The sequence below is a fragment of the Pseudopipra pipra genome, chromosome 1 (assembly GCF_036250125.1).
Source record: "Pseudopipra pipra isolate bDixPip1 chromosome 1, bDixPip1.hap1, whole genome shotgun sequence".
Taxonomy (NCBI): Eukaryota; Metazoa; Chordata; class Aves; order Passeriformes; family Pipridae; genus Pseudopipra; species Pseudopipra pipra.
In genome coordinates, this window is record NC_087549.1 from 7,861,282 (window position 1) to 7,984,745 (window position 123,464).

General features: G+C 41.9%; 2 protein-coding genes and 1 long non-coding RNA gene across 7 annotated transcripts in view; 2 read left to right on the plus strand and 1 right to left on the minus strand.

Moving 5' to 3' along the window:
• The window catches only part of LOC135415921 (uncharacterized), a 16,653-nt gene extending 2,032 nt beyond the window's left edge, over positions 1-14,621 (plus strand). Inside the window, exons 2-5 of one of the 2 annotated variants that reach the window (XR_010431344.1) lie at positions 4,778-4,879; positions 6,666-6,726; positions 13,678-13,738; positions 14,377-14,621. This is a non-coding gene — a long non-coding RNA (uncharacterized LOC135415921). The remainder of the gene's footprint in view (positions 1-4,777; positions 4,880-6,665; positions 6,727-13,677; positions 13,739-14,376) is intronic. The other variant, XR_010431360.1, reaches the window with a different exon arrangement.
• A 21,824-nt stretch (positions 14,622-36,445) lies between these two features.
• NDRG1 (N-myc downstream regulated 1) lies at positions 36,446-76,989 on the plus strand. The gene is made up of 16 exons (XM_064644358.1): positions 36,446-36,534; positions 50,346-50,424; positions 53,135-53,170; positions 60,586-60,691; positions 62,370-62,490; positions 64,420-64,482; positions 66,099-66,159; positions 66,607-66,693; positions 68,198-68,254; positions 69,211-69,314; positions 69,708-69,764; positions 70,644-70,695; positions 71,454-71,501; positions 73,007-73,042; positions 74,353-74,404; positions 75,147-76,989. The coding sequence occupies exons 2-16, from the start codon at positions 50,362-50,364 to the stop codon at positions 75,410-75,412; spliced, it is 1,209 nt and encodes a 402-aa protein (XP_064500428.1). The 5' UTR covers positions 36,446-36,534; positions 50,346-50,361; the 3' UTR covers positions 75,413-76,989.
• Positions 76,990-85,873: 8,884 nt separating this feature from the next.
• On the minus strand, positions 85,874-121,473 carry CCN4 (cellular communication network factor 4). 4 transcript variants are annotated; one of them, XM_064644395.1, is made up of 7 exons: positions 121,277-121,473; positions 120,685-120,694; positions 105,339-105,392; positions 93,491-93,773; positions 89,524-89,781; positions 87,370-87,563; positions 85,874-86,249 (listed from the first exon to the last, which is right to left on the minus strand). In XM_064644395.1, the coding sequence occupies exons 1-7, from the start codon at positions 121,351-121,353 to the stop codon at positions 85,950-85,952; spliced, it is 1,176 nt and encodes a 391-aa protein (XP_064500465.1). In that variant the 5' UTR covers positions 121,354-121,473; the 3' UTR covers positions 85,874-85,949. The 4 variants fall into 4 exon arrangements, with proteins under 4 accessions (XP_064500465.1, XP_064500440.1, XP_064500459.1 ...); XM_064644370.1 differs by lacking the exons at positions 105,339-105,392; positions 120,685-120,694 and having other exon boundaries at positions 121,281-121,449; XM_064644389.1 differs by lacking the exons at positions 105,339-105,392; positions 120,685-120,694; positions 121,277-121,473 and adding an exon at positions 108,255-108,354.
• Between the last annotated feature and the right edge of the window lie 1,991 nt (positions 121,474-123,464).

Consider the following 123,464-nt stretch of genomic DNA (forward strand, 5'->3'; position numbering starts at 1 on the left):
AAAAATTCTTGTTCACTTAGCAGCCGACCTTGTGACTTTTGTCTGAATGAGGAGAAACAGTCAGACCATAATTTGGCTCTGTCAGTAGTGAGGGGATGGAGGAGGAAATACTGCGAGAGGAGAGTATTTTTTTCATTTTACTTGAGCCACATACTACAACAATTTGCAATACATGTTTACAGGCAGAACTGGCCAATTTGCTGGCACATATGAGTCTTAGGAGTCAGGACAGACTCCATCCACAGCTGTTAACCAGTGCTTTACCCTGGCAGATGCACAAAGATACAAGAATTGGAAAGTCCCATGGGATAAACCTGAGGACAAGTAAAAGTATGATAAAACTCAGTGAGAGCTGTCTATAACTCACCAAGTAGCCCAACACACTACACAAGGGCTTGGGCTGGAGCAACAGCAGGTTGGAAGGGTTACTTGCTCCAACATCTTCTCTTAAATGCTGCCAAATAGACCCCTGTGTAACTAGTGGGCTTGCTGTTGGTAGCCAGGCAGAGATACTGCAGATGTAGGCTGACAGTGTAGGATGGCACTGGGCTAGTGGAGAAATCAGCTAATTCACTAGCCATCCTCTAGCAAAAGGAGATAAAACAAGTCCAAAGATTCATCAAAAGATACTTGAAAACTAGTTTTACTAGTCTGTTTTTGGTTCTCTGCACTTGGTAGGGGATGGCTATCTGTCGAAGTAATTTTATTTAAAGAATTGCTGGACATAACAGCCAGGGAAGTTTCTTTAATAAGATTTTTTTAAAGCATTCCTTAATGACTGATGTTGGAATGCATAGAGCAAAAGAGTACTTGGTCTGGGTTACAAATAGATGTGAATGGAAGAACTAATTTTGGCCCATGTCAGCACATATAGATGTGACTCTCTCCATGTGTCTTACTCGAGCACCCCACCTCGGGCAGCCCTGGTTTGCTGTTCTGGCACAGATGGCTGTTGTTGAACAGATGTTGTCTTGTAAGCTCCCCTAAGCAGCTCCATTTTCCAATCAGAATTGTAACTGGAATTATGTACAGAAGATAATTGCAGCATTTATAGAAGGGGAGTCCAAAAAACTGGCCTTGAAGCTCAGCGAACTGAGGTCACCCATCAAGCTGCTGCCTTCCCCTCCTGCTTTTTCAAAAAAGCTAGATGATTTTATTAGAGTCAACTGCTGAATAGAAGCTGTTGGCATTACAAGTCAGGAAAGACAGCTAGGATACTCTTGTCACTAACTTATTCTTGGCCAGAGAACAAACCAATGCTTGCTGTATCATCAAACAGGTAACGGTCTCTTGTGTAATTAGATCAAATTATTATAATAGTGATTATAATAATTTATAGCTATTTGTCCCTTAAACCAGCTCCTTCATTATGTTTTCCACTGTCTGCTCTGTGATTGTCTTGTTGAGATCATAAGCATTTTGGGCAGGGACTTTCGGTGTCATGGGCAGGGCTGGTCGCCCTACTCATGCCTAACAAGCAAGGTTTTAGTAATTATATTGTATCACTGAAATCAGCTATTAGTAACAAGAGAAAAAAATGTAGCATCTGCACCAGTATATGATAGCTGCAAGAAATCACAGTGTTAATTTTATTGCGAAGAATCACAATATTATTTTCCCTGTCCTTGCTTTCAAGACCTGTGCAAATGCATAAATCCACCAGGATTGTCTGTGAAGTTGGCTAATGAGACATTGACAATTAGTTTAGGCCTCAGCTAGTAGTCCTCAGAGGACTACAATGACCCTGTAATTCAGCAGGTGCAAATCAGTACAAAATAGCTGTTGAAAATCTGACCCATAGAGTAAAGTGAGCTATATCTAAAGCCAAGGAATAATCTTTGGATATAGCACTGCCCAAATAAAAAAAATGTGTTTTAGATTAAATCTTCAATCTGCGATGCTAATATAATTATAATGTCAGAAAAAAAGAAAGCACTAACCATGTTAAATAAACATGTCTCTGGCAGAGAACAGAACTTTTAAATAGACAACATATATCTGTGAGCCAAATAAAAATCTAAGAGGCAATCCAGAGTACTTTTCTGCAAACAACTTGAAAGTTTCTCCATAGCTCCCTTTTTCTTCCATGTTCTAATCACAATAGGGAGATGATTGTCTAAGACCAATATTCAGAGCACAGGAGATAGATCAAATATTTCACTGCAGACAAGCCTGTGGTTTGGATAAGGCCCACTGTTTTTGTAAGAGCTTCAGCTCTGTATGTCTTTTGGTACATAGACTTGATTGCAAAATGTCTGTAGATGCAGAAGTGTGTACACAAAATTCTATGTTAAGATCTAAACGGGGCACCTCAGACACTTGGATAATGGGCCATGAAACTAAAATGTGCAAGTGGAGACTTTGCTGCAGTCTCAGCTACTCAAAGACCCTGCAATGGCAGAAATTATGTCCACCTAAAGTTCACTGCAATGGCAGGATCCAATTCAGATTCTGCCAGCACAGAATGACAGCAATGCCTCACGTTCAAGAAATTGATTTTGTTGTTGCACACTGCAATCACACATGAATGTATTTATGTATAGTAAACTATATTCATATATAATATACACACATGCACACATAGAATAGAGGTATATATGTACTTAAAACTGTAAGGAAAAAGTATATATACTTTGAAAAATTATGTCTTCATCATCTCTGTAAGTTTTCAATTTCTACTAACCATAATTTCAACGTAAATAATTTTCACACTTTGGACTTCATAAGCAGTCAGACCAATGAGTTTAAACCAGATGATTTTTGTTGCCTACTTCATACAAGCTGTTAAGGGACAATGCTGCTAAAAGGGTAAGAGGAATTCCAAAATACTGGAAGCACTGGGATGATGGGTGAGTTGTGAAAGTCCAATGCTCCCAGCCGAAGCATGGAGGCTGGCAGGTAAACAGGAGTCTGTCATACAGGTGTCTCAGCTTCTTGTGTATCATGGAGTGTTTGGATTGATGCTACACAGCTGCCACTCTGAGACAGATATAAGGAGCAAATATTCTTAAAATCCTTGTGAGATCCTCTAAGATCTACAATTCACTTGAGGGAAATTTTTCTCCTAGGATCAGAGGGAGCTGGGATTTCACTCATGTTTGTTGCTGTCATTATAGGCAGGAAGTGGTTAAAGCAGTCAAACAGAGTCAAAAATTTGAAGTAACAGAAATCACAGAAACCAATCATAAAAGAAGGTTATGTTTGTGATGTGCAGCAACTTCAGAACCACTGAGTATTTCAGTTTTGTATTGACTCCAGCAGTTTCAGAGCTGCAAGGTTTCCCCTTAGTCAGCATGGTTTTTGTCTCCCAGGTGGACAGAAGAGCCAAAGCAAGAACCAGCCCCGCTGTGTCCCTACCCTTGAGTTGGTGCTGGGGCAGGTTGGGTGCTCTTGACAAGGCTGATTTCCTTCCCCTGCAGTGTCCTGGGAAACAAACTGACTTTAGGGAATGGAGAAGGGAGGTCAATCTTCCTGCTTGAAAGAGAAAAAAAACCTTCCCTCCCTAGGCACATGGTTTAACCAAGCCATCTTCTAGAGATGTTGGCCTACTTCCATTCCCTGAATCAGCGAGGCTATTGAGGTGCCACAACTGAACCTCTACTCTGTGCTTCATTGCATTTCCTTCCCCAGGAGGATGCTTTAGGGTGATAAGGTATTGTGTGCAAACCCCTTGAGGTGCATATGGCTCTGTAAGCCTGCTCTGCAAGATGAGGGGCTCAACAGCAGGTGACAAGCAAGAAATCAAAGAGGAATCAGTCCCAGGCCTCATCTGACAGCCTCAAAATATATCAAAGCTTCCCTTTGCTGTCCAAAGAGGCCTGGGAATTCCAGCCTTACAGCCAGGAGGTTTGTTGTCCTCCAAAATAAGTCACCCTGGACACAATAAAAGCATCATCCTGACCAGAGCAGCCAAGGAGCTTGAGAAGGGTAAAGGAAGTACTTAAATATTTTCTTTCTGGATTTTGACTGCCAAATCTCTCAGGAGAGGTTGGATTCTTCACAAAAATGCTTGATGGGAAGAAACTCCCCAGGAAGGGATTGTTCTGTTTTGGTTTGAACTTGAAGGCCTCCAGTTAACTTGGGGCACTGCCACCAGCCACCTAAGGAAAGCTTGAAGTATTTCTACTCAGGGTGGGGTAAATTCCTACTGTGGGTGTACAAAAGGCCTTCAGAGGTATGACTTTCCTGGGACACAACCTTCCTACCACAATATATTTTGTGGTTGAACATAAATTGGGTGGTTTGGTGCTTGTAATTACAAAATTCTACTGAGGTTCGTCTTTCCCCTCCCATCCCCCTGTGGCTTTTACTCCAGTTTAACATGAGGTTTTCCCTGGAAATTAGTCTTTATGATTCCTGTGTGCCTGCTATCGCTTTTTTTTCCCCCAGTGTCTTTTTTTAAAGAAAAATGCATAAACAATCCAAGAAGCAAATGGAAAACTAGTTTGCCTGCTCAGGGATAGAAGACTTCCTTGCTGGCTTGAGCATCTTGCTCTCTTTAACACACTCTGTTGGTCCCTGAATCTTTCATTTTAGGCAGTACATCCTCAAGGAGAGGGCAGAGACTGTTTTACTCCCATTCTTTGTTTCCCTTTGTCCCTGCTTTAAGGACTCCTCTCCTGAGCATGCCTTCCCCACTGAGGACAGTAGAGTCGTCTGGGCTAGAGGAGCAGAGATGTTCTTTGATCCTTCTGCATACACTCTGAGGTTGGGACACTGGGAAAAACACGGACTTTTACATGTTCAACCTGGTACTGAGGGCTCATAACTCTCACAGCAGGGGCTCAGCAGTGTTGGTGTGGGAGCAGTGAGCTGTGATGACTTCAATCCCTACTGCCTTCTACAGACACCCTCAGTGCCACAGTCCACATGTTTGAAGGTAATTTCATGGAAATTCTGGGCTCCAAAGTTATCTAGTGGCTATTTTTTGGGTATATCCTTGGGTTTAACACCCAGTTTCTGTCTAAGTTCTCTTTTTGGGAGCTAAGTGCTATTTTGGAATATTACTGATTGACTGTTCCTTCCTCAGCTTCTTTAAGAATATAAGAGAGGTTACAATATTTTCTGGCCTCACAAATTTATTTTGATGATGCATATGTTTAAGACAGCTTAAAATGAGGTGAAATGAATTTTCTACATGTTTGTGATAAAAAAACCAGAACCCTGGTTATTTTGGTGGTTTCCTAAAAGACACTTCTGATCAAAACTCTACACTCTGAGCAACATCTATAGGAGTGTGCAGATGGATTTTGTAGGGAGTGCAGTAAAAAATAACAGGTACAGTGTTGAGACTCCTAAAACACTGGTCCAGGTACCAGTTTCTTTAAAGACATCTTTATTAAAGAACAAATCCGTGACTATGTGGGAGACTGTAATATTCCAAGATGAAAATTTCCCCTCTCTATGGAAGGAATACAGTTGATTTGGTTTTATTAACCCAGACATAAAAAATAAACACAGATTCTGTTGTTGACTATTTGCAGCTCCCACAACTCCCAAGGCCACAGCATGAATTGCCCTTAAATTTGACTAATGCTACAAAATGAAAATACATAAGTAGTCAGAAAAATACAGGCAGAGCTTCCTTTTTTTTTTGCTTAGTGAGGAGGCGATGGGAAACTGCCTGTAAGATGCACCACAGTAATTCAGATTCAGCTTAGGGCTGAGAGCTTGACCTCCCCGGGTCACAGTGTACGAACTGTGCCCATGTCCTATTTAATTGATGTTCTGCTTACCACTCTGTTAAGCACCAGATTTGGAAACTCTCCAGCTTGTGTGAAGGAAAGAATGGCATCTATTTGCCCCTATTCATTTGTCCACTGCTGTACAGAAGAAGGTGGGATTTGCCTCTCTGTTGGGATTTTAATCATTACTCTTTAAAATTAGTACAGGCATTTATGATTTTCTTTCTGCCTGGCACATGTTAAGTGACACTAGGACTGAACTGTGAATGGAGCAATGTAGTGGTGAACAGCTCTACTTTGCAGCCCTGGAGTCAGAAACTAACTTATTTCTCATTCAGCAATACTAATCTCTTGCAAACCTCCCAGTGGCACATTTTTAAATAAGATGTCAATGAAAGGATTTGGTTTACTCCATGTTAAGCACATCCTCCCTTTCAATTATAAATGTCTTCTCCCTCCACAGTCCCCGTCCCATCCCCAGTGTGCCCAAGAGAGATTAGTATTATATTTTTTAACTACAGAAAAAATGGAAGTAGTGAGTCAAAACAGTTGTCATTATCAGTGTTTCAGTTTTAGATAAGAAACACTGTGCTTGTAACCAGCAAATGTAAAGAAATTTGTTGACCAGAGATGATTCACATACAGAACCAGACTGCTCATGGACAGATTGTGAATGGAAGGAAAAGCTAAATTTATTATAGTGCAGATGTTATCTCTATTTACAGATAGACAAATTGAAACTCATAAAACTGAATTGCTTGCCAAGAAAAGACAGAAAAAGGCAATTGCAGGTCTGGGGAAAGACTTTGGATCTGTTGTCTCCAAATCATCAGCTCTACTAAGCAACTGTACCTCCCTTTAATTAATAATTCATTGTTAAATGTTTGGAAACATCTGAGCAACAAACACATTACAATAAAAGATGTATTGTTGGCATCTTTTTGGACATGAAAGGTGTGATTTAATATTCCTTCATTTTAGCATTGAGAAAGCCTGCGTATGGCAAAGAGCAGCTGTTCCTGGTCTTCATGAGTGATCAAAGGTGAACAATTGATTTACTACTTTTGCTATGGATCTTGTTGGCAAACATTCAAGATGTGAATTGCCTAGTTGTTTTTCTCTCGGTAAATGTAATGTTTATGATAAATGTTTTTATACACATATTTATATCTCAGAGGACCTCTCTTTTGTCTTAGCTCTGTTGTACTAAACTATCATCTCTTTTCAACCTTATCTTTCACAGGAAGAGTTTCAGACTCTCCTTTCATTCATAAGAAACAAAGGGAGAAAAAAAAAAGAAGTCTTTGATTTGTTTTTGATCTATAGATCTTCACATCACTAAAAAAACCTGACAGCTGGACTGTGTCATTAAGCATTTCCTTTCTGCTTGTAAAGACTCTATCTCCTGCTTCTTGGTATTTGACTTAAGTACTGCATGACTTTACAGGTCAGGTCCTATGAGTTATCAACTCCTTCTGTCCATCTGAGTCTGGCTGCTTCTCTGGGTATGCCAGGTGCCTTTGACAGGGATGCTCCACAGTCATCCACTGCACAGATGCAGAAGCATTTCCCTATCAAGAGTTAGAGGGAATTAGATTTAAAGCCATGTTTACTGGAGTCCTTAGACTCACCCAACTCATGTGGTTATTTAACCTGGAGAGAAGGAAAGTCAGGGGGCACCTCATCTCTTCCTACAACTACCTAAAGGGAGGTTGACTGTAGGGGGTCAGTCTTTTCTCCCAGGTAACAAGCGATAGGACAAGAGGAAGTGGTCTCAAGTTGTGTCAAGGAAGGTTTAGATTAGATATTGAGAAAAATTTCTTCACCAAAACACTTGTCAAGCATTGGAACAGGCTGCCCAGGGGAGTGGTGGAGTCACCATCTCTGGGGGGATTTAAAAGACATGTAGATGTGGCACTTGGGGACATGGTTTGGTTGTGAACATGGTGATGCTGGGTTAATGGTAGGACTTGGTGATCTTGCAGGTCTTTTCCAATCTAAGCTATTGTACCATTTTAGAAGGCTTAACATGGCTTCAGGCAGCCTCAATGCTATTATCTTTGCTGAGGCACAGGCTCTACTGACAGTCCTATGGACAGTGTGATGGACAAGTTCTTGTGAGGCCTCCATGTGGATTGTGGTTCTTGTGTCCACAGTCACCTGAAGTAGCTCTTTAAGGGAACAAACAGTCTATATCTTACAAATTCCTGATTTTATGTCTAATTTTTTTGTGTCTGTCCTACACACAAACAGTGAACAAACTCCGTGTGCCCACCAGATCATATTATTTTGTCTCTATGCTGACATAGCAGTGTCATTGCTGTGTCAATATTTTGAGCATTTATTTGGTCTAAGTGTTATTGGTGTGCCACAGCTACACCCATACTGAAATCACTGTCCATGAGTCCACCTTCTCTCAGCCCTTCCAAAGTCCAAATATCAACCCCCTTTCTCTCAGCTCTTTCAAAGTCCAAATATCAACCCCCTCTCTGCCAGAACAGAAAACATGTCCCTGTGTTGCCCACCATGTCAGTTGCCCGGATTCCTACCCAGGTAAAATATCTCCAGTGGTGAACTCCCAAGTACAGAGAGAAATGATACACATCCTCATATAATGCCAATGGACAAAGTCCAAAAATTTCCTTCTTTTTCACCATCCTCCCATTCATGTGCTCTAAACTCTTGCTCCATCTAAGCTCATTGACATTGCCAAAGTCTTTCCTGTATTTCCACTCTTGCTTAGCTCATGCTTGTCTTCTTTTTCTCCCTGTCCCACCCTTTCCCTCCTAACACCTGAGTCACACAATCATTGAATCATAGAATTATTAAGGTTGGAAAAAACCTGCAAGATCATCAAGTCCAACCATTAACCCAGCACCACTATGTTCACCATTAAACTCTGTCCCCAGGAGCCACATCTATATGTCTTTTAAATATCCCCAGAGATAGTGAGGCAATCCCTTCTGTGGGCAGCCTGTTCCAGGGCTTGACAACCCCTTCCATGAAAAAATTATTCCCAATATTCTATCTAAACATCCTCTGGTGCAACTTAAGGCCATTTCCTCTTTTTCTATCACTTGCTACTTGGGAGAAGAGACCAACCCCCACTTCAGCATGACCTCCTTCCAGAGAGTTATAAAGAGGGAGAAGGTCCACCCCAGCCTTCTCTTCTCCAGACTTAACATCCCCAACTCCCTCAGCAGCTCCTCATAGGATTTATTCTCCAGACTCTTCCCCAGCTCTGTTGCCTTTCCTTGGACACACTCCAGAACCTCAGTGTCTTTCTTTTAGTGAGGGGCCCAAAACTGAACACAGGAGTTGAGGTGTGGCTTCACTGGTGCCAAGTACAGGGGGCAATCACTGCCCTGGTCCTGCTGGACTTGCTGACACAAGCCACTGCTCTAGGGCCCTTCTGGGAAACTCCTTCTTGTAGGACACCAGTACCTTGTCATGTTAGCATTATTTTCAAGTTGCCACCAAACCTGTCTTCTTTACCGAGGCTTCTTTGGCTACCTGAGCTCCTTCACCCAGGTTTCATTTTTGGCAGCTACAGACAGTATTTCATGATGTGAACATGCTGTGAACAACAGCCGTGGCTAAGGGGGTGAATGTACTCTCACTGGAGTAAATCAAGTAACCAAATCTGGTGTGTTGTTGCTCAAGTGGAAAAAAACAGGCCTGTGCACAAAATACTGCAGAGCATGGAAGATCAGTGTGCTGTGCCACCGTGAAAACCATGACCTGTGCACCTCATGTGATAGCATTGCTAAATGAGCTTTGAAAAGAGATCATTTTTCTAGTGGTCTCTTAAAGAATGTGGGTGGCAAAGCAGCAACAGTAATCAGCAATGTTAATTGCAGTCACACATCAGTTTTCATTGGCATTTTCCAGCTTTCCATATAAAAGACATTGTTCCACCGAAAGCATAGGCCAAGTTAGCTAATCATTTACAGCATATTTACTTTCTCCCAGGATTGTCTAGGAGGAATTGTACCTTGTGTTTTAAAGCTGTTTGAAGCAAAAAGCCTGGAGAGAAATTGTTTAATTTGATTTAAAGCTTTTATAGCTGACCTGCCAGTCAAAGTGATTCGGGTAACTAGGTGATGAATGAGACTCGACTCTGTGTTGCACTAATTAATGTGGGGATTATCTCTGAGGAATTGATCTGCCTTTTTTTCCAAAATGTTGATGTCAGTGAAATGGTACTACTACCATTTATTTAAAACCATCCACTATGTCTGTTGTTAAAAATCATGGGACTGTGAGTCAGCCATCCTGGATGACTTATGGTTCTGTCACTGATTCACTGAAAATGAATGTCTACACTGCACCCAACACGAACTAAATGAAAGCTCAGACACAAAACGTAATCTAGCCAAAGGCTAGAAGGTCTGTCACTGGCTAACCAGGGTAAACTATAAGGCTATAGTTTCATGAGTCTATTTTTAAGGTTGAAGTGTTTCCAGTTATGATACATACCTGCTCAGAATGGACTAGTTCCTTTACAGTCCTGTGCCCAAAGTTATCTAGCTGTACAATGGGTGAATAATATATTTTCCCAACTGAGAAATGTTCAGGCATGGTAAAGTGTTTTTAAAGGAGTATTTTAGTCATTGCATTACAATGAGGTTTTTTCCTTCAAGTTATGGAATATGACTTTAATAGATAAATGGGGGAGATTAGGCTTTCAATCACAATATATCTGTTTATAGGCCAAATATAAAATGGATTAAAAAAAACAATCAAGCAAACAACTATAATTTGTATTCAACCATATGACCTGGCACAAGACTCTGCAATGAAGACAATTAAAGATTCAGATTTGTGAGTAAACTATGCATTTTCCAGCCTCATTAATGACGTGGACCATCTAATGCCACCTTCTGCAAACAAAGGTAACTTGTCCTAAATTTATCAGCTATTCATTAGCAGTCATTGAAGGCTGGAGAACTCTTGCCTCCCGAACACTTCCAGGAGTTCAGCACAAAAGCTGGCTGCTGCCCCTGTGAAGGGGAAAGCTTTAGCTCAGACCATTGCTGCATCTTGGCTTCCTTCAGGGTCTGCTCTGAATTGCCACCCTTCTCCCAAATGCCTGGTGCTGCCTCCCAGCACACCCCATCTCCATGGGAGAGGGGCTCTGTCCTGCCAAAGCTGCTCAGGACAGTCAGAGGAGCCTTGTGCAGCTGTAGCAACAGCAGCACTGAGGCAGCGCTACAAAGCAGTGAGCAGTGAGCCAGCACCTAGGAGGTCCTGCTGCTGCCCCTCATCCTTGTCTGAGGCACTTGCTGCTGCTTTTCTGCAGCAAAGTCATCTTTATTTTATTTTTTTTATTAGATGAAATGGTACAGAACCCAACTTCATATGTTTAGCAAAAATTAAATTCTTAGGCTCTGCCTTCCTCTAATCTCCATATAACATGTCCTTAGGGAAGGGATGGGTTAGTCCCCTCCATACTTCACTGCGCAACACCACAGCTACATGCATACATGCACAGAGAATAGGGACAGAATTTACATAACATTTCATAAATTCACAACTTGCCAGGACACAAATAAAGGCAACATTTCTCATCCCTTGACAAGTTCGTGTCACATACTGTATCTTTGCTTTCACCTTGTGACTGTGCTGTTGTCTTTCATGTACCTCCTGTATGGACCACCATGATCAGTGGAGCATGTCCTCCCATGCCACAGAGGAGCAGGAGTCTCTCTGCTAGAGGTTTTCTATACTGAAAGTCCCCTGTGCAAAAGGGGGACTTTCCAAAACCTTTTCTTTTGGTCGGGATCCAGCGTAGGTTGGAAGGACTGGTTTCAACAGAAGGTGCCAGGCAACTGAACAGGCACAGCTAAAACTTCATGTGCTTTCTTACCCAGTATTGTGATAAGAGCTTTCCTTGCATGTTCACGTTTGACCTTCATAGGCTGCCACTGCTGCTCTTGGGTTTCCCCAAGACAGCATGAGTGTTGCTGTTGATACCACTGTAGTATCAACATAGTACACTCCTATCAGCATAGGGAACTGGTTGTTCACAGCCCCTGCGCTCGCTTGCTCTTTCGCAAGGATCAGTCACTGAACTAGTTCTGTGGTCAGGCTTATTCAGGAAGCAAAACATTGCAACTGCAGGCATTTGTTTGTGTCCGTGTTTGGCACAGTCTTAAGTCAACTCCACCTCTCTGATCTTCTCTTCCCTATCCCTTATTTTTAATGCATTCTTTCTCCTCCTGTCCTACTCTCTCCCTAACAAACCTCTGTTGTTTCATTTCCAGAGAAATGCCATCAATCACATCTTGATTTCAAAACGTACTTTTCTAATTATGGTATGGTAACCTTGCTCATTGCCAAAAGTCATTATGAAAATCATGAAGATGTTGGAGGTTCAGAGGGTAAACCAACACACAATGCTGATGTTACAGGAATCCTTTATTATAGGAAGGGGAAGGAAACCTACACTGCTTCCAGCTCTGGAGACTGGCTGAAGAAGTGGTGTGAACATTCACCTCTGCTCTCAGATATTCCCTTCTGGAATGTCCTAAAAGCAAATTATACAGGACAGTTCCATGTGATTGTCCCTTGTATTCACACTGGTCTGGGAAACGGACTGCAAACTGCAATGGGAGAGAAGCTGGGGGCTTTTCATCCTTGTGGTTCCCCTTGAATCGTTTTGGCCACAAGGATACAAAAGATTTTGTTTTGCTCTAAAGAGGCAGGGCAAATCTAAAAAAGGCAAGTTTAAGCCAACTGTGCTAGCTTTAGTACCCTGTACAGCCCACAATGCAGGGCTTTGTGCAGACTCCAAGGAGAAGAACATATGTGCGTGTTTAAATGGGAACTGAAAGAAATGCTCTGTCAACTGACCAGGAGCTGGAATGTTTAGGGATCAGTTTCCAAAGTGAGCTCAATGGCATGAGAGCAGTTTGGAGATAATTCAAATTAACATGCAGAGCAAAGCCCTCTGAAAGAGAGTCTTGCCCTGAACATATAATTTGTAGAATAGATCTCAACTGAAATAGATCTCTTTCCAAAGTGTGTTTGAGTAATGAATGCATAGGCAGGAAAGGATCTCTACTAGGCTTTACTTCTCCTGGAAACACTCCCTGTTAGGCAGAGGACAGGTCAATAGAGACCCAAGCAGAAATGTCCATCTCGTTAGACATGCTTCTGGGATGCACTTATGTCAGTAGTTACCCTTTCTAGATGTTTGTTACTGCCAATCTACTGGATGAGCCATTTGTGGGACTGTTGTTTCTTTTCCTTGTGGAAAATCAGCTGAATTACTTTCATTGTCCAGCTCGATGGTCTGAGCTGATTTTCAGCAGCAGCTGACTGAAGAGTGCTGCTGTATATTGCTCTGCCTGTAGGGTGGTTGGCAGTCAGTGACAGCCAGGATAGCAGGAGAAGAAAAGTAGGGACAGCAGAGCCCAGCAGTAAGACCTAAAAAAGTTGTAAAACCACCAGCTGAAGCCTAGAAACTTTTTATTCCCTCACTTCACTCAACCACAGTAGCTCCCTAGAGTCTAGTGCACCAAGCTGTGAACTGTGAGCCTTGATAATTGCCACAGCAAGGGGAGACTGATTCCTGCAATCTAGAGATTAGGTAGGTAGAAGGACACTCCAGTTTTAGTTTGGGCCACAGTGGAAAGAAAGACAGGATATACAGGCAGAATATCTCTTCAACAATTTCACAGCTCCTTTGCACAATTCCCGCTCACCCCAGCAGCACTGCTATCATGAGTAATGACAGGCATCTTTTATACAGGAACACCTTTTGTATAGCACATCCTCTATGTGCCTATAAGGTACCCTAAAATAAGTGATGGACAATTCTGAATGAGACACTTCTCCAGTACTCCTTTGGAATATGAGTCATGGTATAGCCAAGAGCAGAAGGTGCCTGGGTCCGGGAGAACAGTCCCTGCACAGCAGTCATCTGCTCTCAGGAGAAGGACCTTCATCCCCAGCAGACAGTGATAATTCCATTTCTCTTCCACTTTAGGTATATAAATCCAGAGTAGGACAGTAGTGCAATAAACCCATGAACTTCATGTTCCTGTCATGTACGCAGTGCTTGTTCTTCACATTTAGATCATGTTTATGCACTGTTTAGGGAATCTTCTGTCTGGATTTCATTGTGATGACTGTGTACGTAAAGCTTGAGCCTTGGCATTCCTGAGGGCTGGGCAACGTTTGGCCACAGGTCCCCTGAGAACAGTTTGTTTTGTTGCAGGGTCATCTGTCACTGCACATGAAATGTACTTCTGCTGCTTTGTGTTCCACCTAAGAGCTGAACATGGAGCCCCACCATGGAGCACCATGTTTTTGATGGGGATTCAAGTAAAAGTAGAGCATATCTCAGTGAGGGATTAGTCATTTACTTTCCACAATATTTCTGCTGTGTATAGAACAGTCTTAGTCCCTGTGCAGCCGAAATATTAAACAGACCAGTGAGCTATTCCTGGCCTTTCCTTACATATAGTCATCTCTGCCCACCACCTCAGGGTCTGTGCATATCAAAAAGATACAAACTAAGCTGGCAGAAACCATTTTGCACAATGTCATTACTCTCATGAGCAATTTGGCTTGCTTGCAACCATCACCACATCAGTCACACTGTCATTGTGGCATGAACAACACCTCCTTCCATTTGCTGCCAGACTGAAGAATAGGCTTGGGTCTCTTTTGTTGCATGTAACAGTGACAGTCCTGGTAGAAGGAAAGTGCTGAGACCACCAACCCACCTGACTGCCACAGATGTCCCCCACCTTGACTTTACACCAACAAACGCTGAGGCCTCTGGACCACAGTGCCATGACAGTGCTGCCTACTCAGTAGCTATACGACCAGCCAAGGTATCCATGGAAAAGGATGTTTTTAAACCCTCTGTCAGCTGCTCTTCCTTCCCAGGCTAACAAGTTGACAATTAAACCATCTTGAAGCAAAGCTGAGAAAACCATGTGGTCTGTACGTGTATCCAGCAAATAGGCAAAAACGCCCCCAGACCTCGTCTGTTCTGTCTTATCCCCCGTGCCTGTGGAAATCTGCCCTTGATTTTCATTAATTTTTTCCACAAACATTTGAAAATCAGTTCATTCCTCTGAGGTTTTGCGGTCACCTGGTTTGAGTAACCTGAGGAGCTAACACCAGGTCTGTAGACCTTGTTAACCCAGCACATAAGCAAGACTTTTTTGAGATTAACTCCTAAATTTGTGCTTAGATGCTTTCCAGGATTCTGAATTAATGTTTGAATGAAAATTTTAGGCTGTTCTTACAAGGCTATGCGAGTCAGAGGTGTGTACACACAAAACTCACTCTACCTGCCTGCCCTTGCTTGACTTTTAGATAATCCTCTTTCTTGCATCCCTCTTGGACAGCCTTCTGTGGTTGACAGCAGATGGACAAACTGGGTAATAGAATTTGTCTTTCTGCCCCTAAAATGCTACAGTTTCACTGAAAAGTAGACCAGCCATCAGGGAACCAGCCTTGTTGCCCTGTGGGGCACTAAAAATTTATCCCCTCTAGGAATCGATTCTCTGTTCCTATCACAAGGTAGACCAAGGTGGTGATTTTGTAATACAAACCTGAGGGCTCATTCCTATGGGAAAGCATGAGAGCCTGGGGGTTCAAAACAGGAGTGATGATAAAGGCAACATAAGGCATCTGGTTTGGTCTCACCCTCACTGCCAGTGGGGAAGGTTTCTTAGGGGAGGTGTTACCCACACAACACCAGGCTTTTGTCTTGGGCAGAGCTGGTTGGGTTGTTCTTTTACAGATCCTAGGAGAAAAGAAATGGTTTTGAAGTGTGAGCAGTCTGAGTTTGAGTTGCCTCAGTTTCTTCCCTGGATGATTTTTATTTGGTAAGGCAGACATAACACTGAAGCACAGGTGGGAGATCCAGCTGTTCAGAGCTTATTGTACAGTCCTCTCTCAGTGACAGAGAAGACAGAGTCTCTGGTTTTTGAAAGAAGATTTCCTGGTTAAAGTACTCACCCCTCTTGTTTTTTATATTCAAACACCAACCACCAAGCAAAAACCAATGGGGCTTTTTGGCTACAAAAAAGCCCACTCTGCACATTGAAGATGCCCTTCACTAAAAGCTTTTCCCTTCCTCCCTCTTCTGCAGCTGGTTGACAGAAGGCCTTAGAGATTAGCTGCGTTCCTGTGAGCTATTTATACTGAAATATTTTGTGTTGAAAGATGTAAGCCCTTTGTTTCCTCTGTATGTACATGGTGATCCCTGCGGGCAAGCAAACCCTCTTTTGTTTTGGATCAGATATGCTGTGAATTGCTGTTGTAAGACAGCCCTGAGTGCACTTCTATGAGTCAGTCTCACCTTTACACTTCCACATGTCACCAGGCTCTCTTGGATGTCTGTGCAGCTTTCCAATTCCAGATTACCCCAGTTAAAACAAGTCTAATCCCCACTTGGGATGATGCTTCCAAAACATTTTCTCTGAAACAATATTTCTTGATATTTTTTCCAGGCAGAGAAAGCATTTAGCTCCTTGGTTGAGCAAAATAAGAAAATCCCTCAGTAACATGCTTGGCCAATTTGGCTGGATGATGTGTTGGATTAGGCAATCCTCATCTGTAATGCAACCCTCATGGCCTAAAATAAAATGTGTGGGGCCATACAGTATTCTCTGTTCCTATGAATGGAGGACTATGATCAGCCCGGGTGAGAGGAACTAAAAGGAAACATGGAGACGAGAATGGTACAAAAATGCAGGCAGAAAAACATAGGAAGAGATTTCACCTCAGACATCCACCCCTTCCTCTCTGTCCATAGCAGAATAGCTTGTCTGCTGGAGCATACAGTCAGGCTTGTGTGGTAAGAGCAAGCTCATGGATGAGACTCTGGCACAAGTGGCCAGGTGGAGATTTTTTTTTCTAAGTGTCTGCATTGTGGAGAGCACCTGCAAAGATGGGGATCTGAACAACCATCAAGCTCCATACTGAGCCAGCTTGATGAGTCTAGAGACCCTCTGACCAAAACTCCCTCAGCCTTTCCAGCCCCATAAGCAAGGACTCTGTCTTAGGGAAAAACCCAGAAGTATGAAATCTGAGTGTTGGGTTTGAAGGAGAAGTCAGCTGGCAATACAACACAGCCTTTCCAGTCTCCAAGTCTTCTTCTCACTTCTCCTCCCCTCAGCTCTGCACTGAATCTGACAGGATCAGAGGCAATGGGCACAAACCAAGAGACAGGAGAATTCAACATTCAATTGATCAGAAAACCCTTTCTTACTGTAAGGGTGACTGAGCACTGGCACAGGTTGCCCAGGGAGATGGTGGAGTCTCTCTCCTTAGAGACAACAGCCATCGGGACACGATCCTGGGCAACCAGCTCTAGGTGGTCCTGCTTGATCAGGGGGATTGGACCTGGTGACCTCCAGAAATCCCTTCCAGACTCCACCATTATCTGTGATTCTGTGAATTGACAGGAAAGGTCCCTTCCCCTGAAACCTCCCACATTCTGTATGGTAGCAGGGAAGCTCAGCATTAGCAGCAGCCCTCTGTTACAGTCTCTAACTGGGAGACAGATTTATGTGATCCAGTATGAGTCACTGGAGTTGCAGGTCAATGGCCAAATTCTTCTTTTTGTTACACCCATAGAGTCCTGTGGGCTTCAACGAGTGGGAGGGGAATGGAACAAGTCCAGATGCATTTTATTAGAGCAAAACTGCATTTTGGTCCAAGCTATTTCAAAAGCACTCAATAAACAAAGCACACTTTATTATGATGTCCCGGAAAGGTCACCCAAATCTTATTCCTTTGGGGAGATAATTAATTTAAATAAGATTGGTTGAGGAATAATACCATCCGAAAGGGGATTTTGCTTTTTCTTGGACAGTATAGGTTGCTATCAGTTGCTGAAGCTTTCCTTGGTTGCACAATTTAGTGATACAAACACAAACTGCTGCTATGTACTGGGCACTATTTACACTGCTAATTCCCCTGAAATAAGATTTTATGCCAGGGGCTTCCACACTTCATTGGCAATCTGGTTTTAAAAATTTAAATGTGTAGACTTTTGTCTTCACATTAGCTTTGATTAGAGGATTTTATTTTCTGTTACTTGCGAGTTATCTGTACCACACTTATTAGGCATGCTGCAGCCTTAAAAGGCTCCTTCAGATCAACTCAAAACACCCTGAACACTTTGCCACATTTTTGTGATATCTTTGGAGAGTATATGATGATGATTTTTCAGATTGAGACAGCAATATGTTCAAAATGCCCTCATCCCTCCCAAGTGAATATCACAACCAACCAGAAAATGTGTCTTTAAATGAAGTTTCATTATATGGTCTTTATGAAACTTTTCTAAGGCCAACACACATGAATAAGGATATCAGATGACTCAGATGATATCAGATGGCTGCAGTGGAATTTTATTTTGCTCTGCAAAGCAGCAGTGCTATAGGAAAAAATGTCACTATTGTTACCAATGTTGCTGCCAATTAACAAAAGTTAGTTTTAACCAATAGGTTTGTTATAATTGATTTTTTTTACATGGATCTTCTACAGTATGGATGAATATTTTGAATCAAGCATATTTATGGAGAGTAAAACAAAAGATATTTGTGATTTGCAATTTTTATTTTATTAAGTGGAATATTCACACTCATTAGATTTCTGATTTCTATTACTAAAGGAAAATCCTCCACTTTTAAAGATAATAAAACATCCAGCTATATTTATACAGAACCCAGACAACAAACTCCACACTTTGTCTCTTGAGTTTTTTTTCCTCTGGCTTCTTCCTGCCTCCTATACTGCATAGACTCCTCAGTCTACCAGCCCTGATTTCTGGGACCGTGCCTGGCATTAAACATTTAACAGAGACCTTTTGTTGCTCACTGCATGATTATGACAAATGGCAGATTGTTACAGCAGGAGCTGTGTTATCGAAAGTCAATCAAGAGTGTGCCAAAAACTCTGGCCCCTTTTGCAGAATTCCGACATGGAATAGGCATTATCTAGATTAGAGAAAGAGACAACTCATAAATACCAGCCAAATAAAAACTGTAGAGAGAATGAGAGGTGTGCAACTGGAACCAGCAAGTGTGTCACCAAGCGTTCTTTTTCACTTGCTTTTGCTAGAAAAATCCTTAAAAGAGGGAACCTTTAAAAGCTGACTGGAATGAGGTGAGCCCTGAAGACTAGTGGGGGCGAGTGTCCTATCTACATTTAAGGAGGTGGAAGCAGAGTAGAGGAACAAATCCAAGGAATTTCAGCTTGTGGAAAGCTATTGGAACAAATTATGAAATGGCCTGTGAGCACTTGGAAGCTAATATGGTGCTAAGAAACGGCCAGCACAGTTTTGTCAAGAGTAAAGCATGTTAATGGAATTTAGTTTCTTCTCTGACATGGTAAGTCACTGTGCAGGGTTCACATGGTCAGGTTTTGGTAGCAGGGGGGCTACAGGGGTGGCTTGTGTGAGAAGGTGCCAGAATCTTCCCCCATGCCCAACAGAGCCAATGCCAGCCAGCTCCAGGACGGACCCATTGCCGGCCAAAGCTGAGCTCATCAGCAACTGTGGTAGCACTTCTGGGATAATGCATTTAAGAAGAGGGAAAAAAACATCCGTGCAGGAGAGAGAAGTGAGAATGTGTGAGAGAAACAGTCCTGCGGAAAACCAGGTTAGTGAAAAAAGAGAGACAGGAGGTGCTCCAGGTGTCAGAGCAGAGATTCCCCAATAGCCTGGTCTCACAGATCATGGCGAGGCAGCTGTACCCCTGCAGACCATGGAAGTCCGCAGGGGAGCAGAAATCCATCACGCAGCCCATGGAGGACCCCACACTGGAGCAGGGAGATGTGCCCTGAAGGAAGATGCAGCCCATGAAGAGCCCATGCTGGAGCAATCTGATCCTGAAGGACTGCAGGCTGTGGAAAGGAAACATGCTGGAGAAGTTCCCGAAGGATTGTGTCCTGTGACTGGGACTCCACACTGGAGCTGGGGAAGAGCATGAGGAGGAATGTGTGATGAACTGACCACAACTCCCATTTCCCATTCCCTTTAGCTTCTGGAGGTGGATGAGTCAGCAGCGAAGATGAGCATGGGAAGAAAGGAGGACAGAGGGAAAGTGTTTTGGGGTTTTCTTTTATTTCTCACTGTTTCCAACTGGCAATAGATTAAATTAATCTTCCCCGAGTCAGGTCTGTTTTTCCCATGGTGGTAACTGGTGAGTGGTCTCCCTGTTCTTCTCCCAACCCACAAGCTTTTAGTCTCATTTCCCTCCTTGTCCTGGTAAGAAGGGGGAGTGAAAGAGCAGCTTGATGGGCAGTTGGTAGCCAGCCAAGGTCAGTCCACCACATTCACTCAGCTGGTGACAGGGAAACATTGGACATAATTAATTGCATTTGTAATAAAACCTTGGGATATATGGTCTACACCACAATACTGTAAAGTAACCACAAAATTCAGTGGTATGACTCAGAGCAGGGTGCAACAATTTCTACCCAACAGAGATGGCACATCAAATAGCTCCTCTGAGTCTGTGATTTGGAATATCATTGTGAAATAGAAATCCAGTTTATATGAGCAACTGGCACCAATGTGTGCAGGCAGGTTCAACACTCAAATTGATCTCATTAAGAAGAGGAAATGGCCTAAATTAATGAATTTATTAAGAACATAGAAATGAGAAATCACAGACCAACTAGGAAAAGAAGAGAAGCTCTCAAGGCAACAATAGCACAGAATAGGCTTTATGAACTGAACATGAAAAAGTATGATACATGAGAAACCAAATGTCACTTTGGGACATATTAGCAGGACTACCGTAAGTCAAAGATAGAAGGTAAACTTCAACCTTCATTTATCCCCCTTTGAGTAACAAATCCATAGAGGACCCTTCAGCACCTCTGACTTCCAGATTTCAGTGCCAGCTTTGAATAGTGCACATTAGAAAAGACGTAAGGAAAACAGAGACACTTGAGTGAAGAACTATGATCCTAGCAAGCCCTTTAGGCAACAAGACTTATGAGGAAATGTTTTAAAAATAAAGTTTGTTGTGTTTTTCAATACTAAAAGGGGAAAACCAATAGAAACACCACAGAAACACAGAGAAGGAAAGCCTGAAAACTGCTGACCTTCCTGTGCTTGGATTATTATCTAGAGTGTTACATATTAGAAAAAAAACTTGTTCTCCAGGTGCCCTCAGCCTATGATAAGAAAGAACTAACAGGAAGAAAAAAAAATAATTTCTTAAGGTAATATATCTCAGAATAACCTAGAGAAACCTCACACTCCATTTCTGGAGGATTTTAAAACAGGTTTAAAAATGTTGATAAGCAATAGGTACATTTACTTGACCCTTTTTCCAAAGGTACAGATTCTCATTTCGAGTCCTCTTCATCTCTACTTTTCTATGATTTGATATGAAAATACAAGTTCTGTTCTTTCCACTAGAAGCTGCTTGGCACTCTCCTCACTTTAAGGGGAAAAAAAATTAGTGTTTGGAAAATGCTGTGAGTTTCTTTCCAACTCTGGTTTCCTGTCAATAGACTAAAGGCTTGATTCTTATTCAAAGTCTTGAGGCTAGTAGACTGTTTTTTCAAATGTTTACAGTAAGTCGGTGCTTCCAGTAGTGTTTCTATCTAGTATCTTGTTTTAATCCTTTTTTATGCAGCACTGCAGAGCTTTTGATACTTTTTTTCCCTAAATCTTGAGCTGTCTAAATGGTTACAAATACAAGAAACCGCCTGAGCTTCACTAATCCTCTTTCTATAGGAAAGACCCTTGCAGGGTCACATCCCTTTTTTTCAGAATGTCTGAGTATCCCTTCTCCACATGCTTTTGTGATGTTTATGCTGTTTTCCTTCTCCAAATGTTTACACCATCAGTAGAGTGAGCACAAAGTAATAAACAGGAAAAATCATGTTCAGCTTCTAGAGTTGCTCGTTTTTTGTCTACTTTGTGCAGTGATACCTGCCCATCTTGCCCAAAGCCCTTGCCATCTGGGCTACCCCATTCCTCAGTGCAGCTTCCTGGACTTAGACTTAACCATCTTAAATGGAGTTAAACTTTCTAAAGACCAGCAGCTATGCCATATGCTTATACTTTAAATGAGAAATAGTCTGAAGAAGATGAAGTTGACTTTTACATGTTACCATATTCCGCCCTCTCCCCCTTCTTTTTATTCCTTCTTCCTGCTACTACATCCCTCCCTCTTATGACCAGGAAAACAGGGATCTGTCCCTATCCAAAATAAAAAAGGATTGAACACAGAACATGCTACAATGTCCAGGATTTCCTCTTGACTGAAAACACCTCTAATCTTTGGTCAGTAATTCAGACTAGGACAGATATGTTGTTCCTTTTCCACATTTATAAACAAACCTTCTATATTAAGGAACTGATTTAAATATTCAAAGAGAAAACACATCAATGACAACAATGAATCATTGTTGTTATTTAACTATAGGAAGAACTTCAGGTGTCATAACATAAGTGAATGTTTAGGAGAAAGAGGTGTTTTTAAACAGTGGTTAATCCTAACCTTAAATATTTACCAGATCTGCAGACTCTGCATCACACTCCGTGCCCTGGCTCAGCCTTTCTGTAGTACCAGGGAACATACTAACTGAGGCCCCTTCAGATTATTCCAGGGAGGTTTGATACTTCGCCAGGAAAACTCTTGAGTACATAACATAACTGCTGGATGTTGGCAATGGGCACGCAGACGATGTGGCTCTAAAAATGTCCAGTTCAGTACACTGCAGCTGCTAGGAAAAAAAAGGGACACTTCCCCTTTTGATGAAGAACGTTCTGTTTTAACAAACATCTAAGTAGAGGCACTGGCAGCTGCTGAACCCAGGGCACTTTTGGTACCAGCAGTTATTGTGAGACACCTTGTTTGGGCTTTTTTCCTTCTTGGGCTTTTAGCCCAAGAACCCGCTTGGTTCAGTGTAATTATCCAGGCAGGGAGTCCATTCTCTGCAGCACTGACAGTGGTTGGTCCCCAACAGCTAGAGACTTCTTTGAAGCCACCTGGATATAGGTGAGGATCCATTTTCCACAGCACATCCCCTAGACCATCAATTCTGATAAGCTGCTCTTGCAAATTTGCATACAGGGTCCAAGCCAAGGATGTGATTTCTTTCATCTAGAAAAAGCCCTGAACGACTTAACTTTACGGCAAGGCTGCTTTCCAGCAGATGAGGTTACAAATCTTGTACACTGGGGGTAAAATCCACCAGAGTCCCCCACCACCTGAGTGCTTAGCACACAATCTTGTCACTACATGAGCTCTCACCTGCGTTTGTGGAGAGGTGGTAGATCAGAACTGGGTGGGCGTCTTGAGGTATCCCAAGAGTTCTTGGGACCCTTCCTGGAAAAGGAAACACTCAAAAGGAAAGGATGAGGTCTGGCTTTCGTGTCTGCATCTGGAGCTTTCAGCATGGTCAAGACTAGGATTAAGCTAAAACCACTGACCTGACAAAAGGCCAACTAATAATGGGTCTCAGGAAGCTCAAGCCTGCATTCAGCCTTTGTCTTGAGTTTCTAATAGAAAGGACCTAGAGAAATCCCTTTCACAATTGAGAATAAAATGCTTTAAAGGAGCTTCACAGTTGCCCAGGGCAGGTGAGAAATAGCTGTCCCTTCTCCCAGCCTGCATCAAATGCCGCAGAAAGAACATAAGATTAAATTTGGTTCCTGTGGGCTTTTCTGTCTTGGAACTAATGACAATGATAAACCAGTAGGAAGAATCAGATATGTCATATGTCGTATGTCTGAGTTTGTAGGCAAAGAATATAGTTCAAGTTTTTTGATTTTTTCCATGCTACTTTATAAGATTTTTTAAAGAATGTTCCTCACTTTACTGTAATTCTTAGTTTTAAATACTGCTGCAGACAGAGTTTTTCACGATGTGTTAACTAGTTATGCTCAAGGCTTCCTTTCTGAGTTAAGAATTTTTTTCAGGACTTATTTAAGTTTCAAACAAGATGCTTTGAAGTTCTGTCCAAATATACCTTGAGATATCATGTTTGAAAATGGACCATAAAAACCACAACAGATTTTTATCCTCTTTTAAATTCTGATAATTTTTAAGGAGCTTCTTCTGAGATAAAAATATAGTACAGTGTGTGGGACAAACAAAGCCATAAATACATTCCATCAGGGAAAGCATGCTAAACAGGAAATCTTACATTCAGTAAAAAATGTTCTTCATGTCATCCCTTATCAGTTTGCTCAGGGTCTTTCTGAGCTGAAGGGATGCAAATTGTGGTACAGGCAGTCTTTTCAGACACAGGGCCTCCAAGTTCAAAATGTTTTGTTTCAGTATGTTCATACTACTCTCCCAGGGTGACGTTGGTGTTAATCATCCTGCTGAAAACTCTGGTCTTGTGGCTCACATGAGCTAAGCTCCATGATATGCAGTGTTGTTTGCTGGGGGTTAGATTCCCCCTTTTCCCAAGACTGCCTGGTACCACAGCCCACATGTGGGTGGATTACAGCATTCAGGCCATTCACAAAGGGTACCTACGTGCACTCAGAATCTACTCATCTCACAACACCGCTATTTGTGGTAGCTCCAATATTGCAATTATCAATAACTGTGAAGTATTCAAGACTTATACTGTGGCCTTGGTCCCCTAGCAGAAGATGATAATGCCCTCACCATTTCAATAATGAACACTTTTGACACAAACTGCCTCTCAAAATTAATTTCTAGTAAATTTAGTAAATCAAAGCAGGATTCCTAACCTTAGCTCTACCCAGCAATGAAATACCAAAATTAACAAATAATAGTTAGCCATGTTTGTAAAGGTTTGCTATGCACTATTAAACACATGTGGCCTTGCAGCCATAGATGATATGTCTCAGCGCTGGGTGACGAAAAGCCAAATTAAATCCTGCATCATGCTGACAGACACTTACAGAGTTCAGTGAGGTAAGAGAGCTCAACACAAACTTCCTGAAAAGCTGCTTTTTCCATTTGATATCATTGATGATCAGTCCGCTGCACTGAGGACAGAGGAAGCAGCAGCAGTGTGTGTGTACATGTATCTCGCCATAAAGTGTGGGAGCTCCTGCCCACTGGGCTGTGGTACCTGTTGGGCATTACCAGCTATGCATGTGCTGTGTAATAACAAGAAATTACATGTCTGAGTATTGTATCTTCTACTAGGGCCATTTAGGATAGCAGCTAGAAGGACTATGCTTCCTAGATAACAAACACAACTAGCCCTCTAAGATGTGTTTTTTTCCAGCTGCTGTTAACACTAGTTTGGTTGTTTCTTCTTACTCTGCTTGGCCTGTACTTTTTGTAAAAGTGGCAAAACTAGGATTCTGCTAACTCTGTTCATTGGATACCCCCCAAGACAGCCCTGAAAGCCTCCAGTTGTGATATCCTTGTCCTCAGCATATTCACCTGAATTCCTTCCTCCCCAGTCTAGTGTCTCTGAATCAAGTTTTATTCACCAGTGAGCTCTTCTCTTTCCAGTGACAACTGGAGCTGGAAAAAGGCTGTGCAGCCATCACCTAACAATAACTTTAATAATTTTTTTCCGATCTAAAGCCCAGCCTTAGCTGTAGTTCTGCCAGTGTTGATCACCTATTTGTTCAAAAAGGAAATGTGATTTATACAGGTTTTAAGTGACATTGACCTGCTCACATCAAACCTCAGATATTTGTTCTGTTAGATATTTGTTCTAAGCATTAATACATGGGTCAAAAATGATTATTTTTCTTCCAAAATTGCCTTTTATTTTTCATTATGAAAATTATGTTCTAAAATTTTTTGTAATGTTTAGTTCATTCAGTATAGCAATGACATTAAATATCATGTATTAGTCTCCTATAGATAAAATCTTAGAATTTTCCACACCCAAAGCTCAACCTCAATCATTTCTTTCTCTTACTATCAAAATTCTATTTGCTTCTGGAAGACTTATCTTTGATCTTTTTGTAGAAAAGCACTAAGTCAACCATTTCTTTGGGATATTGGATAACTCCACTTACTGCTAATTGAAATATTATAGTAACAGAGTCCCTACACCACTTCAGTTTCTGCCTTGGGTTTTTGAAACTCTAAGCTTGCATCCTGTATCCAGAGGACATACTGCACAGTAGAATTTCAGATCAACAACTGATTATTTTGGCAAATAGGTGAAGCCTCCAGAGTTCACCTTTTTAAGCATTCTTGGCACCCTTCACTGTTCACTCTGCTTTATGGTGGTAATCCCAACATTGCTGTGATCTAACTTATTTTGGTTTCCTTAGCTTTATGTTAGTGTCTTAAACCTCAGACTAATTTCAGCCTCCCACACTACAACTTGTAGCTGTTGCCCCATTATATTCTGTGCCAGTACCAAAAAGAGTTTGGCTTCATCATCCCTTCAGTTTCCTGCCTCAGAGATGTAGGTTGCTACTAGATCACCCCAGTGTTTCTTCTTGCCAGGACTAGACAAGCCTTCTTACCTTCTCCTTGAAGATTGTCTGCCCTAACCCCTCTAACTATCTTTGTAGCTTTTTGTTGAGATTTTTAGGGTTCTTGACATGCTGGTAGGCCCAAAACTAGTCCCACCAGGAATAAGGAAAGTAGGTAATAATTTCCCTGGATCTGCTGCATGCTTCTCGTGGTGTAACTCCATGTGATATTTGCACTACCTGTGATAAGAACAGACCATTGCCTCCTGACTCATTCTGGCATCGTCCACAAGCCCCACATTCCCTTTCATCAAGTCTCAGCCATTCATTTCCCAGCCTGTGCTGATGTGTGGGGTTATTCCACCCCAAGCACAGAACTTGGCACTTCTCTCTGCTGAGTTTCAGGAACTTCTTGTTGGTACAATTTTCATGTTTCTCAAAGTCCTTCTGGGCTAAATATTTTTGATTTGGTATATCAATCATTTTCCCTCACTGAGCATCATCTTGAATTTGCTGCAGGATGCACACCCCTTGTCTCATCATCCAAATCACTGATGAAGACATTGAACAATACTGGACCTCTATGGCACTCCATTTGTTACTGTCCTTCAGCTGGATGTTAAGCCATTGATTATGACACTCTTTAGCCCTGGCAGCACAACCATTTTTCAAGCACACTCATGATCCATACTTTCTCAACTCAAAAATAAGAATATTGTGGGTGATAGTGTCAAAAATGCTACAAGAGACAACATATATTCACTACTGTTTCTTTATTCACGTAACCAGTCTTTCCACCAGCAGTCCTTTTCCAAGGACAAGTGTTAGGAACTAATTGACATGATGTTTTGCAGATGGTAGACATCAACCTGGCAATTACTCATCTTTGATGGTTTCAGTAGCTGGATGGTTCCTACAACGATCCTTTTTGCCTTAGGCTGAGGAAAGCTTTCTTGCAGGTATGATTTGGATTACAGATATCCCTATTCTGTGATATCTTGAGAAATCCTTAATTTTACTTTTGCTTTTTCTTTCTAATAAAAATATAACAGCTATGTTTCATTTATGGTAGTGCCTGTATTTTGTTAAAAAAACTTTTCAGGGTTGCTCTTGTGTTAGCTGGAAGATGTTGAACACATCAAAAAATTCAGTTACTGTGAAAAATAAGGCTACTGTCTTCCTTTTGGCACCCAATTTCAGGCAGATAGAAGCTGAAATGCTGCTGAAATTTCCTGATTTTCCACCTATCCAGAGGCTGCCAGTGGAGGTGGTGCTTCACCTGCTGCAATTCTTCATTAGTGAGAAACTGCTGAGGAGCACCAAGGGCTTGAGATATTTGCACAGACACTGCTTAGTGTCTAACTCCAGGTGGATGCATGTGATGATAAAACCTACAGAGGAACCTGCTCAGTTTTTCTGGATACGTGTAGGCTAAAACGGGACAGAGTATGAGCTCGACACCCAGACCCTTGCCTGTCCACACACTGAGTTTCTATTTTGTTTGCTGGCCCTGCCCTCCTCCCATGAGCTGTCACCAGGCAGAATGGACATGACCACTCTGCAGCCCACACAGTCCCCCAAGGCTGTCCCATCAGGTTCAGCCCCATGCATACCCTGGGGGATGCAACATATCCCTTCAGCTTCAGGCCATAAAAACATCACTCTTACGGGTTGCAACACCACCCTTAGATTCTTCCAGAGCCTCTGAACTCAAAAAACACATTACGAAAATGAAGATAAATCTTAGGACCAACGGGACACGACTTGTAGCACAGAAGAGAGCCAGGGCCAAATGCCACACAATGTGTGGGGTCAGTTTGCTAGTCCAAAGACACAAAGCCTGAGTCAGGCCACGACACTTAGTGTCGGGGCCAGAGACTGGGGTTTGGCTATTTTATATTTAGTAGTATGGACACAGCATCTGTTTGAGATGCAGCTTGTGCGGGCCAAAACTTAACACCAAACTGGGATTTTTTTCTGTGACTCATTTGCTTTGCTAATCTGAAACAGATTTACCATGCCTTGTTTAATAGCAAACAGCCTCTAAAGCTATTAAATGAATGAATTGCTGGTTTAGAGCCGGCTGTTTGATTCTGAGCAACTGTTTTGAAATTACTGGGAAAAAGAGCATGTCCAGTTTTGCTGCAAGAGCTGCAATCAGCTCACCTATTGCTCTCTTCTCCTGTTCCTACTCCCTCCACTACTTTGTCTTAAGGCTACACACCTGGTCTTTGTCAAAAGAAGCCTGAAGTGACCCCTTAAACAGACTGCAATCAAAAACTGCTGCTTGTGTCCTATCTATCTCCTCTCTGGCACCTTCTTCCTTGAAGCTTTTGTAAGAAGTGAATCCACCTTTGTCTCCTCTGCCTGGGCACAAGACAGGGAAGAAACCTGAGGTATTTGTTTTGTAGGTGTTTGTGTTTTATGCCCTGAAGTTCAAGACCACGATCATGGTTCCAGGTGGTCCCAGGCCTGTTGGTGTGATCAGCTCTGAGTACACAGTGCCAACCAGCAACATTACTTTGTGCTTCCTTTACTCTGGATTCAGAGCTGTAAGACCAGCATTTATAACCAAAAACTTAATAAAACAACTGTAGCCATCTAACTGATCACAAGCAATATGTGTCATTTAGGGTCTTGAAGAACCAGACTTTCTTTTAGTTAATTGCTTGGCTGTGTTACTGCTGTGTAAATGTGTTCTTAGGGCAAAAGGACATGCACTTTTAACTGCATTTTCAAGCAGAGGGCACATGACATTACTACGTGAGGAAGATTAGACAACGATCAGGCCTTTTACCAGCTCTTCCTTATCAGACATCAGCTAGCACAGAATTCTGACTTGCACTTGCTTAGCTGCTCCTCAAATTGATAGGTGCCCTGTTTTGCTTGATTTTGAGCTATCTCAGCCTTGATGGGTTCAAAAGTTCAGCTGAGATGTGAGTTGGATGTTCCTTCTCTGGGGCTGTGAAAAATGGAATGGGAAGGATTCTGGTACACACAGATGAACTCATGGCTACGTGTTTGTGTGTATAGCAATGCCTCAGCCAGACTGAGTGGGAGGCAGAGGTGAGGGGGAAGGGAAGTACTTTCCAGGTTTCTAGCTAGTAGAGAAACTTCTTTAAAAATGTAACAACTAAAGATAGGGACTAAAGGGAGAGACTGGAGCACTCGTACTTCAGTTTTGGAGCAATTTTGCTCAGCCAAATAATGACCACAGAGAATCAAAAAGATGCTAAATTGCATTTAGTGCTTTCTGCCTTGGTCAATACAACAGTTGCAGGTAACTAAGCTGAAGTGACCTGCAGCAGAGTGTTTGGAAACAGATTTCCTCATGGGTTCCGAGTCCTATAATCTCTTGCTTCAAATAGCCTAATTTATTACAGTATACCTCATACCCAGACTATCCCTGGTAACACCTTTCTGCTAAAGAAGAAGTTGCTGCAAAGTCTGTTTCAGAAAAATGATTTAAAGTTCCCTTTAGGTTGTAGCCCCCAAGTGAGTTCTGTTTGAACATTCCTAACCCTGTGTCTCCAGGGAGGATGAGAGCAGGGTTCATAATGTTCAATACATAGAATTCCCCCTTTCTAGTATGTGAATGCAGCTTTTAAGAAAAGGCATTTACAACTTGCAGATACTTCTTTAAACTTGTTGAGTTTGCAGCAGAGGACAGCAGTTGCAGTGGATGGTTAGTCAGATTCTCCACACTTAGTGAATGGAGATGGAGAGTTCCGGCACCCAAGTCCAGGCAGACTGAGGGAGGATTACAGATGCAAGAAGTTGTAGATGACCATTTGTGGGCATCAGCTGGGCTCTGTTAAAATCTCTACTCATCCATTGCTTCAGAAATTGAATTAGTAACTTGTGTAGTTTGTTTTCTTGTAGGTTATTTTGAAAAGAAATGTTCAAAAGGAAGAAATGTCAAAGGGTAGTTCTTAATGCCAAAGGTAGTAATGTCTAATTGGTTTTCTTTAGCCAGAGCAAACCCTTTCTAATAAACACAAGTTTCTTGTTGGAAAGAGGATGGTGAAGGCCACCCAACTCTGAGAGAGCTGAGGAAAATCCCCCCTTATTTAAAGCCTTTCAATATTTCATTTCTCCACGTCTTACTGCTGTGTAGGGCTATGGCACTGCCTTTAGTTCACAGTTAAGACAGGTCTCTCTACTTTCTTCCCTGCCCATAGCTGACAACAAAAAGAATCAACATGAATTAAAAAGAAAATAATATCTTGTACCAGCTCAGTAAAGCTACATCTGTAAGGGAACTTATTGTGTTTATCTGTATTTTTGGTGTTGACCACTAAAGGAATGAGCTCTATACAATTGTACATACAAGTGTGTACGTGTGCGTTTAACAGGTGGGCAAGTCTGAGGAGTTCAATATTCCTCCAGCAGGAATAAACAAACTCATGCAAGAGGCTACCAGATACCCATAAAAACAATTCTCTGATCTCCCAGCAGCACCAAAAAAATTTCTGTTTGGACCATTGAACAAACACTGGGCAGGTGAGTAGCTGGTCACCAGACACGTCCTTCTGGGGCCATCAGCAAGGACAGGGATCTCCATGGGCCACAGTGCATGGCATTTGCAAACTTCTTCTGCACAGTGGCAAGCAGGTGACAAAGAAGGATACACAAAGAACCCATCTGAGTAGACAAACTGAGACTACATAAGTGCATTACACGTTGATTGTGGTGAATTAACCTGAACCTCACAGAATCATAGAATCACAGAATCACAGAATGGGTAAGGTTGGAAGGCACCACAGTGGGTCATCTGGTTCAACCTCCCTGCTCCAGCAGGGTCATCCCAGAGCATGTGGCATAGGGCTGTGTCCAGACAGTTCTTGAATATCTCCAGTGAGGGAGACTCCACAACCTCTCTGGGGAACTTGTTTCAGTGTGTGCTCAGTCACAGACACAGTAAAGTTCTTCCTCATGTTCAAGTGGAATTTCCTGTACATTCATTTCTTCCTATTGCCTCTTGTCCTATTGCTTGGAACCACCAAGAAGAGCCTGGTCCATCTCCTTGGCACCCTCCCTTCAGATACTTGTGTACAGCGATTAGGTCCTCTCTTACTCATCTCTTCTTGAGGCTGAACAGGCCCAGTTACTTCAGTCTTTCCTCATAAGAGGAGTGCTTCAAACTCTTAATCATCTTTGTTGCCCTTCTCTGCACCTGCTCCAAGAGCTCCATATCTCTCTTGTTCCGAGGAGCCCAGAACTGGACACAACACTCCAGATGTGGCCTCACCAGGGCGGAGTAGAAGGTCAGGATCACTTCCCTCAACCTGCTGGCAACGGTCTTTCTAATGTACCCCAGGATGTTGTTGGTCTTCTTGGCCCCCAGGACACACTGTCTGCTCATGGACAGCCTGTTGTCCACCAGGATCCCCAAGTCCTTCTCTGCAGAGCTTCTTCCCAGCATGTCAACCCCCAGCCTGTACTGGCACCTGCAGTTATTCCTCCCCAGGTGCAGAACCCTGCATTTGCCTCCTTAGTCTGAAACACAGACACCACTGAGAACTGTAAAATCAAAGCTGGGCTGCCACCAAATCAGGATGTGTGTGAAACCACTGCCACCCTTGGAAAAGGAGTTGCTTTAGATCCTAACTGAAAACCCAGTTGGGATTTCTTCCCTTTTGTTTTATCCTGTGCAAGTTCCAGATAATCCCTGCTGGCTTAATCTTTGCACAATAGATAGCTTCTAAAATGAAGGCTTTCTTTGTGAGTTCTTGGTGTGAGAAACAGATTTTAATCTAGATATTGCAATTGGAGCCTTTTCTGTTTGGAGGAGCAGTAGAAGTATGCAGCAAGTCCCAATTCTCTTTCCAACTGTAGCAGGGATATAGAGCTATCTCTCTGCTTTCATAATGACATCTGTGAGCTACAGAGCCAAATTCTTTCTTCTTCCTGTTTGGCTTGATGAACTTTCATTATTTTTGCAAAATGTGTTAACCCCATCAGGAGAAATTGCAAGCAAAGAATTGTGCAATTGGTACATAACCACCCTGTAGGAGATGGTTGAGATTTTTTCCTGGTAAGAAGAGCTGTACTCAAACACAACAGAGTGAGTATCGTATCTGACACTGTCCCCAGTTGCCTGCATCCTCTGTGGGTTCCAGAATGTGAGGCAGTATCAGAGAAAACTCTCAGTGACCATAGGTATTCATCTCAGAGAGAACTCACAGTCAAAAACCTTACATGGAAATAAACATAAAATCTATTTTAGAGCTTGTCTCTCTTGGCTTTTTCTCTTGGCTAGCTTTAATATTTACCAGTCATCATGTTGATTTCTCATAAACCCAGGTCTTAGGCACTTACTTGTCCATGTGCACTGGACTGAAAGCCTGAGTGGCAAATGCAGGGCTGGGCAGCTGCGTCAATCAGCAGCTAAGTCCTGCTGTGAATGCAGCTCACAGATTCCACACCAACCAACAGAGCTTCCTACAGATATGTTTCCCTTGGTAAAACATTCCACCAAATACTCCTGAAGGGACATACCTATTCCAAACAAAACAACCCCCCCCATCACCTCCATTTATCAAATGAACTTACAGATAAACTCAATATTCTGAAATATATTAAAAAAAGAATCCACTTCCTTTGAAAATGGCAGGAAGTTCCTAATGCAAGACCAAATAAATGACTCACCCTGCATCTATGCTTTTGCTGAAGCAGACAAACCTGCCAAAAGCAGTTTCCAAACTGGAAATAAGTACTTAAGTGGGAATATGAATAATACCAGGCAGTTCTCTGACAAAGGCATGTGAATCTTCAGTCTGTGGTGTTATTTATTTATATTTTTAATTGAGGTCAGTGCCCTTGGTTCAAAGCTGCATTGAATAATTTTTGGAAGGACAACCAATCTGTATGGCTACATGTCAGCATCATCAAGGGATCCAAAGACAACAACAAAAGGCTATAGTAGAATAAAATTCCCAGTAGATGGGGTGTGATATTTGATGGGTCACACAGGGAATTCTTTTAACATGAACCAGCAAACATCAAGTATATTTTTCATAAAACATGTAGCTTAATCCAAAATTATCCCTTCTGTATTGTTAGCAAGAACAAGGGAACACCCAGTTTCTTTTGCAGTGACTAATAATATTACCACTGCTTAAATGTAAACAGAGTGCAGAGATCTTTCTAAACAAATGCACAATATTTTTTGCAAAATATAACACTGTGCTCCTTTATTTAACTCTTTTTCCTTCTTTGCTGCTGCAGCACAACCACTGAAATTTCCTGTGTTAATGTTGGCATAGCAAGAAATATAATGTCAGGGGAAAGAGGAATAGTCTTTTAATTAAAATCTGTTTCCATAGCATTGAAATAGATGGAATTGCTACCTTTCGGTGGACTTTGGATCAGGTCTCTTGTCTGGTGGTTCTTCATTTTCACCACCCTCTTTCCCCTGGAGCCTTGCAAGCATTGATTAGTTAATGGCTTTAAAGCGCTATTTAAATGCTGAAATGTTGTTACTGCCAGATACTGGAACACAGAGGCAGGTTTCAGCTCAGCACATATGATTAGCCTTTCACTAACATGGAAGTATAGTCTTTCATTCTTTGTGCATATGTGTCTTTGGATGTGTGGATACTTGTAACAACCCAGTTTAGTAAAACAAAATAAAAGAGTAAATCAAGGACTTGTTTACTTCACCCGTAAAGAACTTGGAGACATGAGCTGTGGTCTCAAGTGAAAGTCATCAACAGCACTGGAAAGGTTTCAGGTTTATTTTCACAGCTCGTTTTCTGGTACAGGAATGGAGATCCGTGTTGGGGCAGCCACCCCTCTAGAGATGCTCTTCTGGAAAGGACAAGTGCATGCCAGCTGCGTAGAGCTGGTTTATTCAATGAAATAATATTTACAGTAGAAGTACTTCTTGAGATTTCAGTGGGTCCACGTGGGTGGCAGCTTGTATTGTCTCCCGAGCACAGCAGTTCCTAAAGTACACACGTCTGTGCACGTACGGATACTGGCACAGGAGCCACTCCAGTGCTGCGGGAATGCGGTGTGAGCAGTCCTGCAGCCCAGCACGGGCTGAAAAGTCACTGAGGCTCTGGCTGTTGCATTGTCAGTAGTGACATTCTGGCAAATTGAGGCTTGACATTCCTGTTTTCCCAACCTGTCTTCTGAGCGGACTTTCTCAAGCAGAGAGGAGTGATGTTCCCCAAGCTTTCACCCGTGCTCCTTTCTGGCACACACCAGAATTTGAATCTCTGAGTATAAACTTTAGCAATTACATCTTCACATAGTAAAATACTTTCTAACTTGGATTTTCGGAATTAATTCATTTTCTTTTGCAATCCAAGATCACCCTCAAAAGACATTGTAAATTACTGTGTTATTCTCAGCCATAACTAGCAAAATATCTGGGAAGAGTGCATGAACTAGCAAAGGCTCTGTTTGGGTGCACAGATTACCAGGCTTTTCAAGCAACTACTCCTTGGGGCTTCTACCTGCCGGCCTCCAACATTTTAGAAGGTCCAACACCACATGTGATCTAAATAGCAAACAAACTGCAAAGGTCAAAGCAGAAGAAAACACTTCATTCCAGTTTTCCAGTCCATTCCAGACTCAGTACTTGTTTTTTACTGATGAAGTCTGCATCTAGTGCACAGAGAACAGTTAATTCCATCTGAATCTCTGGAGCTTTCAGCCCCTTCCCCAAAAAGCAGCCAAGCACAGCAGATTGAAAAGCTACTTGAGGATGGGCCAAATCACACAACTCAAACACTGACCCAGGTCTGTTTTCTGAAGGACTGAATGTTTCTGAGCTAGGATTTTGTTTCATGATCAGATAAAGGAAGGATTAATCTGTTGGAAAATTAATCAAGTCCATCTTCTCATTCTAGCATTTACACTTTTTCCATAACTTTGGTACACCAAGCTAGGCAGATCTTCCATAACAAACACAGCATGCCAGCGATTTGATGACATAATTTTGAAGATATGACTTCAAAATAGGCTCGGTTGCAAATTAAATTATTTGTGATGGTTTCATTTGTTTCCTGGCATCACAGTTTAAGATGATTATGAAAAAGATTAGACATTTTATGATCCAAAAAAACAAAGAAAGCACACACAGAGCAGTGCTGTCTTAAAATGACAAATGCTTCTCCTCCGTTGTTCAGAAATACTTTTCATCCTTGTAAACATCAACTAAGAAAACAAGATAAGAAATTTCCTTTATTCTACACTTGGTAATACTTCAGAATTATTGCTGAACAACATGATCTCCCATCATTTTGTGGTGAAAAAGGGACCAGAATTCCAGGGTTTTTTTTTCCTGAAGGCAGCAGTTTCTGACTCAGGAGTGGACTTAGGAGGGGAGAAGCTAATATGCATTTTAACAGGAGCAAGCTTTTGTAGATCAACTTAATAAGCTTATTGTATAGCCAAGAAAACAGGAGGCAGAGAGTTTAACAGAGTTTCAGAGTTTGAGCAATTTCTGATTTCCTTTTCAGGCCACCTAATGAGGGAGAATGACAACATACTGTGATTTCATCAGTTTGGGTCACAGTAACCTACCATAAAAGTGAGGTTGTTAAGTGAAATCACACTCTTGCGAGAAGTGTTGCTTTACAGAGAAGTCACAGAAAAAGCAGCTCAGGCCGTCACAGTTTAACCCGCCCCTTGGCGGGTGGCTACACGCAGAACTGTGTATACACAGATACTCTTTGCTCAGCAGGCGAGGGCCTCTTTTTGGAATAAACGATTAGCTGCGCTTCTTGCCGAAGAGCTGTTCACTGGGAAACTCACACAGCACTTGCAGCACCCCCTGCACCCTCTGAACTTCACCAGAAATGTGCAAAGGCATTATTTTCCTCTTGCAAATACAGCTCCTTCCTAGTGGTCACTTTGATCTATGAGAATAAGATTTTGCAACTAAGGATCTGGTAAACAGACTTTATATCTATATAGAAGTATGTAGGTCCGCAGGACTTTGGCCACCTGTTGCACGACCCCGCTGTCGCCGTCCCCGGCTCAGCCTTTCTCAAGGTTCCTGTTCTTTAGGTCTTTGGGTAAGCCCTTGCACACACTCCTCTCTCCTCACTAAAGTGTGAGAATCCCCTGCTAACGGGATCCAGGAAGCAGGACGGGTGACGGGTCTCCGCCGCTCACTGCTCCCAAGTCTGCCCGGGAACGAGATGTCAGCGCTGAGCTCTCTCCAGTCGGGCTGTGCGGCCAGGAAGGAGGGGAGAGCTGAGCTTGCGGCTGGGCGCCGAGGTTCCCGGCTGACATCCAGGGACCCCGTGCGCACCGGGTACACGGGGTGTATCCGCCGCCGCAGTCGCCCGCGGCCGGCGGGGCAACCCCGGGGCCGGGCGGGCGGAGCCCCGGGACGGGCGGTGGCGGCGGCACCGCCCGGCAGGCGGAGCCCGGGCTATAAATCCGCCCCGCGGGCCCGGGCGGTGTCGGAGCGCGGTGTCGGCAGCAGGCGGAGTAGGGACAGTAGGAGCGTGGCAGGTAAGGAAGGTCCCTCCATCCATCTTTGTCTCTATCCATCCTTCCATCCGTTCTTCCGACCCGCGGACCTCGCGGTTCCCTCGAGCGCGCATTACCCTCCTCCTTGTTCATATAACTAAATCCCTTTCCCGCTCCTTCGAGCAGGGCTCTGCCATCTGCAGGGGAGACGGATGGCTCTCAGCGGGGTGGTGGCTTGGAGGGGACCCCGGCCTTTCCCGGGAACGGGGGTGGCTGCGGGATGCTGCTGTCCAGGTTCCCGGGCGGCAGCGGGATGGGCTGAAAAGCAGCTGTGTAGCCCAGACACATACTTTCCCTACGGAAGTTGACCAGTGATGATTGTTGCCTGCGTCTCTCTGCTCTCGCAGCTCTGTGCTGGGTTTGGAGCACGGGACAGCCTTGTCTGGTGGTGTCTGGTCAGTTGTTTCAGTGGAGTTGTTGTCACTGTATGTGGCGACAGGCACAGTTTTGCCGCCCGTGCTTCCAGGCACCCCTCAGTTCAGAGCACTTCAGCGTAGTGTTTGCAGGGAGGCACAGCCACGCACTGGGGCTGATGAAATAAGGGATTTCACTTCTGCTAGGGAGAATGTTTTGGCTAATGCTTTTCGTCATGCTATGGTTTTCCTATGAAACACTTACAAGCTGCCATTACTCATTGTTTAACCCAGCGTTTTATAAAGATCACAGTGACCGATTTGGCACCCCATCCCCAGAACAGGACTTCAGAGAGAACTGATAACAAACTAACTGATAACAAAATAACAGATGTGTTATTTTGATGACTTTTTTTCCTCCTATTTAAATAGGAACTGTATTCTGAATGTAGCAAATGCAGTTGTAGTGACATGGAAGAGTTCACAGACTACCTGAAGCTTTCTGCCCACATTCTCTGTATGGTGTTTTGACTTCCTCTGGCTTTCTATCAAATTTTTTTCTGTGTGTCCAAGTGTGTCAAAGATACATAGCTGCTGAAAAACTCACTGTTGAGAGCAAGCAATGGAAATAACCTGTAAACAGTAGCTGGCAACTGTTTCAGGTAAATATCTGAGAAGCCTGTCTTGCTCTTTTTAGTCTTGGCTCTCACAGGCATGATTTACGTAAAAAAATCAGCCAGCGCATTAAGCTATGCACTTCAAACTTGACTCTGGAAACATGTTTGGTGGTTTTTTGTTTTTGTTTTTGTTTTTTTTTTTTTTTTTAATTTTGTACTCTTTTACCCAGAGTCTAATGTAGTTAGACGTGGAAGGGCTGTGTTTTTATCACAAGTATTTGAGTAAACAGCAGGCAGCTAGTGCTGTGTGATGCCCTGCGCACAGCAAGAATTTAATGACTGTGGATGAAATAGTAAAACTCAGAAGTAGATGCAGCAAAAATAGTGTTCCTTAAAGGCTTATGCAGTTCCCAGGGTATTAATGAGTCCTATGTTCTTGGAAAAAACAAAAATGTGTTCAGGAGGAACTGTTGTGTGTTTTGACATGGAAAACACTGTGCAGTGAAAACAGGTTTTAGTGTAGTAATGAGACCCCTTAGGGTGTCTGTGGTTTCTATATCTAGTTGTTCAGTATAAACTGAACAGATGCCATGGTATAATGGTTTGGGAACCTGGAGGCCTCAACTTCTGCATCTGAGCTCCTTGTGCAGCAGACAGCTGAATGGGCAGGGCTTCAACCTTGAAAACTTTTAACCAGAATTTCTACAGTTAGTGAACTGAGAGTTTGTAAAAAGGTTTGAGTTGGAAGGGACCTTAAAGATTATATATTTCCAACACTCTTGCCATAGTTAGGGACATCTTTCATTGGACCAGGTTCCTCAAAGCCCTATCCAGCCTGGCCTTGAACACTTCCAGGATGAGATATCCACAGCTTCTCTGGGCATCCTGTTTCAGTGCCTCACCACCTTCACAATGAAGAATTTCTTCCTAATATCTAACTTTAATTGACCTTCTTTCAGCTTAAAGCCATTCTGCCTTGTCCTGTCACTATGTGCCCTTGTAAAAATATGAACTCATCCCTTGAAAATGGGCACTCTACAAATTGGCTGACCTTGACCTTGAACCAGGCTGGGGCAGAGGGTCTAGAAGGTTCTGACTAGCTCTGGTTTTCATCTGTTTTCCTTAGAAAGAAGGGTTTGTGTACTTATTTTCTATGTTCATTGGCCTCTTCACCAAGGTGACAGCAAGATAGAGATGTCAAGGCATCAGGTGTCCATGGAATTAGGCAACAGCCAAAGAACTGTCACCTGCTGCTGAGAGAGGGCAGCCACATGCACTGCCTGTGTTTGGGAACCAGCGCCACCAGAAAACAAGCTCTTAAGCTTTTCAGTTTCGGCCCTGCACAATGGCTTTTTTATTTTTTGCCAAAACAAAAAGGAACACTAAAACTGTGACAGGTCATCTGAGTAAATTGTATGAATGCTCAGTGAAACCAGGAGGATTCTGGAATTGTCTTTACTCCTGTGGGAGGCACTCTGCTCTTCAGATTCCTTTTTGCACTATGACAGTTACATGGGGAGATTACAGTATACCTTTTGGAACATTTTGGCATGGAATCCTGGTCCTTAGAAGTAGTTATAAGGCAATTAAGTAATTTTCACTTGTAGTTCAGGTGGGATTAGCAGTGAACTGCTGTGAGAAAAATTCTTTGGTTCAGGTTTTTAAACCCAATTGATTAATTTACTTGACTGAAGTGCAACATACATCTTCTCATGAGCAGCTTAAGGGATTTTGGCAAACTTCTAACTTCCCACAGAAAATACTGTTTTTTCACTCAACCTCATGAGAGCCCAAAACATAGATGATACATGTAATGAGACATTTCCTGCTTTTGTTGTCTCAAAATAGACAAAGAGTGAAAGAAAAGATAAAGAAGGGATGAAACCAGCTTGAAGCTCTTCAGAATGAAGACAAGTAGAAACTGTGAAACTCAAAAATAACACAAATTCTAATTGTGTTGGATCAGCAGTGTTTACATCATGTGTACAGCTGGAAGCTTAAGGCAGCAAAAGCCTGTTTGCTGTCGGGAGAGCATTGCCTAGGAAAGCAATAGCCTGAATTGGTTCAGTCACAGCAGTATGCAGCAAGATTACTTGCTCTGGTTTGATCATCTGAAAGGAAAACCTTCTAAAAATCAGGAGATGCAACTTCTTGGTATTAAAAAGGATGAAATGCTGGTTCTGGAGATGAAGTATGAATTCCAGCTGACTTTTTACATCTAACTTTCATGTTGAGTCACAGCACCTGGAAATCTCAGGCAGAAGTATAGAAGAGCTTACTTTGTCCTGTCACCTTTTTGCTAAATAAATGATATTGCATGTAGACTGTCCCTGGCTTCAGCTTTAGGTGGGAATTTGAATGTTTACCCTAATGCATGATGGTGATGCCCTTGCAGTCTTCTCAGTGAAGAACATCCCTGGAGTGCTGGGGAGTGGTCTCCAGCTGTCAGCAGGTTATTGTAAAATCATAGAAAGGCTTGGGTTAGAAGGGACCTTAAAGATCATCTAGTTCTAACCCCTCTGCCGTGGGCAGGGATGCCAGCCACTAGGTCAGGTTGCTCAGTTCCAGAAGTAGCAACTACCCTTCTGCCCTCTGTCAAAAGCTCTGTCCCAAAAGTTGCAAGCAAATTAGTTGCTGCTGCTGAAAAGTCAGGGGAAATATTCTGCAACTGTTTCAAAGACTAGGAGTTAAGGAAATTTTAAGGGTTGGTGGTGTGTGTTGCTATGGATGACTAAAATCTGGGTTAGACCTTTTGGAAATCAATGGCTGTGAATGTAATGGCTATTGAACTTGGTGTTTCTCTCAAAAGGAGGCAGCTTTTTTTTCCTATCCAGAGCCCTGGGTGACTTCAATGTGGGACAGTCAGTGGGAGGTAATCCCTACTGTTAATTTCCTTTGGCTATGGAGCTGGAGCTGTAAGGAACCATTCAGAGCTTCTCCTGAATATGTGTTCATGTATCATTGAAGTGTTATTATGACAAAATTTAACTCAGTACTGAGCATCCATGTGAATCAGTCACGTGAACCATTATCTGGTATTTAATCCAGCACAGCAAGTGTGGAGTAGAGAAAAAAGTAAAACCTGAAATTATTGAATTATCAAACTTGAATGCATGAGCTCCTATGTTGGATAATGAAGGAAATGAGTTTTTACTTTTAGCTAAGGACTGCTGCAGGTTTAGGCCTGTTTTGTTTCCCAGATGGCATGAGTGTTGCCTTTGGATAATGCTTAGCAGCTTGTTAGAGGGGCGTTCTCCATGCAGAGGTGCACTGTGGTGAGCTTGCTGATGCACAGCTGGGTTGCCTATGCTGATGAAATTTTCCACAGCTGTATCTGTTTGTACTAAGCAGGATGTCTGTCAGTTTTGCTGCTCTTATTTTCTGTGGCTGATCACATTTCCTATGTTTCTTTTGGGTTTGGGGCTACTTCCTTTCAGTTAGTTGTCAAAATTTTAATACATCTTTTTCATCTGTCAAGGTTTTTTCTCTTAGTAGCTGGAAGTTGGTCAATGCAGGTCTTCCTCTTCAAGCCCTGTTTTTAAAACTGGGTATTCACTACTCTTCCAAGCCTTTAACTGACTGCTTCCTGTCTGACCTAACTATAGCTTCAAAAGTGTGGCTCTTTTAGCTTATTTTCTACCATGGATGTGTAAGGTTAGCCTGCTAGTACTGTACGGATGATGTAGAAATTAATGGAAAGAGAAAACCTTAGGACTTAGTGCAGCATGAAAACCTAACTCACAAATCTTTCCATGTGCTTTCAACCCTCCATTGGGTTTGGTTATTTGTGTGGTTGTCAGTCCTTGCTGTTTCACTGCTCTTAGGACTTGACTTTCTAAAAAATTCTGAATTTTAGGAAGAACAAAAGAAGTAATAAAGATCCAAAACTGTAATGGCCCAATGAAGACCCTGAAAGCGGAGGTACTGGTATTGAAAGCAAAAAAGTGTTGTGTTTACTGGTAGGCATAAGGCATAATGTAAAATAATAAGCAAAGTAGGATGCAACTTTTGAAGGAACTTTTATTTGTGTACACAGTAAACAGACATCTAGATGGGAAGTGCACTGTTAAAGGAAGGAAGGATTGCTCTTGCTGTGGGATTTTCGATTACTTCCTTCAGGAAGCTTGTGTGCACCTTGACAAACTAATGATGTCATTCTCCTGCTGCCATAGTTCTACAGTGCTCTAAACATACTTTTCATGAACTGTATGTAACATATCCCTGCTAAATTTGTCCAAGGATACAAATACATCTTAAAAGTTGTGACATACTGGCTTATGGGACTAGTCTATGAAGCAGAAACACTGCAGTTTTATGATGACCCTTTATGTTATGACAAATTCGAAGTACTGTTCTCTTTTCCAGATGACTCAGTTTAAGAGCATCACATCTTTTTTTCCCATATGAAACACTGAATTTTATGAAGTTGTATATAAAAGCTTATATGAAAGCTTGGATATGTAGAACTCCAACCCCTACTGTAAACATAGTCTGAAAAGTGATAACGAAGTTCTCTGCCTGATGTAATAGACACTAATTTGGAGTGTAGGTGGGTAAGGATGGTGAATTGGTTTTTTGCCCATTTTGAAGGATTTTGAAAGGGCTTATTTTGAGAGGCAAGGAGTATTTTGGCACTGGATGGTGCTGACTTAGGTACTCCCTCACCAGTCCCACCTGTTGTGATACAGGCTGTGTGCTCAGCCCTCGGGAGATCATATTGTGTCTTGAGGTGCTGAGGCAATGGAAGACTGTTACACAAATCTAGTCTCAAGTAATTCAGCATGTGAAAATGCTTAAATTTGGGTAATTTTATAAAGGATCTTTCCTGGGAAGAATGAAAGATGTGTCCTTAATGCAATGACCATCTGTGCAAAGTTTGAGTCCAGATTAAGCTCTAGAAGGCTAAAATTCATCTAGAAAAAGGGAATGGTGGCTCACAGGAACAGAATATTTATAAATTATACTTTTCCCCTCAACAAACAAACAAACCCTCATACACTCATCATGGAAAACTTCAGCCCAGACATTGTGGCAGGGGTTAGAAAGAAAACTTGTAACAGCAATGAGCAAGCATTTTTAAAAGGTAGTAGAACAAGTCTTATATATACGCAGAAGCTGTAACCCATCTTGCATGACCTCATGAATAAATGTAAATTAAGAAACATCATCAACGTTAGCTTCAATGTTTTGTAATTTAAGTCCTCATCTCTGCAAGGCCATGTGAAAATGCAAAACATACAAAAAGAACCCACTATATACTTGTGAGGGTGCAACCTAGAGAGCCAGACAGCATTCCTTATCTCTGAGGATACTGTGGGCCTGTCCCTTCTGGAATAATCTTGGTATGTTTTTCCTCTGACTTTGACAGAACCACCCACTTGTTGGAGCGGCTGCAGCTGGGCAGCAGCTATGAACTATTAAAGCATGGCAGATTGAGAATAGGAGGGGGCAGGGAGCACTGGTGAGCTGCAGGAACAATAGCTTGTTTCTTGTCTGTTTAGACTGCAATCTTTGTGACAGAAGCTGTCTCTTCCACATTATGAAATGCCTAATCCATCTTTGCAGTATATGTTGTTTAATCTGCCTGCAAAGCCCATCCTAGCACTCAGGTGCACAGCAGGTGCCAGGTCCTGTACCAGCGCGTCGCCTTTAATCTTTGCCTCAGACCTTTGTGCACAGTCAGCTGGAGGAGGAGTGGGACGGATGTAGAGGAGGGTGTTGGGAGGATGCTGGGGCAGTGGAAGGAGACAGGCTGGCTGGAGAGGTGTGTAAGGAAACGCAGCCTGGGAAAACAGCTGATTGCTCTTCACCCTTTCTACCCTGCAGTGCTGCCACCCGCAGCCTGGAGTCCTTTAAAGCTAAAGGACAATGTTGTTACCCTTTCCAGTGGGCATAATGTGATTGCAAATAGATTTAGGCTGCTGCTCAGATGCAGGATTTCTTAGGAAAGCCCTGGATTTCCCTACCTCCTTTCTGAGCCTTTGCCCTCTGCAAGGACAGTTTGCCACCAGTGCATGGTGGCTGCTTGAGGAGGGAGCTTGGGCTAATGGCACTCATCATAGCCAGGGAGGCCTGGGAATCACAATGATTTTTCATAGAATCCTGGTGTAGTTTGGGTTGGAAGGGACCTTAAAGATCATCTAACCCCCAAGCCAAGGGCAATGACACCTTCCATTAGACCAGATTGCTCAAAGAGCTATCCAGCCTGGCATTAAGCAATTTTAGTTTCTTTAAAGGAACTTTACCATTATTAGAGGTACCTCTATGACAAGTAGTTGTGTGGCCAGGAGCATTTTCAAGTTGTAAATGCTAAAGAAAACTGAATTTCAGAGAACTTTGCTAGGGTTTGTAATCTGTCCCTCATGGAGTTGTGATATTATAGCAAAGGTAGTATTAGGGATTGCTACAATAGGAAAAAGCCCTAAGACTTTGCAAGGCTTTCCATTTCCCTGCCAGCTAGGAAGAGAATAGCTGCTCATTATATTGGCAGGGGGTACACAACAGGGGTGTCCATCATGGGGCAATGGGGACAGCAGGCGTGTCCTTTGGCTAGCACACCAACCCTTCCCACAGCCACTCTCTGCTCCTGTGGAGCATGAGAGGACCTCAAGCTTTCTAAGGAACACACTTCACTGCATCCCACAGTAGGAGGATTGTGCAAGCTGCATTGCAACAGTTTTCTTGCTCAACATCTGCAGGGTAGCAGAAGAGCTGCTTCCAGCTCCCTGTGTTTTGATGCTACTCTCAGTGTGCAGCTGCCAGTGCGGTTTGTGGGTGTGGAGAGTGACCAGCCCCTGGTCTGGAGGAACTGGCAGTTTCAAGGCTGTGTTTGATCCCAGAGCAATCACAGCTGAGCAGTTCTGTGTTCATCAGGCACTGGAACCAGTCGCATGAGTGAAAACCAGCCAGAGGAGAAGGGCTGGAGTCAAGCCTGGAGATCTCATCTCTGTAACTGCAGGAGTGTGCCACAGCCAGCAGCAAGGGGGCTGGGGGAGATGCTGTGGCCCCCCATCTGTGCCTTGCTGGTGGGACAGCTGCTGGCTCTGTCCCTGCAGCTGTCTCCACGTGGCTTCACCCAGCTGTTATTTGGCACAGGGCTAGAGTTCTTGGTTGAAATGTTTTGGTTTCCTAATCAGATTGATTAGCACATAGCATAAGTCTGGACTTAAAAATGGCTAAAACTTTAGGGCCTTCTTGTTTTTTTGGCTTTGAAAAAAATCACTGTTATGCTACATTATGCTGCTAATAACCCATATTTTGTTTTGTTTTTTTTCTTGGATTCCAGCTTTTGTTTTCAACTAGAGCCTTCACAAAAGCATTCTGGTGGAGTAGGTCAAAAGGGGGGTTGAAAGAAAATAAAAGCACATTGATTAGAAAAAAATAATGAAATTGAGTATCAGCAGTGTGCTGTACTTGAAGAGGGCTGGGTGATGGTGGCTCACAGGACATCTGTGAACTGGAGACCACCAGGCAGTGTAGCTGTTTCTGTTACCTGATATTTGATTTAATGCTTTGGCTCCTGACCTTTTTCTCATTTGAAACTTTAGGTTATTTAAGGGTTCTGTTTCCAAACTTTGTTTGTTTTCTTTTGTTCTCAGTTTATTAACTTTTAGTTGCAAATTGAGATAATGTGTAACTGGAGGCTAAGGAAACCCGGAGAGTCCCAGGTAGTCGAGTGTCTTCAACTTTCGACACTTCCTGCTCAAACTGTTTAGTCAGATGCTACTTAACTGTCAGAAGTCATCTGCCTTATTTTTAAAGGGAAGGAACTGCTATAAAACCTCTTTCATGATTTATTGTGTGGAACAGTGTCAGAGAAAATCAGTAACTGTACACAAAGAACCTCGTGATACCAGCGCCTGTAACAAAGACTAGTTTAAACAGGGCAGAGTGTGGGCAGATGCTTATGCATGAATTGTTTTGAATGCTTGCAAGGGAATAATTTTCAAATTATTCACAAACAGGAAGATTAAATTTGTCAAATTTGTTGTAGAATATCTGAAATGTAAACTACACTTAAGGAGAGATGCATTGTGGACCATAACCATACATGGGTGCTATGAATTGTCTTGTATTGGTGTCCATTTGTCTCTGTTTAGTCTCTGCTTAATGAAGACAAGGTTTTGTTTCAAGCTGCTCTCTAGTTTGCAGTAACCATTTCTTATGTTAGGGCCAGTCAGACAAGTTTACAGCATTTAGTGTTAATGACTGGAAGAGGTCTAATTGGCCGTGTATAAGCCTCAAAGGCTGTTTGAATGTCACAGTAACTTTCCTTGCTTCATGGTCAGAGGCCCGAGCTGCTTGGTTGTTTTTCTGACCTGGAACTGATGCAGGTATCTGCTAATCAACATTTGCAGTGCTTTGGAGACACCTTGGCTCTCTTCATCCTTGTTTCATTCTTGCTTTAATTGTGTTGTGAGCTGCTACAGGTGTGCAAAACCTCTGTCACCCCTGTCCTTCCAACCTGCCTTGATGCCAGAGTGTGAAGACACCTGTAGCTTTCAAGGAATAAAGTGCAGAGTGGTGCAGTGGGCTTGAAAACACCTCCCACCTGTGACTCTGGAGCCCAAGTTCTGTGTGGTCCCTCTCTCTCCAAAGAGAGCAACACCAGAGCTCAGAGCTGTGACCCTCAGTGCCCACGACCGTTTTCCTCTTTGCCATTAGATGCTCATGAGTATTTAATCCCACATGTAAAGTGATTGCTGTCCCTCCTGCTCGCTCAGCCTGCAGAGATGAAAATGCCATCAGGCTGCTCTGATGACATTACCCTTTTATGCATCAGTACTGAAAAGGATAATAATCTCCTTTTGCCAGTATTTAAAGAAGCAGTTTTGAGGAAATTGCCACCTTTATGAAACACTTGGGCAGGAATCTTTCCCTGTTCTTTGTTTTATATGATAGCACATAAATAAAAAACAGCTAGGTAAGAGGGAAGAGGTAAATCCTGTAGTGCTGACAGCAGTGCCCCCAAACCTTTATGGGCGTGAGGCCATAGCCCTTGATGATGCGTGCCCCACGGCCCAAACTTGGACAACCCCTACACATGTCTTGAGAAATATGAAGTTTGAAATGAGGGATCTTTGGACTTGTTTTGCTCCCGTGCTTGAAATTAATTTGGTCACATATATGCATATTACCTAATATTTGGTATTTGATTGCAACACTGCTTATGCCTGAGGGTGGATAGTCTGATAGGTGGCTTCTTGGCTCCTCTGATATCTGTTGTGCACATCAATCCTGTACCTCCTGCTGCCAAAACAAGGCTCCAGCAATGACTGACCCTCCAGCAATGATGTGGAGGGACAGAGGATGTATTCTGAACCTTCAATATCAAAATAATCAGACTCCTGATACAGACTTATGAGATTCTAGTCTTGTTTATGGCAGTCGCTGCAGTGGTTTTAGAGCAGTGGGTTTTGGTTGGAATGGGTACACAATTAAATTAGTAAACACTAATTTAATTGTTTAATTGAATTAAATTAGTAAACACAGTATTGCACAGATGACTTCACTCTTCCCCACACACCCCTTGCTTCCTAGAGGCTGGTTTGATGTCTTTCCTGCTAGTTGGCAAAGGTAGGTATGCCATCAGTTTTAAAACACTTTGCCAGCTGCAGAGGTGTCTTAAACCTTTAACTTTTTCTTAGTTAGAAGTATGATTCTTTTAAAACTTAAATATCTGAGCAGCCATTGCAACAGGTATCTGGTGCAGGGTGGTGAGTGTCCACTGGGTGGAAGTGGCTTCTTCCAGAAAAGAGAATTTGGGACCTCTCAGCAGGCTGAATTGGCCAAGCAGAGTGAAAAGTTGTTTTTATCCAAGTTGGCAACTTTACACTACTGCTTGCAGATATAAATGAACTTTGTCTTTGAAAGGCTTCTGTGAGGAAAGTGCTTTGAAATGTGTATAAAGGGATGCTTGTATAGTTATCTATTTAGGAGAGTTATGCAGTTGCATTAGCTTCGAGCTGCCCTGTCACATAACGGGGGGGAGCACAAAGCACCTATTTAGAGAGTATAAAATTTGTGCTGAACAAGGGTGGTACAAAGCCACTTCCCCATCTTTCTCCTTGGAAAATAAGATGTTTTTTACAGCACTGTCAAATAGCAGGGCTTTGTTTGCCAGCTCTTGTGAACAAATAGCATGTTGTTGTGCCACCTTATCACAAGGTTGTTGCTTGGTAGGAATGTTTCAGGTATCCCTGATGCTCAGAGGGAAAACCCAGAGCTTGAAAATGTCTGATCTAAAATTGTTATATGGCACCAAGATGTGGTATCTTTCCAAAAGTGAAAACTTGGTGAACATTGGGCTTTTGTTCAGCAAACCTGATGGCAGTCGTGTAATCTGCTGATCAGCACTTCCTAATGCTGGCTCTTTTGGAAACATAGAGCAACAACTTTGAACTATTAAAAAAACAGGATTGTTTTTTAAGGCTATAAAAAGCATCCATCTTGTGCTTTTCTGGCACAGTTTTTTTTGGTCATTTGTAGTCAGTACTCTGAGTCCCTGAAAGTCTGAAACTGCCCTGTGTAAACAACTCTCTTCCACAAGCACTCGCTGCAGCTTTGTTTCATGAGCTGTTTCTTACTGGAAAACTGCAGGGGACCTGACTTCTTACTTTCCTCACCTATGGGCAAACCTCAGAAAAATGTCCTCTACTTCTAGTCCCAATTGCAGAATTAGGTGCAACATCAAGGTGTTACTTCTGTCTTAACAGAATTTGCTTAATTGTAAAAATAAAAAAATAAAAAAAAATAAAAATTAAAAATCCGTTTGGCTTCGGTACAATTGTGCATGAATATTTTCGACTTCCAAATATTGCAGCAGCATTTATCTTACATCTCTATCGTACACAATTGCTCACTACATTGATGGCTGTAATCGCAAAAATATGTAACATTTACTAAAATGTCACTTGCAGTTGCTTGAAATCTTGTGAACTTGTTTTTTGCTTGTTCTTTAACATAAAAATTTGTAATGGACAAAACTTAATGGAAAAGCTGGAGAAAAAGGGTGAATCAGAGTAACTTGAGTCTTTAACTATTTATGTATCCCTCCCCTGTTTTAAATTTGGATAACAAAGCACTGGCAATGGGGTCAGTTTTGGTACTGTTCCCATGCCTCAAGTGGTGGGGTAAAATACTAATAAAACATTGCTCTAAACTTAAGTTTCCTGATCTAATTCTTTTGCATAGCTAGCAGGAAGGCTTCCTAAAATCCAAAACTACATGCATGGACACCCATGTTTTTTCAGCATTGACTTTCTTAGTCTGAGTGCATCCCTTCATAGCTTCCTGCAGCATCCAGCCATCTTGAGAACAGTCACTAGAGCATCTTTACCCAGGGACAAAAGCATCAAGTTAACCCATGTGGCAGAGTGAAAAATGTTGCTGCTGCTGCTACCTGGATGCTCCTGTGGGCTTCACAGCCCTTCCTGAGCACCAGGTCATTTATTTAGACAGGGTCTATTGGCTTAAATCAGATTTAAGTCAGGAGGTGGGGAAATCATGGCTTAAAGAATCAATGTAAATTTTGTTCTGTATTTCTATGCTTATCTTCAGGAAAACTGTTAATAATTAAAATGTGTGCAGTTACACATAGTCAATAATTCCTAAATACATTTCAGCCTTTTGTCTTGCCTTGCGTACACTTACTCATATGTTTAATTTCTAAACTTTTTAAGAAAAGTAAATTATTCATTTGGTTTATAGTTATGTAGATGGACAAAATTGGAAATTTAGAAAGATGCCTAAACCCTACATGACATGCATTTCTCCAGCAGGCCAGAGGATATGTAATAAACATACTTTGACTTTTGTATTTGTCATCTTGCTGCTGAAACAGTTCCAGTATCTCTTGAGAACTGTTTCAGGTCATCATTAGAGCTTCATAAAGAACAGTCCTCTGTAGTGCCTCTGGCACTGTGCAGGGCCAAGAGCTGGACTCGATGATCCTTGTGGGTCCCTTCCAACTCAGCATATTCTGTGATTCTATGACCTTATCTTTGTCAAGAGAATGAAAACACATTATTTTTTTACACTCAGTTTGGACTGTTGTGCTTGATGAACTGAGATGCCTGTTAGTCCAAGTGTAGAGGGTGCTCTGCACATGCAGCACAGCCTATGTTTCTGTTTGCCTTTGCAGTCGCCTCTTCTGTTTGGCTGTGTCTGTGTTCCTAGCTAAGCTTTCTGTAGTTGAGAGCTGGACATTGCATTGCTAATCCTGTCCTAGAGCAGGATACAGCAATCTTGTTCCTTCTTTTGACAGTTTTGAAAATTGCATTATTGCACATATCTTGCTGGTGTCCACTTAAAGGAATATCTGACTTTTATCTCTCCTGAAGAATGGAGCATATTAATCTGAGAGTAAAATAGTGCTAATGAGTGTCCAATTCACTTTTCTTACAGTAAAATGTGGAGCATAGAAAGAGAGCCTTGCATAAACTAAAACCAAAAGGTTTCGGGAGCAAGTATTCAAGAGTTTCAGAAGGTAGTTGTGCAGATTTGGCTATGCCTCCTTTCAACTGTGGAATGACAGTTTTCATGACTCTCTCCACTGGTGCCTGCCCTGGTTTGAAGCTGCCAAACTTCTGTTTGATCTTGCAGAATTCTTGCAAGAATTTCTTTAATCTTGTATTGTGCACAAGTGTGTATATAAATAAACCAGTGAGGCATTTTACAAGAGATTCATAATGTTCTTGCAGAGGTCTTTTAAACTATAACCTGAGTGGGTCATTGTGGGGGGCTGGGTGGAGCAGGATCTCCACTTGTTTCTGTATTTAATCTTTGATGCAAGCTGAGAACAAATCTCTTTTCATCTTTGCAGATATCAGCTACTGACCATGTCAACAGAGTTCCAGGATGCTCACCTTGCAGAGGTGAAACCTCTGGTGGAGAAGGAGGAGGTAAATATTGTAAAGCTTTCTAGAGCTTATCTATTTTGTTAGGACTGCTGTTGGTGCTGCACATGTGCTCTTGAATTAGTTCTGACATATTATATAGAGAAAACAAGAAAAACTGGAGATGGAATAAGAGCAGTTTGGGGTTGTTTTAAATAATGCAAAACTGAGCCTTAATTGTTTGTTCTTTCTTCCTGTTTGGTTTTGTGCTTCTCTAAGTATGGTGGTGACACTTTTTCTTCTCAGAATAATGACAGCTCTGTCTTTAGCTGTAGTGAATGATGCCAATTGGGCAATCTCATGTACATCTGTCTATACCTACAGACTTCTCAATGTAAAGACAGGCTTTACTCTGTCAACTCCCTGTCAGGGAGGAACAGAGAGCCTTTATTTTTCCTTGGGGAACATCTGAATCCAGAGGTAGGGCTGAGCCCCATCCCATCCTCTCTGAGTGGATGGGGACAGCAGTTACACACCAACTGCCTGGTCTGCAGCCAGCTGGGTGTGCACAACCTGTTGCAGCATAAAAACATCCTAGCTTTTTTTCTTTTTTTTTTCCCCTTTAGTCTTGTACTACTTTCCTTTTCTTTTTATACCTTTTTTTTTTTCCCCAAAAATCTACTGACAGCATCTAGATTTGGTGGCTGTCTGACTCTTCAATGGTAGCAATTCTCTGTGCTTTGGTATGTTCATGGCAAAAAATTCACTGTAATACCTGAAGCAATGTCTTGGCTTTTTTTTCTTGAATATAAACTAAGATATTTTTTTTTCCCTTTTTCCCAGTGAGGTTAGTTCTTGACAATGACATATATAAATGTGTTGCGGTTTCTTTTTGATTTTCTACACTAAAATTCATTGCTCTATCTGATGCTTTCTTTATTTTCTACCTCTTTTGTGTAAACACTTTAGCAAATCATTTCCACTTATGATTGCAGTGAAATGGCTAGAGAAACTTTAAACACAGCTTGTTTGCCAAGGACATTGCATGAAAGCAGAGCTTGTTTGAATACCAGTGAAGGCAGGACTCAAACTTTTCAGAAACTAAGATCCTTTTTTAATGCCCATATTGTTCAGTAGTAGCGAAGCAAAGGGGAGACTAAGCAGTAGACCTGTTAATACTGGAATAGCTTTGCTTTAAAATTCAGAAATATCTTAAGACACTGATTAACTTCCTGGGTTTCTGTAGCACATAGGTCAAAAGTTGGAATCTTGACAATGAACCCTAAATGCTTTTGTTCATGATGTTAGCTTAAATTTTGTCTGCATGGGGAAACTAGCAGAGAATTTGATTCCTCTGTGGCCATTCTTCACACAGATGAAGGAAATTACTTAATGTATTTTGAGAAAGTGGAAAATATTGCCCTGAAAAACACTCAGCACATGCTAAGGTTAACAGTGGAGCTGGTTTTGAGTGGGTGATGCAACCTGAAGTCATGTCCTGGCTTGTTGTTCTTGGGTTTCTGCTGTAGCTGAGTTTTCATTCCTGAACAGTGATCAGCCTTATTTCATATGCTGCTGGTACAGATGCCACATACTTATTGCTTTCAACTCTAGGTCCCACTGGAACAACGGTGGATGACATGCTATGTTTAAAAGCTCGTGAGACCCACAGTATAGTAAGATTAAAACCCGGCAAGCACATTGCCTAAAGCTAGGCTATGTAAAGTGACTTCCACAAGCTCAATCAGCTCTTTAGCTACTTGTTTGTATGAACAAGACAGTGCCTAATTGCCTAAAGGCTCTCTCAAGTTGTGTCAGAATTACAGGTTGGACTGCAATGCTTTGAGGTCCACCATCTGAGACAATATTGCCTAATACAGCAGCTGTATTGCTTCTGATATCTGCCCTTAATTTATCTGGGCTTCTGGAGCTGAGTGACCTCCTTGTCATGATTCTAAGCTTTCCTTTTCATCTCCATATTTTTTTTCAAGCTTTGGCCTCTCTCTCACTTTACAGCATAAAGTGCTTGCTTGGCTGCTCTTCCTTCTGTTTTCAGCCCTGCAGTGGAAATAGGAATTTGACTTCTTCCTTGTCTTTTAATAAAAGGAGGTTACTATAAGACACTTCTTCTTTTGAAGCTTTTAGCCTCATACTATCAGAGATGGGGAGGATGTTGCTGAAGTCCTTTTCTGGGAGAGATCCTTGACAGATTTTTTTCAAGGATCTTGACAGTAAGAGTTTGTCAGTAATAGCTGTTGTGGGTCACAGGTTGGAATGGACCTCTCTGTGTTCAGCCAGCCTCCCAAACACTACAAAGACTAATTTTGGCTAGAATAAACCCCTTCTCACCTTCCACATCATGTAACCAAATCTCAGTAATGACTGCTTAACTGAGTTGGAAGTGCTCAGTGCATGCTTGAATGGTGACTTTTCATCCTGGGCAGGACTGTTGGCTGTACCATGGCTACAATAAGCTCAGTGTTTTACTGTTCCTTGTGGGCGTATTGTTCAGTGATTTTAACAATAACTGAGGATGCTCCAGGTTTTATGTTTCATTTTGCCAGTCTGTAATCTAGTATTTTACTGTTTCATGTTCTCCATCAAGGTTAGCAGGTAAAAAGTTCTTGGGTGAATTTGACATTCATCAAGAGAGCTGTCATTGAATGAAGGGACAGGCAGAGCTCTGAGCTGCAAAACTGGTGGGTTAGATCACGTCCCAGCATAGGTTTCTGTAGCTGCAAGTTACTTCCATTAATGCTTTCAAATCTCTTCACAGGCTATCACTCGCCTCCTTCCGGACTTCGATGTTCAGGCAAGTAAAGTTATGGTTTTGTTGTTTGTTTGCTTAGGGGTTTTTTTGTGGATTTTTTTTTTTGTGTGTGTGTGTGTTTTGGTTTTTTGGTGGTTTGTTTTTTTTTTTTCTGGCAAAAGGGGAAATGGAATTGACATTTGAGAAAACAGCAAGATGTGACCAGAAGGGACTGCCTGCTTGCCAGGAATGCTGTTACTGTGAGAGGGGTCTGAATGGGTCTACGCTGTAGTGATGTGAAGGGGACCACGGGAGGTCTTTTCAATCTGGAGCTGAGAAAGTTTCATTCAAAAGGGTGATTGGATTGCAAGCAGTTCTATTCTTGCTGAGAGAATGAGAATCTTTGTTAATGATACTGAAAACAATACATTCCCTTCCCACATGGACACACACTTTCCCCAATTAATTTGCTTTCATTAGCACTGTGCATGCCTTTCCTTGGAAGAAATGCCCTTGTGGACACATTCTGTTATGCTGTTGAAATTTTCCAAGAGATTCCTGAGGCCTGTGTGGTCATGAAAGGTGTTAGGCAATCTGTGATGTCAGTAATAGGACATATTTATTTATGGTCAGAACATAAGAGTTCATAAAGCACACCACTAGGTCACATGGTGGCTCTCCACTTTCTATGTGTCATGCTTTTGAAAGATGACTTAGTAAATCTCCTGGTCCCTCTTATTTCGTTGTCATTTGGGCTTTTGACTGAGAAGTTTGTTCTTGCTGGCTCTTAAGCTGAGACTAAGGAAATGGACAGCTGCAGGAATCAGGCTGTGTTCAACTGGGATGGAGAGCAGGGGGCGTGTACCTGTGTCAATAAAAAGAGTGAGTGGTATTTTCCCATTGCTGAGGACAAGGAGTATGTGTTGGCAAAAAAGGCTCACTGTGTGCCTCCTTTTTATCAAGGGGTGTAGAAATGGAGGTAGACTGTACAGGAAATAGGGAAAGCTATTAAATTGTTCTAGTCTTTTGAAGGTTCAGGCAGAGGTCCTTGAAGGAAATAATCCCTCTCCACTTTATTGTGTTTTGCACTTTATTAGCACTTGTCTATATTTTTATTCAATGTTGTGCAAACTGGTTAAATTCAGTAGTCTTTACTTTGGATACCAAGTGAGACAGTTATCTCAGACATCTTTCAATGGTTCTTACTTCAATAGCAATGCTGTAGTTTACACCAATCCTGCATCTTCCCTGTCATCTTTTATAAGGATGAAATCCACTGCCTGAAGTCTTGAAAAATGTACATTAAAGTTGCCACTATGCAGCTTCTTGATGGACTATGCACAGCATGGGAAAAGCTTTCCATTTGGGTCCAGATTGATCACTTGGTCTAAATAAATCTGAATCCCAGATTAAGTCTACTAACAGGAATACTGTGGTATTTTGATTAAGAATCCAGAAGTGACCCATATTTCACTTCTATTCTTGGAATAAATTGCTTGGTTTGTAAACCATGTATATATATAGGTTTTTTAACTTGCACGATCAAATTCTCTAAGCCTTTTTGCTTTTTTTCCCATGTTTTGGATTAACTGCCACTAATCCAGAGCAGTGGTTCTTGTCATTTAGTGCTGTTCTGCCAGATCTTACTTTTTTTTAATGATCCTTCTTTGTTAAGAGTTTAATCTGTGGCTGTTCTAGTTCAGAGAGAAAAAATGTGGAAGAACAGTCTCAATGCATTAAGAACTGTGGCTGCAAAGGAGGCTTAGCTTTGAAACTTAAACCCCCAAGTACCCTACCTATGTGTCTTTAAATTATTCTGTGGTTAATTTGTGAAAGAGGTGGTTTGGAGCTGTTGAGAGAGACTTGATTGCTTAGTTAATTGGAAAAGTTCAGACTCTGGAGGACCCATGTCACTGAGGGCTGACACTGAAGTTGAAGCGTGCTCTTAGTGAGTGACCTTTCCCATGAGTCACTCTTGGGTGGAGGATGGAGCTGGTCAGGGAAGGTGATCAGTACTTGGCAGGATGGAGCTTCTTATTTAATGCATGTGTATGGGTATGGGTGTCCACCACATCCAATGCAACTTGCTCTGTCCTTCTGGGAACAAGTTATGCAGTGTTCAGTTAATGTCTTTTTTTCTGCCACTGGTGAAAAGTAGTGATTGTCTGTGGCATGTCTTCCTTCCAAGAATAAATTTTATCTAGCTATTCAGATTTGGAAAAAAATACACCTTTATTTCACATGCTGTTTTAGATAGACTGGAGTTAAACATAGTTTTCCGTTTTTAAAGTAAGCCACTGTATAGTGCAATATCACCCTCCTAAAAACACACATTGCAAGATGTGTATGTGGTTATTCTCTGGAGTAAAGTGTTCATGAAGTTACCAGGGGATGGCCAAGACAAGACATGGAAGAACTGACAGCTCTGAACTACATCTAGTAAGCAGTCTGTCTGTTATTATGTCAGTGGCACCCACCTGAAAATTTAAGTAAAGTTCCCCTGCCTCTCAAGAAGGGGGGGGTGTTCCTGACCAAACCTGTTTCAGCATAATTAATGATAATCTAGTGCAGGGCAGTGTGCCCTGTGTGGCTTTGTTTTCACCATGCTGAGCACATTTCAGTTGTATTTCCAGTTTGATGTATTTGCCTATTCTCTAGCTCAGTAGGCTGGGAGCCAACAGGAACCCAGCTCCTCAACACTGTGTAAATTCTCTCAGCTCTGTGTTTCAGTCCATCAGGACACTGCTTTCTCAGTAACTAAGAAAACTTTGTGCTGTGTGGCATCTGTAGGTGGCAGAGATGAGTTTGTCCCTTGCGATTTATGGCTCGTGGCCATCTGTATCCACCGGCATGCAACAGCTGTGGAAGCTTTACTTCCTTCTCCTGCCTGTTCTGGGAGAAGGAAAGAGCTGCCCTGCAATGGGAGATGAATCAGCTGGTCCTCGTGGCATGACAGGGTGGCTTTTCCACTGGCATCGGTGGATGCGGTTTGGAGCATTGCAGGATGTTCTGTGGATTTCCTCATCCTTTTAGGTCACTGAAGGACCGGGCTGGGGGTGGTTGCAGTTTTGTGCCTGGCAGAGCAGTGTGACCCAGTGCTAATCAGACTAAGAAGAATCCCTGGGCAGAACTATCGCAACAACCTGCGTCAGTTCCTGCACCAAAGTTTTTGTTATTGGCTTTCACCTTAGCAGGACCACTTTTACATCTAAAGTCATCATCCTCATTAATGCACCTGACTCACAGCCTGAATTGGGGAACTAAAATAGAGATCCTAACAAAACAAAAAACAACAAAAAGAGGAAAAATAACTGGAAATGTGGGCATTGGGGTTTTAGAAAAATATAAGATGACTTGAAATCCTATTTTAAAGTAGAAAAAGCTGGGAGGAAAATGTTAACTTCAGGGCAAAGGGGATTTGAAACTCAACAATGAAATACCACATTAAAAGCTCAAATATTTTTTATCTTAAAGACATTGAAAAAAGAAGTGAAAAAATAGCTTATACAGGTATTACTATATTAAAGTTCTTAAGTAATATGGATTTAAAATATACTGTCTCCTAGCAATTTAAAAGCTTTTTAAATCATCTTTAAAAGCTCTGAAGCTTTTCTCTCAGTTATGGGGCAAGAGAAGGGAGGTGTATTTAACAGGAATAATATTATAAATTAAAATAAAAGTATGAGATTGTAATTGAGGATTATGTATATTTGAAAACTTTAAAATCTTGATGGAATGAAGTATTTTACTTAAAATATAAAATGACTTATTTATCAAAATGTGCAATGTGTGTGTACAGTTTTGCTTTTTAGATATTTTCTTTTTAGATATCATTTCGGTTGCATATCCCATACTTGAGAAAACAACTTGTTCATAAACATGTTCCTCAATCCATGTCTTCCTTAGTGAGGAGGGAGAGGGAAAGGAAAAAATGAGCTCTCCTGTGTGATAACAGATTTCCCCCCTTCTAACCTCATGAAAAAAAAAATCAAAAAATGTTACTTGAAGCAAAAATAAAATCTATTTTAGAATGGCTCAGCACCTTCAAACTGAGACAGAGTCTTTTAAATTGCACATATTTAAAGTATTTTTGTGTATGTTTTTAGGACACTAAGATAAGACTGCACCTCTGTTAAAGTGAGAGATGTGAACAGATGGTGTGTTTGTCTTTATCCTTCTATCGGATTAGTGTACCTTGGATTTTTTTCTAAGATAGTATTTTAATACAAATCAGTTGGTGAAGAGCCTCTTACTATAATGTTGATGTTGATTGGGATGTGCTGCCATCTGTTTTCAGTGCTCTGCATTTTGAAAACATCCATCCCTACATCACGTAGACAAATCTCTTGATCTTTAATAGGATCAATAGGGATGTGAAGTTGTTGGTTTGATGTCACCAAACAAACTGGTTTGAATTGATTTGTTTTTTAGAACCTTGTGGGTATTTCCCATTAAGAATTTGAGCTACTGGAAAATAGCACAACCTCTTTGAATTAGGGGAGTCTTACTGTGAAGGTAATGAGGAATTAAGCCAATTATTAAACTGACTGTGTTTTATGCCAGTTATTGGGATCATGGTCGCCTGTTGTCTCTGAACTATTTTTAGTTGACACTGAGTTTGAACTAGACTCAGGTTTCTAGTTCCAGTAGAAATAGCTGTGGCAGTCAGTGGGATGTGCAGGTTCAAGAATTTGGCTTTATCAACCATGAACAGTCTTTTTCATTCTTGCATGAAGGAGCGAGATCCAAAATCTTGAGGTGATCCCTGCAAAGAAAACACATTCTGGATTTTTCAGTGCTGTTACTGGAAGGCTCTGGTAATAAAAATCTGAGTATATGAAATGTCTATTAGCCTCTGAGGAAGAAATAATTTCTATATTCCACACTCAACTGGAGGTGTGTTACACAATAACACTCTCAGTACTGTGAGGTTACCAAATTATCAATTTTTATGCTTTGCCTTGAAAATTATCTAAGTACAAAAGGGAGAGTAGAATGTGGAAAATATTATTTGCCATTATTATTAATTTCCACTATCATTAATTGCTATCTACTGCCATTGCAAATCTCTTCTGGACAACTGTATAATGACATTACCCAATTTTATACTAATTATATGATATTATATATTATTGGGTCCCTGAGCAATCTGATCTAGTGGGTGACATCCCTGCCCACAGAAGGGATGTTAAAGATCATCTTTCTGTGATTCTATGATTCTATTTTAATAGTCTGTGTTAATGATATACCCCAAGTATAATGTACAATAACCTATTTTCTGCCAGAAATTCAACTTATAGTGGCATTAGTGTAATGTGGGAATTCTTTTGACTAGAAGTTGTGTACCTACTTTGGAAAATAGTAGATTTCAAACATTTAATAGTCCTTGGTTTTGTCATGCAGAATGATTGACTTAGACTAATTTCCTCAAAGTGTTTTGTGTTTATACTGAAAACTTTAATCCTGACTTTTAGGAAAGAACTTGCTTCTGATTTATTTGAACATAAGTTTGGGGTATTTTAGCATTTGAGATAACAAAATATGCAGTGAAGCTAAACTTCTCAAAACCTGATAGAATCAGCAACAGGACAGACTGTGCTAATTCCCGGGTTTTAAAGTTTGGCACTTTGTACATTGTGTGGCAGGGACTTAGTTCATCTTTGATGTCTGAGCTCTATTGAGTATGTACTTCCCCTGGTCAAACCTGACTCAAATCCTATTTAAGAATGACATCCTCGTGAATTAGTCTGTTTTGGTTTTCCTAGCTGGGCATTATGGGAGTCATAAGCCTATGTAGGGTAGCAGCTTGTCTATATAACCCAGTTTCCTACTGGGACAAAGTAGAAACCCGCTACCCGTGCTCTTTATGACTTGCTGGATTTATCACCCTGTTTTGCCTAAGGATGGTTCTGGATGTGGAAGATACAGCTTACCTGCTAAATAATGCAGTGAGTATGCAGAGGAATGAGTCTCTAAGGAGACATAAAAGCTGAAAATTAGAATTTTGATGGAATATAGTTCAGATAGCAGCAATGCTCAGCTCGCCAAGTGTACAAGGGATGTAGATCTTGATTCATTGCTGTAGTTGTAACTTAAAACTGGTGTAATTATGTAATTAAAAGCAGAATAGATGAAGTGTAGAATGGCATTGCCCAGAATACTTATTTTCAACAAAATGTGCAATGTATACGTTGTATGAAATTAAGGATCTGAGATTTAGATTGAATTGTTACCTCAGATCTTTGGAGAGTTTTTTAAAGGTTTTTATAGAGGCTGTATGCCTCTGATTTCTACAGAATATTTTTAATAGGTTTGAATTTAACTTGGACTTTGCCTCTGGGCATTATAAGGCAGAGCAAGTCAAGCAAGCCGTGCAGCAGTAGGCAGGACATTGAATGACATGGATCATATCTTATCTGTGTCCTGTACAGTACATAAAGTATTCTACTGAGATAAGACTGACTGCTACCTATTAACTGCTTTGACTTCTATGTGAGTGTAACGGTACTGTAAATAAGTGTCATAAATAACTGTTGGTTTGTGATTCCCCTTATACATGTTGGCAAAACAACAAATTGTTTGTGCCCATCTGAAGTTCAAGTGCGGAAGAAACAAAAAGCTGTTCCATCTGTTGTATAAGTTAGATATGACCCAAACCCATCTAACTTTCATAGAGATCAAATAAATAAGTTGGTGCTGAGAGGGACTTCGGTTTGTTAATGATGTCCTTGGCTTTATTAAATACTGTTTGTCATTAAATAGTACAAACTCCTGTTGTCACTAAATAGTATAAACTCCTGTTATGCCAAATAATAGTGACATGCTTCTTAATGTTGTTTTTCTGATAATCACCACAATGTTGTGGTTATTCTGCTCTGTAACGAAGTAACTTCAGGCAGTGTTTTATGCTGAAGTCTGTACCTCAAAAGCCATGAATAAAACACATGTGGTGGCTGTTTTTACTGGGGAACGCTACTGCACTCAGAAGCTTCATACTATGATAAGCCTTTATGGCAAACATGCAAACACAAGCTGCTTAATACTGCTTTCTTTGGGGAGTAGTAATTATTTGCTGAGTCCTTTTCCTAGAAAACAAGTATTTTGTCTTGGCAACTTGCAGTTTTGCAAATGTTGAGAGTCATAGTTGTAAGTTCCTGTTCTTTTAGGTGTCACTACATCAAAGTGCTTTCCTAGTTTTCTTATGCTGCCTTTTAATGAGGTTAAAAACTGTTTAACTGTTCCCTCAGCAGCTGGTTAAAGCTAGAAGCTTAAGTGCTTCTGTAGTTGTCTGTGGAACTCAAGTAGGTGACAGTCAGACCTAAAATGTTAGCACAGAATTCTTACCATGGGGGAGAACAGGGATTGTGGAACAGACCCTGGGATGGGCAGGACCTGTGCTCTTGGTTGGACAAGGTCTGCTGCAGCAGATGTGGAGCTCTTGGTCAATCCCCTGACACATTCTTCCTGTTCTCTACCAGGAGCAAGATGTGGAGACTGTGCACGGCTCAGTCCGTGTCACCATGTGTGGGACCCCCAGGGGGAACCGCCCGGCCATCCTCACCTACCACGACATCGGGCTGAACCGTAAGTAGACTTTTTATTTAACAGCACAGGCACAACCTGTTTCTATAACACTGTAACTGCTGTAACAGTTCTGTAACTGCTGGAATCAGAGGTGTGGAAGCAGCGATGGTTAGGAAACCTTCCCCAGGCCCTCAGCTGTGTGCATTGAAACCTGCTAGACGGCATATGACTCCTCTCTTACAGCAAATTTAATTCTCAGATTTTTTTTTTTATCCTTGCAAAGTAAATAATTGGAATATTTCAGTGGCAGGAGCAAAAGATCGCTAGATGTTCATAACAACTCTGTATAAGCGCTGTAAAAACATCTCTAGGGAGGCTTGACGGTGTATTGACAGCAGGACTGGAAAACAGCACTGCTGGGGCTTTGTCTTAGGTTCCTGTCTGATAACCAGCCTTGTGCTGCTGTGGGTTTATATGAATTACAATTCAAGTTAGGATGATTAAATAAATGCTGGCTTGGTGTCCTTAGACAAGGAAGTTCTTACTAGGGAAAAAACTTTAAGTGCCTTTTATCTGTCATTTAACGAGCTAATATCCAGACCTGCTCTAGTTTGTTCTTCTCACCAGTACTATTTGCTTCACACAATTCACTGTTTCTTAATAAGTTATTGATATTTAAAAACACCTGCAGATCTTTAAAGTCTGGCTATTACTGGGGAGTGGATATTATTAATAAGAAAAATAACCTGTTTTCTTGTCCATTTTTAGTGGAACTTTCTTATTTTATTTTTGAATTTCAGTGGATCAGGGCAGAGCTTAATCTGGATCCTATCTTTGAGTAAGACTTTTTTCTGCCTAGAGTTACAAAGTCTATGGTAAATAAACTTTCTCTCCCTTTGAAAGTGGAGGAAACTTTTCCCAAGCTTGTGAGTTCCCTCAAAGCTGATTTGAGCTAAAAGTACTTTATAATCTGCAAGGATTTTGGATGTATGTTGTAGTATGAAGACATACAGAAACACGCAGAATATTGTATCATTTTCTAGGCATCTCAAATCTGATGTGTTCTACTCCAGAAGGAAAGTGTGCTAATCCTCTCCCCACATTAATATTGCTTAAAAATCAGAAATCAAGTCACCTCAAAGTATGGGGCCTGTAGCACTCAGTATCCCAGGATACTTTTGTCTTGAGCTGCCTGCAACAGTTGATCATGCACTGTTTATCTTGTAATGTCTGGGTAAAAGCACAAACCATGATCTCAGCCTTGGATACTGTTCTTTTCCCATCATTTTGACACAATCAAAAAAATAAAAATTGGACAAGGAAATGGATAGATAATTTAATCTAAGACAAAAACCTCAGATGAATATCCTTAACTACATTTTATTTTTTTAACTTTGCATAAAAATAATTTTTTGAGAATTTAGTGTACCAAGAAAATACTGGTGGCAGGTACCAAAATAACCTGCATAAACCTTAGCTGGACATGATGACGGAGCTGTTCAGGTTTCATGCTTCAAGAAATTAAAGCAAGTTGACACCGGTTGCTTTGTAGTAGGGCTTTACTTGTCTTTCCTACTTAGAAATAAAACTGCCCCTTTTCCGAGGCTACACCACCACTGATCTGGTTGAGTCAACTTTTGATTAACATGCAGGATAGTTTAATAAATTATTCTTTTATAGTAGCAAACTTACTATGTCCCGCAGCGTTATTATTTTGTGTTTTCTTTTCCTTCTCAAGATAAAACTTGCTTCAATCCTCTCTTCAACTTTGAGGATATGCAGGAAATCACCCAGCACTTTGCAGTCTGCCATGTGGATGCACCTGGTCAGCAGGATGGAGCACCGTCTTTTCAAGCTGGGTGAGTTGTCTGGGAAACAGCCCATTTCTTTGGAGCTATCCTCTTCCTGGAAAAAGTCTTGATCTGCAATTTGATTAAAAAGTGCTTGAAGCAAACACAGCAGTTGGCTTTTGAACTTAAATCCTGATACTAAAGTACTGGAGCCTGGGAGCTCTGTTTTGTTGTGCCAGTTCACAATAGACTTTGGGGATGAAATTTTAAGTTTTTGCTCTGATAACTAGACTGCTTTTAAAGCAGTTCCTTGACAGATGTCTACATCTTGTCAATTTAAATATGGAGTCACCTTGTTTTGTGATGACATCATGAAGACAAAAAACCTAAATGATTCCTATAAATAAGACAGACATTACTATAATGTCCTTCTTAAATCTGTGGTCTTAGTGAAATGGCAGCATGGTAGATGTTAATAAGCAGACCTGATAACCTCCCTGGAAAATCCAAGATTTTGGACAGGAACAAGGTGGTGTACCCTCACAGAAGGCCATAGATAGCTGCATACTTCTGACTGTGTATCATGCTGTAACTCTTCAAAACCTTGTGTGCCATGAGTACCAAAATGCTTGACCCATTTAGGTCAAATGATGCAGGTTTACACAGAAATGCTCCTTGGATAGGAGTCAGCTTGGTTGAGGAAGGGAGCAGCCAACATGCTAAGGGGAGGATACAAGGAGAGAACTAGTTGTTCTGTAAGAACTAAGTATTAAGGAGCTTATAAGTACCCTTATTGCATGAGCCAGTCTATTTCCCTTCTTAATTTTTAAGCTGGTCTGATGCTGAGGAGGTCATGATGGGCCAGGTTCTCAGCTGTTGTTGACTGCAATGGATCAGTTGTCTATCAGAGCAGCCTACAAAGCTATTTCAGTCACCCCTTCTTTGCCTTTGTTTAAATCATGAGCTTTTAAGTGCCTTAACCCTCACATCCTGAGCAAGTGTTAACACTTCTAAGTTGTCAGCTGCATGAGGGCAATCATCGTGATCTATGCTAGTAAATACCTCTACTTGATAGAATCATGATGGCAATATAAAGAGCTGTATTATCTCTACCTGTCCTCCAACTGGGAGACCAGCATGTTCAAGTTAAGTTGTAGAATCATAGAATGGCTTGGTCTGAAAGGGAAATTTGCAGGTCATATGGGTCAGCCCCCATGTAATGAGCAGGAACATCTTGAACTAGATCAGATTCTTCAGAGGCCTATCCAACCTGACCTTCAGTGTTTCCAGGGATGGGACATCTGCTACCTCTGTTCCAGTGTTTTGCCACCCTCATTGTAAAATATTTTTGTTCCACCTGCTGCTCAGTTGAGATTTTGCTCAGAATTTCCTTTCCTTAAAATTTTATTTCTGCTCTGCAGAAGACCAGGAGCATTAGCAAACAGCTGTTTTTATTGAACTTCCTCAGCAACTTCATAGCCCTTCTTATGCCTTCATTTTCTCCATTAATATTAATAGAAAGCTATTCTCATTTATCCTATGGTAATTTGTGTTTCCCTGAAAACATGCATGCAAGTTATTTGCCAGATATCTAGATCTCATTGCTGTAGTCTGTGATTCTGCAACACAGGGAAACTTTTGTGGCAGACCAGAAGTAAAAATGTGGTGAATGTGGTTGGAAATTCGCCTTTCCTGTTCGAACTTCTTCATAGGTTCTAAGTGTTAACTTTTCTTGGAAAAGATTCATTGTGGTCTATTTTTCCCTTAGATGGACCAGACATTTATTGTTCTGTAACTCATAAAGTGCAATATAGATTATACACATATTTCTGTTAAATTAGTTACTTGTGCTTGTTCCTGTTCTAAATTCTGCTCATACGCTCAATGATCTCATAATGAGCACATTTGGTGCCAAATCTAGTGATGACTGTGTCTAAATTTGCCAGCCTACACTGCTGAACGTGGTGTAGTAACTCCACAAACACATGCTTGTTGTAGGTATGTGTATCCCTCCATGGATCAGCTGGCCGAAATGATTCCTGGAATCCTGAAACAGTTTGGGTGAGTGAAGAATTGTTTACTTATCTTTCTCATTCTTTTCTCCACATGTCTCACTGAAAGAGCGGGGCAAAGCAGGCATTTGCTTTGATCTGACTGTCTGGCATTTTGTTTGCTAGAACCACACTTGTGATTGTTTCCGATTCCTCTGTTATGGGTGGATTACTTTTGCTTTGGTTTCTGACAGAGCTTATTTTTTGGCCTTTTTTGAAATGTCTGTTTATTTTTAAACAGGAAGCAACTTCAAGTGAAATCCCGTGTGCTTAATTTAGGGGTTTCCTCCAGTATTTTCTATGTATCACCTGCACAGGGGCAGGGCACAGACAATCTGTTCTTCCCACTGTAACAACCCACGTTTTCCTGTGTGGTTAGCAGAAAAAAACCCCCATGGTTGCATCTGAAGACATTTACTGTTTTGCTTCTTTGGCTCGAGTGTCTTTAGAAGGTCAGTCTGACCTCCTTAAGCCTCTTCCACCACCAGGTGCAGATGCCAGGTTGCCAATGTTGAAAGACCTAGTGGCAGTCTTCCTCGGTTGTCTACATGCAACAAGTTTAGGTGTGTGTCCTCCCTTAAAGCTCAGCTTTAGCCAGAGCTGTAGCTGAGAAAGGTTCCTGTTCTGTTGAGCTAGTGCTTCTTGTACACAGTGAAGAGGGCAGGTAGGCACCTCCAAGGGGTTTTCAGAGCAAACAGAGAAAACCTGGCATTCAGGGTTAGGCAGCCTTGGAGAACAGACAGGCTGGGCTGGTGGTGGGGATTTCAGACCAGCATCCCAATTTAGACATTGTTCAGTTGTAACCAATTGTTACAGTACCTTGAATGAGTTTGCCTCACTTCTTAAGAGATGTTTTTTGAAATGCCTGATGCAAGTCTCAAGGTTGTCAGTTCTGGTGCACTGGAGTAAAAAATGCTAACAATAACGTCGGTACCTTGAAAATTAATTAAACTGGAGTGTATTTACAAAGTGTTGATTTAATCATGCTAATGAGAATGAAAATTATCCTCAGGTATTTTCCTAAAAGCATTGAATAAGCTGTTTTTCTGAATGGTTTTGTCTAGTCTTCCCTTCCATGTATTTTCTAAGACCTTGAAGGTGATGCTTTAAACCCAATTCCACTTAATGGAAATATTTGGTTTGCCTCTGCCCTGTTTGGTTATGAAGTTTAAACTTCATCACCCCAGTGGCTGGAGAAGAGGAGATGTTTCCTTGCCAGCCCCCTGTTAGAGAGGAATCAGTGTCCCAGTTGGAGAGCTGTAATGGGGAGAGGGCAGGGGGAGCCTGGGGAGTGGGGGAGCTTTGTATTTAGGCTGCAGATTTCAGGTCTGTATCTTATAAGTTGTTCTGGCAGAGACTAACCATTTCCCCCCAGAATCAGAAAAATGCTATGTTTGCTCAGTATATTTACTTAAAGATAAGTAAGAATATCTGCTGCCCTGCGATGCACAAGGACCAGTGTCCTGCAAATCTTACTGGGGCTGGTGGCATTGCTTAGAGTCCAGTTTGCCTGAGCTGAGCCCAACTTCTGTAGCTACATGCTGGCATGTGAAAGAGAAAGGCTACTGATGTAACTTATTTTTGGCACTCTTCCTCATTTGTCTCTTCTGTTTTATTGCCGTGCAGGCTGAAGACCATTATAGGAATGGGAACTGGAGCTGGTGCCTACATCTTAACCAGATTTGCTGTAAGTTTTGTGGAGCTTCCCTAGAGCCTCTATCGTGATTTCCCTTACATATTATTGTCCCTGTAACATGCAGAGAGGATTCCTGCTCTGCTGTGCCCATTTAAGTAAGCAGTCAGGCTTTTAAGTGAAATACCACAATCTGCGGGATAGCTAATCTAGAAGACCTAGATTTTCCATTTTAAAGCCTGAGCTCTTCCCAGTTAATTTGCAGAAGGTTTTTATAATGGGAGTTCTCTATTTAAACTGAGGGTGGAGGAAAAAGTTAAATCTTAATGTTCTCCAGCTGCTCAGTTGAATTGCTTTAGTGAAATTTTTTTTTCCATACATATGCTTGTTTTGTGCAAGATAAAACTAGACTTACCACCTTCCTCCCCGGGAGATAATTTGCTAATTTAAATTTTTTGCTGACTGATAGATCTGATGAATCTTCAATCTTTTCTTTTGCAGTTAAACCATCCAGACATGGTGGAGGGATTAGTTCTCATTAATGTAAACCCTTGTGCTGAAGGTTGGATGGACTGGGCAGCAACTAAGGTAAACATCTTTAAGCTGGTAAAACAAATCTTACTGGAAGACTGTCGAACATGAGGAGCTGGGCAAGCTTGTGTGCCAAGACATGACTGCAGACACAAAGTATCCCAGAATAACTCCTTTTGGGGTTTATTCTTTCATTTGCAAACATACCTCCTACAGGATTAGTGATAAAAATAAGTACTTTCAGAAAACAAATACTTGTGACATAGTGGAGCTACTGGGCATGGACAATTCTTAAGAGCCAGTAACTGCCTGGGAGAATAGAGTTTAACCTGGACACAATAGTTTGGGAAATGTTCCAAGTAAACTTCAAGTGTTAGTGTAACATTCAGTTCTTTCTTGTTCATGGCTTTATTTACCAGAACAGACCAAAATGTGAACTAGAACACAGAAAAATATTCAGAACAACGTCTTCCACATTTCAGTCATCTGTGTGAGTCTTAGATGCCAAAAGGAGTCAGAAAAGGCTACAGTAACTGTGGACAGATTGTTCATACCAGACTTTTAAGTGAAAATGTTCTCATATAAAAGAGCTCCTGTTAACTGTGTTCTTTTGTAGTTGTAAGAAACATTGCAATGTGGGAAAACAGGCGCTGAGAACCAGCTTAAAAATCTTCCTGGACCCATTATATATAAATAAGCATAAACGTTATATTACATGTTACTCAAATTTAACATGTTAAAACATTTTTCAAGGTAAACTGATGGCAGACACTTCATATCATTCAGGGTCACATCTAAGTGAATGGTAGTTGCTCTAAACACTGAGAAGTACAAAAATTAGTGTGTCATCTTTTAATCACACAGAGGCAACCCATTGTAAGCTTCTAAGATGATGAAATGTAATGTAATGGCAACACTGTAATACTAGGAGAGACTTGCAGAGCTAGGATATAACATTCTTTCAAGGCTTAAGTTACTAAATAAACTCCCAGATGAAACTTATAAAAATAAAGTGATATACAAACTTATTTTTAAAAAGCAGTAGCTTGTCTATGTTGAAATTTAGCAGTAGACCCATTTTGATTGTCTCACCCAGTATCTTGCTGTAATTAAATTTTTCCCTATCTGTGCCTTTGCCTTCTACCTGTCAAGTATTGCTAAACTTAGGAGTACAGCAGGTGATTTTTATTCTTCTGTCCTTACAAAGCAAGAGCACATATTGTGGGTTATGATCTTAAGGTATCAGATCCATTGGGTTGTCAGGGAGGAGACTGGGCAGTGACACCCATCTGACTGGTTTGCTTGGTGTTCCTGCAGAGAGTGATTCCATAAACATCTGTTTCCTGAATAACTGCACTAAAAAAGACACCTTATGAGTCACTCAAACATAAACAACCCCTAATGGCATTATAATTGAATTGAGGGGGGGAAAAATATCAGTCCAGAGTTTTGTACATATAGAAACAACATACATAGAAATATCCATTTATGGGTAATCAGAAGGTTTCAATTGTTCAAGTGTTGTGTTAATAGCAGATACTTAGATAATCTTGCTGTTCAGATTTCAGGTTGGACAAATGCTTTGCCAGATATGGTCATTTCACATCTATTTGGAAAGGTAAGGATGTTCAAAAGATTCCTCTGATGTATTCAGTGTTCTGTATCTACCTTCTGGGGCTGGAAGGAGAGGAGAAGCCTTCACTTAAACAACAAAGGACAGAGTTAAACTGTGAGATAAGTTTCATACTTGCATTCCCGGTATTTTGGAGGTGGTATGCTGCCATGGGGCTTGCTGTGTCCTGAGGACTCAAGTGCATCTCAGTTGTGACAACTCTAGCAAGGACAGCTCTAAACCCTACTGTTTAGACAGCCAACACTTAAACATGAGTATTACTGCCACATTCAGCTCAGGACATGAGCATATTACCCCACATATTTTTTTATATAACCTACTTGTAGCTCTGACAGCTGGTTATTAGTACTAATGGCACTCTTCAGTGCAAGCCTAATGGAAAGTACTGTAATGTTTTCTGAGGCTACTTTGCTGTGCTTGAAACTGTTAGTAAGTGCAATGGAAAACTCCATTCCAGCAGAACAAGGGACTAATCTATAAAGACTTTAGAACCAAACTGTTTGAAAATGTTACTGATTGAAGTCCTTGGAGTTTAGTTATTTACAATTGTGAAATTGAGTTCCACATTACATACATTTGTAAGCTTTCAACATCTACTTTGCCCTGAAAACATTTATTAGGCTTCTTACTCTGAATCTTTTTTATTTGTTTTAAAACCTCACACTTACCTGACTGTAACCTACTAGCATCTGCACTACAGCTGCAGCTTTTGCAACTGTGAGATCTTAACATTACAACATACTGAAGTTTTAAAGTGAAAATTGTGGTACCACAATTACAAGCTAATATTAATTCTGGGTGACATCATGCTGGAAGTTATCCCTTCCCTCAGAGTGCACCCCTGGTGTGTAGATATGAGTCTGATATGCAACTACTGTGCCATGTCTTCAGATCCTTTCAGAAAATAGCCCCTATTCTGAATGATTCTGTCTCCACTTTAGGAAGAAATTCACAGCAACCATGACCTGATCCATACTTACCGTCAGCATATTATTAATGATATGAATCAAACCAACCTTCATCTCTTTGTCAACTCTTACAACAGGTAATACATTTACCTGATTTCTAACTGGAAATTGTTTTAACAGGCTGTCCAGGTCTTTAGAGACAGTATTACTTGTGTGGTGAAATTTTGTGTTCCCCCAGTATAAAGTTCTGCTTGAGAGTGCCTTTAGGAATCTCAGGTGGTTTGCCTATGGGAGAAGAACCTTGTGCATTTGTGGGGTGAAAGATGTTACACTGGGATTAAACTAACACATCGATCCTTCAGTCTAAGTATGGTTCTACATCAGTTATGGAGGTTACAACACATATCAGATTAAATTAACAAGTGAATGTCTGTGCTTTCTCTAAATTAGAAGAATATGGAAGTGTCTGTAAAGTCTCAGTGTATCAAAAACCTTTGTCCTCTCCATTTTTTTATTTTTTTTTTTTTTAGCCGGCGAGACCTAGAGATCGAGCGCCCTGTTCCTGGAGTAAATGTTGTCACCCTTCAGTAAGTATTTTATTTCCTACCAGTTCATTTGTACATGATGTGAGGTAAGAGGTGTGATCAGTAGATGCATTGCAAATGTACTGCAGAACTGTAGTTGCATGTGCTTACGTGCTGTAATGTAGGAGAAGAGAGGTTACTGCAAGTCAGGGAATGCCATTAGGAAGATTTCCTCTCTTCAGACTTGACAAACATATATTAGCTGAAATGGAAAGTTAAGCAGTTCCAGTTCCTGTGCATGCGCAAACTTGGGCTTACAAAGTACTTGAAAAGTAGGTGTACTTATCCTCATGCAGAAATATGTTGTAGTTAATGGAAACAACTGAAAAACCCAACCTAAAACCATTTGAAAAAACAACCAAACAAAAATTCAGGAAGATGGAGCAGGTATGAGAATGACTTTGAGATCTTCTACTAACAACTTTTCACTTATGCTGCAAATTGTGCAACATAACAGTTGTCAAGTCCTTCTCTGCTCAGCTGCTGATGGTTACATATAGGAGACTCTACTCCTCTGCCAATCTGTTTGGAATAGGATGGACAGATCCAAAAGTTGGAACTCAGGGGCCTAGAGGTGGGGGTGAGACTTTGGTGCTGATGCTCACATTCAATTTCTTTTAAAGCAAGGAATAAGAGCACTGCAAGGGCTGATTTGCTGCCTGGTGGGGAAAAGGACAGATTCTCAGGCAAGGAATCAGTGCATGTCAGTAGGTCTGCAGCTAATGCAGTGGATTTGATGTATGTTTAAGGTGTCTGGAACACAAACCAAATCAATTCCACACACTTAACTGTCTCATCCTTCCAGCGACACAAAATGCGGCTTAGGGCAAGTCCGGGCTGGATCACAGAGATAACACCACTCCTGTCTGTGCCTCTTTGCAGGTGTCCTGTCCTCCTGGTGGTCGGTGACAGCTCCCCAGCGGTGGATGCAGTGGTGGGTACACTGAGCCTTCTTTGCCACCCTGCTGGGTGATGGGTGGGTGAGCCAAGCAGCTGCACAGGGCCAGCAGAGCTCCTGCCATACAGCAGCTTGGCTGGCTATCAATCCAGCCCAGCTGGCTCTCTTCTTTGACTGCAGGAGAGCTGCCGTTAATCCCTTGCTGTTTGTGCCCTCTGTGTGTGCACCATTATTTAATAGCTACCATGTTAGGAACAATCACCACAGCAGTTCCAGTGAACCGCAAATATTTTCCTTCAGAGAGGGATCTGCTCCTGGTATTTTAACTTGTTGTGTGGTGCTGGAGCTGTGCCCTGGATCACTATGGAAGTGAAGAGCTGCTTTTTGACCATTATAACTCACCCCAGATGACTGGATGACTTCAAATGTTGTGCCTTAATGGGCATGCCCAGTCTGCTGGCCCGAGGCCACATGGCTACTCACCACTTGGGATGCTACCAGATGACCCCAAATCACAAGATAAACAGTACTTGTTGCCACTGGAGTCCCAGAGACAGATGAAAAATCTACAGTTCCCAACTAATGGGTTTGTACATGGAAAAAAATGCAGTCAGAAAAGTGAACTGACTTGGGTTTAAAGATGCATATATGTATACAGAGTCTTCATACAGAAGCATAAGATACTCATTTTACTCTGTATTAAGCCAGAAAACAGGATTTTTGATCTGTTTTCATCTGGCAGCTCATAATTAAGTCTTGTGTACAATGCCTTATGCTGCTATTCTTTTATGTAGGTTGAATGCAACGCAAAACTGGACCCAACAAGGACCACACTTCTGAAGGTAATAACAAAAACTGTGATTTTTCAAAATAAACATTCCACTCATGTAAAACCAGTTGGATTAACTAAAAAAAAAGGCAGAACCAGAGTGATATGCTGCAATAGAATCCAGTTCTAATGTGAAAAGATAGTTCCTTCAGGGTAAGAGTATTTTAGTAGAATAAACAAGGCTAGGGGCTTCTTGTTGGTGTCAACAGTACAGAATTTTTCAGTTCCTCCACTTTAAAGCATTAGGGATGAGACTTGAAATGCTCTGTATTTCACACTCCCATAATGAATTTGACTAGAGCTGGCAAAGCTGATCTTGAGGTATTTGGAAATGTTTGAAAAAGCATGGAAGGGAAGTGCAAACCAGCTCATTCTGATCCTGTGCTTGCCTGTCCCTCAGCAGTAGTGTCAGACTAATTGATTGCTATTGACAACTGACACATTTATCAGCCACAGTTTGGTCATCCTGCCTTTTATGAGGGTACAGTCCAGGATATCTTATCAGAAAGTTGATAAAATGCACTTCCAAACAGCAGAATATGATGCAAAGGTTTTGGCTGATGCTTGGCATTCAGAGGATGGGTGCAGTTTTCAGCTCGTTACTGATGAAGTAATAGCATGCAAACAGTGAAACAAGTTCAGTCATGCTTCTGCTGTGAACTTCTACTGCATCTACTGCACTGAACTGGTCAGTGAAAATTATAATAATGATTTTTTTATTTTTTTCCCAAATGCTTTTTCTTCCTAACATTGAGGAGTTACACTGCTGCCCTACCATGTGGGCGTGAGACTATCTTAGATGCTGTATCTGTGGCCAGCTTTTTCTCAGTCCAGGGATATGGGTGATGCCAGATCCCATTGCAGGCCTGTTTTGCTGCTAACTAATCCTAGATAGGATTTGGGATTTCCTGTAATTTACAACTCCACTGTTTTGAACTTGTGGTGTTCCTTGGAACAGGACTGTTTTTGTTGGGTTGACTTTGAGGGGTGGAGTGGCAGGAAAAATGAAATGCTCCAAAAATACTGCATGCACTCAAGATAGCTTTTCTCGTTTGGCTTTCCCTGCTTCCCTTGGCAAGTCAGGCTGATGCTTGCCATCCGCAATCTCAGCAAATTGTTTTTCCTTCTCACCTCTGAGCCTCAGGTGTTTGTTTTATCTCCCCTGTTTGTCATCCAGGTCAATACAGAGTCATGTTATTGTAATTCAGAGCTGAACTTGTAACCAGGACTATCAGGCTGGTTTCTAAGAAACTGGTAATCACTGCCTAGTAAAAAAACACTCGTAGCTCCAGCTGATTCTTTGCCTGATGGTCAAGAAACTTCAGGGTTTTCTGGGGTCCACTCGTAACTTTTATAAATGTGTAACAGCTTACTTTGTGTTCATCCACGTGGATGTTACTCACATAACAAAAGGAAATGTTTCTCTGCCAGATAGCTAAAAAGGTCATTTTAATGTATCCTGAGCACAAATGAGTTCCTTTGGCATTACACTAACTGGCTGTTCTCATCTCATTTCAGATGGCTGACTGCGGTGGGCTCCCCCAAGTTTCCCAGGTAGGATTTGGCTGGCGGAAATCCTACTAATCCTGTTCTGAAGTGTGTCAGACTGCAACAAATGGGTGTTTTCCTGTAGGGTACTTGCTGTTCCCAAGTGTCAGCCAAAAGGATGGTTATGATTTCATGAATAATGATGTCAATTGGTCATCTGAGTTTTCTTTTTTCTTAAAAGAGCAGTGAAGCACAAAATTAAGATTGGGAGGGGATATTATTTTCACTAATAAAGTCTTAATCAAGATCTGAGGTGGGAATGCAGAGGTATTATTTTATACCTATTTACTAAGCAGATGTGGCTTAAGGCTTGAGCACTAGTATTTTGAAAACAGTCTTATTTGGACTATTTATAGCATAGATCAGGAAAGTGGAGTCAGGAAATAACAATGTTATGTTCTTGCATACACTGACTCTACTTGATGAGAATGAACCGGAGTTTATGAAATATATTTAGGCCTAATTCAAAGTTGGTAATAAAATTAGGGTGGGAAAGTTAAAATTTACCTGTGTTCTTGTGTTGCCTCACTAAAAGAGCTCCCCTATAAATCAGCTTTAGAATCTAACATCCAAACAAATTTCTAAGCAATATAATGTGGTGTTTGTGAACTTAAGGAAAACCTGAGTTTGTAATTGCCTGCAGCTGAAGTCCCTGGACAGGCAGTGTGTGCTCCAACAGTGGAAGTCAGGAAAAGGCTTTTTCTAAATCTACACAGTAGTATATGCATTGCTTCTGCTATGCAGAGTCCATTCTTTGCAGTGATTCAGATAGAATACAAAAAATATTTTCATGTGCAATGATTGAGATTGTGAGGCTTATGTGGCCACTGTGTCAGCAGCAGAGAAAAACTGGGAGTGCCTCATTGCAAGAATGTCAATCACAGGCAGTTGTGCCTGTGTATTCCTGCTAAGCTTTTTTTGCCCTATAAACATAACTATCAGCTCTAGAATTTGTTCTCTGCTGATTAGGAATCACTCAGTTACTGACCATGCCTTGTATATTTTGTGAGGCCAGCTGTTTTACTTTAGTTCGCCTGCTTCAATAACTGCACAAGCAAAGTTTGAGCCAGACTTGTCACTTCTCTGGAAATCTCATTCTTAAATACCTGTGTTCATTTTCTAAAATAATGAGGCAGGGGAGCAGTCTAGAGAGGGGAATGGTGGATTTTTGTCATAAATTAAGCTTTCAGAGGGTCAGTAGAGTCCAGAGAATATTTGAGAACGCTGTTAAGATAGGACATCTGTGACATATATGGCACTGTAATGTAACTAACCTACTGAGCACTGCCTAAAATAACACTTTCTCTCTTTTGCAGCCTGCCAAGCTTGCAGAAGCTTTCAAATACTTCGTTCAGGGAATGGGATACAGTAAGTATTGGTTTTATAGAATGGTTGATCTGACTATCAAAGTTAATTGGGCATCTAAGCACCCAGAGTCTCTGATCTCAGGTGTGTGATCTTTGCCCTGTTGGATGTGCATTTGCAAGGGGAAAGAAAAAGACACCTGTGGTATCTGGGCAAAAGGTTTTCAGACCAAATGATGTTATTAAACAGAAGAAAGCTTTTTGAACAGCTGATACCCACGAATAGCTGTTTAACTTTATCTTGATGTTTTTAAGGTGGATATTTGTAATAGTGTCCCCTTGTGGCATCACAGGATATGGTTCATATACTGCATGTAACATTTAAAACCTCATTAGCTCAGAGGTTTCTTTGAGTTGTAGCTGGGGTTTTTTTCCACATATATGCTCCTGGCAGCTGCTTGTGTACATACATTTCCAGCCTGGGCTGCCAGCAAAGGTTAAACATCTGAAAGTAATGGGAGGTCTCATGGAGTCTCTTTAGTTTATCTCTGTATTCTTGCAGCCACAACAATGTGCCATAAAGCTGCCTTGAATCCCTCAGCCCTGACCACCAATTTTACCTTAGTAATTTAGGCTCCTTAACTGTATGCCTGGAGCAGTGAAGGTAGTTCTGCATGAGAGGCTACCATCAAAAGCATGTATTCAATCTCGAAGGCTTCTATAAGGGTGGTCAAGGTTGGAGAGGAAGGCAAGAACTTCCTTCCAAACCCACGAAGGAAGGAATTAATGAAAGACTCTTCTTCCAGTGCCCTCTGCTAGCATGACCCGGCTGATGAGGTCCCGCACCGCTTCTGGCTCCAGCGTAACCTCTTTGGAAGGACAGAGGAGCCGGTCTCACACTGGGGAAGGCACAAGGAGCCGGTCTCACACTGGGGAGGGAACAAGGAGCCGATCCCACACTGGGGATGGTTCCAGGAACCGCTCCCACACAGACACACGCATTGAGCTGACACCGAACTCAGCAAGCAACGCTGAACAATCAAGCCCCAAGTCCATGGAAGTGTCCTGTTAGATGGATGTGGGAGGTTTAAACTGGTCACGGTGTGAAAAAGTAATGGATGCCCCCTGTGTATCATAAAAACATAACTGGTATTAATCTCAAGCTATTCTGTAGGAGAAACTCTGTTCACCAGGGTCTGACAGGGACCAAAGAAAAGAAGCATCTCATTTGCTCTATTGTTATTCTTGTATCTCAGACAGCTGCTGCTATTGTGCCCTCCTTCAGTGGATGCCAAATTCTAAAGGATACTTGCCAAAAGCTGATGTGGTTGTAAACACTTCAGAGTCAAACCAGAATTGCTCAATACCCTCCTTTAAAATCAAAGCTGTTACAGGCCCCTTTATCTCTTATTATCTTGAAGTAAACTGGCACAATTTGAGATGAGTTTCAAAGAGGGGGAGAAAAATATATGGATTACTTTTACGAAAGGAAATGAAACAAATGTGTTATGGCCTCATGTTGAAGCTGGAGTTGAATTCATTGTATATAGCTTGACTTCAATGATAGAGAAATTAATGTATCGTGCATTTATAGGCCTTCTAATTCATTAGTATTCAAGCCTGTTTTCCTATGTACAATAATATACTACTAAAATAGGCGATTTTAATGTGACTTTGAGATGAACTAAATCTTTAAGCTTTTTTTATTTCACTTTTTTGAGACTTAGTTTCATTCTTCCTTTCCTTCCCCCCTCCTAGACCCTAAAATCTGCTTAGCCAAAAGAGGACAAGATTTAAATTTGATAAGCAAGATAGGATTCCCTGTTTGGGAACTTGGGCCAAAGGGTTTACCATACTGTGGAACTTGGTGTAGTTGTAAGAAGTAGCATAGCCATACAAGCCAGCAAAGCAGAAACAGCTTGATTTTTCCTTCAGGAAGCTTCTTATCTTTGCAGCTCAAGTTTTTGGTGTCCAGCACAATTGTGATAAATTTGGAATTCTGCAAGCGAAGCCAGATCCAGCTGTTCTTTGTCAGGAGAGATGAATAACTGGGATGGCATGTAATTAGATACTGTATGTTCAACTGCCACTAATTACCTGATTTGAAACTGATGAGATCTCACTGGTGCTGAGAACTGTATTCCACAAAGTGGTGGAGCAGCAACACTGTATCTCTGAAATACAGTGTCTAATGACTGTAAATGTCATGATCTGCTGGTTCTGCATCTTTACATAGCCTCCTGATACCTTGGGTTGCTTTCTTTGAAGCTAGTGGCTTGATACCTATCTGCCAGTCAGATTTTCACAGTTGGGTGTTCTTAAATTTGTCCTTCCATAGATAGCAGGACAGGATTTCCTGAGCTCCAGTGCATACCTGCTGAACTGCAGTCCTCACACAAACAAAAAGCTCAAAGGCCGAGCAGCTAAATAGCAAATGATAATACTTTGGGATTGCTTGTTCAGAAGAACACCATCTAGGTTACTTTATATTGACTAACTTCAGCTCTTGTGTAGAATATCCATAATGGTTTGTGGGAAGAACAGACAATTTCCAGAAAGAATAAAGCTATTGTGTAAAGTCTATCAAGAAAAGTTTCTTAATGAAGTATTTGTATTTATTTCAAAACAAATAAATTTGTAACTTTGCAATGTCTGGTGTCTTCATGTTTTACCAGGAGTACAGTCTTTCTCAGTCCAAGTATATTCTTATCCCTTTGTATCAATGAAATCTTTTTCTCTTTTGCTTATATCTCTGCCATTACCTACTTCTGTGCTCAGTTTTTCCCCCCCCATTCCAGCCTACTATTTATACTAAGAAAACACCACACATTTCACCATTTTTATTGGCAATATTAATACTAAAGGATAATTTTACTCTAAGAAATATAGCAAAATATTAAGCCATGATATAGAGTACTATTTGCTGTTTGAAGTTTTCTTTGTCTCTCTGGCTATAGTACTGTCTAGTGCACAGATCTGTGGTCTGTACACTGACTTCCTCACTGGAGCTGGTGCCATGCTCATTTTATCCTTTCTGTAAATCCATTGATGTGACATGTTCTTTGTGAATAGCTGGAGGTATGCAGGCCTTCTCGACTGAAATTGCAGATGCCACTTTGAGTTTCTAAAGGCATTTCTTTTTGGACCACTTGCAAGAATCTAACTTCAGAAGAGTAAAGATTAACCTAGTGACTTACCTAACATACTGATGTTTTCAGGGACAGGTGGCTTTCTGACTTTGCTGGGACTCTTTTGGGCTGCTCATTCCTCCTGTATCTCAAAAAATCCTGTGATAGGAAGAGGCAAAAGCAAATATTTGACATGTCTGAGCCAAGGCTCTGCTAGACATGCTGATTCAGCAGTCATGATTGGACTGATACCAGCAAAGGGCTTGATTTGGTTAACCACAGCCAGTGCCGGTGAAAACTGGAGGAACCTGCGCCAGTTCATCTTACAAAAGAAGGGCAAAGTTATGTTCTTTGCTGAGCTTCTCTGGGAATGGCTAATCATTCCTTCCACAAGGACACCATGGTGCCTGTCAAGCCCAGGCACTTTATTTTGGTTTAATGGGGAGGAATGCATCCAAGCCTTCTTGCAGCACAAAAGGGTCTGCAAACACTTCTGAGCAGCAAGGCGTTTCTAGGACCACTATAAATGTCAGCTTTGCAACAAAGAGTATTCATTTGGCAAAGAACAGTGTGTATCTGCAAAGAAAAGCTGGAGGGCAGCGCAAAGGAGTAATGCCTTACCTTTTACAAGGAGTTATGACTCCTCTTTCCCTGCAGTACTGATCTCCTGGCATCTTTAACTTGTGCTGTAACTAAAGAGATGCAAGTGGCTTTCAGATTTATTAGATTTTTTTTATAAAAAGCCTTCTTAGAGGTTGCAAAAGCTGATTTCTACAATATTCTTGGGGACAGAATTAAACTGGATAGTGTAGTGTCACTAAGCCAGAAAAGGCTTTTTTCTCCAAATGTGAATGGCCATCAGGGGGCAAGGAGCTCTTATGGCATAGAGGAAATTCAGGTTCAATAAAAGGAGGTTTCCAGAAAATAACCAGATTACATCTCACACTACTTTTGGGGTTATAAAGGGTGGAAGAGAACAGAATGGGCTCTCAGGGACCATGAGGCTTCCTGATGCCATCAATATACCTCAATACCAAATCTTTGCTGTTGTGGTGCTCTTCAAAACCACTAATAGAAAGGATGTCATTGCTGAAATCTGGGTTCTTTCCACCTCTGTCTGGGCCTTGACATCTACTGTACAAAAATCTGGCTGAACTTCAAGATGTATTTCCCCTGCCCTGTCCTTGCAGAGAAGGAATTGGAGAGGATGTGCCAATACGATGTCATGGCAGCAGGTCTTTTGTGCTGAAGGATGCTGCTTTCCTCTTTAAAAGTCTCTATAGATTGAACAGCTGGAAACTTTAACCTAGATGTGTTTTCAAAGTTTATGATTAATGTCATGTGTTGCAAGTGATGGACTGAGCTGGAGTGAAAACTGTTTATAGCAAAGCTGCTTATTTTTACTCTCCAGTGCAGGAATCCTCTTCATGTCTGTTTTTGTATCGTGGGCAGAGTATCTGCTGCAATCCTTAACGTGCTGGTAATGGGGTCTGTTGCATCCACCAATTCAGCACATTGAACAGTGCTGCTGCAGCTTGGCCCTCCCCCTTCCCACATGCTGCCTTTTTTATTTTTTTACACTATTTTGCACTACTTCATGTTCACTGGAGCAGAAAGCCTCTCCTGGTCTATCCCTATGAACAGCTGCTTTGATGTGTGGATTTAGCGTTTCCACCGAGCCAAATATAGGCTTTATGTTGGTAGCTGATCATTGCTATGCCTAATGTTTAAATAACTGAGAGAAAGGATGTCAGGGTATTTTAGGAGCTCAACCCTTCCCCCTCAGCCCTTTGTAATAGACAGACACAGCCTTTCACTGTTTCTATGTATTGCTTCATTAAGGGCTCCATTCATTTTATAAACAACACAGCTGCTGACCAGTGTTAGGGGGGGAAAAAAAGGAAAAAAGGCTTCTGATTCCAACTGCCAAACAGTTCAACCTCTGTTCCCTGCAACTCAGCTTGGGGATCGTTACCCTGCACTCCTGGGGGCTGGAGGAGAATTGTTATTTGGATGTCATTAAAGAAGCAGCCCCACATCCCATATACTCTACATGTTTTCACTCTGGTGGCTGTGGGATGTACATCATACACTGGATGCAGGCATCACTAGACGTGTCCAGAAGAGCCCAGGGGTTGGGAAAGGGGATAGCAGGCAGCTCTTGCTTCCCAAGCAGCAGCATCACAGTGAGCTATGACCTGGAGCAGAGCTGGAAAAAGTATCCTTGGATGACCTGCCACTCTCTGCAATTGCTTATGGCTGGAGTGGATTATGGTATTCAGGCCAAGGTCAGTGTGTGGAGGGAGCTGGGGAGGGAACGGCTGTTTGCTGGGCAGCAGCACTGGGGGAGGGCTGGGACAGCTCCCAGTGAAGTCTCCATGACCAACCTGCTTGTAGGGTTTGGTGAGCCTGCACTATGCAAAGGTGCCACCCAGCTTCTTGTGCAGTGGTGACATGCACACTGTCACACCCTCCCTGCTGGACCTCAGTCCTGCACTTATATCTCTCCAGCTCAGAAATTGTCATTTACTGACTGATTGCAATACGATTTCACTTCTTTTTAATGATGAAAAGTCACCAAATCAAAAAAAAATCTTAGTTCTTTACCGCCAGCTGCCAGTGTTAAGCATTGATCCCGTGGTGATTCCCTCCCTGCCACTCATGCAGATTTGTAGCAGGGGAGGTCCTACAGAAGCAGAGCCTATCACAGGGTCAGCACATCATTTGGAAAGTGCACAGTACTCAGGAGAAGATGGTTTCCCCAGACTAATGACCCTTCAGGCAAGACTGTGCACTTGGCAGCTGCCACATGGGCGAGCACAGGACACATGGAATTTCTGGTGCCTAGAGAGACAGCAGAGAAATGTGGTACCTTTGATGAAAGCTATTGCCAGAGGCACAGTTTTCTGGAAAGTGCTTAAAATGCAGATAATTGCCCTTTCCAGTAAACAAACAAACAAACAAACCCAACCAGCAACAAAAGGAAACAAAAATAAAGCACACTGAAGGAGAAGGCTGGAAAGAACATGCTTTCTCGCCTAAAAGTCCAGGAACTGTAAGCAACTCCAATACCAACCCAGAACTGTTCAGAACATGAGGCCACTCACAGTGTTTAAATTCCTACCAAGGCAAGTAACCTGCTTCAGGCTGGAAGGCAAACTTGATTTGTGGGAAAACTCTACAAGTATATTTTTCTAGAATTAAAGGGTAGAATCCTTACTGGGGTTAGTTCTGAGGATATGTAAATTAAGGGATATGGATTAATGAATGCTTTCTCCTATGTCTTTAATGACCTTGTTTGAACAATTTTGGTATGTATGGCTGCTGCAAACAGGTTACTACTGCAGCCTCTCAAGGGAGCTGCTAACAAAGGCACACTTAGACAGGTTAAGAACACACTCCACTTTGCTCAGAGACTCTAGAACTCTGTCCCAAGTCCAGTAAGGGGAAAAAAACCCCAAACAAATGTAGAACCAGAAACAGACCAGCAAACAAGAACATGTTAGTTTGGGAACACCTGGCTTTCCCAAGCTGACAAAATACTCACACTGAAGGAGAAACTTCCACATCATCCTTTTTTACCATATTACTGGCTCTTTATTTGTATGTATCCTCCAGTTCAGGGCTTTGTCACAGATCATGAATGCACACTTGGACATTGGCCAGGCAAGGAGATCAGTAAAGGAAAAGAACTGCCAATGGCAGACATATTTCACTTCCATTTGCCTGCCTAAGCTTCTAAATGAGGTGTCAGTCATAGAGTCATTAACCATTTACTGCTTATGAGGTTATTTAATATCTTTAAACCATAGCAGCAACATGCTATCTCAAAAAGCCTCACCATGATGCTTTACGAACAAGTAATGTGTTATATATAACTGGAGTAACTCAGGCTGACACTGCCAAGCCAATCTGGTTTTCCTTTTAATTTTTCCTGTATTTCAGTATATGAAGCTTACAGGTATAACTGTAGAACTGCTAAAACAGGAAAAGTCACAATTTCAGTAGGTATGTGTATGGATATGCGCCTCTAGATAATTAGAGCACTCTGCCTATATCAGTTTAATAAAGTGTTTGTTTTAAAACTCCTTCCAAAAAAATGGGACCAAAAAAACCTCAGGGTTTAATTTACAAGATGACACAGTGTTTCTGAGTTTTGTGTTTTTCCTAGAGTTTTACATATACACAGCACAACCCTAGTGAGCACATAAAAAATATTGCAACTGCACTACACCCTGTTTCCAACTGCATGCACACGAAAATGATGCTTTAATTTCCAACCAATGCTCCATGAAAAGGCATTTGAATAAATTTCATGCCTGCTTCTTCGCTGAGTGGATAACCTGCTTTCTGGGATTCCCAAACAAGACAGCTTCAGCTACTGTACTGACTGTGATGAAGTCCCTACAGAAGGCTAATGGCTACGGACACTGGAGCTCACTGGAGTTTTGCTGTTCATACCACCATGAGTAGACCTTCAAAATCCCACCCTCCATCCTTGCCCCAGACTACAGGTCTAACAAGATAATTGCTGTGAGCAGAATGTGTGTCAAACTGTCTTGACTTAGACTGGATTGCAAAATTGTCACTCCCATCCTTTCTCAAGCCTTTCCCAGGACTGCTGCAGCAGAGGGTTCTAACACCAGCTCTGCTCCTGGTATCTCCTCCAATGCTATTATTGTTGCTTCCTTGGGTTATGGTATCCCTTTCAGGTCCCAGCAGAGACCTGGGCCCATTGTACAAATGTACGGAGAACATCAGTTCCTGCTGGAGGAGTTTTCACTCTCAACAGAGACAATGAACAGTAGAGTCTTGTTCTGGCTCTGAAGTACTGAGAAAAAGTGAAACCAAGGGCTGGATCCATGAAAGCCTTTGAGGATCTAGATCCTGAATGTATTTAAACAGCAACCACAAAATGCTTTTATAAAGATATATGGTTTGCCCAAGCACAGAGGGAGCCAGGGAGCTGAATCTAAAGGCTGGTCTGTTGCCTTAGTCCTAGCACTAATCTTCTTGTAAACATCTGTTAGAACAAAGGATCTCTGATGCACCACAGACTGCAGGTCAAGTTCACTGTCTCCAAGTGATGCTCTTCCCTTTCAGAGTCACCAGAAAAAGAGTTGTAAAAGCAGAAGAGTTCACGAGGCTGTTCATCCTATAGATTTGTGTCCAGTTTCCCCACAATTTACAGCACTATTTACACTATTTACAGCAGTGCAATAACCACTATTCCCTGTCTGTGATCGCTTCAGCTGTGCCTCCTCCATGGCTGCTGGTTTCCAACTGGTGCATCTGTTCAAAACCCCTTTAAACTGCTGCTGAGGTGTTTGGGCCACGCTGCAGACATGCTGGACACATTGGTTGCCTGGCAGATGTGCATGGGCTTGACAGGGACAATGTGGTGATCCTCTTCCATGTCCTGCTCTTTGGTTTCATTTTTTTTGCAGGAATTGCTACGCTTCTGAGATCTTTACACTTCTGCCCCCTTTGTTTGGCATTTCCCACAAAGGGACTGGCTGACAGACAGACAAACAAATGGATGGTAGGGTTGCATATGCCTTGCTTCCTTAGGAAACCAGGCTAGAAACAGAAACATCTTGGGTGCGCTGGGCAAGATCTGTGGTTTCCAGGCATTCACTTCACTAAAAACTGACACGCACTGGAGCTGCTGGCCATGCATAAGTTTTCAATAGCTTCTTTTATCTTGCAGTGAAAGCCGTGTGTTACAGCCGCTGCAGCATTTCATCGAGAGAGTTACAGCATTAGCTAATTGCAAAGCAAAGCAAGCCTGTTGAGGGACACAGTTTTTTGAACATAATCTGATCCTGTTTTTGTTTCCTTATGTGTACATGTAAAACAGAGAAAGACTGATTGTACATATAAACACACATTACACATGCACTCCTTTTTATGCACCAAAGACTGCACCATAGGAATATATATACATAAATATACACATATATATTCATAGGCATGTTTCTATGTATAATATTACATACGATATTATATAACTGCATCCACATAATATTTTATGGATGCATAAGGAGTCTTTCTGCTGTGCCTTTTGCAATTGGACATGTCTATCTAGTATTGGCCTTATTAGCCACCAGCGTGCTTGTAACAAATGTGGATAGAGCCTTTCCCAAATCTTCGTTTGCGAAGCCTAGCCATGGTGATATGTATGTATACATATATACGTATATATACACACATATATATATATGACATTTTAAGATGGGCAAGAACTAGAACACAGGATTCCAAGCCATATTTAAGGGATCTTAAGTATGAGATTTAAATATTTAGATTTAAATACTGAGAGAGAGATCCTAGTATGCCTTCCCCATAACATGTCTCAGTACAAACCATTTTCCCTTTTGGAAAGCATTGTCAATGTTTTCCGCTTCCTGGCCAAGGCCTCTTTTTTGTATGTTCTCATGGGACTTTTTTACCAAGGGGTGGAATTTAAAATGTAACGTTCTCAGTCTTGCTAGTGCTGAGGTCTCATTTGGGTGGAGGCGAATAGGTCAGATATGACCTCTGCTGTCACATCATCCAGGCCAAAGCAGTCATGGGGCTGAATCTTGCAAAATACTGGTGGCCTCAGGTTCCTTATCATCAGAGGAACAAAGAGGAGAGAATGTTGAAACATGCAGGGAGGGACCACCCTTCTTTTCTGCCACTGGGTTCTTCATGGAAGCTTAAAGAAAGAAATAATAAAAGCTTTGAATTGAGGAATGGCCCAGCTCTATGGGAAATATGTGGGCAGAATTCTTATATACAAACAAATACGCTATTGGAGTTAGCAGCTTTTGAAGATACACAGCATTTTTCTTAGTTGTCTTTACATAGGGATGACATTGTTTTCAGACCACTCACGAGAACTTTTAATTCATCATAGCCAAAAAGATTTATATCTCCCAGAAACTAATCTAGCTTCCACTGGGTTATCAAGATGGAGACAACTTGCCAACTGAAACTAAAGCAAAATATGTGACTAATTTAAAACACTTGCATCATTCCAAGTTCAGCCTTGTACTGGTCCAATCTCCAGACCATATGTCAATCAGTTCTACTGTGCCACCAGGGATTTTGGAACAGATACTACAGTTCTCCATGCAGAAACACATTTCTTCTCTCCCAAGTGAAGCAATAGCAAATGTGCCATAGGGCATGGGTGCTGTACTAACAATTTATTGGAAAAAAACCTGGCTCCAGCACCTTTCAGTGATGATAAATGTATTGCTTGGAAAGGTAATGACAGATTTTTTTCTTCTCTTAGCTGATATTTGCATGTGAAACCATTTCTGAAGAAAATGCTTTACCTTGATGTTTACTCTAAGCCTCATCCCAGTTGGAACTAATGGACCAGAAGCTGTGACAAGGATTGCCTCTCCTTCTGCATCCACACATTCACAGAGCTGATGGGAAGCTTAATGTCTGTTTTCTCATTTAGCATATGTCTCCTTTCCTCTACCCCAGCCATGTAAAACAATGATTTGTGTCACTGATAAGGCAGCAGTGGGAAGTGTGACCTGCATGCTGATAACCACATGGGGAGGAGGAGGTGGTGGTCCCCAGACACAGGCTACACAATTTCTGTGTGAATAAATGGGTGCATGAGGTCTTGCTCCTTCATCTCTCATCTGGCTCTCTACATTTCATCCTTCAGGTCTGCAGAGCTAGCCTAGGAGTAATACGTAACCCCTGGATAGAGGATCTATACTGAAAATATGAGTTCTGGGGTGGCTGTTTTGGATTCAGAGCAGGTAGAGAACCGTGAAAATGTCCCTGGCACAAGATACTCCAAGAGATTGAGGTGAATCCAAGGAGAGCAGGACACAGAGGTTCTTGGACCCAGCCTATTGCAGTGAGAGACAGACTCATCACAAAGAGATTTCAGGAAAAACATTCTTCCCCCTAGGCTTATCCCATGAAATTCACCATGGAGAAGGATCTGACTGAGAATGACGGAGGGGCAGTTCTAGCACTGTTCTCAGTGTGACAGACACTAGACTTTAGTCCCAAGGGTCAGATCATCAAATCTTCATGTCTAATGTTAAAAATAAAACATATATGTCAGTTTTCCATCTTAGACAACACTGTTCAAGAAATGACAATAAGGGTGTCTGAATCTCATGTCTAAGCTACTGACAGGCATATTTTGCTGTCATACTAGTGTACTATTCTTTCCTTTGGGCAATTAAACTGCCTGATAAATGGCAGTGCCAACATAGCTGTCATTTAAGTCCTGGAATCAGTGAATGAAGGAATTCCTGGCTGCTGTTAATGGATGAAGATCTATTGGAGTTAAAAATCCTGCTTGTTCAAGACCTCTCCAAAACAGTGTGGCAAAACAAAGATATTTAACATCCTACCTCAGGAAAAAAAATTGTACATTGGCAGTGGATGAAAATTCTCCTTTTATTTTAAAACCTCTGTAAAATCAGAGCAATGGGTCAATTCAAGCATTCAGCCAATTTAATTAGCAATTTCAGAGTAATCGTGGTAATGAGCCAAGTCGGCAAAGATGTCATTGGGGTTCCTGCAGTTCAGGTTGCAAAAACAAGCATTGATCCACATGATTTTCCAGGTAAACTCAGTTCCATCTGGGCACTGAAACCTCACTTCAATAGTCTTGGACTTGTAGGGTGTGCAGCACCTGTTGTCTGTGCAGACACCGCAATATTTGGGTCTATATGGACTTTTGCTCACACATCCTGAGATGGTGTAGTTCATGGGTTCATTGGCCCTGTAGACAGCCAAACACTTCTTTCCAGGCTAAATCAGAGAAGAAAATAATAAAAAAGAGAGGTTAATATTCGATGCTGACATAGAATCATAGAGTCAACAGGGTTGGAAAAGACCTCCGAGATCATCAAGTCCAACCCTTGATCCAACACCGCCATGGTTACCAGACCATGCCACTCATCCTAAAAACCTCCAGGGACAGTGAATCTATCACCTCCCTGGGCAGTCCATTCCAATGTTTGATTACTCTGTCTGTAAAGAATTTCTTCCTAATATCCAACCTAAACCTCTCCTGGCACAGCTTAAGACCATGCCCTCTTGTCCTACTGCTGGTTGCCTGGGAGAACACACCGACCCCCACCTGGCTACAAACTCCTTTCAGATAGTTGTAGAGAGTGATGAGGTAGGACATAAAATTCACCTTGCTCTCTATAACTACCTGAAAGGAGGTTATGACAGAGTCAGACTTGGCCTCTTCTCCCAGGTAAATTAGGACAAGGGGAAATGGCCTCAAATTACTCCGTGGGAGGTTCAGCTTAGATATCAGGAAAAATTTCTTAGTTGAGAGAGTGGTTAAGCATTTGAACAGGCTTCCCTCCAGGGAAGTGGAGGAATCACCATCCCAGGAAGTGTTCAAAAACAAGTAGACATAGGATTTCACAATGTGGTCTAGTGGCCATAGTGGTATTTGGTCGAAGGTTGGACTTGATCATCTTGAATTTCTTTTCCAGCTTCAGTGATTCTATTATTCTATTCTATGATTCCTGTATTTAAAAGGGTTTGAAGCTGTTAGGAATCCCTGTAGGACATGACAGATTTACGTGTTCAGACCTATGAACACAGTAGGATACTTGCAAAATGGAGTTCACAGCCACGAGCAGACATTCAGCATTACTTTTCCACTAGATGAGTACAGGTCTGTCTAAGCCACCACTGCGCACAGCAGGCTCTGCTTGGCCTTCTTTGCAAGGACCTTTTGGCTGCAGCTAAAGCTCTCAGGGCAAGGTTTTCATACCAGCATGTGGAAGCACAGGGAGGACACATTTTGGAACTCTGTGCAGCACAGTAAGTCCATGTAGAAGTGCAGCCCTCTGAGGCCTGAAAGCTGCACAACAGAAGCTGAAGGGGCACACAAAGAAACACTCCCTACCTTGATGTGCTGGGTTATATCCACCTCACAGGGCCTCATGTTGCACAGGCGGCTTTCCTTCAGGAGCCGGCACTGGTCGTTGTCGTTGGAAATCCTGGTGGAGATGCCCAGCCCACAGGTCTTTGAGCAGGGACTCCAGGGTGAGGTGTGAACGATGCAGTTCTTCTGCCAGGCTTCATCCTCTCCCTCATAGGCTGTGGAGACAGTTTAACCCCACATTATTCAGCCAAGACAGCTTTACATATTAAAGACCCTCTCCCCAGCTCATTACGCATTCAGGCCACTAACCCAAATAATTAAACTACAGCAAAGTGGCTCAGCATTCCTGTGAAGCCCCTCATCCCACCCCCTTTGTGCTGACCTACTTGTGTCAAGACTCCCCAGCTCTGTGAGCGCTCAGGGCCAGGGCTCATTTCTTTATTCCTTCCCCTTCACAGCCTCACACAAGGAGGTCCTTGTCTGGGACCCCCAGGTGCTGCCACAATACAAATAATTACAGAAGCTTGTTCCAGCGGGTGGAAAAAAGGGATGAGATTTGATCTCACCATGAAGGTTTATTTCTGAGCCCGTTCAATTGATTCCCTGTAGCAGAAAGTGGTCAACAGTCTGTGCTGGATGGCAGAGGTTTTGGGAAGCAGCCGCAGCCTTTCACTGTGAGGAAGAGCAGTTTGAATAGCTCACAGAGAGCTCAGTAGCCATTTGGAGAAGGGTGGGCTCTCTTTTGAAAGCAACCTACAACCCCAGTTCAGGTTCTTTCACAGCCTCAGCCAAAGTCCCCTCTGCTCTGCAGCTCATGGGACAGCCCAAAGGAAAAACTCTAGTAGAAACTGCTGCACTGAGCTTGCTCACTGTTATGTTTATTAGTATATTAATCACTATACTAAACATAATAAATGCTAGTCGTATTTCTGTAAGAATTCTACTTACAAGAGGAAAGTCAGTCAAGCAAAGCTCTGTTATGCCCATTTTGGGACAAAGGCCATGAAGACATAAGGCCAGTTTCAGTAGCAGGTGCTTTGAATTTGGACCTGCATCACATTTCAGAGCTACTAGGGACAGAAGTGAGGGCTAAACCCTGGTGAGTTTAACCCACAAAATGGAGATTGAAGCTTTGTTTTGTGCAGTAAAAATATAGACCAAGGACTGGGGGAAAAAAATCCTGTACCACCAAGGAAACAAAATCCTGGTTTACAACAAGCATCCTACATCTCCTTGAGCTTTGCTTTGTGAGACAGTCTAAAATACGGAGCTAATGTGGCTAATGGCAATACATTGCATTGCAGGGCATTTTGAGGATAAATTTGACATATGGCAAGGTGAGTCCATCTTAAGCATTTGGGACCATATTTGAGGCAAATGGTACCACCTCTGTGCAGTGGGCTACGAATGTGTGTGGAAAGAAAACACATTATGTGATACACAAAATAGATAGTTCGGTAATATCATCAGTCCAGAACTGATGAAAAGCTATACTAACACAAAGACAATTTAGCCCATCTGGCAATGAAACTTCCACCACAATAACTGTTTTCAAGGTGTTATATAAGTTTGAGACTACTAAGATACAGGGGCTTTAAAATTGCACTACCAAAGCAATATGACCCAGACAGAAAGCCTCAGTCCCAAGTTAAACTGAACCCATTCTGTTTCCCAGAGGGCCAACTGAAAAAAAAAAAAAGATGAAGCATTAAAAAGGACTTGTGATATCTTCAGAGTTCCAGCAGATGCTTCAAAGGGGGCTTTGTCACACAGAATCACAGAATGGTTACACAAGCATCTTTGGTGAATCTTATAATGATAGAATCATAGAAAGGTTTGGGTTGAAAAGGGCCTTAAAGATCATTTTGATCCAACTCCCCTGTAATGGGCAGAGATGCCACACTAGATCAGGTTGCTCAGGGCCCCATCCAACCTGGCCTTGAATGCTTCCAAGGATAAGACATCCATATCCACATTGGTGCTAAGGAGTTTGAGCACACCACATGGGTTTGCCTGTCCTGTTCTTCAGCACATGTTGTGTGGGAGTCTCTGTGCCTCCTTCACACAAAGACTAGATACCTGCCAGGTCTGGCAGTGCAAGCTGATACTTTGCTTGTAGATTCTGTCTTCAGCTTCCTGATGGCAAAGGAGAAGTCTGTCTCACTGCCTCCATACCTGCAGAGGAGATGTGACGTGGAGACGTCTTCCTGATTTTTCTGGAGTCATCACAAACCCACTGCTCGCAGCACTTCCCTGCCATCTTAATCAGCTTTGGGTTTGGGCACCACACAAGGGGAGGACGTGAGTTTGTGCACATGGGAATACAGCCCACAGCCCCGTTAATGCACGTGCAGTTGTATTTGCAGTTGGGCTGAAACGTTTCCCCATTCTTATACCTGACTCCATTGAGGACACATCCTACACCAACAATTTCTGGAAAGAAAGAAAAAGAGAGAAAGACACACAGAGCACCATTAAAATAATGCTGGCAACAAGCAGCTCTGATGTGTTCCTTTACCAATCTGATCCCTGGGCTGGCAGAGCCAACACGGAGACACGGCAGTGCTGCAGGGCGATGTGTTCAGCGTGAAGCTGAGACAGGGGTAGTCACACCATCTAGGAAACTGTTTTCATTCTAAATCACAGCAAAAAAAGAGAATCTTTCAATGCTTGATGGAAAAATAAGTTAGAAAATAAAACAAGCTTTATCAACAAATGCTTACTTAAAAAATCATTTCATGGCATGGTGGTAGGAGTTATTCACGGTAGGAACAATCAAAGCAATTAAAACAGATAATGAGCAAAATTTGAAGCTTTCAGAGACATATGAGGGGACTATATGGAGTCACATACATGACACAGTTCTTCACAACACTTGTACCCATCTGAAGCAGAGAAGGAAAGACAAACAAGGTAGCAAAAGAGCACCTAAAAGGCACTGGATTCCTAAATTTAGGCAACTGGATCCTACCCACTTTATCACAGAATAGTTTTCTAGGAGAATGAAGTATACATTATAAAGCCATGAAAATAATTATTTGGTGCATTTTTTTAAGCAAAGTTACAAAAAAAAAAAATCAAGCATTTTGATTGCCCGAGAACAGGAATCCTATTGATTCAAACAGCAGTGTTTGGGTTTTTTGTTTGTTTCAAAGATATGGCCAGTTATTTGGAAGTACTGGCAGAAATCTTTCAATTCAAAGTTTAGTTTCTTGTTTGGTCACATGGAGGCAGTGCACACGCACTGGTCAGATCACTTATATTTTAAGTCTGGTGGGAAACGGAGCAGCAATGTGTCTGCTTCAGGGGAACACAAATTGAAATGCTGGATTAAAATTCTGCAAAGGCTATTTCTGGAATGGACTGAATGAAAACATCAAACACAAATTCCTTCTTCTGTACCAAAACAAGAGCTGTTGGAATTTGAAGCACAAATCTAGATCTCCAGTTCATCCTCAGCTCCAATTTTGGTAATGCTTCAGTCTTTGTATTGAAAAAATATCACTTAGTGCTGGACCTAAGAATTCAGGTATATCTCTAGGTGTTCACATGGACTACAACAATTCAAGAAAATACTGTATTTCCTGGTGTTTTCCTACCAGTATACCCCTCCCACACTATGAGAACAGCCTTCTTCAAATCTCCTACACCAAGAGGCTCACCATGGGAACACTTCCAAACACAAAGAGGTTGCTGAATGCCTTCATGCAGAACTTCACTAAATCTGAAATTAAGCAATTTGGAAGCACATCCCTAATCCCAGCCCCATGTGCACAATGCCTGACTCCCCACCTGGGCGTGTGCTCAGCACTCTGCTGTCTCTGTTTTGGTACAGAGAAAATCCAACAACAAAAGGAAAGCTGTAGTGGCTCCCAGCAGGTTCTTATTTCATGTCTGGGAGGTTAGATCCTGGGATACACCTCAGCACGCCAGTCCAGATACAGCCTGAATTTCCCCCAGTTTGACCGCATTCCCTTTCCCAAAACCAGTTCCTAGTTCTTTCAGTATCTTTATTTTTCCACATATTATATTGTTTCCCTAGACCTGCATGCTCTGGATTCTCTAGGTTCTCTAGACCTATAGCACCTATATGCAAAGCAAATTCCTCACAGCAGTTAGTCCCCAACACCCAACAAGGTGCCACTCACATGAGCCTTCACTCACCCTGTGATCAGGACAGAACCTGATGGGCTGAGAGTGGGGTGATGCAGCCTATATGTGCCCCAGGGTACAAGAAAGAACATGTCCGCAGATCCTGTCCTATGCATCTACCTGGATGATGAACGCAAGGGAAAGACTACAGGTTTCTTTGGCAGCCAGAGACAACCCACTTCAGTCCTAACCGTGGAAAGACCTACTTCTCATTCCCCTCAGCTCTGTATGCCACAATGCCCCTCACCATAGAATCACAGATATCACATAATAGGGAATATATTGTCATGGTAGTAAGGATGATAAAGCATAGACTGGGAATCTCTCCAGACCTCACTGGAAAATCTGGAGCTCAATCTTAATACATCGCGGTGCTGCTGCCACAGACACACTGAATGCCTGTAATGTATGGGAGGACTGCAAAAACCAAAAGATATCCAACTAAGAAAGCAAGTATTTAAATAAATAAACAAATGTGAAGCAACATGAAGGTCTTTAAAGAGTTCTAGGAAGGCTGATAGCTTTGAGACAACATCAAGCCTGTTTTCCTCTCGCAACCCAGGGCCAGCTGTAGCGATGTCATTCTTGACAGTGTTTGTCTAACCTGCCCTTACAGACCTCCCACATACTCCAGACAATACACTTGAATGATCTCATATCCTCTTTTCTTAACCTTAATCTTTTCTAATCTTGAAAATCACTGTTTAAGCATACAGTTCCTTGCACGTAACTTCTCTTCTTGTTATTTTGATCATATTCCGCAAAAATCTGGTTAGACTGCACTTTCTGCATGCCTTTTATTTTTTTTCTAGCTGAGCTACTGCAAAGCCAAGGTCATTTCTTACTACACTTTCTATCCTTCTGCTAAGGAACAGCAACACCTAGTATCACTTCTGGGAGAAACTGTCATCTTCCCTCAACTGCTTCACTCTTCAGACCTGCCCCTTGTGTGACTTCTGCTGTTTTAAATTTATGGAAGCCCACAGTTTGTAATCTTTTTCCTCTTCTGTGAATCAGTTATTCTATCTATTCATCTCACAATCAGCTCTCCTCCAGGTCTTGTTTCACCTTTAGATTTCCTCTTAGATCATTCATAGTTATGTTCCAGCCTAGAAGACCCTACCTCTAAGTGACTTTTTCCTGTTTACATACATAAAGCCATGGCCATATATTCTAATAACTTGCTAAATAGTCAACAGCCTTTCTGATCAGCAATCTGTGTGGTTGTGCTTGCGATCCTTTCACTTTTAATCTTTCCCAGAGGAGTGATTGTCAGCAATTTCTGACATTTATGAGCTAATCAGATTCACTCTCATGTTCTGGATCTCAGAACAAGTGAACATATCCTTGGCACAAGAAACATTACCTAACTTTTTTTCCTCTGCTTGAGTAAAAGCATTCCAGTCACGTGAAACCAAGAGTTTGTTATAATAGGCGGGAAGAAATCCTTCTGCCTCATGGCAGCTAATGTGACTGTAACCATTGTAAAATTAAGGCTCAGACCTCAATTTGTCACTGAAAAGCTCTGATAGGAGAGGATCCACTCCTGACCCTCTTGTGCTATCCTTTCAAAGGATCCACAGTAGGGAATATGCCAAAAGCATCCCCTTAATGTCATCGTTTTCATGTAGATGCCTATGTTGCTTGTCTTTAAATCCGGCTGCACACCTACCCTTCCTTCATCTCTAACCCACTGCAGAACCTCCTTCTGTTGCAGGGAATATGGAATCATCTACTTGCACATCTGGAGACCTCCCAATGCTGGTTGGTCTTTGCTCTTGGCTGCAGCCAACTCAAAGAGCAAGAATTCAGATGTCATTTCCCATTGAGCCACCTGCCCTGAGAACAGATACAATGGAATGGAAGATGATGCATGGAGGAGCAGATGAGCGTGCAGTCAGTAATCTAATGAGATAAACCTCACCCACTGCTCAGACTGAGGGGAGCTGCCAGTGTATATCTAAGTCAAAAATATATGTACATCACTTACGTGCACATACTCCTATTTCGTACCTAGGTCTGTCTCCGCTGTAGTCACAGTACAAGCCCCTGTGGAAATCACAGGTGTCAGCTTCTGTGCAGGTCTCTCCACGCTGCCTGGCACAGGTCTTGCAGCAGTCACAGCCGTCCATGACCAGGCTGACGCCCACGGAGCACCGCGGTGGGGACTTGGGGCACTCGCACGGCCACTTGCAGTACTGGGTCCGTGTGTAGGTCTCTGTCGTGTCTGGGACAGTGGGGGCCATGGTGGTGATGGAAGTCTGGGAAATGGCCTGCAAACAGAGAAACACAGCTTGGAGAGCGTTACAGAGAAATGGAGGCTGCAAAAGCAGTGGTGATTAGTCCTCAGTTAAAGTCCCCTCAGCTCTAATGGGTCTGTAAGGAAACCAAAGAATAAATGTCAAAGAGCCATGGAATTGTGGTGGTGTTTACTGTCTTGTAAACCCTTCAAGCCCCAGCTGAGGGCAAATGCTCTGTGACTGGGACCACCATGCAAACAGCCTGGCACCACTTTGCTGGCCCTCAGCCCCTTCTAGACCTCTCTCTCTAAACAGAGGTCTCTCACCGTAGAGGAATGTACCAAAACCTCTCTGATACATGAGAAGAAGGTGTGAGGTGTGTCCAGTCTTCATCGCCTTGTGGTGCTTGGTTCTGGCAGAGGATTGTACCACCCCATATTATTGTCACTGCTGGTTGAGAGAAGGCTCTAGAGACTCTTGGCTATTTGTAGGCTTCTTTTACACAGCAATCACTGCTTTTCAGGTCACCAAGAAAGATAAAGGTCATCGTGTTGCAGTGTGAAAGCGCATGTCCCTGTTTGGCCTCACATTCCTAAGGCTTATACATATTTTTGTGGCTCTTGCAACCAAAACGCGGGATCTCACAAATCCACAAGGGGAGTGGGATCAGCCCTGTCAGCCTGCCATCCTCACAGACACCCAGTCATGAACCACTGTGCTGTGAGGATGATTGGAAACCCACTGACTCAGTCACTCCATCATGGATCTCCTGAAGATGTCCTGTCCATTTTTTCGCTTCTTGCAATACTCCTGATACCACAACTACTGCCTTATGATTTCCTAGCCCTTTGTCTTGACTAGAGATGAGGTTTGAGAAAGGAAAAGATACCCTCTGAAACCAAAATCTATGTAATTGGCTGTGAATGTCATGTTGCACAAGTTCACTCACCTCTGTTTGAAAAATGTTTTGCTTGTCTCCACCCTTATAACACAACACACATGCAGTTCAGCTCCCTGACAGAGTCCCAGTCCTAAGCAATGAAGTTATACTATGGCTAAAACAAATACAAAAAATTAAAAAAATATTAATAAAAATGTTTTTAAAAGTAATGTATGCACTCTAAGCATTCTGGCAACCACCCTTACCCATCCTTCACAGTGTTCAGACTACCATACTCAGCAGAAATGCTCTCTGAGCCATGAGGCTGTTAGGTCTGTCAGCAGTGGGCTCTTCCTGGTCACATACTGTAGTTCCCATGATGTTGCCCTGGCTCGCACTGTCAAAAACTTGGGATATTTCTGCAGTGATTTTCCACCTACTCCTTTTGGCATGTGCTTTTGTCCTACATGGAGTCATTGTGGCACATGTAAGTTGGATGAGTGAAGCTTCATAACATTAGTGTTTTTCGCATTAGCCATGCACAAATATTCACCACCATGGTGAGAAAGGAAGGAATACTTTTAGGGGGAGGGTAATACTGCCAAGTTTCCATTTCCTGATCTCCATTTCTTGGCAAATAAGTAAAAAAAAACCAACAAAAAACAACAAACTAGCCTTCATGTTAATTCAAAATCTGATCATCAGATTAAAAAATTGAGGTAAATAAAGGTAGAAAAGGGACATTGTGTAACACAGTGATGCGACTGCAGTAGACACATCCAGGTGTCACTATTATTGAGATCATGGAGTACTGGGATCCCTTAAAAAAAACCCACAGAATGTAGAAACCCACAGAAAGTAGAGGTTCAAAAACCCACAGAAAGTAGAGGTTCACTGCCTTCTGCACTCTCTAGTCTTCGCAGAGCAAACTCTGGATGACATTTAACAGCACCAGCCACACTTGTGGTGCAGGAAGGGTGCAAATCAGCGTGGTGACAAAGCAAAGATGCAACTTTTCTGTGAGCATCACTGCACAGAAAACCTGAGCTGTTTGTGGGGGTCAAGTAGGGCACAGCAGCTCAGGCATAGAAAAAAACAGGGTTATTTACATACTGTCAACAGCAGCCAGAACATAGCACTGCTTTGGTACCTGTGGCCTAGAAGCCCTTCCTAATGACAAGGTGTGAGGGCTCCAAAGAATAAGCGAGTAATCCTAAAAAGTTCCGAGAAGGAAAGTCAGGTTCTAGAAACTGCTAAGGCAATTCCATCTATTGCTGGCTTCCTTGTGCTGTACTATATATCCCCAGTGTTTTGTCCTCTTTGCAGTTTCAGATGTCTCAAACAGAAGGCTTTCCAACAACTCTCCACAAATAAAATGCCTCAACCCAAGACTTTGTGTCACCCCCAAGAACTGTGATCCCACAGTCAGTGAACTATCCATGAGGATATCTCTGCAAAGCCCTTTTACTGTCTTCTACAGCTTCTTTGTTAGCAGGCTCAGATTTTAATAAAGTGCATTTCTAAACCTGCTACTGCTTTATCTGAAGTCCCTTAGTATTTGGTTACCCTATATTTAGTTAATTGTGAACACATTACTAATCACTGCCAAACAGAGAACGTATTTGCTCTGGGCATGATTCCCAAATCCATTAAGGCCTCCTTTACAAACAGTTGGCCTTAAAGTTGGTTTAAAAACACTTTTAAAGTGATGTTTAAACTAAAACATACCAATATAATTTACTCCCACTTTAAGGCTCATTGATGCTGCCAGAGTTGTTAAAAGAGAAACATTCAGATTGATAAAAGCTTTGGCCTTTTAATAGTAGGATTTTTCATTCTAATCACAATGATTTGAGTAGGTGCAATAGTCTGCCACTTGAGAAGAGAGGCCTCCTCAAGTGCAATAAACCTATTTACTTTGTCACTGATCATTAAAAGAAAGTGCTTAATCATCAAATCCAGATGCACAGACAAAAGTCACACAGCTATTTAAAAAGCCCATTGCCACGGCCCAACCCTGTAAGTAAATCCCTTGCCCATCTCTTGTTTCTATTGTCAACAAGAGCAAGCAAACAGCTTATACCCACTGTAGATATAAGAGCGTCTGTGAACCAACACGCAGCAAAGAGGAACCCTGCTACTCCTGTGGGTTTAGTTAATATGTGAAGGACTCGGGCTGAATTCTTACAGAGGACTGGATAGCTGAGAGACTTTTGGTGGCTTTTGATAGACAAGAATTTGGAACGAACTATTTAACAGCCCTTCCTGTAGGTCTAAAGCCTGAGCTGGCCAAGAAAGCCTTTCCAGTGTCCTTATAGAGGTTACCTGTTCTTGGATGTGCTGGCTGAAATGTCCAGTGGTATGGCTGAGTAAGCTTTGTGAGGACACACTGTGGGCTGCATAAGCATCTTCAAATAAACAGTGTGAACAGGCATCAAAATACTATGACTCCTGTGTTTTACAATAGCGAAGACATGGAGTGATGGAAGCAGCAGTATGTCCTCGGCTCCATCACCACCCAACCAAAACCTTTGGAAACTATTGTCCATTGAGCACTTTAACAAGTGCACAACATGTAGAGCTTCCAGGACCTCTTCTTCTCCCCTCCTAAGTCCCTCATAACTTAACTATGGGAGAAACAATTCCGCAGAATTATAAAATTATTGGCTTTCTCTTTTCCATGGTCAGCTGTCATCACTGGAATATCTAAATACCTTTGGAAAAGTCATTCAGCCCTACTATGTCAATATCCCAGAACATTTTGGGATATAGACTTACTTATTAATAAGTATATTGGTTAAGACATCATGACTAATGCTTTCCACAAGTGCCATCAAAAGGAAATCACACTCCAATAGCCTTCATCAATGACCATCCCTAACTAGAAAAAAATGTCAAACAAGTAAACAAAAAAACCCACTCACGTAATTTAAGGTTTAAGGAATCATGTATTTAGGGTCAATATAACATATAGGACAACAAAGGTTTTGTAAGAAATCCAAAATAGAGGCAAAGGGAAAATTAACACAAAAAATCACAGTGGTGGGCATTTGACAAGTTTATTTTAAAATGTCAGAAAGATAAAAGAACGTACCTGGTAGGAAATTAATTTTTGCAAGTACTGGTAATTAACCTATTTTATTTAATTATTCTTCAATCTTGGAGACTGCAGATTATTGTCTCGGATGCCAAGGAGAAAATATTTCACCACAAGTTATTCATGAGTTCTAATTTTGCTGTTTTTGGATGTACAAGCCCATTCTCATTAAAACAAGATGAAGCCTTTCTCACGCTGCCATGCTTGATAACTCCCTATTAAAGTCACTCCTGATTTATGCTTGGCAAGCTCCAAAATTACTTTCTTTATGCATCTACAGAGCAGATTGCTAGCAACAATTTATAACTAATTTCTGTGTTCACATTGAAGAGGAGAGGAGAAATAAAAAATTACCCATAGCCACAAACACAATATTTTTAATAGCCATGAGTTTTATTATCTAAGTTTAAAGATATGAAAGGGATAGTAGCATTTTAGCGGCAGATTCCACCTCCTGGTAAAGTATAATTTCAATTTGTTGGAAAATATTGTAATTTTTATCATGTTTTAGTTTCAAAATCTGGAAAGACCAAGCTATGGTGTTGAAATTACAGTCCAAACTGCAAGCCAGGCAGATATATTGCAGCACTTTTACACAGTGCCACCTTTGCTTTAGAGCAGCAAAGCCCTACATGCATCACAATATATTCTTTTTCTTCCAGTTTTTACAGATGTTTAAAAATACACTCATGTATTGATTTCACTGTTTCAGTCCTTCAAGATCTTACATTTAAAACATTTTCCTTTCAAGTATTTTTCTCATCAGGATCAACTGGGTTAAGGGAAGGAGAAGACATTGATGTTCTTTCCCTCCAGTTTATTGATGGAAAGAAGTTCAGAAAGGACAATGACTTTAAATTTGATTCCTCTGGCTGCTGACAGAGCTGGGGAAGTAGTTCCACAGTACCAGAAACCTTAGCACTTTATCACCTCCTCCTGCTTTCTCTTTGGTGCTAATTTGATCTCCAAGATGGACTTGTTAATTCACTCTGAGCTGCCCAGGCTGTGTTTTGCAGGGCACATGCCACTGGGTGCACTATATTTAATTTCCCACAGTAGAACACATTAAAGGAATATTTTTAGCCTACATTTCTGATGCTGCCTTTTGAGCAAATGCCAGATGTCGTTGATGGAGGGATACGATGTGATCTGGATTATCCCCTGTTGTCTTTCTCTGACATATTCACAAGTGAAAATGGTCAGTGAGGAAATTTTATTGAAATATCCTCTTTATTACTGTGTGATGAAATCAGCTGATTTGCAGGCTGACCCAAGCTGGTGGGAGTTTGTGCACCAAGGTCTGACAGCGTCAACCTGTCATTTTTTTAGAAATAACTTTTTTTTTTGCTGTTTGACTATCCTAAACGTGAACAATGAAGTTAAAAACACAATTTTAATCAGACACATTGGGATGAATCTCCCAGGAAAGGGCTGAGCATTTGTGCATACAGCACATCTGCTTTCCCCTGGTTCCACCTGCTGGCTGAACTGTCGAGACAGCACAAGCAAAAATACCTGTAGAGCCAACTCCGGTTCCACGAACCACCCCAAATGTTCCCATTATCCAAAATTACTTTAACAGGTACCCTAGGAGACTGACATGCACATTCTCAGAGTTGCAAACACTAACCTGACATAGCACATTCCCAGGAGAATACAGCATCTGGAGCTCAATAAAGAAGTAAAAAACAAAAGGACAAAATTAAATATAATTAATCTATTAAATAAAGCCACATACTCTTTCATCCCTCAGTTGTATTTCTGGGCAAGTGTAGAGATTGCTTAGTTTCATCCCAGAACTCACAGAGGTTAAAAACTCATAATGTGTGTCAGAGAGGTGGGCATATTGGCAATGAAAATCAGGACCTGGTTTACATCAGTGGGCTTAAATCAGGCCCTCAGGGTAGAAGTTTGTTCTTGATTTTTCTCAGCTGAAACTTCTGTGCTGAATATTGCTGAATATTTGTATTGTTTTTATACCCAAAACAGATGGGTCGACAGAGGGCCAGTTCTTACAGCAAGATCAGTGGTAATCACAGTACCATCAGGACTTCCTCACTGTTAAACTCTTGCTACAAATCCCTAAGTCCCCATGAATGCTCATAAACTGTCACAAGTTAATACTAGCTTACTAGCTAGCATCAGGACAGAGATATAAATCAGATTCTGCAGGACACGTAATGGAAAATATGATTATTCAGGGCTCAGCGTTCCCAGAGTATTCATGAGGTTCTAGATACCTCATTAAAATTAATCCCAGACATGAAATGTCCAGAACAGATTGTGAAATAACAGAGTCTGAATCCAGAAAACATAAGACAGTTTTAAAGATGTCAGGTGCCAGCTGGATTTATTCTTGCTGTGTATGGTAGGTTGAGCAGAAAGGAACATTCTGCATGAAGCAAAACATTCAATAGCCTAACAAAATAAAATATCCACAGTGAGTCAACCGTTATATTTCTGTGGATTCATGAATGATGAACAACCAGCTTCCCATAACTTTATTTTGGGAAATGTATCTGTGGGAAGAATGTAGACAGATATTTGGAATAGTCTTTTCTAATTCAGTTTAGACAATTACAGAGTAAAGATTACATACATTCATCTCTTTGCCAAAAAAATTGCTTATACTGGCAAACTCAGTGTGGCCTCACATTTTCTTCTTATTTTTCCATGGAGTGTGCAGAGGGAAAAAACTTCCCTGTTAGAATGCAACCTGATGTTTTGTAAGTACTGTCCCAGTAGAAGCAACACTTAGAATAGAGTGGCCTAAAAATGTTTGGGCATCATTAACAGATTGACACTGTCACCATGGACCAAACAAATCAAGATATTAAACAACACAGTTTTGTGCTCTAAGAACATTTTAATGTCTTGAGCTGCAAGTGTTTGGTTTGTGCATCTAATGAGCTCATCCCATGAAACAGGCTTGAACTGGAGTTTGAAAAGTAACAGGGAACATCTGGAGGAACAACGAGAAAAGTCTCCAGAAGGGACAAGCAGGCAGACTTCAGTTTTAGGAAAGGAAAAGTGCATGGGGAACTTACAAGGTCCTAGAGTTACAAACCAGCCTAAAACTGCACAGTACAAGACATTGATATAGCAGCCACGAGCTGGGTAACAAAAGTGTGAGTTCCAGCTGCCAGATAAGAGCAAACTGCTGTGGCAGAGGTTTTACTTTGCAAATAATCTGCATTTGCTTATCTTCTGTTTTTCAGTCATGGCCTTGAAATCAAAAGGAAGACGCTTTTTGTCCTCTTACCCTCTTGGGGAAACTCTGTTCCAAGCTGAGCAAAAAAAAAAAAAAAAAAAATTATCAAGCTCTACTTGTTTGTTTGTTTGTTTGGAGTTTTTCCCCCTATGGTGAGAACAGCACAGATTTCATGGTATTTTTCTAAATTATCTTGGTTTCCATGATTTTTTCTAATAAAAATAGAAATCTACATTTTCAAGTATCAACAATTTTCTGTTTCTGTTCCAATGCAGAGAATTTTGACTTATAACAACTTTTCATTTTTAAATTTCATTGTCATTTAAATTCTGAAATATGAAACAGTATGCTTGACCTAATATCTGCTCTTCCCTAGAGCTGCTGATGAGCTGACATAGTCATGCAACTCTATTTCCTTTAAATAGCAATTTCCCCTCCATATCAAGTTTCCACAGCTATTTCCTCCAGCTTTACCTTTCTGAGTTGATTATTTTATTTTCCAACTATCAAAGTTTCTTCCCTGTTGAAATCCATACTAAGGGCTAGTTCTTTGCTTTCATTTTACAAGCATTAAATTGTTTGGATGGAATATGGAAAAGAATCTGGTCTTGGTGAGATATCAATAGATTAATTAATTTCCTGGACTATAGTTTTGAATCCTCACTGTCAATGGCATATCTAGGAGTTGCCAGTCTAGAGGATGGCAACCAAGATTGTCAGAGACCAAAAGGAGAAGACACATTGAGGGAGCTGGGCTTTGTTAGTCTGACAAAGAGGTTAACGGGTGATCTACTATAAGGCCACTCTTCCCAGTGGTAGCAGAGGGTATACAATGGGCAACAGCCACAAAAATAAAGTTGAGGAAGTTCAGTCTGAACATCAGGAAGGCAACTTTTTTACTAGAAGAGAAAGGCATCACTGAGACAGATCATCCAGGAGGCTCTGAATTCTCCGTCCTTTTCTGTTGCATTAAGACCACCAGGAAGCACAAACAACCAGCATTACTGGCAGACTGTGAATGCACACCTTGCCAAAACCACACACAGAATATGCCTGTAAACTGAAATGACCAACAAGATGTCCTCATCAGTTGAGTCCTGCGTTGTGCTACCTAAAGTCTGGTTCTGGCTCAGGGAATAAAAACTAATCTGTTAAAAGGTACATTTAGTACAGACAAAAGAATTCTGTTGTTCTAATCCATCCTCTCTCCTGTCTTAAGAATGGCCAAAAAAGCTATTTGGCAGCTAATTATTATTTTATCTGATAACAGGAATCCTACCAGAAGTCTGGTTTTGTAGCTGGAAGATTTTGAGATAATAGAAGGAAAGAGACGCTGCTGCTACTGCTATTGCTACTGCTACTTTAATGGCCCCTTTGGAACACATGGCACACATGGCTTCATCCAAAAAAACATAGCTGCCATTTAATACAGTGTTGTATCATATCAAAGCCACCTCAAGACTCTCAATGATGAGCAGTCTTTGCATTGCTACATCCCTGTGGTTAAGTAAAAAACAGATGGAGCCTACAACTTATCTGAATAAACAGCAGCATTTCCAGATACAGAGTCCTATCATGAAAGGATATTTTTGTGCCAAGCATGGCATATTTTGGTAACTGTAGCTTACAGTATTTTATGAGATCTGTCAGACAGAGAATGCACTTGGAAGACATATAGGTCAGCAATATCCTTAGGGCCAACAGAAGATGCCAGACTCCTGCATACTTTAGGAGGACCTGACACTAATTCAGAGTCTGATTGCAGAACATCATGATCCTGCTTGAAATGATATATGTTATCTTAGCCTTTGCCAGGCAAAATCATGGCAAGTGTTTCTTGTAGCATCTGAAGCGAGTTAGTTCTGTGTGCTCAGAGAGACCAGTAAATCAGCATTTGTACACTTGAAACAAAGGCATTCACATCAATACCTGCCACACTGGTCATCTGATCTGAATATGGTCTGGCCACACTTCTGTGAGGGAAGCAGTTTTTCTTCATAGAATCATGGAATCCAAATGTTCAACCAGAATCTGGCTAGTGCCTGAGGCTTTTTCTAGATAACCAAATCAGGAAAGCACTGAAACCCAGAGTAGGAGAGGGGTATCATCAGATTGGATCATACACCGAGCAGGGGGAAAGAATAATGGCAATACTGCAATTCTAAGTACCAGCAATGCCAAACCCTATCCACTTCATTGCTGTGTTGTGCTCGCAAGGCCAAGTCTTTCACCTTGGTCTCCACTGTAGCTCAGCTCAGTTTGTGATACTTTCACGTCCTTTTTGTGAAAAATTCAGCTGATATGATGCACATTGAGATCCTCTGAGAAAGAACAGATTAACTTCTGAAGACCAAATGAATTAGTATTTAAATTAAGGAAAGGAAAAAGAAGTTGAAGACAATAGGATACATCCAGACAGCAACAAATTGAACTGATGTTCTGAAAAAGTACCAGGTGTCTAGAAATCTCTAAAAACTCACATAGTCAGAAGACAAACCACAAAACCTCTCTGTGAGTTAAATTCATATTACATGGTACAGGCAGGGTGAGGGATGAACCACAAACATGAGATAACTGGCATCCCCATGTTATCACAAACAGCAAAAAGGAACTGAACACCTTATACCGGTTTCCTCATCAAACTCTTTGAGCATCTGATTGAGAAGTGGGCACAGACTGTATGGGGCATCAAGATGACCAAAGACCCCCAAAACCCCCTGACTCATTTCCATAAAGGTCTAGAAAAACAGACTGTGCATGATAACTAATTTACACAGAAAGTGAGAAACTTATCTCCAGGGCAGGGAAAACTTATCTATAAAATGGTACTCCCATGAAGCACAGGCATGCGTTCCCCTCAGAACCCTGGGCATCCCAGCAGCTGGATCAACAGGACTCTTCCTTTCTCTCTTTCTCACCCTCTTTAATCCGTATCTCTCTCCCTTCCCTTTCACCCTACCCCTTTATCCAAAACACACTCCCATGTGTTTACACTGGGAGAACAGAGACTTACTTATATCAATTTCCAGGCCAAGTGTGTAATTTACTAATAAAAATTTGTGAACTTTTGTGGACCCTCTAACTTTTGTCATTCCTTTCAACCATGAGCATCTAAAAATCTCGGGTGCTTTCTTCTCCTTAAGGGTGGGATGCCACATAAGTCCCATCTGCCTCTCTTTCAAGATCCTAGACAGTATTCCCTTGACATTTCTCTTGAGTGCTATAAACTGAGTCACACAAATAGACACATATCCAAAAAATCTTCAGTTCAGGAATCTGAAGGAAAGTATAAAATGCTACACAGCACAGAGCAGATGCTGCTTTAAATCACATCCTCAAGGAACTGAAGTATTGAATTCCCTGGAGAGACATTATCTTCCTAATTTGTTTTCTTCCTAAAGCTGATATCAAGCTTTTAGCCATATCACAAGTTACCAAAGTCAAGCAACTGCCTTTTAAAATCCCCCTGGAAGATTTTGTCCCTGTACTTTGTGCCAAAAAGGTTCTTAAAAAGGAAATCCGAAATCCTTTGTAGCAGTGATACCTGATGTCTAAAAAGAGAAGCAAGCAGCTGAATGCTAAGCACACACTTCTGAGCATTTTTGCTTCTGACTTAGAAAGCAAAATCCAAAAAACAAGAACACACGAGACATGCAGAAACAGACTAAGAACTTTTAAATGAAACCAGTAAATTCAATAGAAATGTAACTGCAAGCTCTGCATGAGTTCAAATGTACAGAACCTGGTTGAAAGGGAGTCTGTGCCCATGCACACCATGTAGGCAACAAGCTAAAAACATGGTGATCCATAAGCTAGAGAAATGATGAATTGCTGTAAGCTCATATTAGAAGTTAAACTGAGATCAGCACAAGCGACCTTGCCAATTTTATGGTGAGATAATTTAGCAGGAGTGTGGTGATTAGCTAGAGGCCTCCTTTTCCCAAGCTTTGCTGAGCTTATCTGCCTAAATCCCTGGAACAAACCCAGTCTATCTGAAGAAATTTACTAGCTCAACATGTGGAGCAGCGACACTGCTTGCCAAACCATGTACACAATGACCCTTCACAAAAATGATATTGGAGACCATCATTGGCCTGAGGCTATGAGAATGGAAAAGAACAGTAAACAAATCTGTAATTTGTTAACTTTTCTAGATGATAGTTGAGACACCGAGGTAGATTAGAGTACAGGTTTTGTAAGCAGAAAGGTGGAGACAGCAAACTGAGGATACTCAATGTACTTATCACCATATGTATCAGATACAGGACACTCCTGAGTTTTGTATGAACTGTTAGAAGTGACAAGCCCACACAAGTAGTTTAGTTTGTGGTCTACCAAAAAGGAGAATGTTGTAAAGAAGCATCCTTTTCCTTTGATATCTGGGAAACTGAGAGCTAGTGATATTCTTACCCAGCTCCCCAACTCAGGCTTGGTGATAGACAGGTGTGAAATGCCATACAGTACCTGATCCTAATGGATTTGCAAAAGGACATCAGAATCCACAGACTGAATGCCATCTAGTATGAAACTAATCCCTTAAAGCTGGCACCTATCTGAGACAAGAAAGTTCTCCGTAAGAGATTTAAACCTATCTGGGGATCATGCTACAAATAAACACCAGCACTGTAATTCCAAAGAGAGCATCTAATAAGACATGTAAAACTATGAACTGTTTTTACATGTTATTAATCTTCTTAATGCTGTCATTAACTTCATGTAAGCCGCAGGCCCAAACACAAACAAACCTTTCATTTCTTAAGAAAGGAAAATTCTACTTTCAAGACAAGTCTGTCAGGAGGGCAAAGTTTTGGGGCACACAGCTATTTGAGGGTCAATTCATGCTATTAAAGGTGAATTTAGAAACTACTCAGTTCTCACATAACTGAGAGGATATCAGACCAGCTTTCCCCCAGAAAAGGCAAGAATCCACTAGACCAGGTTGCTCAGAGTCCCATCCAGCCTGATCTTGAACATTTCCAAGGATGGGGCATCCACAATTGTTCTGGGCAACCTGTGTCACTGCACACCTCACAGTAAAAGATTTCTTCCTAATATCTGACCTAAATCTCTCCTCTTCTGGTTTAAAACTGTTACCCCTTGTCCTATCACTATCTACCCATGTAAAAAGTCACTGTTCTTTTTTATAAGCTGCTTTTATAAGTACTGGAAGGTCATAATGAGACCTCCATGGAGCCTTCTCTTTTCCAGGCTGAACAACCCCAGCTCTTTCAGCTTGTCACTGGATAGACGTAGATGGAGAGAGGAGGAGAGTAAATCAGTTTTGACTGGGACCTGGAGGCACCCATACAGTAAGACACAGTTACAAATAAGACTACTAAAAGGAGCCAATGGAAGCAGCTTGTTTTTGACAGCTGTTTTTGACAGTTCCTTAAGAGAAGCTCCTTTTCTAACGTAGACCACATAGCCACACTGTTATTGCACATGGATGCATCTTGTTCACTTCTCATAGTCACTACAAAGGATAAATGACAGGCAGAGCAGCATCACTGAAATAGCAACGCCTTAAAAGAATATTTATGCTAATGAAAGATGATTTGCACAGTCAAATTAATTTGAGCTAGTCAACAAATAAAACCTCTGGCAGTCAAATGTTTATGGACATTGACTTCAAAAATTTCCTGGAACAAGTCCCCAGCTCACTGTGTAGTGCTGTAGAAGATTGCAAGTGTGGTTATAAGCCTTTACTACATTTGTGAGACACTCAGAGGTAGATCAATGGAATCTTTGGCACTGATGAAATGATATGTAAAAAACCTCACTCTTCTCAGCTCCTCTGAGCAACAAGCTGTGCTCAAAGCTGCTAGGTGCAAACCTTGGACCCCTCTCTGCTGACAGCTGAGGGGATCATTGCACTGACCACACAGGAGACTCAATTACTCCAGATAAAATGCCTAAATTTGAGGCAGCTAAAGGCAGAGAAGGTAAATGCTATATTGGAAGACTAGGGCATGACTTTGGTGCTTGAACTCAGCTTTTAGCCTCTCTATGTCTGCAGAACAGGGATGGTAACACTTCTTTGGCTACAAGAAACAAACCTTGAAGACTGTGAACTGCCCAGACCATGGAGGAACATGCAGTTGCCATCAAGGGAGATGGCAGCCAGGGAATAAGGGCAAGAGAGATCCCAAGAGAGTTCCCCTATGAAGATATCGGTATGGATAGGGAGAGATAGGAATACTAGAGCCGTTTAAAGGACTATACATCCAGGGCTTTCCTGGTGCTGTGCCTGGGAAGAAAAAATTTCTATCTATGCACCCATAGAAAAATCAGTATTCAGCTTGTAGCATATGAATTTTTCTGAATATGACTTTCAGATGTGTCTGGAGGAGTTCAAATATGGTGGAACACCACAGCTGAGCACCTTGAAACCATCTACTTTAGACAAAAAGAAAAGGTTTCTCCATGTTCTGATAAGAGGAACAATAATCTGGCAGTCAGCATATTCCTCAGGTTGGATATACTTGTAGCTTCAATATCAGAGAGGTTTCACCCAGGGTGGCACAGCCAGATGCAGCCAGGTCCTCATCGATAGGTGTGATACCACCATGCCATCAATTCAAGCAGAATGAAAACAGACTCAGCACCAGAATTAAAACAATAACAGATGAAGATTTTGTTGTGGTATGAAAGGCTGAAATACCCTGGCATGTAATTTATGCTAAGCTGAGTTCTCATCTCATACACGAAAAATTTTTTATGGAGAATTCTGGTGCATTGGTTTTCTGCTGGTGCTCTTGTCAGGGAATTTGATAATTAAATTTTAATTACTGTAAATTAAACTTAGAAGGTGTAATTACTTTTCCCTCCACAAACACAACACTAGAAAGTGGGGGTTGTAAAGCAGAGAAGTTTTCTCAACAAAGGCACAAGGAAATCCTGTTCTTTTTGAGTAAAGTGGTAAATCACAGCAGGATGTAAAATGTGTGAGGATGTGTAAAAAGAAGAAAGAGGAAAAAAAGGATGCTCTGGACAGAAGCAAGAGGGGAAATTTTCTTTCAGAAGACAAACTAGTGATGCTGAAGCAACACAACTGCAAGAATTGAAGGGTTAAACTGTCTGTTTACAGAGCCATCCAGTAGAAAACACACAGCTGTATCAACAGGAAACTGGAATCTGGAGTCAGAAAAGCATTTTTAAACTTGTCCTTTTCTTTCTCAAATCTACCAAGGAGATTAACAGTAGAGATTTAACACACACACAAAATGAAAGACCTCAACTGTGCAAACTCTTCAGCAACAAAGCACAGAGAGGGGAGAGAGCAGGTTCCAGTGAACTGGCACAGCACTTACCAGCAATAACACCCACCTTCCAGGCCACTGCAAAGACATAAAGCCTATTCAAGGTTCAAGGAAGTCTCACATGATGGGAATTTGTTGGCATGGGGCTGACTGACAGGCTCTTAGGTCAAGCTGAGCCAGAAGCAGCCAAATTTCTGTGGCCTTTGTGACTATCCATCTCCTTGCATACACCCCAACATTTCTCCTGGTCTCCAGGCCACTTTTCTCCTATTTCCTCTACTCTTCTTGGTTGAATAGCCTTAAGAAGTTATAAGTTCAATTTCCCATTTCTTCATTTCCTCAGCCCAGGTCCCAGCCTCAGAGGAGTTTCCAAATCTTATTGGTTTCAGTTTGATTTCAGACACAAAGTAGAGAAAAATAAAGAGGTATTAGAACACTGGTGTGGACCTGTATGTGACCCCACACAGAGCTCACATTAGCTTTCCAAGAAAACAGTTGAATTCAGCATTTTAATTGTAGTGCAAAAGGACTTTTCTTCCTCCCCCACCTCTGTTTCTGTTTTCAGTTCACCAGAACTATAAAAATGGCAGGAAATGCCTTTGCCTTTATCAGAAGGTGAGCAAAAAACTGTGAATTTTGTTACTCACATGTCATTTGGGGTATCCTTTCTACTCAGGCTCTTTTATTAGGAAAAGCAAACCACAGATACACATGCAAGAAAGCTTTTTACGAAGAGACTAATACAAAATGAGAAGGAACAACATTTTATTTTTCCAAATACACTCGTCTTGTAAGACAACAACTAGTAATTTCAAGTCTGCTACAAACTACACTGAGGTTGAGGAGAATTTAAGGCTGGCTCTTGAGGACCAGGGTCTCATACCCCATGTTCACAGAACGCACAACCATGAACTCCCCAAATCAGGAGGGAAAACAGATACTGCTTGCTTCTTAGTGGCTTTTCAGTGGCTTCTCAGAGAGGATGCTTGGGGTCTACATTTATTCTGCTATATTTTTCCTTATTCTTGATCTTTAAGAGGGATTTAGATATATATCCTGTTTATTTGGGTTTTTTTTTCAGGTGATTACCCAATTCAGGGTAAATGTTGATCTGTCATTTCATGCCATAGCATCAAATAATCCACATGGATTGGTAAATTTAAAAAAAAAAAAAAAAAGATTGAAAACAGTAAAAACAGTAGAGTTTGTGAGTCACTTAAACTTTAGAAGCATTAAAAGAAAATATTATGATCGCAAAATATTAAGAGATTTAAGAATACCAGAAAGCATTGAGGGTTTCAACAGGCAGAGGCTGAAAATGCAGGGCAACTGCTAGAAGGCAGCAGGTACATTCATAATATTAAGATCATTTGGAATGACTACTACTCAAATACCTCAGACATTCATGAGAAGGGAACAAAGGAATGGTTTCATTCCAAAATAGTGATTCTTCAGCACTGAACCAAGGAAGTTCCCATCAACAGATGCTCTGAGATCTTCTCTGCAGCTCAAATTTATGAGACATTTCTTTTTAATAATTTGGCTACTTGATAGCATTCTTTAAAGAAAACCTTTAATTCAGATTCAAAATTTTCACCTTGATGTTCTCTTGCATTTGTAAAGTTTCCTTACTATGTCATGGGCAATTTCTCTACATCTGGTCTGTCTTGGTCTGGATTTCCATGGAGCTCACATTAAAATTCTACAGACCTGGCATGAGAAAGTTCCTTCCTTTGGCTGCTATCTCATGGCTAGGAAAAGAATTCTTTCCCTTTCTGAAAATCAGCAGTACTTGGCTGAGAATATTTAGCTTGGAAGACTTGAATAAAGCTGGTTAAGCCCTCATGCAAGTTCAGAGGGCCATTACATTGTGACACAGCTCTGCTGTAGGCTTTTGCCCATCTCCTACCCTGAAGCTCCATGTCAAAGGAAGGCTACCTGATGCTGTGGGTGCCCAGGCACTGAGGTCACTAATCTAGATTTAACTGCCATGGCAGCCCCACAATGCAGCCCTGGGAAGCAGCATGTCCTTGATACTGACAGGACAACACCCTGGGGTTCCCTCAGCCACGTTTTGGCTGCCCACAGGAGTAGCTGAGCAGAGTATCAGGATGAGGGGCCAGGAGGGTCACAGGGAGAGACAGACAAAGGGAGCTTGGAGAGAAGATCACCATCACCCATGTAAGTCTCCCATGTGAGGCTTGGCAGGTGGGCTGATCCAAACAACTTTTCTAAAGGGTATTTGGGTTTTTTAGCAAGAATTGCTACAGAGGAGCAGTCAGCAGAGTGATGGCTACAGCCGGCATCTTGTCCCACGTGTTGTGAAAGAGGAGGAAGGGGTGGTGATGAGTCCCTGAACAGGGGGAACAGGCTGTTCCCAAAGACCTGGCCCAGAAACAGCAAAATGAGCAAATTTGTGTAGTAGGAATGAGGGGGCTCAAAAGAGGAGCCAGCTCTTGAGCCAGCTTGGGCTTTGCACTACAAACGTTATTCCAGACACGCTTGAATCTCAGATCCTGTTTTAATACACAACAGAAAGCCCCAAAAAGCAGCTGTTCCTTCCCCACCACCCCCAACAGAAGCTGACATAACGCAAATGGGGAAGAAAGAAAAAAGAGAGAGGCCTGTAGATTAGCCCTTGGCTTTTACAAGATGTTGGGGACTAAACCATTGCTTTTCAATTAAATACAGTGGAAACTACAAGTGAAGAAAAAAAGAACACTTCCTGGCACAAATTCATTAAGAAAAAAAAGGAAAGGAGTGAAGCTATTACAGTAGAAAAATGATGTGTTGGGCTGGAGAATTAATCTCCCTGCTCCTCAAGTCAGTGGAAAGAGAACTGAAATTCAGTGCTTTGGTAAAATAAGATGCCAGAGAGTGAACCTAAAAAACTGGTGCAAGCAGTAAATGTGAGGGCTGGTATATTCAGAGGTATCAGATCTCCAAATGGGAATGCACACATGTCACTTGCACGAGCAGGTAGAACATGTCACATTCTGTGTCTAGGATGAACTCATGGTGGGAAGGAGCACCTTTCACGAGGATAAAATTATTAAATGATCTTGGTTTAATCTGGGGCCCAAGAGATAAAATGACTGTCCCAAAGGCAGACAGGGTGTCTGTGGCAGAGCCAGAAATAGCTGTAAGATTTCTTGTTCCTACACTGTAACCATACCATGATCCCTCCTCCCACACACAGCTAATAAACTGTCACCGAGTTCTCACTGGATGCAAAAAAGCAATTACTCCACTGAGCTGAGTCTCAGATGCTGTCAGTTCAGCTTAGTGCTTGACTTTCAACCCTCACTTGCATCTGATGCCTGCAAAAGAACAGGACTTGTTCACCTCTCCAACAACTTCAAATCCAACACACCAGTGGTGATCAGCAGTTTCTGCTTGATAGATCCATGCAAAGTGATGAAATGGGTGCTTCACTCTTGCTTGCAGGCAGCTACGATACCTGCTGGGGGCCAGGTCTAAACTGACCAGGTGACAAAAATCCAAAATTCCACTTTTGTGATGTGGAGACCTGCTGATACTATGAACGGCATAATGTAAACTAAATCAAACTAAACCAGACCAAACCAAACAAAAAAAAACCCCAGCCTTGCTCGGGCCAGAGTACTGCTTTCCCATCCAAAAAAACGTGAACCTGGAGAGTGGTAACATCTCAGCCCTCAAACAGTTAATGCTTCTGGTTTTGTACATAGAGGAGGACACACCAGCTGTATGTTTTGTATCCAGGAGGATAAAGATGAATTGCTAATTGTCTGGTTACTGACATCTGAGTCTCCCAAATCCCCGACACGTGAGGGCAGTGTTGCTGTAGAAATGGCTGTGGTGCTCTGCAGCAGCCCTGCACAGCACCCTGCTTCCTCCGAACATCCCCCGGGCCAAAGCGGCTCCACAGACAGCACCCGTGCAAGAAAAATCACATTTGAGAAGCGTATGGGGAGGGGGAGGGAGGTGTTAAGCCAAAATATGTATATCTGCCCAGCTCCCACTGCAGAGGCAGTTTTTCTGTTTCCCCAGTAGGTTATAGGGTGAACAATAAAAACAAGATCAACCCTTTTATAGTCATATAGTCACATGGAAATGAAACAAATTCAATTCTTTAATCATTGCTCTATAAAAATGTTACAATTATAAAGGATGCAGAGGATTTAAAGGAATCTCTATTTTGCTGCCATAGTATCCACTTACTACTCTAATCAAATACTACAGCCTCCTCTGGAAATCATTTTAAACTAGCTGGGACAGGGAGAAACAGCTAAAAATGTGACATAAACATCTCATCAAGTGCAAGCAGACTGCTTGTATGATATATATGGAAAAACTGACACAAACCAAAAAAATACAAGGGGGGTGAGTGGGTATATGCGTATATGTATTATATGTATATATGTAAATCATACAGAATTAAGTGTATCATCTAAAAAAAGCAGAAGCATCATATTTGAGTCTGAAAATAGGCATGTAATGCATTGTTCCACCACAAACTCGGGAGCCTACCCACCCTGGGTAGGTCTACCCACCCTGTTGGACAAGGAATTCACCAGCCTAAATGTGCATGATCACACCAACTCTTTGGCCAACCCCAAAACATTGAGGAAAATTAGTACAGGTTTTGATACAAAATCTGGAAATATAAGTCAAGCTGGCTCCAGAACTCCATTACATATGACCCCTTTGCCAGCCTCATGGAGTGCTGTGTCTCATAGCAATGTTCACATAAATGTAATTTTAAAAATTACACTTGTACACTTGTCACTCGAGTAAAATGTGAAAAATAATAGTGAATGGTCTCCATAAATGAACTACAGTGTTAAACAGCAGGGATGTCATTGTATATTTAACTATTAAGGTCAAATGTGGAAGAAAAACTCACAGAAAGGAGCCAACTGACTTTTCCTTTATTCTCTTACATCAATGTACATCAGCCCACACACAGATGCCGGGGTATGATCCAGTCTTGTAAGACCAAGATCCAGCAGGAAATACTGCCTTCAGTACTTAAAAATAAATCACCTGCTGAATGCCCAAACTAGTTAATGGAACCTGGATGCTTTCCTAATTATTATTTTCCACCCTTTTTTTCCCCCCTCATAAAAATGTAGCCAAAGAGTTTTATAGTGTAATCCACTTGCTGATTCCTAGCACTGGCTGCAGTTTTTGTGGTTTGGTCCTTCCTTGCTAAACAGCTAAAATGACCCAGCTGTTACTCTAAACCCATGGAATTGGTAGCCTGGGGGCAGCCAAATACATGTGCCAGCCATTTGGAGGAGAACTTAATTCTCCCCATATGGATTTTGATGTCTTTGCCTGTTTATCAGACCAGATACAGAGAGTTCTTTTTGTCACAGACGGTATAAGTTGGTGATCATAAATGTGAGCAAATAGCCTGCTTGATCATCACATATATCCAGGAATATATTGATGGATTTCACAAACCAGAAAGAAGGATTTGCAAGTCCAAAAAATGCAGATACAGAGTAACCTTGTGCACCCACAACTACGAGAATCCCAAGGACACCATGTATCAGGCATGGCAGTGACAATGACGCAGGTGATGAGAGCATGGTCAGGAGAAGCTATAGGATAGTCATGGCACTTTCTGGGGAATTACCAGCCTCTCTGCAGAGCCCTGGTATATTACTGTCTGCTCAGTTGTTAGTGTTGCCCCCAAAACTGTGTTTCAGCAAAGACGTGCTTCATTTTTTTTCTCTGTATTCTTCCTTTCACAGGCCAAACATATGCACGTGGAGATGTAGAAACTTCAGCAAGAGAAAGAAATTACCCTCCACCCCTCCGGCTGTCAATGGTTACTCAAAAATTTCAGTAAGAAATCACAAAACAGGAAAGCAGGATGGTAGTCTGGAAAACTTGTAGAGCATGGAAGGAACCAAAACTATTAAACCACTCAGAAAACGTGAGTTACATTCACAAATTCTAGAAAGGGAAAAGTGCAACTGTTCACATGCAGCTAAAACCATTGCTACCTTTTAATAAAAATAATTTAAAAAATGTTTAATAATAATCATGTCTGAGTCATTCAGAGCAATTTTGATCAAAGTTGTGTTCCTGGTGGCAGGTAGCAAATTTTGTGTCAAGTATCATACAGGATTACAAAGTTGCTTACTACTACTGACTTTACTGTGTTCTTTTCCTTGTATACAGATACTGCAAGGGCACAAGGGGTAATGGGTTTAAACTGAAGGTCGATTTATATTAGACATAAGAAAGAAGATTTTTATGAGGGCTGTGTAACACTGGACCAAGTTGCCCAGAGAGTGGTAGATGCCCCATCCCTGGAAACACTGAAGGTCAGGTTGGATGGGGCTCTGAGCAACCTGACTGTGTCGAAGATGTCCCTGCTCACTGCATGGGGGCTGGACTGTATGACCTCTAAAAGTCCCTTCCAACTCAAACCATTCTATAATTCTATGACTATGTATGATATTTCCATGTTTCTAAATCTAATGTAACTACTAACTCAGTCAAGCTACACAGTTGCAAGCTAGAGATGTAACAATAAAACCAATCCATCTTATCTACCTGGAAGCCTTTCACTGGAGATTATTTCAATATGTTTGGAAGGGAAAGGGCAGGTTTACCTTAAGCTGAGTAGAAAGAGTCTGTTTCAGCTCCAAAGGAAAAGGTATAAAATCAGCCAAAGCATTACAGGTATTGTGAGCTCTGCTGGTCTAAGTGTCACTGAAATTCTGGACCAAGTTATCTTGCTATGCCCTCCTATTGCCAAGCATGAGACACTTTTTCTAGGAACTCCAATGAATTTGCAAGGCAAGATCTTAGAAGAAGGTCCTTTTGCAGGGCTGGAATTGCTCCATGACAGCAAAGACCTAACTCTGCAGATGTTCAGCAGCATGATGATCCAGGTGACTCATAGCCCTCCATGGATGAGCCCCCAATTATTTCTACAAATACCTCTCAAGTTTCCCTTTGGGCTCATTGCAAGCCATTTTGGAGTTCATGAAACTTGGTCATCTCTCGTTTTGTTTATAGGTTAAGTGGAATGACAGACCCAGACTAATAAAACAGAATGTGGGAGCTATTGAGAAAAAGAGGAACAGAGATGACCACACAGTCCTGGAATGTATTACCAACGCAAGTATTAGAAATTCATTACTCAAGTTGTGCTGCAAAGCTCAGCTTAAGTGTTATCTTCTTCCACAGCTGTTCCTGCCTAAAGGCTCTCCTTTCCTTCCCCATCCACAAGAAGAATTACTTGTAGACAAGAGCCAGCAGTTGGCACCCACAGATGTAAAAATGCCTTTTTTCTCTTCTACTTTCCCACACTCAGCCTAGATGCAAGGATGACAAGTCAATGCCCAGCAGCAGTCTATGAGAAGACACAAGGGATTAGAAGGACTCCAGAATTTTTACCCAGGATGCCAGAACACACCTTAGGTGTCGGTATGGATGCAATAAATAAGAGACACCAGCAGAGGTACATCTCAAAGTTGAGAGAGCATCAGGATGCAGGAGAACCAGTGATCCTCATCCACAGCTAGGAAACTCAGAGCAGCACTGGCAAATAACTGCACAGAGTTGCTAAAGCAGCAGAGTCAGAGCCCCTTGGACCTGCAAGACATTTGTAAAAATCAAGCCCTGTGATCTCCTGCCAACCTACAGCAATGGGAGACTGCACACAACTCAGCTCAGGATGCAGCAAACCCTGGGTGGGACAACACATATAGAGGGAATGATGGGGAAATTGGGTGCTGTAAGAACAGTTAAAGAAACTGGGTCCAAATTCTGATGTCAGACATCAGAACACAGAAAGAAAACAAATGGGTAGACTTCCTTTGAGTCTCTCACTGCCAAGCCGACATCTACCAGTCAGTGTTTCTACTCAACAGAAAGAGAAAATTGTGCTTTTAACATAAGAATGTTATGTTAAGAATGAGGGTGCTTGACCTATGCTGTAAAAAGGCAAAGGGGGAAGCAAGAAGAACAACTTAATCCAGAGTGACTACCTGAACCTCCTGGTGGCAGATATGAAAGACTGAGAACACCTTATCCTGTTTTCTGGCCCATAAAATGAGACACTGTCAGGTTCAATACACAAATATATCTCCAGCTCAAGCTGTGGGTGTCTGGCCTTCGCCAGGCAACAACTGCCAAGGTTCACATACATGGTATTGTTTCTCGGGTTTATAAACAGCTTCATTTCCACCCATGCATGAGAGCCAGGGCTGTCCAGACAGGAATGCTCAAGACCCCTCTGGGACACTGAGACCATCCAAAAAGAGCAGTTCTCAGTAAGCTGAGCACTGGCAAAATGCTAAAGCAACTCTTAACATCCCAATATGGGAGCCCAGAGCTTCTGAAAAGGGAAGTCAAATGTTCTATGTGGGTGTGGAGGACTTCTGAAATTTTTGAACGTTGCCTTTTCATAGTACCCAGGGAAGGCAGGAGAAACTAAACATGCACAAGTCTTTCAAAGGACAGACATCTAGTGTCATCATATAAATCTTACACATTTGCTAAAATCCACAGCTGTCACTTGTAAACAATGCCTTTTCCCAGAGAAGCCTCACCTGCAGGATGGTGCAGTGTGGAAGGGAGGAAGGACAGGCACAAGGGACACAAACAGGCAGTGTCACAACTGCAAGGAGTGTGAGGAAGCCAATCCCTGTCCCCAGCTCTGTTGTGGTTGATGTTGGCAAAGAGATTGTTGAGAACTGGCAGCTGATGGCTACCAAAGCAAATTCAGATACCAGTAGGAAAAGTTGTGAAAAAAATGCACAAACTCCTGCTTCTCTCAGCAAAAACTTCACAGGTTCATGTTTGTGTACTTAGGAGGCACCTTCATGAGAAACAGACTTGGGTTTGGGCCTCTGATCCACATGGAACACATTCAGTGCTACCTTCAGGGTGTTGCCTTAGCAATGATTTCATTCTTCCAGTGGATGTGTGAGGGGGGACTGCCAAACAAAAGATCAGCTTTGGGAAAGCCCCACGTACGATGCAGCCATACCCACGGGAACTCTGTCTTCCAGCTCCAAGCCTCAGGATGCTAATTTTCATGGCTGGATCTTCAGCTTCTATAACCAGAGCAATTTCAATTGACATCTACACTTTATGTAAGCGTAGGATAAGAGCCCTTCTATAGAGAAGTGTATCCAGACTATCTCTGGTAACCAGATGCTGTCAAGCAATAGGGAATGGTGAGAAGGTTAAAGGAATAAGACATAGAAACTTTGAACCTGTGCTGCCTGAGATTATCTGTGCATCATTAGCCATGATGAAAATCTGTAGCCTTCTGATAAGAAGCACTCAACAGGTAAACCTTAGGTAAACCTCCACTGGAGAGCCACAAGATTTTTCCAGGCAAGAGGGTGTCACTTTTTTTTTTTTTTTTTTTTTTTTTTTGTTTGTTTGTTTGTTTGTTTGGGGTTTTGTTTTGGTTTTTTCCTTTTTTTTTGTTTTTGTTGTTGTTGTTTATGTTTGGTCAGAATGTGGTTTTGCCTGCAAGACCCAATGGAATGTAATCATTTTTTCCTACTACCAAATCCAAGTATTTTACAAACTAAATCCTTGGCTTTCTATCTATAAACATAAACCTCATAAAAAGAAGGAAAACCCACACATTATGGTTTTTAAACCACTTTCCACACAACCTGAGCTTGGGTCAATATCAGTAACTATCTAGTGAACTACATGCCCACAAAGGAGATGATGCCTACATGAAACCGTCTTTGAACATCTCTCTCCTCCCTCCCACTCACCAAAGCCAGAAGCCTGGTGTCTGTGCACCATGACTGCCATCACATATAGCAGTCAATACCTGCCTGCTAGTTAACATGATGAAGAGCAACACCATTCTTCACTATTTGAGGAAAAGTCTACAGATTTCCATTTACCCTGTTATCATTTATTTTACATTTTTATATCCACACACCACCCGTTTCTCCACTTCAAATATTTTAGAAACCTCCAATGCTGTTCTTTTTATCTAATGTCCTTTACTAATTTTCTACTAAGTGCAGAATGGTTTTTCTAATCATCATCCTGGTTTGGAACATTTTGTCCCATCTGAACAAGTGGTCTCACTTCTTCTGAGTCATCAGGACTTGGGGCTGAAGATTCTGGCTCTGATTCCTCAATGTACAACACTGAAAGGGGCCAACACATCCAGCCTTAAAGTCCTTGCTGCAAAAATGACTCAGTCTCTGAGGAATCTCAGCTTAGTTGACAGGACTTGAGCTCCCGTGGTCTCTGCCCTTGTATCTATGAAAAAAAAATATTTTAAGAAAAGTTTGAAAACTTATGTCTGAAATTCCAGCTATGTTCTGTTATTTTTTCTTTCACAAGCCCATCACCTGTGCAGTTTCGATCTAAAAAAAACCCCAAACCTTGTTGGTAAAACTATTTAAGAACTCAGTAACTGCTTGTAGCTTCATACAGTATTGGGGGACGCTTAATCTGACAGCTGCCTTCTGAAATGCCTTTTCAGAAGGCATTCTGAAGGTCTGCCTGACCTTTCCATGTTGACTCCTGTGCCTTTCTTTCTGGAACAAGAATATATATATCCTAGATAGTCAACTCTCCTCTTTCCCAGTGGAGCATCTTTTTTTGTCCATAGTTCTTCATATACATAAAGAGTGACAAGTCCCCAGGGAGACCACAAGGCTTTGCACAATATGCACAGTCACCTGATGCTACCACTCCATGGATGTCTCTGCAGCATTGGAAAGATCTTTATTACTGTTATGAGTATGCCAGCAAAGATGAACACTAAGGACAACGAGGTGGGGTAGTGTTAGAGCTTTCCCAGCACCCCTCTGTTATGACTCATGACCTTTCTAAAATATCTCAATATTACTTGTTCCTTTGGACATCCCCCTTAATCAGATCAAACTAAGCCTGCTCTTCTCCCAAAAGTCCTTTAAGTATTACATAGACAAAGACTACCTCCCAGTTGTTCTGTCCCCAGCCCCTCTCACCAATCCATGCCATACACTTTTTCATCTCTGTTTCCCCACTCCCTTATGAGTGATGGACAGAAATCTCCCTTTCATCAGCCTATAAACCCTCCACCACACCCCAGTTCAGGTGTGGAGAAGACCTAAAGGAAACCAGTTCATTACTGGGGAAAAGTTGTCCCTACTCAGGAGTTTTTAAGTACAACACCCTGTGGATGTGTCTGAGAGGTGACAGTGTCCCTGAATGCTCCAGAGAGGCACAGCTTCACCTGTTCAATTCAATGGAGAGCTGGAACTGGAACTGCTGAGACCCAGGACTCTTTTTAGGCTACTGTTGGTAGTATTTTGAACTCTTTTTAGATACTCTTTAGACCAAACACGCAGCTAGGGATATCAGGACTGCACTCCCTTCCTCACCCCCCCAGCAGGCACACGTGCCTGCATGCACTCACACACGTATTTTCATGCTGCAGCAGCTTTTTTTGCAAACATCTCTGATACCAAGGGAACCCAGGACAACCACCGTACAATTTACAAGGCTCACACAGATCTCCTCTAGTAACAGTGTTTGGGGAGTTTGTGGACAACTCCCTCTGTGATTTTTTTACTTGCTGGACAAAAATCAGCTGCGGTAAGAGCCAGCTTCCCTCAGAAAGCCCAAGAGGAGCAGTTTGTTTGCTGTTAGTTTTGTGATGTGGTTGTTTTCTAGAAGAGACCCTGTTATCAGTCCATCTCAACATCCACACAGGATTTATCTCTGTTCCATCTGCTCTCGCACAGGTGTGCCTGGTGTGCCACATCACCCGTGCTGCTTTCCTGTCTTAAAGCGTTGCTTTATCTCTCAACACACAAGCCAACCCCTGGTGCCGGCAGCCCTGCTAAGCAAAATCCCCTGAGCAGAGTAGTTGATATCATCCCGCTCAGATCAGGGGGATGCTCAGACACAGCTTACACGTGTCTGTCTGATTCAGGGAATTCCCCGGCCTCAAGCTGGGCAGCCCGAAGGGGTCCCTAGGAACCCCTCGCTCTCGGGACTCCCACGGATCCCTGGGTCCAGGGCTGCCTCCGGGAACGCGGGACAGGGGACCGCTCCCCCGCCGGGGATGGGCGCTGCCCGCTCCCGTCGGAGCCTCATCCCCATCCCACGGCAGCTCTCAGTCCAAGAAACTGAGATTCTCCCTCTCCCGAGAATTCCATCGAATCTGAGAGCACGCACCGGGAAAGCAAAGCAAAACGCCTGCATCTTTGGAAAATGAGCGGCTTCCCCTGACAGGTTTTTCCAAAGAGGATGGGGAAGGAAAGTGGCTGCTGCTGCGTGGAGAGGGCAGCTCCGATAGATCGGGAGGGGGAAAAAACCCTTCTGCCTCTCCGGCTCCGGGGCAGACGCAGCAGCTCCTCGCCTGCGGGAGTGGCCGCAGCACCTCCCGGCCCCGCTCCTGTCCCCGCCCCGTCCCGGTACCGGCACCGGCGCTGCCTCGGCCCTGGCCCATCCCGGGCACCGCCGCCAGTCGGGAATCTGCCCTTTCCCCTCCAGCCCGGTCCCCTCACCAGCCTCAGCCTGGCTCTTCAGGCAGCAACGGGGGATCTCTTCCTTCTTTTGCTCCACGGCACAACTAGTAGCAATAAAAAAACAAACAAACAAACAAACAAAAACCCAACCAAACAAAGCCAACCAACGAACCAACTAAACAAACAAATAAAAAAAAAGAAAAAACACAACCTACAGTTTTCTGTGCAGATCCACCTGGATGTTGAGTAGAACTCAACTCTGACACATTTCTGCACACTTCTCCCCTTTCCTTTCCCTTTCCCTTTCCCTTTCCCTTCCCTTTCCCTTTCCCTTTCCCTTTCCTTTCCTTTCCTTTCCTTTCCTTTCCTTTCCTTTCCTTTCCTTTCCTTTCCTTTCCTTTCCTTTCCTTTCCTTTCCTTTCCTTTCCTTTCCTTTCCTTTCCTTTCCTTTCCTTTCCTTTCCTTTCCTTTCCTTCTCTTCCCCACAGCTCACCTTTCCTACTGTCATATGTCCCACCTCCCCAGACTTTGCAAGTGCCCACCTTCCCACATGCACCGCACTCAGCTCTCCCTGCCCACCTCACATTAAACCCAAGTGTGTTTGCAGAAATCTCTCCTGTAGTTTCCAAACTCACCTGCAAAATGCTGCTTGCTGCTAGAATCCAGGGCAAAAGCCACCTCATCCCTGGAAGCCGGGATTAAATACATTTGATTGAACCCAGATTTAGAGCCGTTTTGAACAAAAACACCACTTTGGGGAATGCAGAGCAATCCTGAACTGGCAACCTAGCCTAGGCACTCTGCCTTTTTCTCTTGGCTCTTTGGGGATTTTATTAAAGACAGATCTGACGTCATGGTGAAGGACAAGCCCTGCATTTTTCCTCTGGAGAAACTTTTCCTGCCTTCACTTCTTCATTTTTGTGTGTGGTGTTGTCCCACCTCCTGCATTTCAGTGCATCGCCGTGAGCCAAAGGGCTCTTAAAGGGAAAGCTGCAGTGCCGGGGTCCAACAAGCTGCGATTTTAGCACAGCTCTGAAATGCTCAGAGCTCACCCCTCATGTTGCTCATGGCATTCAGACTCCTGCAATGTACAGCAAGAAATGTTTGATCTGGCTTTACTGATTTTGATTAACGAGCTGACACGTGTACAAATATGCACAGATGTGTGATTTATTTGATTTTTAAAAAAGAGTGGCTTCATTTGAAGAGCAAAAAGATATTTGCCCTGCAAGCACACCCTGTGGGAGCCAGTCTACCAGTTCCCTTGGGACTCCTTTTTTTACAGAGCAACCCTAGATCACCAATCCCCTGCCATGCCACACATCCCTCCCATGATTTTAGTGGAGTGGGCCCAATCATACTTCTATCCTGTGCCAGCAGTGGGCATAAAAAATTTTGCCCAGGTACATGGGAGTGCAAATCCCACCCTGAACTCAAGCCCCATCCCAAACTCTCTGATCACCTGTGTCCCTGTTAATGATTTTAGCTGGGGCATCTGTGACATATTTTTCTCCTGTTACTCAGGCACAAGGTAGAGTATTTGCTATCATTCTTCTAAACCTTAATTTGAAAGAATTCAAAGTCTCTTTCATCCTTAAACTGAAATAGAATAGTATAAGGAAAATGAGTATTTTCAAAGGGAAAATCATGTTAAACAGCTTTACAGGTCTTAAACACAAGAGTTGATTCATGAGCTAAAAGAGTGTCAAGGTAAATTTAAAAGTAGTCAAGCCTTTCTGCTTGATGTGACACAGCTGGGCAGCAATGGCCAAACCAGAACTGAGATTTTTCCTTAACCTCTGTTCAGTTTTGGTGACCTCCTGGAACTCAGGTGTGCCAGGTCGTGTTCCCCAGCCTAAGCAGCCACCCAACATAAGAAGGATGTGGGTCCATTGAAGCAAGTCTAGAGGAGAGCCACTAAGATGATCAGAGGGATGGAGCATCTCTCCTGTGAGGAAAGGCTGAGAGAGTTGGGGTTGTTCAACTTGGAGAAGGCTCTGAGAAGACCTTATAGCACATTTCTGCACCTTAAAGAGGTCTACAAGAGAGCAGGAGAGGAATCTTTGACAAAGGCATGTGGTGGCAGGACAAGGGGGAATGGCTTTAAACTAAAAGAGGGTGGGTTTAGATTAGATATTATGAAGAAATTCTTTCCCGAGGGAGTTGTAAAAGACTGGAACAAGTTGCCCAGAGCTGTGGATGTCCCATCCCTGGAAGTGTTCAAGGCCAGGTTGGAGGGGTTTTGAGCAATCTGGTCTAGTGGAAGCTGTCCCTGTCCATGGGAAGGGGGTTGGAACTAGATGACTTTAAGGTTCCTTCCAACCCAAACCATTCTATGATTCTAAACCAGCCCTCCTGGGGGCCTGGTGCTTTGGTGGGGTTTGCTCCCCAGACTGGGTACAACTGAATGCTCAAGGCTGTGGTTGACAGTGACTGGGATGGGGAGAGCGAGGAATTTGTGCTCCAGTACCACTTGTTCTCACAGCAACTTCAATCCCTTTGTGCTGCGTTATGTGACATGGGCAGTTTAATGTTTTACACCATCTGGATCAGGGAACCTTAAAAGAACACATTATTTGTGTGACAGTCTGGATACCCAGTTGCCCTGGGAGATGATTTAACCAGAATTGGCTGCAAACTAAAGGAAGTTCCACGTCCTGTCATCCTCCTCCATCACCTTCTCCCCTACCAAAGCCTCTTCCCAGGACTCAAAATCCTAAATACCAGGCTGTGTTTTCTGTCAGGTTCCTCCAGGCTGTTTCTGTTCTTCCTCCTTTATATCCTTCCCTCCTTTTCCTCAATTCCTCCTCTATTCATTC

Excerpts from the sequence above, each read along its gene's own strand:
- CCN4 (XM_064644395.1), bottom strand. The coding sequence starts at position 121,353 with ATGTATTTAATCCCGGCTTCCAGGGATGAGGTGGCTTTTGCCCTGGAT. Across the intron at positions 89,782-93,490 it reads CGAAATAGGAGTATGTGCAC|AAATTGTTGGTGTAGGATGT; the intron begins GTAAGTGATGTA and ends CTTTCTTTCCAG. Across the intron at positions 86,250-87,369 it reads ATATAACCCAGCACATCAAG|CCTGGAAAGAAGTGTTTGGC; the intron begins GTAGGGAGTGTT and ends TCTCTGATTTAG.
- NDRG1 (XM_064644358.1), top strand. The coding sequence starts at position 50,362 with ATGTCAACAGAGTTCCAGGATGCTCACCTTGCAGAGGTGAAACCTCTG. Across the intron at positions 60,692-62,369 it reads CCACGACATCGGGCTGAACC|ATAAAACTTGCTTCAATCCT; the intron begins GTAAGTAGACTT and ends TTCCTTCTCAAG. Across the intron at positions 69,315-69,707 it reads TTTGTCAACTCTTACAACAG|CCGGCGAGACCTAGAGATCG; the intron begins GTAATACATTTA and ends TTTTTTTTTTAG.